This window comes from Gasterosteus aculeatus, chromosome 10 (assembly GCF_964276395.1).
Source record: "Gasterosteus aculeatus chromosome 10, fGasAcu3.hap1.1, whole genome shotgun sequence".
NCBI lineage: Eukaryota > Metazoa > Chordata > Actinopteri > Perciformes > Gasterosteidae > Gasterosteus > Gasterosteus aculeatus.
The window spans coordinates 12,485,641-12,629,819 of NC_135697.1; the positions used below are offsets into that span (position 1 = coordinate 12,485,641).

Sequence of the window (144,179 nt, forward strand, 5' to 3'; positions counted from 1 at the left end):
TAGGACTTTATATTAACGCCTTTAAGTAGATTAAATCAAAGGAGGGTCAGGCTTTGCTGTCATGGTAAAAAACATTATTTGCAGTCAGACTGCGACACAGTATTCTGCTTTTTGTACTCAAAAATCCCTGCAGGGTATTTAAACCTAAAATAACATTCATGACGCCATTTTAGTTTGTACCTTTGAGATGAATATTTAACACTCAGAAAAACAGTTGTCTTAGTTTTATACACGATAATCATTTGATGAGATGTCAGTTTTCAAATACTCAAAGTGTGACGCTAGTTTATAAATTGGATTTCAAGTTCAGGCCATTGACCCATTGGTCAATAATTTAATGAACAAAAATGATTTTCTTTTAAATGAAGTACATCATTTCTACATACGCGTAAGGCTGGAGCTTGAATATCTTTCTTCACAAATCTCTGCAACATTAATGATTGTTCAAGGACCAATAACTTGATGGGTATTATATCTATTCCCTGATTCTACCGAAGGCCTTTGTTTCCGTGGTTCGGAAATTTTCCACTGTGTCAACATAGAGTGTAACCATCTCTGCAGGCCGTGGTGTGTGTGCGTTTTTGTGTGTTTGTGTGTGTGTGCTTTTAAAGAATGAGGATGGGATTCATTGAGGTTTTGAAATGGGAAACAGACCAACGCAGGCTCTTCCAGGGGTGATTATATCTCTGGGATAGTGGGGCCATCCATGTGCGTCTTTGTCTCCAGTTGGTTTCCTCCAGTTGCCCCTCAAGGGTCCAGAGCAGCTCGAGGCTACAGGCGACTCTTGGCATTGAGTCAGTATTATGTATACAAATGTATGCATTTCTGTTTTGGGAAAATTATTGTGGCCCTGGATACACCCTGGCACCAACACTACTACTTTGCTTTCATTTCTTCAAGATGAAAGTTTGTTACCTGTATTACCTGTTTGTCAGTGTTGCATTAAGAAAGAAAGAAAAACATGGAACGTTTAGATCAGGAGGAGCTGCGCTTAAGCTGTTGTTGTCTTTAACGTTACAAACATCACGAAAATAACCTTTCCATTGCCTAATTGCCTTGATTATTTATTGATCTGATTATTTATGATTTCACGTCGAAAACAATTCACATTTCTTTTCTGTATACTGTTTGAAAATGACAGCTGGCTTTTCCAAACAGTTTATTTAAAGTCGGATGCATGCTGACCTTGTGCAATGCGGCGGTGGAAGGAAGGTTCCGTTTGAGCGTGTAAGTATTGTTTGTGTGAGATGCTTCCACGCAAGAGAAAGACGTCCCCTTCGGTGGATGCAGGCGGCGTGGTGATGCTTTGTTTATAACGAACTTGTGGAGCGTTTTCGGCCCCGGTAATACCACTGTGCCAACACCGCAGAATGCGTATGCCCCTTCAAATACCTCCAGTCAACACATTGCCAGCTTTCTTAAATCAACACAAAGCTTCTCCTATGAGGATGTTCATGGCATCGCGTCATAATCTCAACCGCATGTCAGTGTCTTGATTCCATTCACTACTATCCCCATTCCTTTCCTCTTTCATTCCAACTTCCTCTTACTCTCGCTCTTCCTGACCCCGGCAGCTGTTTTCAGGGGAATGTATCCTTCACTCGTGCATTCTCTATTTGATCAGTGCCATAATATATTACCTGCTTGAAAAGGGCATGTGATGCTTATTTCTCACCTTTTGAACCTTCACCTCGCCTAAAACGTTCCCTCCTATTGGCAAGGTGTGCACGTGAGTGTGCGCACGTGTGCATGTTGTGTACTCGGTCCATCCACTCTATTCAGCACATCTGCGCCGCAGCTGAACGGTCCTTCAGGCGACGTCTGCACTGTTTGGTTTTCAACATCTTAGTGTTCGTGTGTGTAGGGGTGTGTGTCCGTCTTGTGGATATGTGATTTAAAAAAATAATATCTGCTTTTTTCAACGCTACACAATCCTAATAATTGCGTGTTTCAATGCGTGCATGTTGCATATTTAGAACACAGGTGGACTTCCCTCCTTTATAAACCCTGTCAACCACCACCTATGTTTCTATTTAACGTTTTATTAAGTAAACTAAAACTCCAAGCCAATATGAGCGAACTGTACGCTGCAGACACTGCAGTCCCTTTTATATGTAGCTCAAGGATCAGATCGAGGTCGGGGATGGCTTTTAGGGAACACCTCATACACACTGCAGCCTTAAGACTCTCGCGTAAGCTTTTGGCAGAGGTCGAAGGTCTGTCTGAGCAGAGCCAGGTCATTGTCTTTTCGCCTGCATGGATGTTTACTCTATCGTCAGGTGCAAATGTGTATTACATGAAAAAAAAGACAGACAAGAGCCTTGTGTGTTCGGTTCATCGTGGGACATTCAAGCTTACTGTTGTGTTTTGCACATAAACTCCCTATGCGATTTTTTATGATTTGTCTCAATTCTCACACTTTGAGAACTTGTGAGCAAATGTCTCAATTTCCTGTCTTCATCCTGGGTGTGAGTTTTGCCAGATATGAATCCCTAACTAACATAGGGATTAGTGAGGTTTAAGGACTACTCTTTGCTAACGCCAGCTAGACGCCCTTTATTTTATAAATATTACACTGGAAAAATATGACTTTTTTGGCCGTGTAATGATTACCTTGAATATTTTTCAAAACCCAAACTTATACCAAGTAATGTTACCTAAACAACTGCAGTGATGGTGCAACTTGACACAGCAAAGGCTTAAGCGTAAGCGGATTAGTTTAGCATGATAGCTAGTTAGCCTACTGTGACGACCCCTGCTGTGGAGGCAGCAGCCTTCCAATGAGATTTGGTGATTGAAGGCACCTGGGCCAGGTGCCCTGAGATTAGAAAGCCCTGTGTTCATTCATTGATTCGGTCGCTCTCTTCTCTCTCCAGCAGACGTCCGGTGTGGTAGGGCAGCCGTCTGTTGAATCCGGTTTTCCTTTGGGTTAAATGCCCTGGACAACACCCACCATTTACACTTTACCCTCATGCACATCCTACACTACTGATAATACTGACATTCGCATCCCATCTGGAATGGTTATGGTTTTTCGTTGTTTTGTGTGTTAAATAAAGAATGTTACACCTCGGAAACCAGTGTAACTCCAATCTTGTCATGGCCCAAAGAGCCAGGTCGTGACAAATGGGGGCTCGTCCAATTCTGGTCAGTGATTTGTTTGATGATCAAGTGTGTAGATTTCGTGTGACGCGTGTTTTTGTGTGGATCAGCTGTGAGCGGTTGGTGCGCGTTTGGTGTGGTGGTTCGTTGGTCCGTTGTAGTTCTTTGGTCCGTTGTAGTTGTAGCTCTGGTTCGTTGTAGTTCTTTGGTCCGTTGTAGTTGTAGCTCTGGTTCGTTGGTCCGTTGTAGTTATAGCTCTGGTTCGTTGGTCCGTTGTAGTTGTAGCTCTGGTTCGTTGGTCCGTTGTAGTTGTAGCTCTGGTTCGTTGGTCCGTTGTAGTTGTAGCTCTGGTTCGTTGGTCCGTTGTAGTTGTAGCTCTGGTTCGTTGTAGTTCTTTGGTCCGTTGTAGTTCTGGTTGTGGAAGCGTTTAGATTAGAGGTTTTTTTTTCTCTTTCGCGAAGTCGATTACTCGTGGTCCAAAGAGAAAGTACGTGTTGCCGCCCTGATGCGCTGTGTTTGGAGTTTCCCTGTCAGGTTATAGTGGTGTCTCCCCTTTGGGTTACGTCAGGTTTTTTTGTAGTGTTGTGGCAACGTGGTTAGTGTCAGCTGTCTATGGACGGTTGTCTCGGGAGCACGTCCGTGGGATCCTGCGTTGTGGCCTACTTGTGGGTGACTTCTCAGACCTGCTGGTTTCCAGTGCGTAATTACCCACCGCAAGCTGCATGAAGACTAGGTGAGTTTAGTAAGAGTTTGGACTAGGCAGTTAGGGGGAATACTCCGCGGGGCAAGTTGCCTTCGTTTGTGTGCGTTTGGGGGGTAATACGGTGCGTTCTGTTTGGTCTATGTCTTCCTTGTCGGGTTTTTTTGATGCGCCCTCTGAGGTGTTCATTAATGGCTGTACTAAAGAACAGTTGCTCCAGATAGCCGAGCATTATACTATTGATGTGACTAATGTCAAACTTAAGGCTGAGGTGAAAGCTGTTGTTCTGTCCGCTTTAGTGGAAAGTGGTGTTTGGAGGACGGAGGAGTATTTGTCGGACGTGGCAGCTGTGGCAACACCTGTGTCTGCACCCATGTCGGGGCTGACTTTTGAGCAGCAGAAGGAGCTGCTGATGATCCGGTTAAACTTGGAAACTGAGCGGCAGATTCAAATCGAAAAGGTTCGGCAGCAAACAGAAAAAATGAAACTGGAATTGCAGCAGTATAAATTGAGTTTAATTTGTGACGGTAAGCTTTCACAGACTATGGCAGAGGAAGGTTTCCCGGAGTCTGTTCGTCTCGGGTTCGATGTTGGGGCTAATTTGCGTTTAATGCCCAGATTTAATGAGAAGGATCCTGATACGTTTTTCACTTTGTTTGAGCGTGTTGCAGATGCAAGAAATTGGCCGGATGCTGACAGGACCGTGATGCTTCAGTGCGTACTTACGGGTAGGGCCCAGGAAGCATATTCAGCGCTGCATGCGAGTGAGTGTATGAATTATGCCAAGGTCAAATCTGCTGTTTTGAAAGCGTATGAGTTGGTTCCTGAGGCTTACCGCCAGAAGTTCAGGAAGTGTGAGAAAAGTGGTGAACAAACTAATGTGGAATTTGCTCGTGATTTGTTGTGCCATTTCAACCGTTGGTGTTCCGCTGCATCTGTTGAGAGTTTTGATGGACTTTGTGACTTGATAGTGTTGGAACAGTTTAAAAATTCGATTCCTCCACGTATTGCAGTGTATGTAAGTGAACAGAAGGCAGCTACTGCACTTAGAGCAGCTGAGCTGGCGGACGATTTTGTGTTGACGCACAAAAGTGGTTTTGGTGAGATGTGCTCAACCAGTGATAGAGGACGTGAAGGTAACGTCCTTGGGAGCGCTCGATTCGGGGTCCAGTCCTTAGTAACCCGTCCCACGCATGCATTTAGAGCCACACGGGTGAGAGATGATAATGGCAGAGAGGGCATATGTCATTACTGTCAGGGTTCGGGCCACTGGAGAGATCAGTGCCCTGTACTACGAAATAGGGATAAACGAAAGTCCTATCCATCTGCTACTGCTCCAGCTCTGGCTTGTTCCAGTGTGGAGGGGCCAAGTCGTGTATGTGTCGGTCCAGAGAGTGATTTTGAGCCGTTCATTGCTGATGCTCTAGTTTCTCTGGTGGGAAGTGAGGAGCGTGTGCCTATAAAGATTTTGAGAGATACAGGTGCTAAGCATTCCTTCATTTTGGGATCAGCATTGCCTTTTTCACCTGCAACAGAAACTGGGGATTTTATTCTGATGCAGGGTATGGAGATGGGTTTGGTACCTGTACCGCGGCACAAGATGGTGTTTCATTGTGACCTGGTGCAAGGCATTATTGCAGTGGGTGTGCTTCCAGCATTGCCAATTGATGGGGTAGAGATGATTCTAGGCAATGACCTGGCTGGTGGGGCAGTCTGGCCTTCTGTGCCGCCATCTCCTGTGGTTGCGCCAGAGTTAATGGTAATTTCTGGGCCGGATGACTGTGGTCAGAGATATCCAGATGTGTTTCCAGCCTGCGCAGTGACCCGTGCGCAGCGTGCTAAGACCGTTTCAGACGTTAGTGCAGAGCAAAGCGGGACGAAAGTGATGATTCCTTTACCTGATCTTCCCCCTTCCGTCCCTCGGCTGGAGTGGGTTGAAAGGCAGCAGGTTGATCCGTCTCTGTCTGGTTTGTTGACCAATGTTTTGCCTGAAAATGAGGTTGGAAATGTGGCTCTTGGCTATTTTCTCCAGGATGGGTTGCTTGTGAGGAAATGGGTGCCTTGTAAAGGTGATTTTGTTGGTGAGCCTGTATTTCAAATTGTGGTGCCTGAAAAATTCCGTGTCGGGGTATTAAAGATTGCACATGACGAATCCGGCCATTTGGGGGTGAGGAAAACTTATGACCGCGTTTTGAGATACTTCTTTTGGCCGAAGTTGAAGCGTGATGTCTCCAATTACATAAAATCGTGTCATACATGTCAGCTCACAGGCAAGCCGAGTCAGTCAATCAAGCCAGCACCTCTCTGTCCCATTCCAGCAATAAGTCAACCATTTGAGCATTTGATCATAGATTGTGTGGGGCCTTTACCAACCTCAAAGTCTGGTTGTTCTTATCTGCTGTCAGTGATGTGCCAGACAACAAGATATCCTGCAGTATATCCTTTGCGTTCAATTTCTGCAAGATCAATAGTGAAGGCCTTGACCCAATTCTTTTCAATTTTTGGCGTTCCGCGTGTGATTCAGAGCGACCAAGGCTCTAACTTTACATCGCACTTGTTTGGACAGGTGTTGAAACAGCTGAAGGTGAAGCATAACCGTGCGTCTGCTTATCATGCGCAAAGTCAGGGAGCATTGGAACGTTTTCACCAGACATTGAAGTCCTTGTTGCGTGCGTATTGCACAGAGGTAGGGAAAGATTGGGAGGAAGGACTACCTTGGCTGATGTTGTCAGCCCGAGAAGTTGTTCAGGAGAGCACTGGGTTTAGTCCCAATGACCTTGTTTTTGGCCATACAGTGCGTGGTCCCTTGGCAGTTCTGCGTGATGGCTTGGGTGACACTGATCCACCCAAGAACTTAATAGACTATGTAAATGGTTTCCGTCATCGTTTATATACAGCTGCTGAAGAAGCACGTGGAAACTTGGAAGTAGCTCAGTCTAAAATGAAAACAGTCTATGACCGCAGAGCGGAGCGTCGTCATTTTAGTCCTGGAGACCAGGTTTTGGCTCTCACTCCAGTTGTAAGTTCACCATTTCAGGCAAAGTTCTCAGGCCCGTACACTGTGGAGCGACGAGTGTCAGAGCAGAATTATTTCATTTCCACTCCAAAGCGTAGGAAGTCCTCTCGTCTCTGCCATGTCAACTTGTTGAAGCCTTATTATTCACGTGATGTTACTGGTGCGCCTGAGTCCAGTGTACAGAGCTTGGGTGTCAGTCCGGTACTTACTATTGGTTCTGTATCCTTAGCTCTGCAGGCTCCGGGTATGGTGGACAGGGCGGAGGTGGATGTTCGGGCACCTGATGACCCTGTGATGTGTGGCAAACTGAAGAATTCAGAGACGTTGCATAATTTGGAAAGTTTGTTTGCGCACTTATCTGATGTTCAAAGCAGTGAGTTGACTGAGGTGATCAAGGAGTATCCAGGCCTGTTTGGTGATACACCGTCACGCACACACCTGATAGAACATGACATTGATGTTGGGGGCAGTACACCAATCAAACAGCGTTTCTATAGGTGTGCACCACACCGACAGAAAGTGATGGCAGCTGAGATCAAATACATGCTGGACAACAACATGGCAATTCCATCGTCATCCAGTTGGGCGTCACCCTGTCTGCTGGTTGATAAGTCTGACAAGTCTCCTAGATTCTGTACTGACTATCGGAAAGTAAACAAGGTCACTAAGTCAGATTCATTCCCATTACCTCGAATGGAGGACTGCATAGACCAGGTTGGTGCAGCAAAATTTGTGAGCAAGTTTGACTTATTGAAAGGGTACTGGCAAGTTCCTTTATCTTCTCGTGCTAGGGAGATTTCCGCATTTATTACCCCTACTGGGCTGTATGAGTACACGGTGATGAGTTTTGGGCTACGGAATGCACCTGCGACTTTTCAGCGCTTAATGAACATGGTTGTGGCAGGACTTGAAGGCTGTGCGGTGTATCTTGACGATGTAGTCGTCTTCAGTAACCGGTGGGATAATCATGTCCAGCGTGTCCGTGCTTTGTTCAGTCGATTAGCTGAGGCACGACTCACAGTCAATCTGGCAAAGTGTGAGTTTGCCAGGGCGACGGTGACATATCTTGGGCGAGTGGTCGGACAGGGGCACGTGCGTCCGGTTGATGCAAAAATCAGAGCTGTGGTGCAGTTTCCTGCCCCCAGTACGAAAAAAGAGTTGATGCGGTTCCTTGGCTTGGTCGGCTATTATAGGAGTTTTTGTAAAAACTTTTCGTCGGTGGTCGCGCCACTAACTGATCTGTTGAAGGGCAAGGTGAAATTTGTGTGGTCTCCTCTCTGTCAAGGTGCCTTTGAGAATGTGAAAGCCCTCCTGTGCTTGGCTCCAGTCCTGGCTGCACCATGTTTGGATGAACCGTTTAAGATCCTGACAGATGCCAGTCAAGTGGGCGCAGGGGCGGTGTTATTGCAGGAGGAGGGGGGAATTGATAAACCTGTGTGTTACTTCTCGAAGAAGTTTAATTCATATCAGAGGAACTATTCAACAATAGAGAAGGAAGCGCTGGCACTTATTTGGGCGCTGCAGCATTTTGAAGTTTATGTCGGTACGGGGGGAAAACCAGTAGTTGTGTATACCGATCATAACCCTTTGACATTTTTGAGTTCGCTGCACTGCCCAAACCAACGTCTGATGCGGTGGACTTTGTTTCTGCAAAGTCATAATTTAGACATCAGGCACATTAAAGGCAGAGACAATATAATGGCAGATGCTTTTTCTCGTGCCCCTGTGGGCTAAATGGTCTGAATTGTAGTGGTCCGGGTTAATATTGTGATCATGAAATGTAACTCCTGTCATTCTTCACTTTGTTCTCGTCTCTCTTAAAATGCTTCTTTTAGGTACCTGGTTGCAGAGCTGGGGCGTAGGTTCAATGTGAAGGGTGCTGAGGTAGTATGTTTTTGTTGTTGTTGTTTTTGGAATTTGCGGTGATCCCTGTCGGGACCCCGTCTTAAGGGGGGAGGTGTGACGACCCCTGCTGTGGAGGCAGCAGCCTTCCAATGAGATTTGGTGATTGAAGGCACCTGGGCCAGGTGCCCTGAGATTAGAAAGCCCTGTGTTCATTCATTGATTCGGTCGCTCTCTTCTCTCTCCAGCAGACGTCCGGTGTGGTAGGGCAGCCGTCTGTTGAATCCGGTTTTCCTTTGGGTTAAATGCCCTGGACAACACCCACCATTTACACTTTACCCTCATGCACATCCTACACTACTGATAATACTGACATTCGCATCCCATCTGGAATGGTTATGGTTTTTCGTTGTTTTGTGTGTTAAATAAAGAATGTTACACCTCGGAAACCAGTGTAACTCCAATCTTGTCATGGCCCAAAGAGCCAGGTCGTGACACTACTAACTGTGCTAAAATTTGAAATAAGCTGTTTTGTGTTTTGTAACCCTTAAGTTAAGACAATTACAATGGATTTCTGGGTGGAAATTGTTACCTAGCTTCAAAGTAAATATCACTAATAAGCTTCAGTAAAGATTACTATTGGGTTAGTAATCAACCATGAACAATGTACCGCACGCACGCACTGACGTTTTTCCTTTGCTGTACATTTGTGATGTAAACATACCGAAAACGTACTGTACATCCTTAACAGAGCAAAATGAATGAGAGGGTGGTTTCATTTCCTCATATCAGTAAGTCCCAGGCGTCAAACAGTCACTTATCACAATAAGTGTCACAGTATCGCATACAACGGTGCACACACACAGCTTTCAACGCAGCAATTGTGCAGGAATGTAAACCCAAATGAAAAAAAAAGGTTTTTCCTGGAACAAATGGAAAACAAGCCGAGCAATAAGCTGTAAATCAAGAGTGCCTTCGGACCCCTGGGTGATTGATGGTGGGCTAAATTGTTTTTGTTTACCTGGATATTGAATAAGTGTGCGATCGGAGCGCAGGGGGTTACTATGGTGAGCAGACACACGCATCACGGGGGCCTGGAGCACTCTGTCATCACAAAGCGGAGCTCTCTGCTCTGATTCGATTTGTCTTCATGCATCCGCGCATGTGTTGGATCGGGGCTAATTGACTTCACTGGGGCTTGCGTCCTCGATTACTCATTTAACAGTGGAATGTTATCCATAAAAGACTTCTCAACGTCCAATCGGCAGCGCAGACGGGATGTTATGATCAGGCCGCTTTCACAAACAGGAAGCATTCTAACCTCAGCGACAGGGCAGTTTATTTTGATTCATCTTTTTTTTTTCAAACTTCTAGAACATTTCCCCAAACAGTATTGTATGTAAATGCAAGATTTATTTTGATACGCTTGCTTTCTCCACCAAGTGGTGAAACATGGATGTATGGATCCATTTAATGTGGTGACAGCCCTTCTTTTCTAGTTCTTTATCAAACAATGTTTGGGGGTTTCTAAGCATTGTTTTGACCTTTTAATCAAGGGAAGCTAGAAAGGAAATGAACACTGTTGGCTGTGTTTTTATCTGTTATAGATTACATCTTCATGTCAAAAAGTCCGCTGCTGAAAAACATTTTAGTTCCTAAGTGAAATTTCCACGCAGCCCCGGCCTTTTAAAAAAAAAATGCAATACTCTGCAATTTGTGCCATTACACATTGTGCGTGTGTGTGTTTCTGCACCGCTTTGCATCGTTGCGGCAAAATGTATTTCCTCGGATTGTCTCGCCACACAGCGAGAGCAGGAAGCAGGAAGTCCTTGTTGCCGCGGGCACGGCGCGGACGTTTTGTTTTTCGCGAACGCGGCCCGGCGACACTTGGCAGAGATCGCTTGTTGCTGTCTGGACCGCCCTGCGAATGCGCAGACGCGCGCGTCCGTGGCTGTGTTGAGTTTTCCTGCCAACGCGTCACTTCCTTCGTCTATTTGTCTTCCCCCAGACGGGGCGTCTAACTCTGCGCCGGCGGCTCGTGGGAGATAAGCGCAGGGGTTGCAGAGGTTGCAGGGGTTGCAGAGGTTGCAGTGAGCTCAAAAAGCACCCACCCCGTCGACGAGTCGATCCGGCTCGCATGCTTTCAAGGCCTCTACGTCACGGGGTGAATGACTGGAATAAGTCAAATTGAACATCTCGCCAAGGTCGATCACGACGGCGTTAACGCTGCAGTATCACACATGTGACTGGAGCTGTGGGAGTTTACAGGTGCCCCGATGAAGATGAATGGACTGTGGGGTGGGGGCCCCCCTCTCCCCAGCCATGCTCTCCTCCTCTTCCTCCTCCTCTCTGGAAGTCACCCCTGACAGAGGCCCTATTTGTTCAACTCACATTTGCTCTTTGTCAAAAAGGAAAACGAACGATGGGGCGAAGGACATGCTGTGTGTGTGAGAGCGTTACGTAACAACAGCAATTTGATGTCTGCACACAAGAGTCCTAGGCATGCTCAAGAACATGTTCCGCTGTCAAAAAGTGGCTTTGATTGCATTAAGGCTGCCTAGTGTCACGTACCACACGTGGTGTTATATATGAGGTCGGCAGTCTAAACTACCCACTGGGGACCCAAAGACTTTATAACCGACCTGTAATCACCTGTCCCCTTAGGATCCTCTAACCACCTCTGAGGTCACGCAGGTATGCGTTTGTTTTTATTCTCTGAGGCAAGAGGCGGTCACATCCGAGGAATGAAATGCGAAGACTAATGGATCTTCTTAATCACAAGACGAATGCACGGAGAGACTCGGCAGCAGTCTGCGAAGTAAGTGGGAGCATTTGGAATGTATAACAAATGTTTCCTGCACTTTCCTTTGTGTGTTTTTACATTCCAGACATACAGTGATGAGGGTCATTTGTCTTATGTGGTCATTTTGTGTGTGTGAGTGTGCAAATGAGCGTGGGCGGAGCGCACAGGATGTGAAACAAAGGGATTAGGTATTAATCGGTGTGGTGCGAGAGACGAGAAAAAAAAGTGAGGCTAATTAAGGGAGAGGGGGGAGTGAGGTTAGAAAGAAGAAAAAAAACATGAAATAAATAAATGTATTAGGTTTTTAGTATAGAAGTAGAGGAGTAGGATAGAAAACAGTGGGAAAAAGGCTCGAGGGAGCGACAGCGAGGGTCGTAGTGAGAAGAGAAGGGGCTTTTGGTGGGGAGAGCACTGACATGTTGAAAAACCTCACGCTTGATGGTGTTTGATTTCCACAGTAATTACCATTCCTCTGCTCCGTGCCTTCCCGATCGGGCCCTATCTCATATCCTCGCCACATTCCCCAAACATTCAGCTGGCCCACTGCTTCTCCCGACTGCCCGCGGAACGAGTTTAGATGTTCTCTTTCGAAAACAAAGAAAAAGTTGCTAAAAGCGCCTTTGCAGTCAGTCTGTCAAATATTTAATTCCCATCAATAACGTTTTATAAATTCCTGAGAAATGCTATTGAGGTGCCAGCCATCCATAACCAAGTTGCTGCAGTGTACGTAAGTCCCTTATGCTGACAGAACAGCAGAAGAGCAAAGAGGAAGACGTAGAACACAAGGGCTTTTTCGTAATATGCTTCGCTGTGTGAAAACAACCGGCTCCAGTCTTTTAGAAAACATCCACTTTCCTTTTTTCTCCTGACAATTCTTCATCGAAGGAGCGTTTGAGTGCCAGACCAGAGGCCCTTCAAAATGTACTGGTGCTGTGTTACTGACCTCAGCTGCAGCCTGGTGGGAGCGCGTGTTTGTGTCTGCAAGCCCTTCACGGCCTACAGCATCTCCTCACGTCTGCTTGTGGTGTTTGTGTACGTGCGTTTGTGTGTGTGTGTGTGTGTGTGTGTGTTGTGATGTAATATGACAGATTTAGGAGGAAGCGGCGACTTTAGATCAACAGGCCCTCAGGCTCCAGAGCTGCCTGGAGGTCTCGCTGGTCCGGTAGCTACCCGGTCAGCCGCGTCATCGATCACTGTCCAGTTACACAGCAGGAAGCTCCTGCTGTCCGTCCCCAAAGCCCACACAGCGATGAAGGCACGCTCATATTTTCCTGCGCTGCTCCGCACGGCAACGGCCACTTACTGCGCCGGAGCTTAGTCAGGCTATTCGACAGTCCGTGTGCAGACACAAACAATAACAGGGATACATCAACCAGGTGCAAACAGGACGGCCCAGTTGGCAGAAGGGGCTCTGCTTACTTACTTTGGTTCTGGACTACGGGTGATTGCTCAGCGGATGGCGAGCATGTGAGCCAACTTTCTGTTTCAGACGTCAGACGTCATGTGACCCTCGCCTGGCGTGTCCCTCGACCCTGCAGAGTCCCCGGTGCTCGTAGTGGACATAGAAGAAGCTAGCACACCAAAAAAAAAAAAGAAAAAACCTCTGAGAAACCACTCAGATCATTTTTCTTATTAACAAAACAGGAATTTGACGGAAGAGGCTGGGGTCACTATGGCGTTTTAGCTCACTACGTGACCGTGTTATTCCGCTTTCTTTTGCCAAAACTCAAGAAATCGCTGTGGAAGGGAAACATTTAGCTTTGTTTGTCTGCAAAGAGAAATGTCATGTGGATTTCTGCATTCAATAACAATGGAAACACATTTGAATAATATAAATAATTGAACACTATTTATAGCAAAGTGTTTCCTGATGTCGCTTGGTCCTTATCGCTCCTATTCTCTGTGCCAGTCAAAGCACACCTAACTCACATTACCTTGTTTTGTTACATATTTATGTAAGACTGTCTGCGCAGCTGAATGGAAACATGATTATTATCTTTTTTAACCAGCCTTTTTAAACATTTCTGCAGTGGAAAGCTGTAGCTTTTGTGTTGATCATTTCTGACAAAAAAAAAAAGAGCAAATATATTTGTTTTACCTAGAAGCATTGCACAATAGAACTCTCTTGAATGTGTTTAAACGGGCCCTGTTAAAGCCATAGCTGTGGATTCCTGTACAAATGGGAATCGACGGATGAAAGCGATGGGGTTGCTGCTGTTGGAGAACTCTTGGGCAGATTGTCAACATTTCTTCTCCCTGAGACATTGACTATTTGGAGGAGTGACAGTTGTGTATTTGGGTAAGGATGAGAAAATTTGTTTAAGCCAAGACAGAGGAGGGAAAGTGAAAGTGAGAAAACAAAGAGTCAAATTTGGTTGCAAACTTCAGTTGCGCAATGGTTGCAAATATGAAAGGTTCCCTCTTCCTTTCGCTCAAGGACAATCTCAGGTTCTTTCCTTTTTGTAATAATCTCTCCTCCACCTCCTCAAGCTGGTGTCCCACTGTATCACATGCTTCCATGCAAGTGGTCACATGTTTGTAGCCGCTCTTTGGAAACGTTATTCCTCCACAAGGTTTGATTGATACGTCCGCGAGACGTTCGGAGTGATATGTTGTATTTTGGAATTATATGGGTTGATGTGTTGCAAAAGGTCTGGTAAAAATGCTGCTCAGCAACCGACTTTAATCAGACGTGCACGTGTTTGGACATACCTGAGAAAGGTGTGACCGCATTAAAGGAACATTTTAATAAGCTACTAGCGGAATTCTAGAAATGTAACCTAGTTGTAAAAAAAAATATCTTATGGAACAAGATACACAATTGATCGACGATAGAAATTTATTCGCAAGACAAACATTCTTACCAAATATCTCCATTGCAAAAACACACTCCTCAGTAACATGCAAAACACTTTTTTTTAATGCTTCACTTATAGTTATTATTAAAATTCAAGACATTTACCTATGATGTGAAATCAAGGTAAAAATATGTACAGAGATAAAGAATACTGTCAGGAAACGCCAGGTCAGGTCGAATATTCACATCCATATGGATCAATATCACAGTTATAAGTCTTGCAAACGGTGTTAATAAAAGTGACCTTCGGATAAAGAAGAAACGTGCGAGGTCCTCTAGAAGCAGTCTTTGTTTCGCCCATTGTGCGATTCTGTAGGGAAACACGGTGCAACATGGCGAACTCTCTCTAAGCCGACAGCAAACTGCAGGTGTGCTCACTGAGAACTTGCTGTGAGTCCGTACTCTCTAACATGGAAACAAACTCTCTTTCTTACTCCCAACAGGCACAGTAGCAGTCTCAAACTGAAATGACATTACTGCAGTAATAACTTGTGCGTTACTCTGTGGGCAGCTTTGTCATGAAACTAGACGACGTTAAAGCAGAAGCACTCCCCTGCAGTCATAAACTACTTAAGAGAGGCTGATGCATATGTTTACTTAATCAGAAAAAACACTGCATACTTCTCTCTCTCTCTTTGCACTCGTTTCTTCACGTGCCAAAACCTCTTCATCACCGTCTTTCAGGTTTCTTTCTTCCATTGTGAACTATGGCAAAAATGTGTCCGTGTGTGCCCTTTTTAGGAACTGGAAAGAATGCTCCAATCATCTTTCTCTTTCTTTCGTTCCCACCACCGTTTCATTTAGCAGAGGATAAGCAGTGACGAGATGCATGTCTAGACCGCCGCGCAGAGATAGTAGTCAAAATAAATGCGGGGGAGATGTGCATGGGCGAGATGAGGCTCAGAGGTGTGGTGCTGACTCCGAAGCGCTCCGTTGGGAAAGGTAAAGGGCAGTTAGTGAGCGCAGCCAAACAGCGGGGGATTCTGGGACGATATAATGAAACCCCCCCGCGGTCATTCATTGCTTTTTCTCTATAGCAACTCATGTCGTTATCCGAACTGCACCTGTGTTATAATGTATATATATATATATTTTTTATCAAGCCGTTGGGAAAACAGTTCCTAATTTGAGATTTTGATTTTAAAAAAGCACAATGAGCGAGCAGAAAAGAACGGTTAGGATAGGATTCTTACGTTTTTCTGTTCATTTGTTTAGTTTTGGAGATGGAGAAGGGTTCGGGGGAAAAAGGGATAACCGTCAAAGGAGTATTGTGTATATTTGTTTTAACTTTCCAGGCCAACTACAGGGTACGGGTCACATGTATTTGAGCGGCCTGGGGCGGTTCTCATTGAATTGGGGAGGAGGAGAGAGTTTTGAGCAGTGTGTAAGCGCACCCGCCGGGATCTTTTATCGCTGCGTCCTCCACAGTAATGTCTAGACCTGCAGCCATCAATCAGGGACCGCAGAGAGGAGGGAGAGATGCAACTGGGAGAGCAAAAAAACTCTGTCTTCCCACAACTGCAAAGCTGCATGTTTTACGAGGATGCAATGTTCATCTGTCTGCTGGTATACTGTACGAACTGTAGCTGCCCCCCCCCACCTACCTGTGTTACAAGTGTAATCCGCCGCTGTACTTCAAGCAAGATGCTATCAATTGCAACAAATTCCAACCCCCCGACCCCCTGCACTCTCCGATCCAATCTTAACAATTCCGCCGCATATTCCACATTCTTTGCCCACGGAACTTGGCATTCCTCGTGAAAGCTGTCCCCTCTTTGACACAGACGTGGAGGAGGGAAAAAAAAAAAAGCCAAAGAGCGGTCAGACAAAGGTGGGACGGTAAAGAGCGAGATACTCAACGGGAGCGGGGCGTCTGAATGTTAACGGCGTGTTTAAAGGCGGGTCGTACGAGACCCCTGTTGCACAGGCTCAGACGAATAGGCCACAGGCCTCACGTATAAAGCACAAAAATATGCACATTGCTTCATAATGATCTAATGCCTATAGCATGTCAGTTTCTGCCTCTGGGCAGGCAGGTATTTGCCAGAAAAACAGCTTATATTGGCTACAAGGGCCTATAAAGAGTGGCCCGAGGTGCATAATACATCCTGAGTGGATGCACCTGGCTGTGTGCATGCCGGCGTGTGCTTGTGTGTAATAGTTAACGTGCTTTTCTTGTTTGAGCTGCTGGTTGTCGTATGGCTGTATCCAGACGCGGTGTCAGTTTAGTCTCCGCTCTGACATTTGCACGTTAAGACCTCTTCCCCACACACAGGCGGTTTACAGCACACCGTGAACTCCATCGCCCCGATCCAGCGATGTTCGAAGGTCAAAGCGGGAAACAAACACATCAATAACATCTCTATAACTTCGTTCTGAGACAACGGTACACTGCAATGGACTTAAATGCGATTTGAAGATATTCTGTTGATTGTATACGAAAGACATGTATGTGAAGAGGTTGCGTGATCCTCTTTCCCTTTTCCGGGTCTTGGCATCCAGAAGATCAACAAAGCTGCTCTCAGAGTCTTTTGCATCAAATCGAGTTCTAATCAGTTGTCAGCTGATCAGGTGAAGCTGAAATGTCAGTCAAGGAAGTTGCACATGTGACCATCCTTACGACCTGCTATTTTCTTCTGGTAGAGAAAACTCACCTGACCGGCAGAATAACACCTGAACTAATGCGTCCTATACACAAATTACGCATTTTAAGAGAAGTCCTTTTTTCTCACAAGGTCAGTGTAGTGCTTTGCCGTTTGTCTTCCGTTAATGGAAGATTCTTTTTTCTGATATAAAAAGTCCACTTTAGGGATTTGGTTCCGGTTACACTTTTAACTTTGCAAATTCCAGTTGTGAGACTCTGCCCTTGGTGTGTCCTTTAATGTCTCCATACACACGTTCTCTCTTTAACACACTTGGCCTGGTTAAGAAACATCAACACACATTTAGACACGTTGGGCTCCATATTTTTGGTCAGTTTAGAATGTCTTGTGTTTTGATGCTAATCAGAAATGCAGAATAAGACACACAAAGAGGAAAGTCTCGCTACTTTGGCCTGGAAAGGTGGGCCACATCCAAATAAACGAGAACAAAAATGTTCTTGGCGCATCGCCTTCACAAAGATTTGACGTCTTTGTGATTTCACCCGGAACCTTCCTCAGAAGCTGCGCGTCAGAGACGTACCGAAGGTCGTTAGCAAATAAGGAAGCGACCGAATGCTTGTCCTCCTGGTGAAATACCACGCAGGTCCTCGTTCTCGGGTCTTTCCTTGTGTGTACAGACCGCTTGGTGGGATGGAAGCTGCTCAGGGATAGTTTGATTCACATGATATACGTAAGTGTAATATACATGTGCACTGCATGTGAATCGTTCCTCTTTCTTTTGGCTCGGTGCCATGCACTGTGGATTCTTTGCATGTGGCTTAACATTCATTTATATACACGTTTCTTTGTTCCTGTGCGGTCTACCCAAAGCACAACATGTGGCCGTGGTTAAAAGTGGATTTTTGCAATTGTTCCAAAATCACAAAATGTCTTCACCCTCCTGCCCTTTCTCTGCTTATCACCTCGGCAGAAAATGAACCCAATGTCCAACGGCATAGTTTGGATTCTTGCTGCGCACAGCCGCTGTTTCCGTATTCCGCGGACCTGAATGGTGCGGCCCAGGCAGTCTGTTGCTCCCGCCTGGGAGATCAGAGGCTTTTATTAATCAGGGTGTGACCTCTGCAAGGTGTGCGCAGGGGTGAGGTGGGGCATAGGCGTTAAGATGAGATTTTTCTGCTTACCTAGGGATCCTTCCGCACAAAGACAACGTCATTTCCACTTTAATAACTGCTCAGAGATGTAAAATCCTTCCTTTTTCAGACCATTTTCAGCACCTCCATGGTACCTGAAACAACAGAAGAGCCCCTTCCCTTTTCTACATAAGGTTGAGTCACTCTCACAATTTAGTCTCCTACTGTATGACAGATGAATTCATGATCTCAACGTCTCCCTCTGTCAGGTGGGGGACTTGGCTGGACCCAAACGCAGAACAGACAGACACAGCCGTCAGGAGGAGAGTGAATTTAACAGTTTATTAATCGACACGACTGTGGAGGTGCAGCAGGAGCGGGCGTGAGGAGTGCAGATGAAGGATGGGGTCCCGGGTGATGATCTCCTCGACAGTGCGCGGTGCCCAGTGCTCCTCCCACGTGCAGGAATCCAGACCGGTGTCACTGTAACCGAGGAGGTGAGACAAGGGGTAAGTAACAGGATTAACACTGAATGAAAAGAGAACAACAGCCAGCTCTCGGCTTGACTGGGTGATGGTCACTGAGACTCGCGAAGACTGAGGTCGACATACGTGACGTGAGTAACGATCCGACGTCGGCCGGTTGTCAGGCTCTCCCTCTTATACCCTGGTGATTGTGGCTCCGGTGCAGGTGCGTGATTGCAGAGCTGAGACAGGTGCGTGCGAGGCCAACCTCTCCCAGATCCACCAGAGGGAGACCAAAACCAGCCTTTACCTGGGTCTGGAGGGGGGAACTCTGACAGTACCCCTCCCCCCACGACCGCCACCGGGCGGTCCACCTGGAGCCCCCGGCTTCCGCCGATAAAACTCCCGGATCATGCTGGGGTCCAGGATCAGGCGCCGGGAAACCCAACACCTCTCCTCCGGCCCATAACCCTCCCAGTCTATCAAAAACTGGTAGCCCCTCCCTCTGCGTCGGGAGTTCAGAACCCTCTTTACAGTAAAGGCTGGGGCCCCGTCAATCATTCGGGGAGGCGGCAGAGGAGGTGGGGGGGGAAGGAGGTGACAAACAGACGCCGGTTTAATGCACGATACGTGGAACGCTGGGTGTACACGAAGGGACCGAGGGAGCTTGAGACGGACCACCGTGGGGTTGATGATGCGTTCGATGGGGAAGGGGCCGATGAACCTTTGCGATAGCTTCTTTGAGTCCGTGCGGAGGGGCAGGTCCTTGGTTGACAGCCAAACCCTGTCTCCCACTGAGTATGAAGGTGCCGGGGTGCGTCGGCGGTTAGCCTGTCGCTGGTACTGCTCAGAGGTTCTCAGCAAGGATGCCCGGGCGCGGTGCCAGGTCCGATGGCATCGGCGAAACTGCTGCTGTATCGACGGTACGGCCAGCTCCTTCTCCTGGGACGGGAACAAGGGAGGTTGATAGCCGTAAACACACTGGAATGGGGACATACCTGTCGCTGTAGTGGGAAGCGTGTTGTGGGCGTACTCCGCCCATGGGATCTGCTCAGACCAGGTGGAGGGTTCAGAGGAAGCCAGGCATCGTAGGGTCGACTCCATCTTCTGGTTGGCCCTCTCTGCCTGGCCGTTAGTCTGAGGATGGAACCCGGAAGAGAGGCTGGCAGTAGCTCCGACTGCCGTGCAAAAAGCCCTCCACACTGCTGATGCAAACTGAGGGCCACGGTCCGAAACAATGTCGGTAGGCAGGCCGTGAATACGAAATATCTCCCGCACCATAATGTCCGCTGTTTCCTTGGCCGATGGGAGCTTGGGCAAGGGTAGGAAATGAGCAAATTTACTGAACCTGTCCACGATTGTTAATACCACCGTGTTACCCCCGGACGGGGGAAGTCCAGTGACAAAGTCCACGGCTAGGTGGGACCAGGGACGATGAGGGATGGGCAATGGCCTCAATAACCCCACGCTTGGCCGGTTTGAGCCCTTGTTTTGTGCGCACACCGGACAAGCCGCCACATACATCCGAACGTCCTCCCCCATAGCAGGCCACCAGAACCGTCGCCGCAGAAAGGACATGGTACGTGCGACACCCGGGTGACAAGTCAGCTTGGAGGCATGGCCCCACTCCAACACCGCCGGTCGCATTCCCTCGGGGACAAACAGCCTACCCGGAGGTCCCTTACCCGGGCCTGGGTCCTTCCTAAGGGCTGCCTGAACCGCTCCTTCAATGCCCCATTGGAGGGCTCCCACTACCCGCCTCAATGGCAGGATGGTCTCTGGCGTCCTCCTCGTCTCCTCCTCCTTTGAGAAGACCCTGGACAGGGCATCGGGCTTCCCATTCTGGGATCCGGGTCTGTAAGACAGAACAAAATCAAAGCGTCCAAAGAATAGCGCCCACCTAGCCTGTCGGGAATTTAGTCGTTTGGCACTCCGGATGTATTCAAGGTTTTTGTGGTCCGTCCACACCACAAACGGTTGGTCCGCCCCCTCCAGCCAATGCCTCCACTCCTCGAGGGCCAGTTTCACCGCAAGCAACTCCCTATTGCCAATGTCATAGTTCCTCTCTGCCGGTGACAGCCGATGGGAGAGGAACGCGCAGGGATGGAGCTTGTTGTCCTCCTTAGCTCTCTGGGAGAGTACCGCCCCAGCTCCGACCTCCGATGCGTCGACCTCTACTACGAACTGTAGGGACGGGTCCGGTTGGATGAGAATGGGTGCCGACGAGAAACGCTCCCTGAGCTCCTGGAAGGCGGACTCTGCCCCAGGAGACCACCGAAACGCTCTGAGATTGGAGGTAAGGTCAGTTAGGGGGGCTGCAATCTGGCTGTAGTTGCGGATGAACCGCCTATAAAAGTTAGCGAACCCCAGAAACCTCTGTAACTCCTTACGGGAGCTGGGTCTGGGCCACTCCAGGACGGCCTGCACCTTCTGGGGGTCCATTCTTACCTCTCCCTCGGCGATGACATAACCCAGAAAGCTTGTGCACCTGGTGTTAAATTCACACTTCTCCGCTTTCACAAAGAGTCTGTTCTCCAGCAGCCGCTGAAGAACCTGGCGGACGTGTCTCTGGTGTTCCTCCAGATTCTGTGAAAACACAAGTATGTCGTCCAGGTAGACAAAAACAAAGCGACCCAGCATGTCACGTAGGACGTCATTAACTAGACATTGGAACACGGCTGGGGCATTAGTTAAACCGAATGGCATAACCATGTATTCGAAGTGGCCCAGGGGGGTGTTGAACCCTGTGAGCCACTCATCCCCCTCTCGAATGCGGATCAGGTGGTAGGCGTTGCGGAGGTCGAGCTTTGTGAACACAGTAGCGCCCTGTAATGAATCAAAAGCAGTGTTCATTAGTGGTAACGGGTATTTGTTCTTGACAGACACGTTATTCAACCCCCGATAGTCAATGCACGGCCTGAGTGTGCCGTCCTTCTTCTTAACAAAGAAAAAACCTGCGCCCAGCGGAGAGGAAGAGGGGCGGATGATTCCAGCTGCCAGTGAGTCCCTGATGTAATTCTCCATGGCCTCTCGCTCTGGTCTGGAGATATTGTAGAGTCTACCCTTGGGTAGGGAGGCCCCGGGCAGCAGTTCAATGTGACAATCGTAAGGCCGATGAGGGGGTAGAGATAGGGCCCGCTCTTTACTAAATACTTTGCCCAGGTCGTGATAAGCAGGCGGTACCAGAGTGAGGTCGGGACCAGGCGTCAAACTCCCCTGCTGGGGACCCTGGGGACGGGCGGACTGTAAACAATTAGCCAGACAGAAATCACTCCAACCCAGAATACAGCTGGTGGACCAGTCAACTGAAGGATTGTGCTTTGCTAACCAGGGGTAGCCCAGCACAACCGGTACCAGAGGGGACTTGAAAACAAGAAAGCTGATCTGCTCAAAATGGTTACCTGATATTTGAAGCTGGACCGGCTCCGTTCTGTCCGTGATTCTGGCCAGTAGTCTGCCATCTAGGGAGTTCGCCTCAATAACTTCCTCTAACGGAACTCTACGGAGTCCCAATCGGTCTACAAGGTTATGATCCATAAAATTGTCATCGGCCCCGGAGTCAATGAGTCCCTCCACTGCCATTGCTGCAGTGCCGTTGCTGACTGAAATCTTCAGCGGAGTCCGTGATATGTGTGGGGAGGGGCATAGACTCTCGCTCGCTAGAATCCTCCTTACTTCCAGTGAGCGGGGCCGTTTCCCCCCTTTAATGGGCAACGAGAGCGAAAGTGACCCGACATGCCACAATAGAGACAGCAGTTAGTTGTGCGTCTGCGCAGAAGCTCCGCCTCCGAAATTTGGGTACGGCCCAGTTGCATGGGTTCAGGGTCTGTAACCCTCTCAGGAGTGTCGACTCTGGAGCACGGCGATCCCCTTGGTGCAGAGCCCTGCTCACGCCTCCGCTCCCTATTACGGTTATTAATCCGTGTGGTGAGACAGATCAGCTCCTCCAGTCCCTGTACCTCGGGGTAGGAGAGTAGACTGTCCTTAACGCACTCATTTAGTCCGTTGTAGAACACCCCCTGTAGTGCCTCCTCATCCCAGCCACTCTCCGCAGCTAGGATACGGAACTCTATGCTATAATCGGCGACACTGCGTGTCCCTTGCCGCAGTGATAACAATCGCTTTGAAGCGTCCTTTCCCCAAACGGGGTGATCGAAAATCTTCCGCATCTCCGCGGTGAATAACTCACATGATTGGGCGATTGCGCCCTGCTTCTCCCAAACGGCAGATGCCCATTCCAAAGCCTCCCCGCGCAGTAATCCAATAATGTAGGAGATCTTGGCTCGCTCGCTCCGGTAGGAGCGGGGCTGTTGCTCGAACACCAGTCCCACCTGTATCAGAAACGAGCGGCACCGGCCGCTGTGTCCGTCATATCTCTCCGGCGTGGGGACCTGGGGCTCGTGGTCCGGCATGGACATGACCACAGAAACGGGTTCAGAAGGGCTCGGAACCGGAGGCTGGGGTGGTGCGCTGATGTGCGCCTGGATCGCGGCGATACTGTTCGACAGGGAGTCCAGGCTGGCCATTATTCCCTGCAGGGAGGACTGGTGCTGTCCCAACATGGCTCCTTGGGACGAGATCGCCTGACGTACCGTGTCGAAGTTTGCTGGGTCCATAGTTGGTCGGATCGTTCTGTCAGGTGGGGGACTTGGCTGGACCCAAACGCAGAACAGACAGACACAGCCGTCAGGAGGAGAGTGAATTTAACAGTTTATTAATCGACACGACTGTGGAGGTGCAGCAGGAGCGGGCGTGAGGAGTGCAGATGAAGGATGGGGTCCCGGGTGATGATCTCCTCGACAGTGCGCGGTGCCCAGTGCTCCTCCCACGTGCAGGAATCCAGACCGGTGTCACTGTAACCGAGGAGGTGAGACAAGGGGTAAGTAACAGGATTAACACTGAATGAAAAGAGAACAACAGCCAGCTCTCGGCTTGACTGGGTGATGGTCACTGAGACTCGCGAAGACTGAGGTCGACATACGTGACGTGAGTAACGATCCGACGTCGGCCGGTTGTCAGGCTCTCCCTCTTATACCCTGGTGATTGTGGCTCCGGTGCAGGTGCGTGATTGCAGAGCTGAGACAGGTGCGTGCGAGGCCAACCTCTCCCAGATCCACCAGAGGGAGACCAAAACCAGCCTTTACCTGGGTCTGGAGGGGGGAACTCTGACACCCTCTACCTTTCCAAGGAAGCTTTTACTTTTCCTGCCCCTTTCCCCGATGGCTTAGCTGTGTTTTTCTTCATGTGATACTATGGACTTACAGTAGGATTTTGTTCAGGCCTAAGCACTGGCCCACCCAAAAATAAAGTGCCCGAGCCATCCGCTGAGATCAGCACATCTAGTCTGCATGAGGGCGAAAATGTTACATAATGGCGATACAAAAAATGTGTGACTTAAGACCATTCACCGTCCATAATGCTCTTCAGGACGCATACTCTATATGCGGGTTAATGCTATGTGTTTTTAGGTAATTATTTCTGCCAGACGCAGTTAATTTGAGTTAAGTGATTCCAGGAGCATGCTCGCTTTGAGATGTGTATTTAAAGGCTTGATCTGGAATTAGCGAATAGTGCCACAGTGTGTCGCTCAACTAGTTATGTTGTCCATGGGGGCTTTTTTTCATGTTAACAGACTGACAAACACTGTACAATCACTAGGCTGTGAGCATGTATGTTTTGATAACATTAAAAATCGTTTTTTGGAAATTAAGCTCAGACGGAGAGAGACGGCATGGACAGAATTAAGAGGTTTTGAATTGGAAATGGGATAAGAAGTAGTTCTTTAGTTAGTTAGTGACCTATCCGCGCAAAAGAAGGACACATGAACAATTTAACAAATTGTCACCCAACCTCTTCGGCTCTAAAAATAGTTGAATAGAACTGCTTCCTGTATTGTCTCAGCAATTTAGTGAGGAGGGCATGTGAGTTTTAAGAAAGCTCTCTTCGCAGCGCATGTCAAGCCATTCGTTTAGACTTGGACCAACTCGGGCGTGTGTCCCTGCAGGTCAAATACAATCAACACAGTTATGATGCTGGGAGCAAAAATGAATCACCAAGTTTTCCACAAAGGAAACCTTTTCATTCAGACAAGTCATGAGGTAAATGTCAAAAGGTTTCTGGCTGGGTATTTTGGGAAAAAGCAGGCTCTTAACCTTTTTGAGGTTTGACGTAGAAGAAAATGACGAGGGTTGCAACTGCACACTTTGTTGGCTTGTTATTTTAAAAAACAGTAACATTAGGGGCAAGTGGCTAAAGCACAGACTCATAAGTGGTGTTGTGCAAACGTCCCTTGTGTTCGCTTTGACCTGTTTGAGGGTTTCATCGTGTGTTGGTTTTCGGCCTCCAGACTAGTGCAGGAGTAGGAGTGCTGAGTCATGGCTGGGTGTTGGCGGAAACCGTTAAGAGGCATTCACCTGTGATACCTGGGGCCCAAAGGCAGCACTTTGACTCAATCACAACCAGCTGTTCGCATGTGTGAAAGCACACACTTACCCACAAACGTTTGTTAAAATAAAAGGGTGTAGCTGGTTTAAAAGGCCCTGATCTATGGCTCCCTTCTGCTTTTGCTCAGGATCGGAGCTGGTCCAGAGACTGCTCCACTTGGCTGTAAAGAAAAATTACTGCTTCAAATTTGGTCATTTATGTAGTGAATACTTATTTTAAAACATGATAAAAACAGTCAGGTAGTGTGCTGAGATGAAAGAGTGTATACACGTACATATCTACATATTCTAGACTATATTTGAGATTGATAACACTGTATTTATGATTGAGAAACGCACACGTTTTCCCTAACTTCTCTCATGGTTGTCTTCAAACAAACTTCCATCAACCTTCACAGAAGGAAAGACCATGAACATGTGTCTCACCCAGATACACAGCGTCTCACACAATGGTTGTGTAATATTTTTTTGGAATGCAGGAAACCATTTATGTGTTCTGACGTGGGGAAGAACGGTGAAGGTATTCTGACATCATCTCCTCTATTCTTTAGTGAGACTAATGTGGCAACAAAACAACACATGGCAACAAAACAAAGATAAACTTCCAAAATTGGTGTAGAATAGGCAACAGCCCACTGCAACCCTACCCCAAAAAGTACACACCAACCAATAGTGTAATAGCCAACATAGAATTGCGAAACCGCCATTCTGTATACAAATAAAGACATTTACCAAATGGACAAAAGTGTTGGGTGACTTCTGTACATGGTGGTCACTAAACATCTCTTCATCGCTTTAAACTGTCAGTTTTTTTTGGACATTTTTCCAGATTTTTGCACGTTCCTTTGGAAAACCTTGAATAGCCCCATGAACGACATGTACGTACAGTGAACAGTAACCCTTTGTTTGAGGACAAGGTCATACGCAAGTCATATAAATGAATGCTGAGCAGATATTTGAAAAGAGCCATTGACAAGGCACACACATCAAGCCCGAGAAAAACCCAGACAGAGCGTCTCAGAGAAATAATGGTGACAGGCAGTCAGTCATTCGACGCACACATAGACATGCAGACACGGCTTTCAACAAGTTACACTCACTAGCTAACTCAATAACGTCCTTTAAAAAGTTGTCTCGTTATCCACAAAGCAAGCGGGCACAAAAAGTTAAATCAATTCCGTGTCAAATATACATGTATTTTACGGGCTGCTATTGGATCCACATGCCAGGGGAAATTTAAGAGAGAGCACAGTACTACATATGTAACCCTGTGACTTTTTCATTGTCATAATTACATGTGCATGGCTCTTGTTAAGGCTCCTGACCGATTATGGTTTCCGGCTGAGTACACAGATCCGAATACAGATCCAATTTTTTTTTTCCTCTTCATTTAAGGGCGGGGGCATTAAATGCCGCCTTTGAGGCCCCGCTGCAGATGGTCCAATGATCGCCACGCCGAGGACCCCACACTGACATGTTTCTACCCTTTGCCTTTTTTCTCCCTCTTTCTCTGTATTCTGTCATTTCTCCTGCCAACCAGTAAAGCCTCGCTCCCTGAAAACCATAAACAGTGTTATAACAAAAGACACTGGCATGCCTTTGCGCTCCTTCAAAGGGGACTTTTCTGGCACTGGAGACAATGCAGAGACGGGGCTTACGTCTCGTTCGATATTCTCAGACACATTCTCAATGGACGAACGCAGAGGGGCGGGATATTCGCATGGCATTTCAAGCCACCACCACAAACTTAAGACACATGGTGAACAAAAGCAAAAGACGAGAGTGACGGACCATTATGGGGAATAATGGAACACTGAAATCTCCATAACTTTGTACCTGCGATGGCCTTGAGAGTTAACGTTCCCAGGGTTCTTGATGAGTGCTGCGATCTGGCGCTGCTGTTCCCGGGAGGTTGCGTGCTCCAATCTCTCTAATGAGAGAACCTCCCAGACTAGACATTGTGGGCTCTGGCTCAAGCCTGCAACCCATGCTGTTCCCACCACAAAGAAACAAGCCAAGTTATTCACTGATTCCTCTCTGACATCCCTGGCCAAAGTGTCTCCAATACTATCCTCCTGCTGCCACCACTCCTTACTTTCTCTCTACCCACGTCTCTCTCTTTCTGTACTTTCTCTCATTTGATCCCCTTGAATGTGGCCCAAGCTTTTGTTACCACTCTGAGAACGCTGTTAGAAAGGCTATGTGACAAACCGATGCAGAATATCGAACTCGGACAGGGGAGCTGCTGTGCTCGGCATGTTCGGCGAGCCTCAGCGTTTTCCCGGCATGTGATGGCTCGTGTTGACGGGAGGGAGGAAATAGCATTGGAAAAAAAAAGGATAGCCAGCTGTGAAGGAGGTGGTCCATCTCTGCAGACAGCACCTATAGTTCAAGGAGTTGTTAATTACACCAGGTAACCGGCTGACCATCTGCGCTTTCGTAGGACCGCAGAAAGGAGGACATTGAATTACAAAAGGGATTGAAGAAGCAGGGCCGATGGCAAAGAGTCGACTATTCCGATGCAGTGGAATTATTTTACTTTATTGAGGTTTTTTCTACCCGTACTAAAAAGTCGGAAACTTCATTCATTGAAGCACTTGGAGCACCTTTTTCCTCTCGAGCAGCAACACACACCAAAGACAAATTCTGCATTCTTTCCTTCCTCCACTTTGTGATCCTCTTAAATTTTGGAGACATGAGTCAGTAGCTGTTTCTTTACCTCTCTTTTCTGCTTTCAAGAATGTCTGCAATGCTTCCCAGGAATTCTTCCTTGTTGACTTTGGTTTGGGATAAAAGGTACGCCCTCCTCTGTACTCCATACTGATCCGAAAGGTGATTAGACTGGCCTCAACATGAGCCCATGCATGGCCCAGAACACCGGCCCAGACAGATTACCCCCACGTTCCTGTGTGCTCCTGTTATTGAGTGGGCCGAGGTGAAGAGATAGATGAGAGGGGAAGAATGTCGGCAGATTGGTGTTGGTTGAGAGTAAGAGTTCACATGCTTGTTTTTTTTTTTCTGGAGATGATGCTATCGTGCTTTTTGACTTTTCTTTTAGTAGTCTGTTGGATTTCAAAAAATTCCATCGAGCTGATTCCTTCTCACCATGTCCTAAGATAGATGATGAATGACTTTGCTGCTTAAAACATTTCGGTTCAGTACAAAATGAGCCTGATAGATTTTTCGATTTCTCTCGATTCTCTCCAGAACGATTCGGAATGGATTCAGAAAAGTCAATAATCGGAATTTTAAAAATGAAATTAGTTTGCCACAGTTTGTTCGCCCGCTATGCACGCATGGGCGTCTAGTGCGCCCAGCGCGCCCATGCGCACTAAACGCACCGAACGCACCGAACGCACATGCACGGAGGTTTATAAACAAAGTTGAAGTGGCACCAAAATGGCTACAACGGAGAGCCCTAGACGTATACGACCTGCACCGGCTTCTTTAAAAGCTGCCGTATGGCAGCATTTGGGATTTTGTGAGATTGACGACAAAATGGACTTACACCATTAACTAGTCTGTAGAAGTAAAATAAAATACTTCGGAAATACAACAAATCTGCAGAGCCACATTAACAATAAAAGGGGCATTTTGTGTTTGAAGTCTTCTTCTTATCATTGACTAAGAGCAGCTTTTTCTTTAATAATTTAAAAGAAAAATGAATCTGTTTAATATTTTTTTTACATAGGCTACTTCCATATTGTGTTGAAATGCAAGCTGCATTGTTTCTTGCATTGTTGATAGAAAATCATATTTGTGACAAAGATTTTTTTTTTTCTCTCATAAAAAACTCAAACTCAGATTTGAGAAAATTTAGAAAATCGAGATGCATCGATAATCGTTTTAGCAGTTTAGAATCGATAATCGGTTTAAAATCGAATCGTTTTTTGTGAGATTCCCACCCCTAGTTAAAATCCAAGCAACTATATACCTGTTATTGCACCATTAATGTTGATCTGCTCTGTTCTGTTCTGCTGGTCGACTTCATCCAGTATCTGACTGAGTCTTCAAGGATCTTTGATATTTTAGGAATTATGCAGAGAGCTGTATACGAGAAGCGTGATATAACTTTACTGTGTGTGTGTGTGTGTGTGTGTGTGTGTGTGTGTGTGTAAGAGCTACAGTTATGAAGAGATTAGCTCAGCATGCAGATTTACTCTCTCTCACAAATACAAACTGCTCCGCCTACAAGATTAAATGTAACTTTCAAACAACATTTCAAAACATTCAGGCATTGTTTTTCTCCTTCGTTCCGATCTCTATGCTAAACTCGAAGCTAAGCTATGTGCCGCCTGATTCTAGCTCTACGGCTGAAGCAAACACACTATCTTCTGATTTAACTTTTGGCGAGAAAGTACAAATAACCGTTACATACTTTTATGCACAAACTGTCCCTGACATAACACTTGCCGTCTGTCACGAGCATTGATGCCAGGGTGAAGCAACATGAACCATTGCATTCGTGAGAAGCTCGGTGTTTAGTCACAATATCCACAGATGGTTTGGGCATTTGAAGAGGATGCCACCTGGCGCCTCCCTAGGGAGATGTTTTTGTTGGCATTTCAAATGTGTTTTGCGGAACCTGCAAGTAGATTTCAGGGAATGTACATACAGCCAATAAACTCCACCAGTCACCAATGAGTCGCCAGACAATTTTAAAAAGTTAACATCTAACAATGAGCCGAGGCCAGATTTTTCCTCTGTCGTAGGATTTTACTTTTAGGTTTAGGAGAGGGTTTGTGAAGGGGAAAAGCCTCCTACTTGGCGCTGGATGAGGCACTGGGACAAGGGCAGTTCTCCACCGACTCGTTTCTCATTGCCTCGTATCCAAGTTGACGAATCAGGGCCAAGTGCCGTGGTGGGGAAACAGGAGGAGGAAACTGAGGCAGGGACGTTTGTCGGACCACTATAATGACCCAGAAACACTGATGGAGACAGAGGAAAACTGTTGAGGAAAGCATGGCGACAACCATTTTACTCAAGATTTAAAAAAAAAAAAAACTAAAATAACCACATTCATTTGTGATAAACCTGTGAAGTTCAGCATCTAAATCAATCCCTGCGTGTTTCCTTGTTAATCAAACCCTCAGGACTCTTTCATAGGTTTTCCTTTATTGCTATTGTGTGTAGAATCAAAAAATATATGACTGAGTTCCAGTAATGGAAAAAAGAGCCTGGCAGGCAGCCATGCAAAATGCAAAAAATTCCCAACAAAAAGTGCACTTTTTTTGGAGAAATACATTTACACACCAGTTTAAAAGGTTTGAAAGATGATCAATTAGAAAATGGTTCATTACTATAGCAGCGCTTTAACCAGATCACTTCACCATAGGCCGCTCTGCAGGAGAAGTCTCTAATATTGACAACTTTATGCTGCTCTCATGAAAAAAAAAAAAAAAAAACATGACTTCGGAACAGATAAAACAATTAAAAGAAACCATAAATTGTACCTAGCCCTTGAGCCTTTTCAGACCCTCAAATCCTGACTTTCATTTACATATCTTTCCCTCATGTATACATTTTATGTTCGTAGTTTAGGGCTGGGCAGGTAATTCTAAAGGGGGTTTATTTATTTGTAAATTTGTTTTGATATTGTGACTAAACACCTTACCCCATGTGATAGAAATATCACACGCGCTCTTGTTTTAAGGCATTGTGTGTTCTCATTTGATTTGTGGATTTTTCTGTTCAGTGCGTTTACAGCGAGGAAATGAATCATATTCCCCTGATGTAATGCGTTGCAGACAGTCAGACAACTTTGATTCATCGAACTTGAAGCACAGCCTGTTGAAAGGAGATCACAACCCTGCTGTTGAGATTAATGTCGGGGGAATGTTTCAGAAACTGCAAATCGAATCAATACAACAGCCTTTCTATGCACTCCATATTCCACAAAGTGTGTCCTTTTTTTAATCATGAAAATAACACACTTCTTTTCAGGCATTGGTGTCATAAGATCAGATGAGCAAGAATAGAAGTGATTTACACCCTCATATTACACAGGAAGGGAAAAGGTAGGATCAGCTAAAGCTCTCTTAATAGCTCCTCGGAGGGGACAAGAGCGAGAGGAAGGAGGACGGAGGAAGAGGGAGCTCAGAGAGGGTGAGGGTGCCACGGGATGTGATTAGGCTGGACCTCCCATTTATGATTTCTGTATTACAGGCGCTTGGTGCCAGACATTCCCTCCATGGAAGGAATGTCTTCCTAACCAGTTCCATGTGAATGGTTTAGGAGGGAACCACAGCCCGCTGGTTAGGTTCAGGGCTCAAGACTTTTTAAAAACACACCGAGGGAGAAATGTGAGGATGGAGGGCAAGAGAATGGAGGGACTATGATGGAGCAAAGGTCAGAGAAGGTGCGTACCACATGGAGATACAGCCTTCTGTGTATATATATTCCACTACTGTCCTGTGCTCTGGACATAAATTAATGCTGATCGCAGCGGTACATGATTCGTAATGGCGGTGGGAAATTAATTAAGTTAGTGATGTGGCTTTAAGTGTCATACAAAAAAATTCACTAATAACTTTTCCGGGATTGCATGACTTAACTTTATGAGGCAAAAGGGAGGGAAAACACCCCCAAGCACAGAAAAGAAAGCATATTTATATAGGAAGTGCTTTATATTAATATGCTTTTTAAAGATGTAATCGTTTCCAGCATCTATATAAATCAGGCCGAAAGGTCATGCAGTGCAAACGCGGAGATTTAATTGGATTTTTTTATTGCTATGGTCCTCTATCACATACATACTATCCCAAACATGCGCAGATACTAAACAACATGCTAAAAGCCCTGCACAGTGCCTGTGTTTAAGTCTCAGGCATTTTCTCTGAGAATTTTACACAATTGGACTGTAATTGCAACACTAACAAATCATTAAAATGCTTCTCAAAACGCTTGTGCGCTCCAATTCACATTCAGGCATCGCTTCCCGAGAGAAATCGGCCTGGAGAGAACACGAGTGATTTGCATTTTACGGCCCAAGAGAAGCATTATGTTCAACGTGAAATGTGAACGTCTGTTTGTGCTGGAATTTTAACTGGAGTGGATTACTCGCTTGGGGATTTTGGCCACGTGTTGCACAAATGATAACCTTGTTTTCTTTGGGGGGGAGGGGGAAGGGGGATTGGCTGTAGTCTCTCAGCTCCTGATGCGCAAGGAAAGGCAGCTTATTCCATTTCAGCAGCCACACACAAGTGACAGAGGTCATGACCTTGTCCTATAGAGCCGCTGGCCTTAGCTCCAATAATATAGTACAGGCAGTGTGGCCTTTTGGTTGGAGCAGCCTGTAGAGAGAGCTCGCCAATGTGATAATTCAGATACACACCGAGGGAATGTACTGGTTTGCATTGAAACAGTCGTTTCAAATTCAACACCACGGCCAACGGGGAGACTTCTTCTTTTTTCGTTGTAAAATAACTAAACTCAGGCTTTTGAGGAGAAACTGGGCAAAAAGCAGAAAATCAGAAGGAGGCTGGAGAAGCGGGACGGCAGAGAACCACCAACACTCAAGGCTTCAGTTGTCACTTTCTCCCCGTAGGTGTGTGTTAGACTTACTGCTCGCCGCACTCCTTTAACTTAGAATGTGGTTTGTTGGCAGAGGCTCACTACCCATGTTGACAGCCTCATTATTTGTACTCCACTTTGACATCTTGTTATGTGTAATACACACACATATTTCCATCCTCACGGCGCCCTGTCTTCTCGGTTTCACAGGAATAAGTCAACTTAATGAATTTTGTATAGAAAAGCAGTATTTCCCAAAGGGTGTGTCGTGGATTAAACAGTCACTCGGTTAGAAATGCTTCATGACTAATTCAGTCTACTTTGAACAAGGTCATATTGTTCCCTTTTCATACTCCCAGAATGATCAAAGGCGAATATGATTGCTTTCGACAGTTAATATTTCTGAATGTATCAAAGAGAGCCAACTTTGTCTCACGTGTTGCCTGTTCAGAACATGAAATTCATGATGTGGCACCCACGGATTGTGCGCGAACCCGGCGCCGAGACGGCGAATGCGGCGCAATGTCTCTTGTTTCCTCGTCTTCGGAGGATGGAGGGTGGTGGGACACATGGAAACGGCTGTTTAGGGAGGAGGTCCCTGTGAGCATCGAGGTCAGGGCACATTCACAAAGCCAGACGGGAAGCCAGGTGGGACAGGACACACCTACACGCTGCATTTAGCAGGATGCGATCGCAGACAGCACTGCTGACAGCTTTACGGAGAAGAGCTTCACAGTGGCGACGTTTGGCTGCGATACTAAACAAACGGCGCTAGAAAGTTCTCCAAGGGCCATCGAGGGGTCGAGTGAGTAAGTGAGTTTGTTTGGTTGGGGCCTCTGAAGAGGTGGGAACCCAGATTGTCGTTGTGCCCGGAGGGAGCGAGGCCGCGGCGGTTCACACACCTTTAACTACATAATTGACACTTCTGCTGGGAGAGACCATGACTGCTAAGCAGATTTCTTCAAAATATTTCCTGAGATTTTTCATCAGTAGCAAGACTCTGCTAGAGTAAATTAGCCAAGTGCAATTAATTACATATTTTCACAGTGATAAAATAATGAGGTCACAGTGAATTACTAAATATCTTCTAACCAATTTGGTCATCTCATGAACAGAATGTTCAAAATCATTTCTCGCATGGGCTTGAAATAGACTGTTGGCGCCACAACCACAATTACTGTCGCTAAAATCAAGATTGTGGGAAAGATATACAACAATTATATGAAATGTGTTTTTCTATGTCAAGAATGAACAGGATCATTAAGATCCGACCTGGAATTGAAGGTCCCAAACACATTGAGAGCCTTTGCTGCTGTGGGCTTCCATCCATAAACTATTAAACCTTCAGTGCTGTACAATCATTCTTCAGTGTTAAGACGCCCATGACTGAACTCATGAAGCCCATCCTCGGACCACAGTGCCAGCTCTTCATATCCCATCTGGGGGGAGTTTTTGGAGGTGATATCTAAACTCCGGCAGTTTACTTTATTTATTCAAACCTGGTTGTTTGGGTTTGGGGATTCTGTTGCTCCTGCTGTGAAGGAAATTGCTCTCTTGCCCGCTGGTTATTGAAAACGGAAAATGTCTTTAGAAAACTAACACGAAGCAAACCTAAACCCTTCTCTGTACTTGGGAAAGATGGTGGTTCCCATTGCTCAGTCGGGCCCGGCTAGCCGGAGCAAGTAGTAGCTGCTAGAGTGACGAGGTCATCACTTGTAGAGCTTTCAGGGTGTGTTGTTTTTACTCTTTACCTACAGAAGATTGGCAGGATATTGGTTTGGGAGATAACTTGTGTATTTCTCTTTGAACCTTAGATATTGTAGATGAAAGACAGAGACAAACTCACTAAAATATCTCCTCATAATCTGGAAGCCATGCCATTTAACTCGGGCACTGAATCCCTTATAGGATACCTGCTCCTACTCGTATCCCATGACCTTGACCTTCACACAGTCCATCGATGCGTGCTGTTAGGGATTTAAGTTGAATTTAAACGAATTGACTCATTCGTGTCCTCGTTTCCGGCCGGGACGAGAACAGAGGATTGAGTCCTCCCTCGAGAGCTTCCGAAACCTTAACAGTGCACACGCACACTGCAATGAAAGTTCTACTGTCTGACATATAGCAGCGCGTTTGCACTCTGGAAACAATTACCAGCCAATAATCTTCACATTCTTTTCACCCCACCACAAGCTCAGCTGATTAGGATATCCACTGGTACGCAAGGCTAGCCTCGAGCATGCTAACACACACACACACACACACACACACACACACACTGTATTCACTGTACAGTACAGTAGGTGCACTCACTGCTTCTTTGGTTACTGACCAACCCTCTTATTTCTCTCTCTCACACACACACACACACACACACACACATACACACACACACACACACACACACACACACACACACACACACACACACACACACACACACACACACACACACACACACACACACACACACATCTGACATTTGATTCCAGACTGATGATTAATGACCGTAGAAGTCCTTCAGCAGAGACCACCCAGGGTCAAAAGAACCTGCCGTATAAGCAGCCTAAATGCCATTCAGTCACCACTCTGCACTTCTGCATGCCCCAGAAGGTGCACAAGGTACTAGGTACTGTATAAACACCCTTCCTGTCTTCACAATCATTTGTATCATGTGTGTGAAGAAAACATAAGGAACTGTTCGAACACCTTTTCAAAATGCACATCCTGTTTTTCGTCTTCATTTTCTCTCTTTCTTCCCTTGTCTTCCCCCGGTACAGCAGACAGAAGATGTACCCAGGTTGTCCTCAAATTTAGCCCAGAGGCATTTTCCCAGGGTAGAAACACTGCCATCCTTTTTCTCCCTGTGCTGTCCCGCCTTTCCTCTTCATCAGTGTCAAATGATTACCCACAGGGATACCGAGCTCGACAAACAATGTGTCTCGAGTTAACTGTGGGAGAGACGGGCCAAAAATATCTTCTGCTCCCTCTATCCATCAATCCGTCCAACTGCCCTCCCCTCTCATGCCCTCCTATCACACCACCCACACTCTCCGCCCCTGTGCCAGCCCTGGGTGGTGGCAGAGCCCTGGGCTCATCTCGGAGGATCAAGTTTGATCTCCGCAGCGTGTGGAAAAACTAAAACTCTCTCCTCCCTCTATCATTCCTTCCTCTTCTCACGTCTTTTAAGCCTTTTTCCTCCCTTTTCTTCACGTTTGCCGCTCTCCGTGCCACCTTTCTCTTCTTCGCTCTACTTCACCGCGCCGCGTAGGCACAGCCTGGTGAATGCCAGGCATTCCTTTGTAAGGTTAGAACAGACAAAGGTGGACCACATCACCTGAGAGAAAAACGGCCCCCCTCTTGAATTGTCGCCCGAGGGAAAGAGAGGCCGTTAGTGAAGAAAAGAGGGAGTACAAAAGCAGCGGGGAAAACCGAATGATGGGAGAGAGGAACACCTGTCCTCTGCTGTCCTTGCGTAAACCTTCAAGGCTGACCTTTGTTACATGATATAGACGCCTTGTTTGAATAAAAGGGGCTTAACTGAAGTGTTGAAATGGGACGCTTTTTAAAGGGGGTTTTGTGTCTCATAATAATTAGATTAAACACAGTCAAAACCATAGTGGCAATCAACTCAATAACCAAGCTACAATACTTGGAGAGACTCAGAGGGTAAACAAAATCCAGAAAGCTAATTGCAATCCCGCTCGAAAACACAAACAATTCCACCTTTCAACACACTCCGACCATTCACACAACCCACTCAATCAACACGCATGCTCAATGAACTCACCCCACCTAAACACACCACCTTTGAGTAGAACAGACCCCCATACGTTAACACAAAGTGGGGTTTATGTCTGGGGGCGCTGGGTGTGGTGCAGGGTGGAGTAGATCTGTGTCGCCAACCGACCCTTCACGGCTTATTTCTGGGCTTCTGACGAACACCAAGGGCAAAGCAGGTCTGTGTGATGCAACGCAACGGTTTTCCAGTCACCTAATGGCCGCTGTTTGTTTTTACTCATGCTAATGGAACGGAGCGAAGGGGAAAAGCGGAGTGAAAATAGAGCAACTTATGACGACCAGGTGTTTTTTCCCTCAACTCGGGAATGTTTCACCTTGTAAAAGCAATCGCGTGGGAGGGGACTTGTGTACCGGGCTGAAGTGACTGGTTCGGGGATTTTCTTAAGGGGTGTGTGCCGACCAAAATGTAGTGAGAATGAATGTTGTGTGTGAGCATCTGAGGGTTAACTGAGATTTTGTCAGGAGCCAGATGCTACTTGAGTGGAACTGTAGCACAGCACTGACAGGAAGTGGCTTTTCCACCCGACTATTTTTCTTTCATTGAGCAACAAAAAGCAAGAAACACAAAAGATGTGTTAGGGTGTGGGGTCTACAACGCACGCGTGGTCACGCACAAACACGCACCTGGGGGATGAATGAATGGCAGGCCATTACTACCACACAGGGATCCTATTGATGACATCATTGCTGGGCATCTGGTCACTCCACCCTTTCCATGTTTCAGAGAGCCATTCAGGCAGCTTCAACTGCACCATGGCTCTTTCACAGACGTGACGCCGATTGCTTATTTTCTAGTGATTATACAATTTAGCCGGCTCCACTCACGGACAACGTACTTTTCTGATAGCACAGTCAACAACCGGTCAGTTTATGCTCTTCCATCAGGGCACAGTCATCTGTGGATTGACAGAATACGCCATTGCACGTTTAATCACTTTGCCATCTCAATATTGATGGAATTTTCCAAAAGTTGGCTGGTCCCATTTAATATAAAATACATTATCCAAATATGTCCTTGTTGAGACGTTGCCTGTAGTTCTCATGCAAGGAAAGCCCGAGTTCCCCGTTGCTTGGGTGGTAGTGGTCAGAAAATGACATAGTCTCGGGACGCTTATTACTCTCCATGAGTAAAACATGAATGAGAAAAGTGCAGCAGGAAGGGCAGCTTTTGGTAAATAGATGTTTAAGCTGTGATTCGAGTAATGAATGAGAAGATGCTGCTAAAATAACTTTTAATAAATCAGTACCAACTGGCACGAGATGATGTTGAATAAACCCACCAAAATCTTGGACAGATGTCGGAAACGGCCTTTTTAAAAATTCTCTCCCTCCTCTCTCTCGTTTCAAGATCCACTTGGAATCACAATCTCGATTTGATCTTTAAGTCAGCCACTGGCTTAGTCCCAGTAGGTCTTTCAGGAAAAGGCTGGGCCAGCTTTCCAATCGCAAGCACGGAGCAGCTTTCTTTCCAAGGTCCACTACCAAAGCAAAGGGCCAGCTAACACTGTGCCAATTAAACACTGAATGCTAAACCTGTACTGGTCGTACGGCCCTTCTGTTGGGAGTCACCTGGAGGACGATAAGGAACCCCTACAGGTTATTAGCTAACGTCCAAACCACCATTTCCAACCATCCATGTTGATGAGAGTTTGTGCATTTTTCCCTGCAAATACTTGGCAGGATTTAAATGTAAGGTCTATTTGATGCTTGTAATACATCTTGTAGCAATGAATGGACGGGCTGTAACAGCGACATGTGAACCGATGTAATTTACTGTTTTGGTGATTAACCCCAAGAGAGTGCTATCATGTAACGATTGTACAGAAACAGCAGCAGGTTTTAGCCAACAACACAATGCCCTTTTGTGTATTACACTTATCCAGTGTTGTGTCTTGCATTGAGAGATTATTGGAGCTACAGCGCAAGTAAGGAGAAACTTAAGGGTTTAAGGATTATAATCTCCGACATGTTTAACGCCAATAGCTACATGTTTGATCTGATGAACGTATTTCAGTCTTTTTCGGAGCAAAGGAGCAGGGGACATTTTTATGAAAGGTACGTTTTGAAAGGAGAGGAAAGTTGAGGGAGAGGGGAGAAAGGGGGGGGGGGGGGGGGGGGGAGGGGGGGACCATGAGCGAGAGAAGCCTCTGGAATCCTCTGTTCTCTCGTCCCGTTTGCCTTCTCTTCCCTCCACTTCATCCTAACCCCCAGCCCTCTCTGCGCGGCCGACACCCCACCCCATCCTGCTCCCTCCCCTCCCTCCGTCAATGCAGCCCCGCCACAGACACTTGCTTTTTGTACGAAGGGGTTCAACCCAATGAACAATCCTGTCTGTAGTTCCCAAAATAAGCCAGTGGGAGAGGGATCGCAGAGTAAGCCAGGGAGATTGGAGCAGCGAGGTGCACAGCCCCTGGGTATAAGTTCTGGGAGCGCTGCTTGGACCCACAGCCTCTAGCTCAATGTACGTCGACTGCCCGACTGCCTGCCTAACTGACTGAGTCTCACTCCACTGTTACTCGCTCTCTCTCCCTCTCCTGTCCTGCTCCCTCGCTCCTTCCCTCCTACTTTCCACCCTGGACAGGGGGAGCGCACGGATTGGGAAGGTGTTCCTCAGACCTGTGTCTGGACAGCTTGAAGACGACACGGAGGATTTTTTTCCCCTTCTCTAATTGCTCATCCTCCCTCTCAATTAGACCATCTCTGGCAAGTAGCTCGTGGATGGACTGTTTTTTCTTCTTTTCATTAAGAGTTAAATAAAAGCCAAATAGACACTTTTCTCTACCTGCATTTGAAAAACTCCAATTTTTAAAACTTCTTGGAGTTGTTTTTCATTGGACCGACTCTCTGCCCAGGATTCATTGAATATCGGATGCCATTGCATCCCATGGGAGCCCTGCGTGGCTGAAGCAAGGAGGGAGGTTGAAGAGAGACCCACCTGAAGCTCACACCTACCGCTGCCCTTACCCAGTGCTCAACGCCCCCCGAGGAGAGAAAGGTAAGCCCTACCTGCCCTCCTGTTCCTCTGGTGCTCTGTCAGCATCCTCGTGTCCTGTTGCCTCTTCTTTTCACTTTTGCTACATGTGGCTGCAGTGGTTGAGGCCAAAAGAAACCAGAGGAGAGAACCGGAAAGGGGAAAAAATAAAAATAAAAAACAGACGGTGCAATATCTTTGTCATGGGACTTGCTTAATTCTCCTCAGTCTTAAGCTAGTGCTCAGAGTAACAGCTTGCAGATTACAAATAACCTACCCGAGTCCCATCCATTTAGAAAACGTGTATCAAATAAGAAGAATTACATTTCAATAATATTAAAGGCGTAGCTGTTCTCTCTTTATGTACTTTGAGTGTCCCCTGACTTTCTCTGTCGTCAAAGCGGGACTTTTTCTGTGAGTCTTTGCCCGAATGGTGTGTATGGTATTTATTATTGATGATATCCATGATATTGTTGATGCATCCATACCTGCTGTACATATATCTGATGCTTATGCTTATGATGTTGCAGTGGGCGTGGTGTGATACCGGAGTGTGACTGTGGGATAATGTACAGTACAGTGGGTTTGGCTCAAATATACTATATCTAAATATACTGTTAAGTGGGGTGTCCTCCATAGCTGCCACTAATATAACACTTTCTTTCAATATCGACTGCTGCTTTTTCTTTTTTTATAGTTCTGTATATTATCCTGAAAGATTCTATTTTGAGTGGAATGAACTGAAGTGATCGTTTTTCTCCTCCCTTTCTCGTCTCCTCTCTTCGTCCCCCTTTTCGCCTTTTGCACTGCTTGTGCATCCACTGTGACGCCTCTGGCAAGCGACGCCGCATTCCACTGTAACGACATCCCTCCGTCGCGCACAGAAAGAGGACGGACAGCCGTGACTCTCAAGTCCCCAGGTGTCCCGCATGACGGGCTAACAGAGATAGAAGTTGAGCTGAGCAAAAAGTGGTTTGCGAGCGCAGGAGGAACGCATTAGTGAACATGTGCTAAAATGCATGTTTTGCTGAGAAGATGAGATTCAAGCTGTCATGGCGAAAGAAGCAGGCAGACACAGAGAAGGAAATAGAGAGCGAGAGGTGTAGAGTGAGGGTATGAAAAAGACAGAAGAGGGAGTCTGGAAAAAACAGCTTGCTGGAGTTCTGAGCTCCAAAAGCATTTGGCAGCATCGTCTCTTTCGCTGGCTTACGGCAAGAAGACTCAACTGGATATACCTGTGTGTGTGTGTGTGTGTGTGTGCGTGTGCGCGTTGGTGCACGTGCAGCCACATGCGCGTACGCCCCTAAGCGATTGCATCAGTGTGAGGATCAAAACACGTGTGACCATCCTTCAAGGGCAGCGGAACGAGTCGATCTACAAAGCTGCTGCAGCGCGCTTAGCAGCGCCCGCGCGCCACCGTTCAAAGCAGCGTTTGCTCATAAAGTTTGGGGCCTCTCTAATTGACTCAGTTGTTTCCCGTCAGCTCTGCACCTTTTCTTTGTTTATTAAATAAAGTACCTCTGTTTCAGGGGATTTAAGCACCTCTCTTTGTGGCCTGCCTCTTGGCATTTGTTGCCATGCCTGGCATATATATGATGGCGACGTTGTGCTGTAACCAAGGCAACCCCATGCCGCTGACTGGGACTCTCTGTTCTCCAGTGGATGGCAACCGGTCACTCGCTTTGTCACTGGTGGCTACGAGCGGTGGAAGTGTGTTTGTGCGTGCAGAACACTATTTAACCACAAGCAGCAGCCACCCGGTCGGGCTTATGACACAACGAGAACGGCCGTGCACAGTGGCACACACAGCCTACTTTATGGCCTGGGCAATACAAACACCTTCATGGATTCACGCACACACACACACACACACACACATTCCAAAGAGATGAACATGCTCTCACAGCTAAACTGCCTGTTCGTGTGGAGCAGAGACTCTCCACTGCTGTTGCTTTAAAGGCCAGAAGATGTTGAACTACATTTGAGGCTCTAAACTCGACAACAGTTCTCTCTTTTTTTTTATTGAATCTTTGAGCGTGATTTTTTCTCTGATGTCAAGGTGAAATAATAAGGTATCTTTGGGGAGATTTGCCCCTCATTGTGGCAGTACAAGGGAGAGACAGAGAGATATTCAAGGCTCAGGTCAGTGTTTGCCACTCTCTTTTGTTTCTCACTCTTCTTTGGCTTGTAATAGTCTACACTTTGATGCCACAAGAGGGCAGAACACCAGGCCGTTCACTGACACACACACACACACACACATCTTGTAATGAAAAGAAAACCTGTTGCAGACTTATCAGCTGCAGTAAACAGTACATCTGAATGAAATCATCTCATAACACCAATATTATTCAGGATAGTTTCTGATTCCTCTTTCAGTCTTAATCTACAGATTTGGTAACTTTTGCGTGTGGTCTTCTTTAATAACAAACAAAAAATCCCAAAAGATTCATCCGTCACTTGCATGTGTATGATTCTTCTCTGAATTGTTCTCCATATAGGTTTCCAGTGTGTTTTTGTATATTCTTATGTGTGTGTGTGTGTGTGGATGCTTGAGTGCACATGTGCTTCTCTTACACTGATGTCTGATGCCCGTGTTCGCAGGAAATGAAGGTGAATGCCACTCATTCTCAAGGAAAAGTAAACGCCCACTTATTCCTCCACATCCTTTCGAACTCAAACACCTTCAGATCACACACACACACACACACACACACACACACACACACACACACACACACACACACACACACTAATTTCTCATGCTTTGACTTAAAGGGGAACGAGTGTGAGAGGGCACTCCTTTAATGCTTTCAACAACAAGAGTGTGTTTTCTTTTCAGCCGGAAGACTTGTAATTACGGCCGGGTACAGTGCCGGGTACAGTGCCGGGTACACTGCTGGGTACAGTGCAAGCGCTGGTCCTAATCAGAGCCCGAACCATTAGATTTGAGATTGATAGGCTGCATTCGTTTTTTCAGGGCGAACGGGGCAGAAGAAAAACACGTATTGCCGCGTGCAGATGCACGGAGATTTGGATGTCGTCTCCCTTTTTCTTCATTTTGCCTCATGTGTTTATACTCTCTGAGCTTGATAGCACATCGCCAGTAGCCAAACTGGCCCGGACACGCAGCTGATATATGTGGAAGTTAGTCTGCTGTAGGGCAGATAATGAACCTGCACAAACATACAGCACCCCCAGAGAGGATGGCGCAGCAGGTTATTAATCAGCCGCTTGCATTGAAGGAAATAGTTCTGGCCCTCAGCCTGGTACGAGCCCTGAAGAACAGCAGGGTACGGTAAAAGGAGGAGGGGGAAAACTAAAAAAAAACAGTAGAAAATGTTCTATTATTCTCACTCTATAATTCAATTTTTGCACCGGCACGTTGTTTTTACTTTCCTCTCGCTGTCACTCACTCATTCATTTGTCTGTCTCCTTTTATCGGTGTTTATCCTTCCCCCACTTGCTCTTTTGTTCTCTTCTAACGGCGTCTGGACCAGAGGGATTCTTTCCACAGTGCTGGCAGCAGCAGTGGGACAGTGAAAGAGAGACAGGGAGAGCAAGCAATGGGGAGACTTGGCGGACGCCCCTTGTTATTTTTCCTCCACCTCCCATTGACTCCGTCGGCAATGGCCCGGTCCAAGCACGGCCTCTGAGCTCAGAGGGGCCAGGCAACATGCCCTCTTCAGCTCTCACAGGGCAGCGTTTTTCATGCAAACCATTCTTTGCAAACACATAGGTTCGCAAAGAACGGAGTAAATCCAAGCGACAGATTACTTTCAGGACATTGTCTCCAGCTCACCGTGTTTTCATTCTTTTGACCACCACTCGTACTTGGACCCCAATTCAAAAACATTCTTCTTTCTTCTGGACTTTGTCCAATTGTAAAATACTTACTCTTCATCTTAAACTGAAGAATCCTGAACAGGGCGCATCAGCAGTGTCTTGAATAATACACATATTGAGCAATGACTCCCATCTATGTCACATCTATGTTTTTCCAACAGGAGCTTTTTAGGGGCGTCCCTTTGATAATTAAACCGGAACCAACAGGTAGGAGAGCCTCAGCGCTCGTCTAGCTACAGGGCTGAAATGGGATGTGACATCTCGGGTTCTGCCACTGAGGCTGAGGAGTTTTCTCCTTTTCTGTGTGTGACCTCCCCACTAATCAGTCTCAAAGTCAAATCCATAACACAGGGCGAAACCAAACGAAGGTGGTTTGATGTTTGGTTGGTTTAGGTAGTGTTGCACTGGACCATGAATATACAGAACAGTCCTTTCCCCCCCTCTCTTTCTACCCTAATTCATTGCACCTCAGCTAACCGTCTGGCAAGAATTATGTTTAGCAGGACGTTTGGTCCAACTCTTAACAGCGGTCCTCAATATACTCCTCAATATAAAACTCAAACATATCACCCTTTTCATCTTGTGGCAGATGTACTTCCCAAGCAGACTGTTTATTTTTATTATTTCGCTCCAGATGCAGGATGGATACATCTCTTACTGATGGGTGAATATTGAGTGGAAGAGGTTGGAAACAGCTCTTCTGAGACCATTTCAGTGGCTCCAGACTCTGTTGTTGTTCAGGCTGAGCTTGATCCACACGTGTGCGTTTCGTTGCTCGTTGGCCTTCCTGTTGGTTTGGTTCTCTCAAAGAAAATAAATTCCTTTTTATTTCAAAGCGCCAGATTCTGAGGAGTAGGTAATGGATGCTTAGACAAAGCTAGCAGCTCCTCGCCTCCTCTCCCTAGTTTGCTACATGCAGGATGCAGGTTGTCTGAGACTTTATCTTTAAATGTCCGTGGTTTAGAGACCTAATCCCTTCTCAACGGACTTTGAGCCCATTGGGCAACGTGTGCTTCGTAATGGAACGCTGAGAAGATTTAGACAGAGTACAACACAACCGGCCCTTCAAAGCTTCTCATTTTCGTAATCAGCAGCAAAGCCCCGAAACGATAAAAATGAAAAGGCCGCTTTGTGCTCATCACAGCTCGTTTGAGGCGAGCGCTGCGTGAGCGATGCTTTACCGAGTGCGTTGGACGTTGCGTGTGTACGTCTTAACGACAGTTCTCTTGTTTCTGTTTATCCCTACGATAAATGTAATACTTCCTAGAGTTAGACAGGGGAGGCAATGCAGATTGGCAGCATTCCTAAGTGCTTAAATAAGCTGTTGTAGAGGAATTGTTTCATCCTCTCAAGACAGGAAAGGCTGTTGCTACGCCTAATAATTTAGGAAGGATATTGTACAAGGGGTATAGAGTTTCATTGAAAACATTTGAGATCCACTACAGTGAAGGCTAGGATAAACAAAGAAAGGACTAATTGGATGACAGCTTTCCCGTATGCTTCTTCATCACGCACTGGTTTTGTCCGTCTTACACAAGCAAGCATACAAGCATGGAAAGTTTTACTCCCTGAAAAGTGCAGGTACACATGCCAAGAGACAGCTTTTCTCAATATTCAACCATCTCAACGTATGACAGCTAGATTATGGAGATCGTGAAGTTGCTGTGGTCTTTGGGAACGGAGCTGCAGTTGTATAATGCAACACAGAAGTTAACTGAGGTCATGTAAATCTGTAACCTTCCTGAGTCGAAATCCGGATGTTCTCTGGATGATAGATCGCAGAATCACGGGGAGTACAACATCCTCTACCTGACGTTAGCCATGCAGGTCTGTGATTGTTTGGACAGCGAAAGCTGCAGAAGTACAACCACTTTTGGAAGGATGTTTTTACGGTCAACTAACATAATACTTAATTAGGGAGAGCTTTGAATCAATTACCCTCGCTTTCATGTGGTTTGCAGATGGCTATACGCGCTCTCTCCCCCAACTTCTGCTCTTTCCTCTACAAGCCGCCTGTAAAAAAGGCCTGCAGCGATGCCTCGTTGCTAATTTGAACCAGAGAAGTGGTCACTTGCTCAGCGAGACGAACCGACAACCGGCCCAGTGGAGCCTGAGCTGGACCGCTCCCAAATTAGGGCAGAAACCACACAAACCCAAGTCTTCCTGACATGTGGTGAAAGTGCGATAGGGATATGGGAAACTTTGTGGGGGGAAAAAAGGGATGGCGATGGATATGTTTGGAAGAGAAAGAAAGATCCGAGGTGGGACAGGAGGGAAATGGGGATAGGAGAAAGTGGAGAGGGCGGTATTTGCGGGAAAGAGGCAAAGAGAGGTGAGAGTACAAGATTTGAAGGGCAAAAATTCAATAAGCGAGGCGCGAGCACTGAGTTTGTAGCAACCATGTGCCGTCTTTGATCAGGCCGAGGATTTGAACCAGTGTCAACAGAAACACGGGCCGCCTGTTTGCTCCCAGACACAGATCATTCCGCCATGAATTACTAAGCTTCACTTCGCCGCAACCTCTTTACCACCGATGTTTGTTTACCCTGTCGGGAACACCCGGCCCATTCCTCAAGTTGAGAAACAAGCTCAGTAATACCCCAGTACTCCAGCAATCAGCTAAACTTGCTGTGCCGTTAATCTCTTGAGGGAAACAGAAACCCGGTGTAGTTTTGAAGATTTAAAAGATACATTTGAGTCAAACGGTGCTGCCTTTATATTCGGTGTTTTATTCAGAGACGTTTGTGATTGAATTCCTTCATTGCACTTCGGTCGCTCTCTTCCATCGTTGGGACGAGGTATGCTCTGCGCCTCGTCGTCTGGAAGCAAGAGAATGACAATGACAAGAAAGCGGCGGAGGAGGAGGAGGAATAGGTTGCAGGCATGTTTGCCCAAACAGTAAAAGTGAGAGGATGTGTCCCAAATGCTGTGTCTCTGTCATGTGACAGCCTGCTGATTCAAACCTCATGTTGGGAGCAAAGAGACGGGGAAAATAGGCTTGTTAGGCCTTCCAAGCACCGAGAATACATGTTTTCTTAAAGCTCCACTTTTCAATATTTAACATGAATAATTGGTTAAATAACTATGTGTAATGTGAATGGAGGTTGCTTGTAGTAAGAAAGCCTCAGTGAATTACCACCCAGGCATGCCGTTCCTCTTAGTTATTTGCTTCTATGGGAAATGTAGGAACCAGCGTATTTTGAGCTTGAGCTACTTTGAGTTCTCCGATTTTAATCGGTCTCCTGCCAGTCACCAAACACTCTGGAAGTATAATCCTGAATCACAGGAGAGTACCTTCAATATATTGCACATTTAAAAATATGAAGTGATACTTTGTAGTAACCCCGCTGCTTCTCGCTGGCTACATGAGGCTGGGACTGTGCAGATGGAAATGAGGATAGGAAATGAGCAAGTCATTTTTTCTGAATGAAAAATCTTCTCTTTTTTTAAAGCTTACTGTGCTTACTACAAGTCTAAAGAGCAGAAGGTGTCATGGCTGTCCGTTTTATTACTTTATAATGATAAATAAATATTAAAATGTCAATAAGATTATGATCTACATGGGCAATACGGGGCGGCACGGTGGCGTGGTGGTTAGCACTGTCGCCTCACAGCAAGAAGGTCCTGGGTTCGATTCCGCCCAGTGGCCTTTCTGTGTGGAGTCTGCATGTTCTCCCCGTGTCTGCGTGGGTTCTCTCCGGGTTCTCCGGCTTCCTCCCACAGTCCAAAGACATGCTCTGGGGATCAGGTCAATTGGGGACTTTAAATTGCCCGTAGTTGTGTGAATGTGAGTGTGAATGGTTGTGTGTCTCTGTGTTGCCCTGCGATTGGCTGGCGACCAATCCAGGATGTACCCTGTCTATCGCCCGAAGTTGGCTGGGATGGACTCCAGCCCCCCCGCGACCCTGTGTGCAGGATAAGCGGTCTGACAATGGATGGATGGATGGATGGATGGGCAATAAAGGGGACTACAAATCCTTTAGCGTAATCATCCGCTTACAGTATTGTATTATTATTGTAATTCTACATGGCCAGACATAAAGATTGAAAGTTGGACCCTCCAAAGTGCCATCCTGATGCAAAAACATAACCAGACAAATAGAAGAGATATGTGAATGAACCTTTTATAAGTATTCTCTATAGCTATAATACAGATTTCAGATTTCAATTTCAAAATTCTTCATTTGCAGTATAAAAACAGACATGGAGGTTAAGTGTGGAAATGGTTAAAATATCAGAAGCAAAGATACACATGGTTCGTCCCTCTCTGGCAGCGGACCAAGCAGGACATCTCGTCTTGAGGGTCGCCGGCGAACACCAGCCAGGCGTAACACAGCAGGGAAACGCACAAGCAGCCATCCACTCTCATGTGGAGACGATGACTAATCCAGACCCCATCAACACTTGCCGGGAATGTGCAGAGACCTCCTCCAAGACGGCACATTGCTCACTAACAGTGCCCTAATGAATTAAAAGGCCATCCCCGGTGGGCTGTGCAAGTGTGTGATTCGAAAAGCAGGCTCGCTGCTGACATGCCTCTCGGTCTCGTATCTCTCTCCGTTCCCATGCATTGTTCTGTTGATCACAAGTGTCTCGCTGTGGCCTCCTGGGGGTTTGTCTGTCTGAGAATGGCGATGGTCCGATAACCTTAACGCTGAGCTTGTTCAAATGACGGCTACATGCTTCCCTTGCGCATCTGTTGGATATAGAGCCACCGTGAGAAGGAACTATGGGGCAGCTGAGCTGTGGTATTTCTCACTGCTGCTTTCCTTGCTCATCAAGTATACAAAATAACAACAAATAGGAGTTTGTTTGGGGTGCACAGCCTCGAATCTGCATCGAAATATCTGCCAATCCGCTCCATGTGACACGCATCCTGCGTCGACCCTAAGGTCTGCTACACTGCTCTCAACAGGATTGTTCAGAGAGGAGGGGAAAAAGAAAAGCATGTATTGCTGCCAGGGTCAAAATTGCCTAAATAGTTCTCAGCCCAGCCAGACACAACAGTGTATTCACAGTACTGGCTTGTCTGTTGATTCAAGTAAGTTAGTCAATTTTCACATCCTGCCGCCACGTTTTTTTTATTTGTCCAGGGACAACGTGGCTGTGCTGTTGTCATCTGCAAAATGCAAATAAGCCCTTATGTCCCTGCAAAAACTGAAACTCTATCCCGTATAGACGGATGAAGGCGTGTTGGAATGCCTCATCTGTAACCAGCTCAGCTGCACTCCATCCTCCCTGCTTCTCCTCTTTCTACGTTTCTCCATTGGTACCATCATTAACTCCATCAAGGGTGTCTGGAATGTGTCTGTAATCATGTTCACTGCATTTCTCTGCAACCAGCGCGGAGCTGAGGCAGTAAAACAAAGGGCTTGCGGAGGGTGAGAGCACATGCAGAGTTGCTGACAGGCAGACAAAGTAATGGATGGTGAAGTTTGTTGGCTGACAAAATCATTTGAGCCATAGATAGAGGAATTAAGACTGGACCGTTTCCTCAAAAGTGTCCGAGAGCAAAAACATTGTGTTCTGTTGACTTATGATGCTTTGGGAAGCCCACTTTCAAACCCAGATGGAAAGGTTTTGTCTCCGCTGTCAGTGTAGACTCCAGGCATTCTCACATCTGTGCTTGCGCGATAAGCAAATTACAATTGCAGCCATTACCTTATGAGTGTGAGAGGGCATTTCTGGATGAGGAAGGTACGTGTGTGTGTGTGTGTGTGTGTGTGTGTATATCTGTGTGAGATGCAGTGAGCTTCAAGAAGTGGGGTTGGATGTGGAGTACTGCGGGGGGAGGGGGGGTTTAGAAAAGGATTTAGTGACAGCGGGAAGATGCAAATGGTTTCCACGCCTGCCAGTCTGATCCGTCATCCGTTCTTCTTCATTCCTTAAACTTGGGATATTTCCCACAGGTGCAGTTCTCGAAGGCGTGACGGCAGTGATGTACCCAGTTCCCAAGTACTGACCTTGTGTTTGCAACCTGTTGCCAGGAAACACTTCATGGGATGGCTGACCCCAGTGATGCTCATTGACACCTTCTGCTAGAGCTATTACTGACCTGACGTGTCACCCATCACCTCTATGCTACTGTTCACTTAGCCTTCACCCTGCCATTCGACACCCGAGACTACCCTCGTAACAACCTCCTGTGAAACCATGACGGCCGAGGCCAACATGTAACAGGAAAGTCGGGGAGGGAGTTTACCCGTCTGCCTCGCAATCTTAAATCTCCATCCAAGGCCAACAACCGCATCTGCAGAGCTGCATTCCGACAACTGTTATTTTGGCATTGTGTCTATTTGCACTGCTCTGAACTGTGGGCTGTGAAAAGCCGTCAAAACACAGCGCTCTCATACCAGGCGATCCTGGACAGCGTTAGCATAGCACAGGGACTTCAAATAAGGAGAAGGTCGATCGGGATTGTCGACTCCATGGCTCATTCTCGTGTTCTGATCCTTTCCCCATTTCCCCAAATCAAGATATTTTATTACTTGCATCTATTCAGAATACATTTTTGTTATAACGGACTCCTCTATGCTCTTGATTAACATTTGTTGTGCTAAAGGTTTTGACTTCCTACTTCTGAACTTCTGATTCCCTGAATACATATTGTCCTTTATACGCATCACCTCTGACACATGTAACATTTCTATAAACTTGAGCACCAGTTCATGTGATCTGTTCGGGGTTTTTTCGCCATAGAACCAAAGAGCTTTGGGGTTTTCACTCCTACCTCTCCAAACCTTAGTAAACACACTGGATTCCAAACCATATAGCAGTTACACACACGGGATTATTGGTGGACTGCAGGCAGGCTTTTGGCTCTGGATGGACGGATATCTCCGTTTGATGGCCTTCATTCTCGCGTGTTCGTTCTGTAGTGTTCGAGCGTTACCCCACTTTTCAGAGGCGAGAATAAGAGAAGGTTGTTAGCATTTGTAAGTCGAAAGGAGGTAGCGTTGCTCGCTAACATGGTGTTGCTCAACTGGAAAACACTGGCAGAAGCCTCCATCTGGTTGCAGTTTGTATCCCGTGCCAGTTTGAGTGGGAGTGATACGGAGACCTTCAAGGGGCTTGCAACAACAATGGTTGCATATTTTCAGCTACTGTAGCAACAAACACATTCGCGCACGTGCTCATGGACAAATAAACCTAAACATAGTAAACATTTAATTTACATAATTCTTATATCTGGCAACGGAAGACGGGATCTCAGGGGAGAGGCAGATTGTACAGGTAATTGTGAGACAGGGAGAGAAATGTGCAATGTGTCCACGGCTAGTGCATGGTGGAATGTCCCAGGGTGTTTTAATGCTGTTTGTCTCTCCACACCTGTGGAACTAATAGCCAGCCACTGCAGTCAAATGTCCTATGAAAATATTTGTCGGAATGAGAGAGGGGGAGAACGGGGCGTCGATCCGTTGGAGGGTTCATACCTAAAGTCTGGCGTGTAGTTTGGCTAACGCCTAGGATTTCCATTCGGAGGAACAAGATAATTTGCCCTAGCAGACTGCAGTCTGAGCCCCATGTCCTTCTAAACGTTTCTATGTTATTCATAGACACACACTGGCCCGTGTGCTGCAGAGAAAAACACATTTGTTGTGGCTCACTGTTTACTATCATTCTTGCAGTGCATGTGTGTGGGTGGAAACCATGCCAACAGTCCTTTAGATGTTAGCATATTGTCCCTGTTGGACAAATAAGGTTGGTTTTTTCATACTTTAAAGTTTATAGCACTTGATTGAGCAACATCTGTTGTGAGGGTGTGCAAAACCTTACCAAGGATAACAAAATGTATGCCTTCCAAGCTAAAAACACATTTTCCAGCTTTGTCTTCTCCCCCGACAACTGCGATTTTATGAGGTCAGCGAGGACAAGGAGCCCGAATGCGGTATGGAAATGGTCCTGGTAGCATTAGCGGATTGGTTGAGGGTTTCCATTGATGCAAACACTCCCCCCTTGTTTGTCTCCTTCAATCTTTGAAGTCAGTGATGGCCGTAATAATCACAAATGATGAGGTTCCCCAATCTCCTTTGCAACTTAGCGGTGGGTGTTAGTGGTGAGCCTGGTACTGGATCCTTCACAGTGCAAAATACACGTGCTAATTATTCTTTTTTTTTCTAAAATCTGCCAATGGTTCGGGTATATCTTTCATTTTTGATTCTACTTGTTTTGAGGAATATTCTTTGATCACATGTTGTTCTATTCACGCTAGCGATTTCAACAACTATTGGAGATTTTAGTTTTTAACAGATATCCATGTTTCCTAGATGATGCATCCTAATGACACCTCCCCTTAAGCAACGGAAGGATGTATTGAAATTTGAATTTAAAAACCATAATCCATCTATAGCAACACCATCTTTTGTCTGTAAACTCTCGTCATCTTGGTCAAGTGCAAACTTGACCTCTCTTGAAAAAAATACCAAGACATGGAAAGAAACATTTGCTCGCGATGTGAAAAAAGTAAACGTTAACAGATTTTCTACCATAATGAACAACCAAAAGGGCACGTTCCAGGGTGTCAGCTCTAAAACCAAACTAGGACAAGGCCACGGAAAACAAACCATAAATGGAAATGGAATTTTTATGTCAGACATTCTCCAAAATTGCTAACTTTATTAAAAGAAAACAAATTTGAATGATGTTTCAGCATTATAGTCTCCCTTAAATTAATAAAAGAAACTCTAAAATATGTAACACTAACATTTCAAGTCATAAATAACTCAAACTGGAATTTGACCCTCTCACCTTTGCAACCAAATAATTGTTTGTATTTTCCAGGTCATGTGGAGTCATAGTGCAGGCTTGGCTGGAATTGAGAAGATGGTCTGTGTTCTTTTGACTGACAGTGCTTTGCTTGCGTACAGAAGCTGCTTAGTATGAATGGAGAGCAGGCCGGAGGCTCGGAGGTGCTACGGGGGTCACATTCCTCCCAGACACGGGCTTTTAAACCCTTCCAGAGCAGTGTTAGTTTTGCCAGCTATTTTTGATTTAGTCTTTAGACAAAAAATGCTTATTAGTTTTAGTCACATTTAGTCATTTTAATCCTTCTTAGTTTTAGTCTAGTTTTAGTCACATTTAATATCCATATTAAACTCCTTTTCTTCCCTTCTCAGGCCCACGGACCCCCTGTGTTGTGTCTACAACTGCATAATAGTCTAGCTTGCAGTACTTGGTTGTCCATCAGATGTCCCTCCTAGGACAGGTCTATAGCAGGTCGGCAAACTTTTTGACTCGCGGGCCACAATGGGTTGTAAAATGTGACGGAGGAGCCGGGCCAAGAACAAATGGTTGAAGTGTTTGTGTGAGCGAATATAAATTACATGTGAAAAATCATTACATGAAAAGATTTGGATTTTAACAAATAGCAAAGCATTTCTTTGCAAGGCAATTTAACAAATTGCCAAAGGTGTAACAACTTCATAAGGACCAGGGATCTAAACGCAACACTTTGTTGTGTTTGTCTGTTTACTTGCAGTGCTTTTGACACGGCCACCGGAAACTTCATGGTCCTTTATTGTTTCCACTGTGAAATTGCTCGTCCCAACAAAAGAGACCTTAACGTCCTACAATCTGTGCAATACATTATTTTATTGGCTTCAGAACCTGCAATAAGTTTATTATGTTAGACGCGTTTGTAACGGAGCGTCTCATCCAGCCGAGGAAACGCTGCCTGCCGTCGCCAGAGAACAGAGCAGAAAGGTCCACGTGGATCTCTGCTGGCCGACAGTCTGTTAAATGGGTCTTCATGTTTCTGTGAAGCAGCGCGGCTTCAGCCTGCTAACAGTCAGCTAAACCGGGCTCAGCTGAGCTAAACTAAGGAGGCGCACATTCAAACTCGCCGAAGCGTAAAATAGTCGGTGCACAAGAACCGCCGCTGCACCGCTGCGACCGAGCGTTCTGGGTTCGTGGATGACGTCATCATGACGCGTTAATATCCGCCGTACTTTGCCTGTCTGTTGTCTGTCAGTTGCGTGCGAATTTAGGGGGGAAAAAGTATTGTGACTTCGTCAACCACCAACATTTTCGTCTCGTTAACGGAAGTTAGAATAGATTTAGTCACATTTTTCCTTTTTTAAGATAGTTTTCGTCACGTCTCAGTCTCGTCTTAGTCATGGAAAAAAAGGTCGTTAAAGAAAAATTTTCGTCGAGGAAATTAACACTGTTCCAGAGATGTAGCAGGCTCGGACGCGAGGAAGCAACCCCCCCCCCCCCCTCGTTTCCCGGCCATCTCCGGTCAGTGAGCACAGAGCCAACGGTGGGCAGGCAGAGGGCGAGTGACTCCATGGATCGGGCAAAGCGCCCGGCTGCCCAGTAACCACGCAACTCTTCCCCTCACCCGGACTTTAATCTTCATCCCCCTTTGATATCAGAGGCAGAACCGCTAATGTGGGAGGAATGGAAGAAAGGAGTGGGGGTGGGGGGGGGGGGGGGGGCGTTAGAAAGTGTGTGTGGGGGGAAATGTGGAATATGGTTTCCCAAACTGTGTTTTTTCCTTTCTCTTTTTTTTTTTAAATGTAGCTGTAGAAGTATTCAAGTCTGACGATCAAACGGTGTGGTGCGGTTTTATATTCTCAGACCACAGTGAAGGAAGGAGCTGAGGTTTCCCAGCGCGGCCTGCTCATTGTCACTGGAGGAGCTCACTCCTCTCCGCCCACCTCGCTTCGCTTCCTCCCTCTCTGCTGTCGGCCTTTCTAAAGTCATTCTAAACTTTGCTCGGTTAAGTGGAAACCATTCGAGTCCCTGAATTAATCTGATATATTTAGCTGCGACAGTTAAGATGGGACACAACATAGTGGGGGGAAAAAATGGGACAAACCTGTACGCCATGTACAGAAGATCTGTAATTCTGGATAAATACAACTACAAAAAAAAAAAGATCTGGGCTTCTGCGAAGCGTTAGATAAATCCCAGACCTACTTACTTAGTCACATCACATTCTGTAGCTGTTAAAGTAGCAGGTGTTTAACAGAACATAAAGTCTGCTGTGTGTAAAATGCCACAGCTCATTAACAGGGGAGGATCGCAGAGGAAAGGACCTATTTTCTCATCGGTGATCTCACTCGCACATTTGCACGTAGCTCGGAGGCATCTGTCTGGGATCACGTGGTTAACACAATCGGAGTCACAGTTCCCGTCCTGCCGGTTTTCCGACCGCTCATTTGGCCTGATGCCCCCCCCCCACCCCCCTCCCCTCCATCCCTCACTCCACATCGCAAACTGACGACTTGTAAACAAACGCACCGAAAGAAGTAACTAAAGGAGTCCATGTTTGACCCTTTGTGTCGTGCTGCACAGATGAATGAATATATAGTAGTTGGCCTTTTTGGGACCTCTTGAACTTGCTAACGCAGATTCTTCAGCCACTTGTGGGCAGCCGAAACAATGTGTGAACACGACACTGAGATTTTACAGGAATTTTGCTCACTTTGTTGATAAAAGCCCTTTTTTTTCATACTTATTTGCTGCCTCGGCCCAACTCTGTTTGAATTGGCCCCTCCAGAAAAGCACGGTAGGGATTTATATCTCTGTTACAAGATTACCCGCTTGATGGTGTCTCGAACTGATGATGCGCTTTTATTGAGTCAATTACTTTTAAAAGCAGCAAGCTACTCACTCCGGCCAGTGGTCAAAAGAGCGGATGTAAGACGGTGTTGAACACATTTTATTTCCAACGAAAAAATAACTGTCCCCAATATGTTGTTATTTAAAAGCTTTCATTGTTAAGCAGCAAAAAGGTACAGCACTCTCAAATAAACAGAAGGAACTTTTTCTTGCCAATTCTTGCACGCAACACATGCTTGTTGGGGGAGAAAAGGGGCCGTCACCAGTTGCTGCTCCATCGTATGCTCCATCATATTCACCAGCTAGTACAGACTGTGTTCGTCTGCTGTCAGGTGTTGAACAGGTAGCGTACAGGTGGCATTTCAAGATGTTTCAAACGTCCTGACTGGTGTTTGATGGGACTGGTGCAACCCCTCTAGTGTCCAAGGATGTGTCTCATTCTCATGTCTGTGGTGTAGGTTTTACTCCTCCTCTAACTCTCCTATTCCTCACACCGATCCTCCCCGTCCCCTTCAGCTGCCAAGAGAAGACAAAGAAGCTGCTTCAGACCTCCTTTGGTCCGGTGATTATCCAAGCCAAAGGCCCATCAATCTAAAATAACTGCAGGCTCTCGAGAATGTCCTCTTCTTCCAGCTGCCATGTTGGAGATAAAGCCGTATATCAGATCCCGAGAATCAGTCCTTAATGAACCATTAGATGCCTGCAGACTGATGGGAGGGTTATCGTAACCTCCCAAACTGCTGCCCCGTCATCCAGGATGGACTGACGCGATGTGATTTAAGCACCGAGCGCAGGCCCCGACATTCTTAAGAAGAAAGGGAGTCTTCATCCTTTAGTTCCACTTAATTTCAGCCGTTTGCCACATAATGCATGAGAAGGTTATAATTGCGTCTGGCCTTCGCGAAGGTTGCATGTGCTGTTTTATTGCCTCTTGGCAGCGCTGCAGGAATTCCATGAGGCAGGTGAACAAGGAAATGGAGTTCATTCAACACTAGACAATTACCTGAATGTTTGCTGTCATTAAAAGCTCTTTTTTTCCCCCTTCCTGATGAACAGCCCTCAAACTCGACAATCTGGGGAGCAGACCAGACACTATTTCAGCTCATTAACATTATATTCGCCCTATTTTTGGGGGTGTTTACAGCCGTAACAGATGTGCAAATAAGACCCTTCACCAAAGTGAGTTATAGGTACGATTGAATCTCCCGTACAGCCCCTCAGATAACCTTAGGATCAATAATCACATCCAGAATCTGTCCGCGATATACTGTGATCTATAGTCACAGTATATTGCGGTCAGATTTCAGTCCTCCCGAACTGTCTCATACGGCCCACGTCCATTCTCGCCAAAAGAATGTCGACGTCGTCCCCCCATCTTGTCTCGACCGCGGCATTCCTTCGCGTGTCTCTGATCACCTCCCGATGACTGCGCCACGGAGATAAGAGACAGGGCGACGAAGAGATCTGGTTTTAATATGAAATGGAACTCCGGTGAAATTAATCGCACACGAGGGAAACCGAGCAGGGAGTCACCCTCGCTCTCGATTAGTGTCGAGAGAGCGGGGGGGGTGTCGACAGAATGGGAAGGGAAGGTCAGAGGGAGATGCAAGGGGTCAGGGAGGGAGGGAGGCAATTTGTTTTTTAGGGAGGACATACGGCGTCAACCCCCGTGAGCCACGCTTCCCCCGTCCCGCTGCAGGCTCGGACTGATTTATTCCCCTTTTTCCTCCTCCCCCCCAAATGCCAGCGTCCAACAGCTGCCGTGCGACCTCCGGCTCCGGGTGAGGGGAGTTGAGGCAGCACATATTCCGCGGTGAAGAAGAGCAAGTGATCTTTATTGACGTTGGGTATCGTTGAGTTGCTTTTGTTTTTTGAAACATTGAATCTGAAAACATTGGCGGCGAAATCACTGCGGCATCTCATTCGGGCTCCTTTTTTGTTTTTGTTTCCTCCAAAGCGCGATTATCGAAGCAAGACGTGTTGCTTTTTGGCAAACCAACATGTTTCTGTTCATTTTTCCTTGATATTTAACAACGCACAAGCAAATTAGCAAACAGCACGGCCACTGTGTCTTCTGTTTCAAATCAGGAATATCTTGAGTAAGCCAAAATATGGGGTATTTTAATGAATATGTTGGCTGTTGCTTGCTTTTCTTTCTTTTGGAAGTTTATTCTCACAGTACTGCCAAGTTTAAATGTCGGCTTGTTATTGCATTTTTTTGTGTACAGGAATTACTCGATGAACCAGAAACCCACTTATCGTATCAGCTGGTTATTATTTAGTCTTCTTTTGAGAATGTAATCATTCAGAAGTTGCACTGGGTGACTTCACATGCCATCCTGCTACTGTAAATACTCATATACCCAATGAAAATAATCCCATACATATGCAGAGATAATTCCTGTGTCATCTTTGTAAACTTCAGCAGGAACAATCAGCAACACTTGTGGATTGCTTGCATGACAAATGGAAACACGAATATGACCGTGTAATGTTTGTATCGACAGATGTTTCGGATCATTGTGGTCCAAATTTTTCAAACAGAGCCGTCTATTGTAAAGATATAACATAGCAAACAGAGTGATACAGTCTGACCTGTGCTGCTCTCTGGTGGCTCATAGAACCTTCATGAGGCCTGAGCCCACCGCATGAGACTCCAACGGGACGTGTTCACTCGCTTTTCTCACAGTTTGTACGAGCCCCCGTGGGTGCACGTCAGCAGCCAAATAAGCATCTTGAGTGTGTTTCATATTAAACAGCAGACTGATTGCGATTGCACGGATGTAGGCACTATAAAAATCCCGCTGATCGCAGGCTCGCTTCACTGAAACGGCTGAGTTTTTTTATACCTCAAGTTTCTTTGAATCTTACATTTTAACCTTTTCTTCATAACCGTATTGGCATGAGGTCATACCCACACACACACTCACTCACAGAGCCTTGTTTATACAGCTCAGCGGTGGATTTTGGGAGGTGCGAGGCCAAAACTGACAGTGTCCACTTACACCGTCAGTGCTCTTAGCCAGCAGCTAATAAAGACTTGCATTGATCCCGATGGGTGGGGTTGGCTTCAGCCGGGACCGCAGGCAGAGTGGGCCATTAGCTCTGTGTAACATGCACGCATGAGTGTGTGTGTGTGTGTGTGTTTGAGGTGCTTTTTGGGCGACCGGTTTAACGCGGGGTCAGTGAACAGTTCACGTCGCTCCACCCTGACTGAGAGCCATGCAATGGCTTTCTGATCAAACGTCCTGCCGGGCGGAAGCGGAGGACCACGAATTTCTGTGCACGGAGGGATTCGCAGATAAACATGGTAGCAGAGCGATGGAGGAGGCTGCACTGCCTCCGTGAGCTGATATCCTCAACTATGTTGTTCACCCTCGCCTTCACACACTGTTGGAGAGACGGCGACATATTTCCAACGGTGTCCACGTGCACACGTATTTGCCTTTTTTAAAGCACACATTCATTAAATTCATTAAATCCCTGTTATTGTGGATCGTTGAGAGAGAGAGATTCGGGCTTCTTACGGGCATTCACATTAAATAAAATGCTTTCATGTGTAACCTGCTGACTAATTACCCCAATGTTATTTATTTGCTCATCCTTGGTTGTGATTGCAAAGTGAGGCTAACTTTTATTAAAAACGAGAGTGAATACGTGTCTGTAAGAACCTCTTGATCATTTCAAAACACTTTTTGTACTTATACTTTTTATAGCTAACAATAGAAAACCCATTTGGCCAAAATGTGCCCGTGCATGAAATGATCTGGCATCTCTTAACCAGTGTTGTTCGTTACTAGCCAACTCATCAGGTGTCACCTCAGTGTCATGAGAGGAAGTGTGTTCTCGTGGACGTTTGGGCATAATTGAATCAATGCAAACCCTGAAATTCGAGTCCCACCGTACCGATACAACGGCTTTACAAACTGCCGGCTCAATATTTTGAATAGGAAAATGCCCTAAACCATGGTAGAGTGGGAGTTCTCTCTTCCCGGTCTTCTTTTGCCTTCATGTCCTGCCCCGCCTGCGCCACAGAAGCCCATTCACATGGAGCCTGGTCAGTCTGCACTCCAGTAGCCTCCAGCACGGAGGCATTTCAGCTCCTTCAGGGGGATTTGACCAAGATTTCCTGCCCCTTATTAAATTATAATCTCCCTTCTACCGCTTCCTTTCTACCCTTCTGTCCATCTCGGACAGAAAAATAGGCCTCCCTCTCTGTTTCGCTGCCAACTGATGTGCGTGAAGCTGTTTCGGGGCCGCCGGCGGGAAGAGAATACGAGATGATTGGCGGGCCACGCATCTGAACCGGGTCAACGGGGGGAGATCAAGGGCCGAAGCTTTTACTTTCAGCTCCCCTTTCATTTTCCTCGTACACTTCCCAGCCTTTCTTTTCGGCCTGTCACAATAACTTCATGTTGCTGCCATTTAATTTGCCGCCCGAGAGGCTTTTTCTCGGCCTCTTGCCTCCGTTACCCCCCCCCCCCTCCCCCCGTCCCCATCGGTGGGAGCCTTTGACGACGTGATCTGCGTTGGCTTAGTTGTTTTCATGGGGTGTCAAACCGTGGAATCCTTTGATAGAAACAGACTAAAAGAGGACCTTTCTGGGCTTTTCCCTCCTGGACGTCGTCCCAGTTTGGTTTTTTTCTTCCATCATTGTCAAAAATCTTGGCAAAAAAAAAAAAGAATTAAACAATTAATGGTGTGGGATTGTTTCTCGTTGGTCTTCTTATCAAGCGCCCGGGAACATGTCTCACCTCCAGAGGACTGAATCCTAAATAGACCCCCCCCACACACACACACACACACACACCAACTTTGCCTTTTGGATGAACTGCCACCACAAATGTTTGGATGCTGGATATGACTAAGCTATGTGGCAAAACAAAAAAGACTTGTTGTGAGGAAAAGCCTGATTTCTGCCTGCGATAGCTTCAGTTCTTTTTCTTAATCTCACTTTTGTTGAGTTTTCTGTGCGTTCTCAGGCAAATTTCAAGGGGCCTCGTTCTGGCAGACGCAAGCCCCCAAGTTAAGCGAAAAGGTTCACAGCTACTTGGAGACATTTTACCGAAACACATGACATAGCAAGCGGAACCCAGCATCTACGGCATGTCTTTAGCTAGTAAAACATTTTGTGGGGTTGCATATTACTGAAACCAACTCTCGATTGTGGACCCGAGTATTTCATCTGCTGGAGAAATGCTATTTGTTTTAAGTAACACGAGGACTTTCCTGCTGTTTTTTTTTATTATTATTGCAGACCGTAGCAGCTTCAGCCAAGCTGGAGAGCGCTCCATTACGTTATAATTCCTCTTCCACATTTTACCAGACCGAATCCGCGTTGATTTATATCTGTGTCGAAAATATGAGTTGTTTTACTTTTGTACACTGACTGTGTACGCTTACTTCACGATGCCGTCACCGTCCCTGCGCACTACTTTCTTTCTCCACCTTTCTCCACCTTTTCTCCCCCGTTTCCGGTTCTTCTACCTCAACGTTTGACTGTTATGTTGATTAAGGAATAACAGAGACCTGAGTGTACTGAGGTACCGGTGGACTTACAGGGGAAAAGAGAAACGCCCCGGCTCGGCCCGGGGCCTTTGGCAGCGCACAATAAAAGTATTCACACCAGCAACGAGCGGTGTGCAGAGCCGCAGGCTTAAGGAGACGAGAATAAGAGGAACAGGAGAGGGTGGGGGGGGGTGGAGAGGACAACTGAGGTTGCCGGTCGAGACCCACGAGCCAAGTCGTGTCACAGGCTGATCGCTCTGGTTTGCAGGGTATTATATTACTTGGTGTCCTCGAAGTTTTCTCCACAGTGCAACTCTCACACAGACTTCCCTTTTGTGGTTGTAATTTCCAATCTATAAATCTCCATCTTTTGTAGTTACTTCAAATTTTCCCCATGATGAGCGAATGATAGATAGCCGTTGGGCCCGTGTGCTCTTTCAATGAACTTTCTTGCTGAGCTTTTATTGCTCTGGAAAGGTGGAAGCATATCGGCTTTTAGGAGATTATTCTTTAAACTCTCTCATTTTCGATAATCAGCCGCTCGTATCGAGTTTAAGTACGCCGGAGAGATGCGTCTTCCCGACAGACACCATTCTGCAGCTCCCCGCAGACTTTCAGTCCATCTCTCTTTAGGCTATATCGTATGTATATCTGTAGCGCTTGACTGAAAGACGAGGTCAAAGAGCAGGTGAGCCAGACTGGCTGATTCGTTGTAATTAATGCACGCTCAACTGGCCTGGAATTATTCCTGGTTGGGGCTCGAGAGCGAGTAAGGGTCCCTTTGTAAAACTGGCATGCAACTGTAAATGTGTGAGGCTCTCTGGGTGAATCATTCTGTGAGTAATTAACACACACACGCATCACATGCACAATACATCAGCCCCATCTTATGATTAGCGCGTCTGCTTCTGCACTTAGACGAGTGCCACGGGGGTGTTCAACGTGTTCTTCTGAATGAAGTCATCAAGGAATGGAAACAACCCTCCGTCTGACCTCTTCACTCATTTCCCCTCGTCATGTTTTCTTCGAAAACCTGTCTGACACCCGTCAACCCATTTCCTCATTAGTCTCACTCGTTCCCTCTTAAACACCCCCCCCATCAGCATAAACTCACCCCTCTCTCTGACCATCTTTCTGCCCTCCTCGCAACCGCTTTAACCTTCAGGGATGTTATGAAAACACAGCCCTGCTCCACGTGTACCAGTTCGTTTTTTTTCACCCCCCCCCCCTGTAGCAAATCCACCGTCGGTACGATTTGGACCGTCTTCTCCTTGTTTGCATCCTCCCCGCTCACATTATGACGGACAGATTTATAAAAGCGCGCACATTCTGTCAGGTGTCAACAGAAGACAACAAGCAAGACAGGTGACGGGCACACGAAATACAAGCTTGTGATTGGATGTGCATCCACCTGCACTATCATTAACACTACACATAGAGAGAAAGATAGCTGAGGACTGTGTGTTTTGCTGGATGAAAACGCTTTGGCCCTCATCATCTTCTGTTTTATACATTTTCACAAAAAGGTATTTGGATACATGGCACCCATACATAATTGTTTAACATGTTAAGATTTGCATTTACTACTTGTACTACATGGACGAGTCATTTGAAGAGATGTGCTGTTCCACCGCTGCTTATTTGCACACGTTTGAGAAATAGAGGCATCAAAGCCACGAAAATCCGTGACCACTACTCAAATATGTCGCAGTGAACTGAATCCGGAAGGGTGTAATGGTCCACGTGCCACTCAGGCTCGAGGATGGATTACCTCATTGGAAAGCAGGTGATTCTCTAAATATAAACCCACACGCTCGATTTCCTCTCCCCAGTCACACACACACACACACACACACACACTCTAACTCAGTAAGAGCTGCATGTCTCCGGCCGTCAGCGTGTTGGGGCCGCAGGTCAATGGAGCCCTGTGTCGTCTGGAAGTGATACCGTAGCAACGCTTTGGCCCGCTGGTGTATGTTTTTTAAAAGCTTGCTTAATGTTTGCCTTGCTTAATGTAAGTGAAACCTTTTTCACTTAATCTGTAAAATCCATTATTACTCAAGCGTCTAGACTGCAGTTTGAAAAATAAACCATCGATGTCTTTTTCTATTTACTTTGACCGCGCTTCATCCTCTCTGCTGCTGCAAATTCGCTCTTGCTTTAAAAGTCCCCAGCAATTGCTTTGCTGAATTCACAAAAAGAGGGTTCGTTAAAGGATGATGACCACCCGTGTGGGTTTATGGTTAACATTCAGGAGTTGTTATGGTCACGGTTGTGGCTCAGCTCTGCCAGGATCCGATGAATCAGCTAAAATATGCGGTCAGGTTTTAAGTGCACTCCTCTGCGAAACCTGTGGTCGTAACCAAACTAACTAACAATCATGGACCTCGGTTGTTGTTCAGCCATCGGGGAGTTTTTCGTGAAAGCTGTTTGAGGACGTTCAGGTGATCATTCCGCCACTCGCCGAGCAGCTGAAACCTCCGCCAGGAAAACGACACGGAACCCCCGAACTCTCGTGTGTACCTATAATCTCTCTGTGGCACGCGGTTCAGGAAATGCCTGGCAGTCTGGATCCACACAGGCACCACTTAATGGAAGTGGTGGCAGAACACCTCCCCACCTCACCTCCCCAGCGCTGTTTATTTCTATTAGTGGGCAGCCGAGCAGTTTGGAGGAACGCGTTGCTTCGCTTGCAGTCCGACTGCCTGTCTGAACGGGCCACTTGAGATGCTGCTGAGTTTGGGTTTCGGGGGAGGCTTTAGAGGCTCCTCTGCAGGCTTCAAGGCCTTCCTACATCTGTTGGGATGGCATGCAGCACTTTGAGGTGCCTGGTTTATGTCCGTCGCTTAGATCACCTGGTGGATTGAAGACAGATCTGTTGGATTCAGGAAAGTGGGTTGGCTGCCTGTCCGTCAGTGTTCGCTATGCACACATGCGTCCTTGTACTGGATGTGGGCATTAATGTTTTTCTGTTCCGACCCTTAAGGCCTTTGTGCCCCTGATCTTTAGCAGAGTCTTTACATATTGAGCGATTGAACCTTATTCTGCTCGAAGGTCAGTCACTTTCTCCTTAATGCTTCTTTCCTCTTCTGATCTTCCTCTATGTGTGTATTTTTGGATCTGCTGCCGTGCTCTGTGTTTGGGTGATTCATTTTTCTTTTCTTTTCTAAAATCTGTTTCATATAAAATTTCACCATCCCTGCCAGCGAGGCCTTTTCCCCGTCACCTTGAGTGCCGCTAGCGTTTTAACGACCAAGGCAGGCTTCGATTCGCCATTAACCCCACAAACTGGGGGGGGTTCTGTCTTGGTTGGTTTTCGGTGGACGAATTTTCATGGCAAAAACAGGGGGAAGGGTTAACGAGTTTGAGCATTTTTCAAGACACCCGCGTTAACCACTCACCAGAGCTATGTTGTGTGTCCTCATGCATACCGAGGGTGTGCGGTGTCTGCGGAGAGGGGCTGCGTGAGATCCTTTAACAACGTCTGCGGAGCTTATTGAACAAAAACTTTTGATGAAACCAATTGTGGAGGTGTGTGTGTGTGTGTGTGTGTTTGTCGCTCTGGATGGTGGACGGTGGGCATCCAGAGCTGCCTGTGCAACCAAAACCACAGCCCCCCCCCCACCCCCACACTCCCCATCCCCATACCAGACGAGATTCCCTGCCAGCCAGCCGGCGAGTCGGCCAGCGACCACGAACCGGCCAACCAATACTGTTCTCTCCTCCTCCTGTTTGTTTCTTTTAACATCCTCGTCTTCGCGTTCCTCATTTCGCATAGATTAAGCTTTTGTGTGCACATTCAAGATGGGATCTTTTTGATTCTGCCCCGGCCTCCCAGTCTCCAGCAAACCGTCGGTGCCATAAAGAAATACCCTCGACGCGCGCACACTCGTTGTCTAATGACAACAAAAGGAACCCAGAGAAACACTGTGAGTGGCCGTTAAAGCGGAGTTTGACCACCGATGGCTCGGATATCGGAAAAAACGGCAAGGTTGTAAAACAGACGTGGTCTCTGCACACACGTGGTGTCAATGAACGCACCGGTTAAAAAGCACGTGTGAGTTTAAGTCTGCCGTGAACTCACGATGCCTGAGTGCAGTGAGGTGCACAGTCTGATTAGGTGTCATTTTAAAATGAGGAAGTCCGTCGGAAAACTGTCAAATGAGGGAAAAACTTTGACTGGGTAACTGCCACTTTCAGGCTGAACCTTCCTCTCATTGTTGCATTAAAAATGAATCCACATCTGCAGAGACAAGTGAACTTTCACACAAACACATAAACAGTGTTTGAAATGGGTATTACCTGAAGCAGGGGCAATAATGGGGCCTGATGAGCTCGAGACCTACTGCAACAGCTTTCTCTTTCTCTTTGCAACAGCTTTCTCTTTCTTTTTGGCGCTAAAATGTTAGACTAAATGCTGCTTTACATTAATGATCCGGTTACACCACGACACTGTGTGTCAGTCAAGTCTGAAAAAACCCCAAGCAGGTTTGAGAGAGGAGCTTTTCATAGCTACGCACCGTTTTCTCACATCTTCGCACAATCCCCGTGCCGCCTTCGGCAGTCGGACGGGAGCAGACTGAACCTGAGATTCCGTTTGGCTTCCGCATCATCAAAAAAAGCAAAAAAAACTTAAGCCATTTTCACGCATCCGTTTCAGCGGTTAAAGGACACCTACGTGTGCTCACTTATGACACAAAAACACCCAAACCATCCTCTGATTTCCTGTTTGCACTTGACCACTGTTGTGGAGAATACTTTTTGGAGCTGGAGATGTAGCTATTTTCTTACCGAAGCAAATTGAAGTCAACAGATCTGCTGTCCACTCGCCCGAGCCCAAACATCAACCCGACCAATCTACTCGGGAGTTCTACTCTAGTTATGTTACATTTGCACGTGTGTGAACCTCGTGTGTGGACATGTACCGGAGGTCCTCCCTGTCTTCAATATGTAGCTAAAAATAAAGATTTCAGCCAACATTTAGCCCATTTATATTTGGGCTTCAGTGTCTGCTACTTTGCCAACTTCTACTCAAGAAACATGTTTCCTTTTCCCTCTTTGCTTTCCCAAAGGTCTGCAGCTGGTTGGCTGGAACATGCAATGCTCGTAGACACAAAAACCAACAAAACGTAGTGTTCACATGCCAGGTGCATTATGTCACAGCAAGAAAGAAAGAAAGAAAGAGAGAAAGACTGTTTTGAGGAGAAGCATTAAAAGCAGGATGGAAAGATTTCTTGCTCACAACATTTTGATCGTTATTACTGTGCATGTGAATTCCACCTCAGCTTCATCCACTCACACTCCCCTTGCCTCCCTTCTCCTCCTTCAATCTTAGAAAAATCAAGGTGAAGCCCAGTCATTTGAACGATACCAACGACCGTGGCCTTCTTTTCTCTTCTATTTGTCCCTCCAGCTGTTTTCGTGTGTCGTCTGAGGCCTGCGATGCTGATGACCATGCTGTTTGCTCCTGCCTGTGTGCTACTGATGCTGGGAGCGCGCGCCCTTGCTGGAGGCTACCCCCCCATTACCCACATGAAGTACATGCAGCCCATGATGAAAGGGCCTATTGGACCCCCGTTCAGAGAAGGCAAGGGACACTACGTTGGTAAGTAATCGACGGGGTTACATGTGCCTCTTGTACTTCAATGCCTCACTCTGCTCTGACGGAATTGGTCGCTGTTGACTCCGTCGGCCCGACGGGGCCGCTAATACTTTCAGCAACAGTCCATCAGGGCATTTAGAACTGATTCAATACTTGATTGAACTCTATGTTGTACACTGCTCAGTAAGGCCTTCTTAAATATGAAAAACTTCAAATTGATGACCTTGAAATACTCTTTGAGAAGTCTTTCTGTCTCTGGTATCAATTCAAGTGTTCAACTCATGAAGTCATTTTCTGCAAACAGTGTATGAGTTAACTATCCGACCCAGAGTCAGCGCTGACACGGATCATATGCAAGTCCTTAAGGGGAACAGAAATATGACGTCTTCCAAGGAGCAAAAGAAGTCTGCAACATTGCGGTAAATATGTGACGGATGTCGCGATCTCCCCAGGTCAGGCTTGTGCACTAAAGCCCCTGGTTTAGTGTCTCTCTTCAGACAGTTAAGGGACTGTGTGAGAAGTGTGTGTGTGTGTGTGTGTGTGTGTGTGTGTGTGTGTGTGTGTGTGTGTGTGTGTGTGTGTGTGTGTGTGTGTGTGTGTGTGTGTGTGTGTGTGTGTGTGTGTGTGTGTGTGTGTGTGTGTGTGTGTGTGTGTGTGTGTGTGTGTGTGTGTGTGTGTGTGTGTGTGTGTGTATGCGCGTCTCGGTGCCCTGCGGGTCCTGCAGCATTTGGCAGCTTCTCCGTTGGGGCCTAATGGAGGCCTGATTGCCCACCGTTTGCTGAGCTCCACTTGGCCAGTTGTTCATCCTGTCATCTGGATGCTGTTACCCCAATGTTTATCAAATATTCTTTGGCTGTTTGATGAAGGAGAGAGTGTGAAGGATGTAAAAATAGATTGTATAAAAGGCTCGGGTAAGGGAAACTGGGACGGGGGGGGTGATCATCCTGAAAAAATGTTCATGCTGTCACTGCTATCATCATCAAATTTGACTCTCACAACTAATACAAGCTATGGATCGGATGAGACGTGCCATGTGTTAACAGAGGCCACTGCTTCAAAGGAAAGTTCAAAGCAAACGAGGGGCACATTTTCATTTCAGTGCCATAATATGATTTTGGACAAAGAGAGACTCCAGAAGTTGGATTCAGAGCAATTTTAGTGTTTATGCATTGCAGTCAAATCCATCACAGAAACATCAAAGATGTGCCGAAAGAAGTTATGCTTTCTATAAATGTGATTGCAAAATTTGGTGGAACCAAGATTAAGAATTAAAGAGAAGTGAAACTAACGCGCCATGTGGCTGAGATGAATACGATGCCTTTGCTGCCACCCAGTGGTCACGTGTCCACATTGCATCACCACTGGAACAATTTATCAGTTATTGATTAAGTATATGCTCTGTCTATCTTTATCAATAGGCTCAGAGTCCATTAAAAATACAAACAATCATTGATCACATAGGATCTCATTTGGGAGAATGGGCTCATGTGGTTAATAGGTGCTCCGGTAGAAAGAACGGTTAAAAACTATGGTTAAAAAATGATCTAAATGTCTAAAAGCAAGACATTCTTGTAAGAAGATGGCTACCAACTATGAACATAGGTTTTCTTGTGCAGTGACAAGCATATATGAGCGGTGGGTCCGCCATCAATCTCACGGGTCAGTACTGTCCTCAGGCTTGCTTGGGTACTTATCTAATTTTGCTCTTACAAGAGCAGACTTCAATCAATTCAGTGACTCCTAGTTTAAGTGTATTTGAAAAAGCTTAAGACTTTGTCATCTGGAGAGAACCGCATGTAGTAATGAAGGGGCAATTATATTCTCTCAAGTGTGAAGCATCTTATTTCCTCTCTCCGGGTGATATATGAAGGCACTACAGAAGCTAAAAAACTAAGCTCAGGCCAGACTGATCATTACAAAGCTCAGCACAATGTTTTGAGTGTTTTATGCGCTGATAAAAAACAACTTGTTGTCTGAATGTAGAAAAGGAACCATCATTTTGGAGGATGATACAAAAGTGATTACACCTGTCTTACCAGAAGTCTTACCAGTACCAAGTCTTACCAAAACTCAAACGAGACTCATACTCTTTTTCTCATCACTGTGTCAGATTTCAAGGATGTATTCTCATTGAGTGCCAGCAGGGGGATGTAGTCGACTGTGGTTACATGATGGGGAAATAAGGGATCTCCACCTTAATGAGCGGAGAAAAGATTATGTTTTCATCTCTTCTACAGGTGTCACTGTATTGACATTGGGAGGTCATGTCTTACTGTTTTTGGGGTATGGTTAGAGAATATGGATAAAATACTTCAAGTTTATCTGATAGATTTACAAACAGACATGTTGAATTTTAAAATATGCATGCATGTCATTTCATTCTTTCGAATAGAAAACAAGTTGAGGTTCCCTTTTGCCATCGGACATACAGGTGAGGTGTTGCTGAGATAACAAACCTACTGAGACTTTGTGATTGGAGTGATCTGCAGACCCGGTCTGGGCTTCTGCCCCCTGTGGCCGGACTGTGTTCTGCTTGACTCACTGCCAGGACAGAATACAGAAGACACTTTTCTGACGTGTGGCACACTTCTTTAGTCTCGTTCATACTTTGTTTCACAATAAAACAATTAGCATTTTGCACATACTCTTAAACCAGAGTGACTGCGGTTTAAAAATAAAAAATTGGTTGTATGATTACATGGATAGATATATGGACTGGAGGCCTGTCCAGAATATAACAGGTTTTCTGCGCTATCCAACCTGTGAAAAATACCTAATCAATGACTTGACTAGTCAGACACCTTACCATGCGGTGGAAAGCGTAATAAGTTTACTAAATATATTCTGTCTTTAATGCCTTTCTGGCTGCATTTTACTGTCTTGACATGGACAATGGGATTTCAAAAGTGAACTGGCTTATCAAAAACTAGTCATATTAACATTAAGCAGATATTTCATTCTTTGTTTGTTTGTGTATTGCTTTGACCCACAGTAACTTGAGAGTTCTGTTATGTTAAGTCCATTCAGTACAATAGACAACTGTCGCCCCAATGGTGAGGCTGGTGGTCCTTTAAAACAATGTCTTTAAGTGACATATAAACCTCAAGTTTCTCAAGTTGAAGATGGGTTAAATGTGGAGGTATATTATCATGACAATAATATAATCCTCTATTTTTTTCCAGATATGCCACCCATGATGGAGGTCAAGGGGGAACCAGGCCCCCAGGGTAAACCTGGACCAAGAGGCCCTGCTGGGCCAGAAGGAATGCCAGGCAAACCGGGACTGGGCAAGCCGGGTCTCAATGGCCAGCCAGGCTCTCAGGGGCCTCCTGGCTATCCAGGAATTGGTAAGCCTGGACTTCCAGGTCTTCCGGGAAAGATTGGACCAAAGGGGATGCCGGGGCTTAATGGCGAGGTTGGCCTTCGTGGTGAACCAGGTCTCAGAGGTTCTCCAGGGCAGCCTGGCCTTCCTGGCCCAGCTGGTCTTTCTCTAAATGGGAAGCCTGGACTTCCAGGCATGAGAGGGCCCTCTGGGATTCGGGGTGAACCGGGACATAAAGGACTTTCTGGGCCACCAGGTGAACCTGGGTTAAAGGGTGAGAATGGAAATGGAAAGCCAGGGCCTACAGGCATAAGGGGTCCTCCTGGGTTGAAAGGTAGTGCAGGACCACCTGGTCTTCCAGGTATAGGCAAACCAGGTCTTAAAGGGTTGTCTGGATTGCCTGGTCCTAAAGGTGATCAAGGATTCCCAGGGGGACAAGGAGAACCAGGAGAGGCTGGGTCTCCAGGTCTACAAGGTCTGCCAGGACCAGTTGGGTTGGGGAAGCCTGGGCAAGACGGATTGCCTGGTGGACCAGGTCCACAAGGTCCCAAAGGTGAGTCAGGGCTCAGGGGTCCTCCTGGATTCCCTGGCAGTGCTGGTTATGGAAAACCTGGTCCGACTGGGCCTAAAGGAGAAAAGGGCTATGGTGGGTTACCTGGTCTCCCAGGGGAGAAAGGAGAGCCAGGAATGCTGGGCCCAATTGGGGGACAAGGCCTAGATGGGCAAACAGGACCACCAGGACTTCAAGGCCCAATGGGACTCCCTGGAAAACATGGAATGCCGGGACAGAAGGGAGATTTTGGGCCCCAGGGCCCTCCAGGACTTCCTGGTCTCAGAGGTGACCAAGGCCCCACTGGGTCCTTTGGAAAACCTGGCATCCCAGGGGAAAAAGGCATCCCTGGGCCTAACGGAGCTACTGGAAAACCTGGCCCCAAAGGTGATGCAGGGCATATTGGCCTGCCTGGTAATCCAGGGTTGACGGGTGTTCCAGGACCTAAAGGAGAGTCAGGGTTTATAGGAACCCCAGGACCCAGGGGGCAGTCAGGAATTCCTGGGCTACAGGGGCCCATGGGTCCCATGGGGCCACAGGGTGCCCCTGGCGTAAAGGGTGAATCTGGACTTCCAGGGTCTCCAGGACTTGGACTGTTGGGAGATAAAGGAGCTATAGGTCCCCAGGGTCCTCCTGGGAAACCAGGTCCCTCTGGACTCAATGGTAACCATGGCCCTCCTGGTCCTCCCGGGCCCCCCGGTCCTCCTGGAAATGGCCAAGCAGTTGCAGGGCCAACCGATTCACAGTTGGAAGGGGATGAAGTACCAGGGGACAGGAAAGGTCCCGCATACAGTCAAGTCCCACTCTCTGCCTCTGTGGCACCAGCCTTCACAGCGATCCTCAGCACACCTTTCCCTCCCTCTGCAATGCCAATAAAATTTGACAGGACCCTGTACAATGGGCAAAATGCCTACAGCACTGCTACAGGCATGTTCACTGCTCCTTTATCTGGTGTCTACTACTTTGCATACCACATGCATGTAAAGGGAACAAGCCTGTGGGTGGCACTGTACAAGAACAATGTGCCTGCTACTTACACCTATGATGAATACAAGAAAGGCTACATGGACCAGGCGTCCGGTAGCGCTGTCCTAGAGCTGAAGGAGGGTGACCAAGTGTGGGTCCAAATGCCGTCGGATCAGGCAAATGGCCTCTACTCTACCGAATACATTCACTCCTCCTTCTCAGGATTTCTGCTCTGTCCCACATAACCCTTCCCTTTCCTTCATTGTCCTGTATTGGCACCTCAGAGCAGCCCTAAACCTGAAATACCTACAGCCATCACAGAAACACAAAACCAATGGGACTCTCGATATTATCGGCATCATCTGTATCCGTCTCACCTTCAGCAATATCCGCAAAAGAAAAAACTTTGTTTTCAAAAGTAGGGGAAGGACTTTCATACTGTGTTCTTTGTTTCATTGCCCTTCAAATGTGTGTTTTGGGTTGTTTTCATGATGGTGTTTTTTTTTAGTTTATATTATGTTAATTATTATATTGTTATTATTTTATTATTATTTGGTCCTTGTTGTTGTTCATCAGTTTCAGACTATTAAGTGCCTTACTTTGTAATGTGCTAGTAACAGACCTTCCCATGTGACTGCACATCCTGCCCACAAGCTCTGACATCACCCGACCCTGGGGGCTGATTGGTTCCTTTTGGCTGCAGTCACGTCCACCCTCTGTTCCTATTTAAGACGTGATACTGGCAATGCTGACATAAAGAGCAGTGATACAACAGCGAAAACATAGACAGAATATAGCAAAACAAGGCATTCTGTGCTGAATACTATTACCTTTCACGTCTCCTTTGTTTGGCCTCTATAGTACTTGCTATGTTAAAATTATTAATGGGATTCAATCGTTGTTTTAAGAGTGAGATATATATTTTGACAATTAGTTTGCATCTGTAGGGTGCTTATTTCTTTGCTTCTTTCTGAATTTAGATGGCCACCATTTAAAATGACCGTTATCATTGTTTTTATTTATTGAACTGTCCAGAAACGCAATCCAAGAAATAAAACCCACAGGTAAATATGACCTCACAGTATTAGACATTTAAATTCAAACTACCCTGTTCAAATGATGATGCAAGAAATATGTATTTTCTTTGACTTATCAGACACAATTAATTAAATAAGATATCTATGCATACAGTCAATGTTTACATGCGGTAGAAAAGATACTGAGAGCATCTGCTAAATGGACGTTAAGGACACAACTCAAACTAGATTAGCCTGTATCTTTCAATCAATCCCATTTTTCATATTTAAATCACATCACAGGGACGCAGGCATCCTCTTCAGACGCTCCCATCGTGACAGCAATGCCTTCTAATGTTAGAACAACGTTTCATTAAGTTTAGTACTACGTAAACATTGCGAGTGAGCAATCTTTGCCGCCATAATACGAAAGCAACATTTCTGACCACATTTAACCAAATCTGATAAAGACGCTGACTATTTAATACAAAATAAGGATGCAAATGGCTGGAAAAACCAAATAATGCACATCCACTCCTTCCTTCAATGGCAGTTTCTATGCAACTCTCTGTTGCCAGGCAAATTAGATAATTCGTGAATGAAATTGTTTCCATCAATTTTCAAACCGCCGGGTTTAACATCGCAGAATAATTGTTTCACTTTGTGGAACATCTGTGGCTACAAGGACGAGATGTCTCTTAGAAGCGAAATTATGACAAAAAATAAACAGCCGGAAATGAGAATCAATCTGCGTTCGCTCCGTGAATAAGTAAAGGGACCGACTGAGGCCCACAGGTTGTGAAATACAGGTTGCGTAACATTTAACAACCCCCTGCCAGATTTCTCTGAGAGGTGGTGGGGCAGAGGTGAGAGTGGTGTATTGACTCATTTCTGTTGGATGAGGCATTAAGGGTACATGCTGTGTTTGCATGCGTGTGCTTGTATGTTCTGGTAGGTGTATCCTTCTGTCTCTCATTATGTCAATATATATGTGTGTGTGTGTGTGTGGGGGGGTGGGTGGGGGGGGGGGGGGGGGTTCACATTGTCCCCCTGGCATTCAAGTCATGAACACTTCAGCAAGAATAATCACAAACTTGAATGAAGCTACGAAACCTTTGCAAGAGTTTACAGTCCTGTTAATGTTCCACGTGCATTTTTCACTCCAAAAACTTTTAGCCTGATTTCCCACACACACAATCTTTGCAAAGTAAGGTAAGACGTTATGACATAAATCTGGACGATGAGAAGATTGTGGGAGATGACATCAACATAAGTTAACAAAGTCTTATTTACTAAACAGATTCCTGGCTGACACCAAACATTTTTACAATACGAATTTACAATATCCTGTATAAATCTACTACCATGCTGAGTTTCTATACATACACATTGACTCTTCTGGAAAAGCGACGCCAGGAAAAAGGCCTAATCAGTATTTCAAGTATATATGATTTAAACGGTGCACTTGCTCTGGCCCATTTCTTCTCACAACATGAAAAAACTGTTATGTATTAATCTTGTCATGTGAGTCTACAAACCCATCCCAGGCTGGTTGTGTACTAAATGTTCTTCCCTTTTTTCGATGCCTTCCATTTTTGGACATATGAAATGTTGATGTGAGTTACATGGGGCCATAACTCTCTGTTTTTGTGTTTTGCTTGCATGCAAAGATTTTCCTGCACGCAAAACGGTCAGCGAGTGTCAGTAAGACTCATGTACCGTCTCGATCACAAGTTGCTTTGAAGTGTTTTCTATTTTTATCTTTAAAAAACAAAAAATGTGTTTTTTTCTTCTTTTTTGAGTCTTGCTTCGGTTCTTAAGGGATACTTGTTTGTTTTAGTTTCTGTAAACACAAACGGCCATTCCCATTTGCACATGAAATTAATGAAGATGTATTATACATTTATGATAATTTAATTTTAGGGATGCCAAAACCGACCACCGAAGCCTAGAACGTATAAATGGTATTTAACAGCATTGATGAGTTAAGAGCATTTACGACACGTAGTTAGCATTTTAGAGTTGTTTGTAAAGGATTATTTTTTGACTTTTATTTTTTATTTGAGTAATGTAAAATGTATCAACTTATAGGATTTTTGTTATGCAAGGCTATTGCGTTCCCTTTATGCGATTAGAATTTGGGTATAAAATGCACTCTTATTGATTCAAAATGTTTGTTTGCTTATACAAATCTACAGTACTTGATTGTATTGATACCACATCAATAAAAACCTTCTTGTATATTGGTGTTCGTTCCCCACTTTCTATCTACTGGATTTGCATTTTAACATATTAGTAACCCTTGAGATAGTAGTACATTATTTTCTTTACGTTTAGGTACAAATATCTGCATGGAACGTCTTGAGTAGAAATCTTTTGCAGGTAAATGAATGAACACCAGAGGGAGATGAACGATATAGTAAAAACAGCATTCCAGGAAATAGCTTGGATGGATCGTCTTTATTTGCTTGTGAACTCCGAGCTGCATTGTTACTGTTTTGTTGCTCAATTCAGATTATTAGACAATCTTGATCACAATTTGATCACAATTTACGCACTGGGAATATGTCATCTGAGAGAAACGGATTAAAGCAGCTAATTATTCGTAATAGTATGTACATACATATATATGTACATACATACATATATATATGAAAACATACACACATCACATTCATGAATTGTAGGCTAAAAAACAACACAACTATGTCTGTGCTCATTCAGTTTGCAAAACAACCTATGAGCACAGCCATGATCGTGTGGTTACTTTCTGGAATTGTCGTCACTATATTGCGCTCCCATCGTGCACCCGGATTCTTCTTACGTCGCACTGACGCCAGAACTTTATGCTGCATTCGAGTGAAATTAGTAAACTCGTACGTCTTGATTTCCGTACTCGACAAGACCCGCAGCCACCACTTTGCTGTCGAAGAGATAAACTCGCAAACGCTTTTTGCTTTAAGTTTGATTGGCATAATGAATGGGTGAATTGACCCTGAGCCACATTTCACTGAGTGGGGAACCAAAGAGTGTTCATGTTGGTACTTTTCTGCTTCTCCAATATAAGGTACTTATTGTGAATTAGTTGTATTTCTTAGTTTGTTATACTATAAACCCATATCTTGTGCTCACTTGCCGCCCCCCAATAAAGCACAAAGCACATGTCCCGTAGAAAGTGACAGAATTCCCGGGTGTTTCCCCGCCGTGTTTAGTTGGGCGATTATATTTCCGATGGTCCCTGAACGCAAATACGACCTGAGGAGGCTCCTCCCCACAACAGTTCCCGACCTCTGACGAGCATTCAAGCTGCCACATTGAAGTGGAACAAAAAGACAACCTGGCAGCAATTTCTACACTCCCTCCACTTTCTCCGGGGTAGTCACGGGATTTCAATGTTCAGCCTGCTCTTTGTAAGTACCCGATAACCTCACTCACTATAACCGCCCATTTAGAGTGTGTCTCCGTACGCTTCAACGCGGATCCCCACAAGCGCGATTAAAAGTTGGGTTACGCGTTGTAAACTGGTCATGACTACACAAGGGAGCTCGAGGAAGTTTGTCTGAGCAGACCAACCAGTGTGTTGCCTCGTTGGTGTTAGCTCGCGGAGCAAACGGCTAACGTGAGATTACCGGTCACGTAACGGTTAAGACTATTCCAAATGTTGTTAACACATGAAAACATAAACCCTTGTTTTTAATCGGTGTTCTCTTCCCTCAGAAGTTCGTACACTCGCGATTCTTGCCATATTTGTGAACTGGTTTCCAAACGTTGCTGGGAAAAGGCAAAGAAACGGGTAGCCGGGGTAGCCTGCTAGCTAATGTAGCCACGTTAGCTCGCTATGAGGGCTAAAGCTACCGCCGAGAGTAATAGTGAGAATCGTCTCTAAACGTCACGACTTCAAGTACCAGCGGAAGTGCCGCTGGGATTTGGTTCTGTTTGCCAATACATCACCACGTCTGTGGTTAGACGCCATGTTATTGCACAAGCTGGACGTCGTCTGCAATTTCATAAAATGAGAGCTAACCACCAAGCTATACAATGAAGTCTTGGCGTATCGGTAGAGGAAGCCACATCTAACGTTAGTATAACGTTTGTTTTTCTTGTTTGAAGTGGTGTATCGCCGTTTGCAACACTATTGATACATTTAACCAACAACCAGCGACCGTGATCACCGGTATTTTTGGCTCCTTCTAGCTGTTTGTCGGTGGACTCGACGGACGTCGGTGACGTTAGTCGGCTCGAGGTGGAGATAGCGACTAAGCTAGCTGCCTTCCGCCCTTTGTGGCAGATCTTGACCCGTAGCGTGCTTGCCCACTTTATTTTGGACCCTGCACGCCCAACAAGCTAACACCCCCAACGACACGCCGACTGGGTGGACAAACCCGACATTTCCTCTGCGTTGTTATGGAATCTTCCGTGACCGTGTGTGTTCTTTTTTTTTTAACTGGCCGGTTTGTTCTCCGGAAATGTGTCTGCCTTTCGTGTAGAAAATGTAAGCTAGCCCCGCGTTGTATAGGGTCTATGATTGAGCCATAACTGGTTTTGTTAAAAATTAAAAGAAAACAAAACGAAAACCACCCAACCATTTAACGCAAGCCATGTTGGTAGGAGGGAAACGAGAAAATGCACTTGGGGAGGAAGTTGACTCGAGCAGCTGTGAACCTAAAGGCCGCAGCACATTCCCATGCCTCTCAGTTTTCAATTTATGACCTTCCAATGGTCTCCCTCTCTCCTCTGTAATGAAGGCCAGTGGCTCGCTGGTACAAATGAAACGCTTTAAACACTCCCACCAACGTGGGTTGATGAGTCAATGAATAACTGGTGTAACAGGTAAGCTAATTACATTCCTGCTCATGACTCAGAGCAAGGTGACCCGATTGGCCTACAGCGAGTCAAGAAGATGCGCTTTGTTTAATGCGATCGGCTGGCAAAAACCGGACTTGGCATCGCGCAGTAGAATCAACAAAGTATTCCTGTTATTACACTGTACCACAGTAGGTCATAAAAACAAAGACGTGCGGCGCGGATTTCACACATCCGACCAACTGCAGAGTCTTTATGTACTGTTCACTTTTACTTATTTATTGTGGGACACTCGCACTGGTGACCCGCTTACAGTTAATAAATAGCATCGCACCTCTCAGTCCACTCGGGGCACGGGCCGTCGCTAAAAGCAGGCTGTATACGGTAGGAAGCCTTCGCCTCCGAGACGCCGCACTTATTTTAGTGGAGCGTTTGTGAATTATGAGCTTTGGGGTTAATCCTTCATTGTGCTGCATCGTCGTTGGATAAAACTCATTTTGCATTGCAGCGGTACCGTGCAAATCATTTGGTCTACGTTGAGATTAAAGTGTCACATCACAGTGGGCCTAAATCTAGCCGCACGACACAATCTTACACCAACAGATGGGTGGTTCCTCTCTATGCGTGGCATTAAAACAAAAAAGGCAATGTGACTAGCGGGTCAGTTCTCTGCCGTGGTTACCGGAACTGAGAAAGACGAGCCCAGTGTACAGTAACGTGACACCAACTCACCACGAAGGTTGCTGGGGGAGATTAACACCTATGTTGTAGCCTGCTGGCCTTCAGCCCGTATATCCGCAGGGAGGCTGCGGGTGCTGAAGGGTAACGGTTGAAGCGTTCTGTTCCGCAGTGGCCTGGTTGAACAGATCTGGCCAATTTCAAATCTAGTTATGCCCCCCGGGGTGTTTTTTTAGAGTAGGACACAAGCTTTGGTTTTACTACGCGTTGGCTCGGCCCCAGAGCGCCTTTGTGTTGCAATTGGGTGAAAGTGGAACACGAGGAGTAAATACACACACCGGTTTTATCACTTTTGTCAGGTGTGCCCCGGTAGCTGTCGGCACCGTGTGTGTTTCTTGTGCGGTGATTAACGAATCGGGCCCTCGTCGGCACAGCGTTCGTTGACCGTTGTTGCCACGGCGCCGGCACAAAGCAAAGACCGGCTCCGTGTCACTGGCAGCATCTGACAGATCGACAACTCTACTACATGCTGCTGCCTTCTGAAACTATAGCAACAGGTGGGAATAGGCTCCTGCATTTGGCGTTTGGTTATCTTGTCTTGCTGCGGTGGGCTTCAGTTACCAGGTCATAACTGTCCTTTGCCAAAACGTGCTGTAGTAGAGTGTGTTGTTATTATTATAGCTGATCTATGCACTTGCTCACCTTTACACATCCAAGATATGTTCTAGTTTTGAAGCAGCTGTAAGTCTAGAAACTGCTGTTATTGCATGTGAACAAACTGTTTTCACACAATACCCATGTGTTTCATTGAGGCCATAATCTGAAAAAGATGGATTATCTACCCTTTTGTGCTGATTCAAGATCACACCGCGGGCCTTTTATTGGAGGTCGTTGGTACAGAAGTTGTATTTTCTGTTCATCAGCCGTAACCCTCACCCTCCAATTTAGCATACAGCGTTTTCAGCTTCACTCTGCAAATGTTTTCAAAGTGCACCATTGCTCTTCTCTGATCTGTTCACAAGGGACTCCACAATTCCCTACAGGAGCACTTGTTGCTACTGCTGAGATAATCGTTGGTATGGCAACAGGCATCAACCCGATGCTGCTGTCAGAGAGCCAACTTGGTTTCCAAATGTCGGAAGAATAGATGTCACAGTGGGACGCTCCACCTCTCAGCCAAAATGTGAGCATATATTCTCTTGTCTGTTGCAGAGCGTCGGCCTGAAACACAGAATGAAAGTAATTATAAACTGTCATGTGAGAGGAACAACTTGCATCTTGGAGATCGATCAAATCGTGTTTGTGTGAGTGACTGGTTTAGAAAACGCCTAGCGTTCACTTGGGATGGGGTATCATTAGGATTGTACCGATACTAACACTTAAAAAAAAAGCATTTTATAATGCTGGGCGACATACAAGCTATTATTGGAGTGAATGCCCCCGCAGGGGTTTTATCGACCGTTTGAACAAGCTTCACTTCCCTGTTCCTATCGGTTCTCATTGTGTTCTGCACAACTCTTATGAAGTTCCCAAAAACTGTAATCCAACCAGCAAGTAATGTTTTCACTAATAAAAAAAAAATCTGATAATACAATTGTAGCCGAAGATCTTAAGTTTCAAGTACGACCTTTTATTATTAAAGATTACAAAGCTCTGTGACCAAGCTACCAATCTACTTCCTGTTTACACCGGCACCCACATGCCCAGTGTTCTTCGATAGTCGTGTTATTATGTGTGTTAGTATGGAATCATTTCCAGAGGACCTTTTGTCTACGTAGATCGTTTTGGGTCTTTAGTGTTGCCGCGCGTGCATCGACGTGTTGGCAGAGAGGTAGAGGTGTGGCTCGCTGCTGTGTCTGTCGAGGCTGCGAGACCTCATCCTGTAGCCGATTTGAGGATTATGACTTATCAAACAAGCTCAGAGATGGCTGAATATAGTCCCTCGACCCATATTCCACATGGAAACTTGGATAGAATACAAAGTTTCATTTTCTGTGTGGGAAGGATGCATCTGTATTTAGCAAAAATATTGAAACTCATGTAATCAAGCCGTTTTGATTAAATGGAGAACACTGAATTTGCCTGTCTCAAATTGCGTGGAAGGGAGTTCCACAGTTTAGGGTGACCTGGTCACCTGTAGTGACTAGTTGAACTTTGGACTTTAATAAGGTTTTTTGTTAACCTCCTGCTTTTGAGCTATTTGCTCGTTTGTCATCACAAGGGTGTTTAATTTTGCGAGAGGTGGTATTTAAACGTGTAGCTACGCTACAGCAAGAACAGAACAGAACAAGCCTTTGTTTGGATATGATTTCCTCCTTTCCCAGAGACAGATCAGTCCTTGCCCCCCCCCCCCCCCAGCCCTCCACCTAAACGCTATCAGAGGCCTTTGATCGTCACACTGCTTATCTGAGCTCGCTCAGAGGCCGCAAAGCAGTGCGATAAGTGGGCCTTACTGTGTGCGCGTGGGGTTTTGGTCTGTTCATGGAAATTGGGGGTGGTGGGGCCAGCGGGGGGGCGTTCATATTCTCTCCCCTCTCCAGCCCAGTTTACACAAACACACACACACACACACACACACACACACACTGAAAGCGACTAACTGAAGATGTCCGTTTAGGTGGTAAAATAAACGCTCTATTTACACAGAAAGACGGACCACAAAGAAACAATAAGAAAATTAAATTGTTACAGTACACAAGCATTAGAGGCCAATATCACAGTAGAAAAAGGTGTCCACCCATTTACAACAACACAACATACTGAGCTTCTTTAGACAAAGAATACATGAAGCGATGTGTGGCCCTAATCAGGAAAGAGAAGTGCACATCGTTTCACAGCCTGTATCTTGAAGGCGTGCTTTTGCTGTCTGTGTCAAACCACACAACACGTCTTTGCACAGTACGTTGATGACCTCTTTCAAGACCTCCAAGATGTGTATGTGCGTCTCTGTCTGTGTCTGATCATGGTTTTTAGTGCATGTGACTCCCAAATTGCATGTGAAAGAAGTCCTGATGTGCAGGTGGCCTCTTGCACGGCAGCCCTGCCATCAGTGTCTAAATGGGTGGATCCCAGGAAGCGCGAGAGCACTTTGAGTGTGAACAACAGTAGGTGAGACGAGGTGAATCTAGGAACCCGTCAAGAGGTCTGTTGTCGTTGGCCAAAGGGCAGGTAACCTTTTATAACCTCATCTAAAATGTATTCATTAATTTATGAGTTTCTATTTTCACAATCAAGTCCAATGTCTGAACACATGCAAATTCCTGTGGCATGTTATACATGTAACTTAACTTGAAGGGTGACTTGTGTGTGTGTGTGTGTGTGTGTGTGTGTGTCAGAGAGAGGGAGAGCAATCTGCAAAATTTGCTCAAATATCCAAAAGTGCCACATTGTGCAGTCCTCTATTTTAGATCTGAGCAAGTTTTATAGACCGTGTTCTCGGAACCCAGGCGGCCACGTGATCACTATTCCGTAAACAAAGCGTGAGGCCAAACATCATCTGCCCCACCTCCCAAGTATCCCTTTCCGCCCGGTGTGCTGCCAACGGGAGGAGCGTCACCACTTGTGTTTCTCTGCCGGAGATTTCCATACAAGCCAACAGCTCTCAATGCCTTCTTGTCCTGGCCTGCCTGGAGATTTCAGTCTGGGTACTTAAACTGCTGAGGCTCAGAGAGCGCATTAGAGGCCTAACTAGTGCAGCTTATTGTAGTTTAATGTCTTTGTTTTATTTTCTTCCTTCCTTGTATATTTGTCAAATCATCAAGTTGGTTAGCGTTCAAGCATGACTGGTGTGTGTGTGTGTGTGTGTGTGTGTGTGTGTGTGTGTGTGTGTGTGTGTGTGTGTGTGTGTGTGTGTGTGTGTGTGTGTGTTGAATGCTGCGGTGACCTGTCATTATACCCCCACAGTGACAGCCCCTGTTAGTCGTGAGCCAAGAACCCATGGCATGCTTTATTCATCAATAAGTCAATTATCTTACCTTGTGACCCGCTAGCGCCGAAATATTTACATTTAATATTTTGATTTACTGACTTTACCGGTCGTGATAGTCATTCGCGTCAAAGGGTTGACACGAGGCTGCTGCTCGCTGCTGTCATACAGCGGCTTCAGCTTGTAGGACTGTGCCGACCGGCAGTGCAGAGGCACCCTATACAACTCAACGTACCTTCGTAACTCAAAGCAAGTGGTCCGTATCTCAGGTGTATACACACTCGTATTTAGAAATGGCCACTTGCGAACGGTTCATCCGCGATGCAGGTAAATAATGGGCCAGAGTTTCCCCGGTCTCGCTCACACCCGTTTGACACCAACTTTCACTGTCTGCCAAATGTACCAACGCCTGCGGTCAGGCCCAGAAAAAGACTCTGGTGGTTGCTGAGACACTCGTATCAGACACTGGTTTGAAAGGAACGAAGAGTTTCTCAGTCTGTAGGTGCGAACGCGCAGTAGACTCAATTCTGAGTGAGATCCCCCTCCCCCCCCCCCCCCCCCTGCGACTTACGGCCTCATTTTCTTTTCCCGCTGATCGGAGGTGTTGCTTGAGTTTGATTGCAAACTCGCCGCCCCCCTCCACACACACACACACACTCACAACAGCAAAAAAAGCCCACTGGCTGCTTCGGGCCGGTGCAGTCTGGTCATGCCCGGTCTGGCTCCAGACAAAACAGCATTGAGTCTGAGGAGCAACCTCAGACCACCAGACCGAGTTACATGCAATACTAACCTCCTTCGCAAGGGCAGCAGGAAGATGGACTCAGACAAACCCCATGTTGTTGTTTATTACCACGGCCAGTCTGTACATTTTGTGTCCAGACATATGCGGTTTGTGTCAATGTTCCCGTTCTGATTTTAGAACAACGCTCTCGTGGCAAACGTATTTCCCCGTCCAGCTTGTGACTGTGTATATGTACACGGTGTCAAATAGTTTATGTACTTCGGTGGCGATGCGCGAGTGATGGGGATTGGCCGCAGACACCTGATAGCTGGCTGGCAGTCAGAGCCATCGCAATGTGGAAGGCTTGAAATAAAGATCTCCATGCACTTTAGCAGCAATGATGTTACAGCATCCACAGGCACTGTTCCGATCTATTTGCAATATCGTAAGCTTTACTAATGGAAGATATCACATTGTGTGATCTGCTACAGCAGTCTCATCTCCTACACTCGAACCGCACTTCACTCAAATAGGTTTTTTTTTCTTTTCACTCAGATTGCTACTAGAGCTGACTACTTTGCCGGAGAATAATGAGTTGGCTCCAGCAGGATACCCACGGCCTTATTCCCATTTTTTTGCGACTATCACCTGTTTCGGTTTGTATGGCCTGTTCTGGGATACAGCGCTTCTAATCAGCTGGTACTGCTGCTCCCTGCACTCGGCCTCTTGCCCCCTCTCCTTCAATGATTTTTAGAGGCATCTTTGTACCTCTCTGCCAGGATCATCAATGCTTCAACAGATGTGACCACTAATAGTTTAAACCGCCCCAATTGCGATGCCATCCCCCCCCTTTCTTTTCTTTTTTAAAGCAGCGTGATGCATACTCAAACTGCCACGCCGTATCACGTTCAATGACCGATGCAGAAAAGCCTAACAAGCTAACTCGCCGGCCAGTTACAAGCAAGTTGGCCAGCGAGTGGCGAACGGGGTCAATGAATGAATGTGTTTACTTGAAAAAGAAATACAGTCACATACTGGGAAACCTTTCAGAATCGAATCCTAAATACCATGATATGGCTTTTTGGCCATACTGTCATTCTTGAAGCACGAGTTCTAACAAAACGCTCGTATCGTTTTCAGCAATAGGGCATCACAATAGCTTTTCTAGTATCTAGTAGTAGTATGCTCTGCAACACAGGTGAAGTCGCAGCGTATCGCCGCTTCACTCGGTTTGACTTCTTCTGTAGGTCTGCTAGTCTATAGTTTAAGGCTTTTGTATATTCTGCTTTTTGTTTCCTGTGTGGTTAAAAACAAGTTTTTGCCTCTACAAACCGATTGTGTATCTGTTTGTTTTCTTCTTCCCGCATCCCTGCGCTGTGTAGAGTGCAGAAACGTTTTGCAAATGTCGGAGTGATTTGCATGTGGTTCCTGCAGCGCTGGCTTGATGTTGCCACAGTTTACTTACTTCCCTATTGATAACCCCACTTAGTTATTTGTGCCGTCTCAATCGGATCAGTGCAGTAGAAGTATGCAGCGCTGAATCATGATGAGGGGATAAGGAAACAACGTGGTAGGTGTCATTAACACTCGCTCTTAACTACTGCTTTCCGTTTAGCGCAGATGGTCTTCAGTCCACGTACCTCCGCCCTTTGGTGTGTCTTTGGCCTCTTTAACCTTACGCTTGGCCTTATTTGAAAATGCCAACTGTATTAAGTCACTTTGCATCTGGGCAGCCATCCGCGAACCAGCTGCTTATCATCTTTTCGCATGTGCTGTCATTGTGGCGTCGGTTGGCTGCTTTGTGCTTTAGTGTTTCCACCTGGTCTCAGTCCCTCTCCTTTCCACGTTTGCGTTTCACAGGTAAATGCACCGGTTTACTGCCCCCTTCAGCCGCCTGTCTGATCTGTTTTCCTTCCTGGACGATTGGAAGCAAACTAGCCCAAAGTGTCTGACTTTCAGCGGTCTGCATGCAGAAATGAGACTTTGTTTTCGAACTGCGGCGAGTGCAGGTGGCACAGATCAGCTCAAACATCAAGCAAGGCTGTTCCGAGGGGCCTTCTGGCTGCTGGCCGTGGGGGGAATGAAATGCATGGAGGAGAGTGGGTCGACACGTCCCCTCGACGGTGCCTTTGTGGTCGGCAGTAAACTGAGAGGACAAGTGACACAGTGGTAGTGGGTTGGAGCCAGACAAAACAAGGAGAGAGTTGGTGTGGTTTAGAAGGGTGGCGTTGGATCGCAAAAAATAAGAAATACCGGTAAACTAGAAATCAAGCTGGTGGGGTTATAAGTCTCCGTACAAAATGTATAAGTCTTGCCATCAAGTCCAATAACCCGGATGAATTCTGACTGGGGGAGATGGGATATAAAGAGCAGAGTTTTGTGTCGGTCTCAAGTAGGTGAAGCGGGGAGGTGGGGCAGCGTGGGACTGTAATGCCGGCGCCGTTTGAAGCGTTGCCCACCCTGCAATCCTCACCTTGTGACTACCGCCTGTGACACGGTGCTGAAGTCCAAGCCCTTTCTCTCCCGTTTCCCGCCCACCGCTTGTGCGTGCGTGTGTGTCTGTGTACATACGCTCTCGTCATCCACTTTTCCTCTACCCTGCCCTCACCTCCTCCCCTCCCTCCCTCCCATGTTGCTCTGAGACGGTTCCAGCCAGTTTGTGGCGGTTGGTGTCAGACTGTCAAGGACTTGGCAATTTGACTAACTGCACCCCGGCTGGTTCCAGACCAGACATTACCTGTTCCTGTGTTCCACGAAGAGCGTGTTATTGCTTAGCATTTTGGCCACAGGTGCTCAAGGGAAAAGGGTGACGTAGTTCAAAGGAGTGGTCTGTGCGCAGCATAAAGTTCTCTTTACACTCGTGCCCGCGTCTCCAGGGATTTGAGAGAATTCCGAGGTCTGCGACCAAGCCTACACGGGACTATGGCCGCGATAAATCATGTAGAACTGTGGCTGGAAGGTACAATCATGAGGGTGCCTATTTCTGAACTCCCACTTACATGTACCGAAGGCCGAAATTAAAGTACATGGGTGTAATTATACCTTTGAGATGCAATTGTGTTTTTCCCCCCATTGTTCGGCACGTGTGAGTATCGCAGGGTTTTGATAAGCCCGTTCAATGGTTGAGCCCGCTAGCCACCCCGTAAATGTGCGCGTGATGTCACGTCATTCGCGCCGCGTAAACCTCACTCTCGTCTCTCTCCTCTCTGCAGGGTTTCTGTGTCGACTTGAGCCGTACCTATATGGCGTGTGTGAGTGGAGAATTCTGCCAGGCACAGCACCTCACCTCCGCGGAGAAGTGAATCGGCCGCCCCCCGAGGGACTACGCTACCCAGAAACCCCCCTGACCGCCAGCACGCTAGGAACTGCTGACTCATCCAAAGCCCCCCCCCTGGGATACTGCGTAGTCCTTGGCCCCACTGCCCCGGCTTGACCCAACCAATACGCCGAACCTTTGCTCGCCGCTTTCTTCTTGAACAGCCAATCACAAACAGCTCTCCTGAATGGGGTAAACTGATTGGATGACTCCTGGATTGTCTCTCCATCTTTTCCTTTTTTTCTTTTTTTAATTCTTCTTTTCCATTTTTTTTGGCTTTGTAATAATTCTTTTTTTTTTTACATCCCGGAGTACTGTGGACTTGTTAATCCTTTTTGTTACCCTTTTCTGTGTACGTCATCCCATAGTAGAGCACCTGTTGTCCTCCCGACCCATCCTTCACCACGTGTTGTCATTTTTATTTATTCTAGCCTTTTATGAACACTGATTTCTGAGCCAAAAGTTTCTTTTTGTTTTGTAAGAGTATTTTATTGTAATTGTTTTTAAAGCCGTCTCGCCAACATGAACCGCCCCGCTGCAGTCGAGATTGCCTACGAGTGCATGAGGTTCCTCATCACCCACAACCCCACCAACGCCACGCTCAACAAGTTCACTGAGGTACGCCTGCCATCTGCCAGTGTGCGTGTGTGTGTGTGTGCGTGCTCCTCTGCGGGACCCGTGTCTGACAACAATTCTCTCTTCCTGTCTACCAGGACCTGAAAAAGTGTGACGTGAACACGCTGGTGAGAGTTTGTGATGCCACTTACGATAAGACTCCGGTGGAGAAGGAGGGGATTCAGGTCCTGGTAAGGGTACACACACACATATATATATTAGTGGAAGCTTTTATTGCACGTTTATCCCCTTTATTTTTTTATAACTCTCCTCTGGTGTCCTCTAGGACTGGCCCTTCGACGACGGCGCCCCTCCTCCAACCCAGATTGTGGACGACTGGCTCAAGCTGCTCAACACCAAGTTCCGAGAGGAGCCCGGCTGCTGCGTCGCCGTGCACTGTGTTGCAGGACTCGGACGGTGAGCGGCGAGCTTCGTCGTTTTTTGTCTGGAGATGTGACGGTGACACGAGGCCGCGCCGGTTGTTGTGGTGTTCACATTTTTACGTTAAAGGTGTGCCCGAACGTCAGTAAGTGACACCTCCGTTTGGCAAGTGTGAAAGTTTGAATCAAAAGATTTCCCATTGATCCATTTCCTGCAGGGTCTGTGGCACAATGCTAGCGGGCGAGCCGTGTGCAGCCGCGAATTGTCTCTGGCCTCGCGATTCTCATTCGATCGCTCTTCACCTGTCAACAGTTCCGAAGCTACATGCGCGATGCAGCTCAATGTGTAGCATCCTCGATCCCGACGAGCTGCGCCGTATCCGTGCCAGTGCGTCTCGCTCCCTGTCCCCTTGTCGTCCACTCTGTCATGCAAACATTTAACACCTTGCAACACAGCGCACACAGGTATGCTGTAGGCGTGGTGATCGCTCTACCAAGTTTCTGCTCAACCGGTGTTATTTGTTTACTGGCCGTAGCACCCCCAGATTCGTATATTTCAGACAGTTCATGCATATTGCCGAGCCAATGCGGATTTTATTTTTTTCCTTTTTCGTTCCGGGAGTTCACAAAAATGTTGGCAAAAATCATGGCTCAAGTTATATTGTGTGATCTAGACATAAACAATCAATCAGCTGGTTGAATCATTAAAACGGCCACACTGACTTGCTTCTGCAGACTGGAAAGAAATGGCCTTTACATTTGCATGTGAACTGTCCGCAGTGCAACGCGCTCAAGTCGTATTCGCGGAGGCGAGAACACAAGTGTGAAAACAAAGAAGGCAGAAGCCAGTGACGTGTCAGAACTGGTTTCCAAATGTAGCACAAACAAGCCAATCGGTTGTCAATGGCTTCCAGCATTTTGCATTGCTGCAGCATTCCAGAGGTCTTATGATTACCGGTATTGGTTTTACTGGTGTTTTCTGAATTTCTGGTCTTCCCTGACGTGCGTCACTGCTGTCCGATGTGCTTTACACCAGCCTTCTCTTAATGGTCTTAAGCGGGTGAGGCTGCAGCAGTGTTGTTTTGTCCTTTCTAACGATATTCTCATCCCTCGTCCTCCACCATCGCCTATTTTTTTTCCCCCTGTTCTTCCAGTCCATTCTTTCTCACAAAATTCACAAATCTCCCATGTGGATTTTGTGTGCGAGGAAAGCGGCTGACAGAAATGCTCTGTCAACACTGAGATCCGGCCCTCCCAGTGGTCTAGAAAGTAGTTTTTTTTGTGTTTTTATATTTATTTATTTATTTTTCTCCCCTCATCTGGTGAGAAAGGAGAAGGTTATCTTACTGTAACTTATCACCGTTTTGTGTGTGTGTGTGAGCACCGGGCCGCAGCAGGGCCACAGTGAACTTGTGCGCCCCTGTTGATTTCCCAGGCCTGTTTCCCAGGTTTAAACACCCCCCCCCCCCCCCCCCCCCTCCCTCCTCACCCTCACCCCCTCCCCCCATCATATTACTTTGGAGCCATGTGAACCTTGGCATTTAATCTGCTGTTCTCCTTCTCTCCTCCCTTTTTGATTCTCACTGTCTCCTTGAACTGGTCCACTGGATTTCTTCACCTCCCAGAGCTCCCGTCTTGGTGGCCTTAGCCCTCATTGAGAATGGGATGAGGTATGAGGATGCTGTGCAGTTCATAAGGCAGTAAGTACCCTCCCTACCTTCGTACCGACAGGCGTTAATAAAGATTGAGTTTGATTGAGTCAGTGTTTGTGTAAAGAACAGAATATTGTATGTGAACTCGCTTCTTCCCATTATTAGCAAAACTGTAATAAAACTTGTCTTGGATAAGTTTGAAGAGGCAAAACCCAATTAAAAAATGGGGTGTCAAAGGAATAGTTCAACACTTCCATGAAATACAACCCATAATAATGGCAAGCTTCACTTGTGTATGTGTAGGGATTAAACAAACATAAAGTTTAATTTATTAAGCATTAGCTGTGCTGGCAGGTGGGGGTTCATTTGTGCCTTTTTGCCCTCCCCCACCCCCCCCGTTTTCAGTCTCTGCTTTAAGCTAAGCTCAAAGGCATTTCTTTTGACAATTAGCACTTGGAATGATGAAGGCCCCTGCAAACGGCATGGCAGGACCAAACGTACTACCGAGCTTCCAAATGAAGCTTGTGTTCAGCAGACCACCTCTCTGGCATCTCGTCTCTGGGTGTATTTCGGGGTAGAGCGGCTCGTTGTTCAACCACCACAACAACGCCCCGCGTGTCCCTGGGACGCTTCACAGGAGCCGACTGCTCCGCACGAGTTGAATGCACAAGCCATTTAAAAAAGGAGAAGCATCTTGAAGAGCAGCCTTGGGGAAGGGATGTCTGGAATGTGCACGTCACTGCAGCAGCAGGGATGTTTGCTCCGATGTTGCGGGTAATAATCCATTAATTCTTTGCCCTCCGTTTTCTCTTCTGCCCCAATACAGGAAGAGACGCGGAGCCTTCAACTCCAAACAGCTTCTTTACCTCGAGAAATACCGACCCAAAATGCGTCTGAAGTTCAAGGATACCAACAGCCACAACTGCTGCGTGCAGTAGGCGGCCTGTGCGTGCCGCTTTGTCGTGCACACGTCGTAGGGGGATCTTCCAGCGACGGGAGATTAAAAAAAAAGAAAAAAAAAAATGAAGAGTGCATCAGTAATTATTGTGATGATTTGTCAACACTGAGTCATGGTTAATTGATCAGAGAGCTAGTGAGCGATCGAATGAATGAATCCAGATCTGGGGATCCACCAGCCGAACCAATGAATGGAAGGTCAAAGCACACACGTAGGCCTGCCTCCCGGTTATGCTGTTCAACCGCTGGCCAGAATTTTCTTCTTTTTTTTGTGTCCAACTTGAGTCCATCCGGTTTCTTTTTTTCTTCTTTTTTCCAGTTGTAATCATGGGATGCCATTTTCCATTTTGTGAATTTTATTTTTTACACAACCCAAGCTGATGAAAAGATGCGTCGGTAAATGATCTTCATTGATATTATGATTAGGCCAGAATAATGTACCATTTTTTTTAAAACAACATTTTTATCATTGAACAGATATTGTGACTGTCCATTTTGGTCTTTGGGTGTTTTTATTTTTTGCACACAAAAAAAACTCAAGGTTCACCTGAAAATGCAGTAATGATTTTCTTTTACCCTTCACTTGCTTAAAGTCACTTTCAGTTTAGGGGTTCACTCAGTTTAAACATGTCTGAAATATTTATTCACAAGATATGATATGTGTGGCAGTTATGTGTTTGGCAGGGGCAAGGACACTTTGTTATCAAATACTTTTGTTGTTGTTTTTTCTTTTGAGAGCCATTTTTTATCTTGGAGTGCAATAATCAGTCCACCTCAGATTAGCCCACCAAACCTGGCTGAGCATCTCTCTCTCTCACACACATACATACACATATATATATACACACACACACACACAGCTCATTCAGGCCGTTAAACAGGAAAAACACAACTCCTACAACAGGTACTTCTCCGGCTTTCATTCATTCTACTCAACAGGGCTACAATAGGACTTCCCTAAGTATACATATTTAAACTCACACAGAGCCTAAGATTCAACCTGAAAGAAAAGGTGGAGAAGAATGAAAATGGTCAGTTTTTTATCAGTGTACCCATTTTGAAAACATCCCCAATTCGTATTGGTAAATAAATTGAAATAAAAAGCATGTGTCTTTTTTTTTTGTCTCCTGCCGATGGTTTAAATTAAGGTGTTTGAGGTTAATGTTTTAACTGGGGAAGTGCGAGGTGAGGCTGGTTTGACCTTTTATGCAGTTGGAGTTAACCTTGGTACTGCGATCTGTGTTCTGCTCGCTCTTGTATTCAAGTCATCCCTTTAAACTTTAAATCAATACCCCACCCCCGCACGCAGCTCAAAAGCCCTCATGAGACCTGTCAGTCAAAGCCGGGCCCACGTGTCCTCTTCCCCCAGCAGACGGTGACTCATCACCTCGTGGAAGACACAGGATGCCGAGCTACCGAGAAATGACTCCCTCACCGCAGCCAATAGCCGACCCGGTGGAAAGGGCCCCCTCTGCTGCTCGCCTGCTCATATGGACCAGGGCTACGAGTACACAGCGGCCTCCGCATATAAGGGCCAACAATCCACCGCAAACCGCTCCAAGACGAGTAACTCCACGTGGCCGAGTTTGACTCCTGGCACTTTAATGAGTGACTTGCGATTGTTTTGCGTTGCTTGTTGTCGCTGCCCTGCAATAATGCACCTGAACTCCAAACCAACGAGGTTTGTGTGGACAGATTAGAGCTGCACAATCTGCTTTGCATGCGACGGATGTCAAGTAGGCCCACTGACAACCGAAGGGGCCCCCGAATTAACTATCGACTCCGTGTTGATCGTTCCAGTGGAAGAGCTGCATGCAGACGGCTCCACTCGGTGTTCAGTCAGACGATGATGAACACGAGCGCTCCATCTATTTCCCAGTTGGCTCCTCTCAGTGTGTGTGACTGTATTCTTTTGACGTGAGGGGGAGGTTACAGAATTCTGGCTCCGGACCGGAACCGGTACGCCTGGCGTGTCGCCGGCTGTGACGCGTTTAAAGGTGTAAAACAGAACCTGCTTTGAACCCGTTGCACAACAGCTGTGTGGTTGTGATCATTGTCTTACCTGGAAATCAATTATCTACTGGCGTCAGTATCAGCACCACACCGGATCCTTTTTAGCTTTTAGTGACACCTGATGGTCTCTAAGTGTAATTGGAACACAATACGGCAAGTTACAGTAAATTAAATCCGACATCCTCTGAAAGCAAAATCATTGAAAAACAATTGTTAGAAGAACAATGAATCATTTTTTTTTCTTATAACAGATATGCAAATCACTTCCGGTAATCCTCTTGAAACTTTATTTTGGTGATTGTTGTGTAGAAAATGACAATAATCAAATGAACAAAGCGCTTCTCAACGTGGCCACAGCGTGAATCAGGTATGACGGCGTGACCACGTGGATCGGACACGCTGATGATCGCTGACAATCCACAAACAGTAAGTGCAGATTGATTGTTTGTGTTGTTGTTGTGATGGCTGCCGCGCCCCACCAGTTAGTTAGTGAACTCTCTTGTGGTCTGAAGCGTCTTTCGGTGGCTGCTTTAGTGTGTCGGTGAAGTGGGTTCATGAGCGTGAAATGTTTGTCAGGCCACACGCGTTTTCTATCGGTGTATTCATCACCTGTAGTCTTTTTTTGTTTTAAATGACTCCCTTAAAATGAACACTCATTTCTTTTTCCCTTTTTGTTGAGAAAAGCGGGATCTATCGATTAAACCGATTCGATAATCTACAATCGACCGATAGTCGATTCAATTCAATTAAATAAATCCAATCGTCGATTAGGACCTTTTTTATTTTTGGTAAATGTCTGATACAACAAACCCTCAAGTGGACATGCAGTAGATGTCATGCATGAAAAGTCCACAAAACACCAGAAATCTTCAGTGAGGAGACATGGGAAACTGTCACGTATATACTTTAAAGCAGTGGTCCCCAACCACCGGGCAGCGGACCGGTGCCGGTCTGTGGGCCGTGTGTTACCGGGCCGCACCACAGAAAGCTTGTATATATATTTTTTTCTGAAAAATGTTTTATTTAGAAAATTGACCGGATTTTCTCCTAATTATGTGCGCTCGTCCCTCTGACAGATTCCCCACGCGTCACCAGGCGTTTTTCTTCACGTTTACAATTGTCCTCTTATCGTGCACGGCAGTTTCACCCACCAGCGAACACAGAGCGCGGGACTGCTAATTCTCGAAATATTGTCTGACATGAAAACGGTCCGTGAGGTAAAAAAGGGTGGGGACCACTGCTTTAAAGCATTCTAAATATTACAGGGATCATTTTGACAGCAGCATCAGTGCCATTTGTTTCCATACAGCAGATGCTTCTGCGTTTGAAGGCTGTATTTCATAATGCTGTTAAAATAGTTTTGGGTTACACTGATAAAAACGACGTGGGAGAAATGTGAGAAATACCTCAACACAGGTATTATTTCATAATACTTCATGACATCTTCAGTAATTTCCCCCAAAGCTTCTCTTAAGCTGTGTAATGCTGTGTGGATCCTTTTGTAAGCGGATGTCAGGAGCCAAAGGCCATGAGGTTCTGATTCTCAATAAGACTTTGATCCAACGCACCACGAGGCCCCCTGCAAACCTGATCTAGGCCACAACATTAAGCTGCCGTCTCTGCGACGCGCCATTGTGATTCGTGGCCCCCTTTTAAAAAAAAATGCATGTTCGCTCTCGGCTCTGTATCTTTAATGAGGTGTGTCTGAAATATTTGATCGCCTCGTGCTCATTTGAAAAAACGAGTACGTTTATTTTCATTAATATTTGATTCGGAAATGAATATATGTAAAACACATACATTAATTAGTCTGTTTTGATCAATTGTCTTGTCTGTTTGGCAGAGCGAGGATTTCCGCCCCACAGGCGACGCTGGTGCATATCATTCCCCCGGTTGCTTCGGAGCACAGCCATTTAATTTTCAAAGTGGGGTTTAGCATCTTTTAAGGCCTGCTCACACTCCCAAACAAATGATCAGTTTTCCCGCTAAGCGTCGACAGTGAAATGTGTCCCATTTACAACGTGCTGCTCGAGCGATACATGAACAGGGATGTAAACATCCCAGATGTGGCACTGCAGATGTGACGACTGAGAACTGATTTTTGCCTTCCGGGGGTAAATGCCGAGGTATCTTTAAAAAAAAAAAAAAAAAATTGTATTGCCGGTTGAGAAACGCACCACCGCTTCACTCAAGTGGGTTGTTTCATGTTGCATATCAAAGACATTCAAAAGTCCTCAACATCAGCTGGTATGAGATCATGAAGACTGTGAATTCACTTTAAGTGCTTTAAGTGATTACTCCAATGTGTTTGTAGAGACTCGTCTGAATCCTGCAGGGTAGATAATAGAGTGCAACATGTGCACTCCCCAGCAGATGGTGATGGAGCCCTTTTTAAGAACCGGGCAGTGAAACATGCAATGGCCACTGGAGTGCAGTACTAATGCGCGGGTCCCTCGGATGCTGCTGGTGTGTGATGCGTTGTCGAGAGGTGTGATGCTGTGGACGGCCCCAGCCGGGTGAGTCATGCTGCCGCTGCACCCGGGGTGCTGAGATTCAGCAGGCGTCGCCCCCCCGTGCTGATTAATCACCACATATTTCATATCTGTGCAACGAGGTTTGGAGGTTTGTTTAGCTTCGGTCCAACTCGGCCCTTCCTCAGTAAAGACTGTTGGGGTGTTTCTGTTTGAACAGCACAGAATCTGATTCCTGTATTGATATTATATTTCTTTCAAGTTGTAAAAACGTGTAGCCCATTTCCTTCAAGCGCCGTCCTTGAGTGGTCGTCATATGAGATGTTGTTTGTTTGTGACACGGCTAAATAACACGGGCGTTTTATTATACTTTTTTTTTTAAAAGCTCCTTTTTTTTTTAATGCAGCACACTTTTTGTGGCAAAGACCGGCTTTATGTTGGTTAATGTTATTGTGCGGCGGCGCTTTCGGCCCCTCCGCCGGCGTGTAATGAGTGCGAGTGCGCGGTGAACGACGGGGGCCAAACGCGCTGCCAGTCAATCAGCAGGCCTGTCTGGCCCCACATGTCCTTCACTCTCCGGGGGTAAGGGGGGGGGGTGAGATGCGTGTCATCCTCCCACAAGGCATCTCACCAAGACGCCGCCTCCGTTCCCCCTCTAGTGTGCCAACTCCCCCCCCCCACCCCCCCTCTGCCTCTCGGCGGTGGTTTGTCTAGTTTCCCCTCTGGCTTATCGCTGCGGATGGCTTCTCTCTCCTCTTTATTCACCCGCCTGCTTATCGGCCCAGCTCTCATCTTCAACTCCAGCTTAGCCTTTTCCCTTTTGGATTCGTGACCCTCGCGGCTTCACCTCCGCGCCCATCCGCTCTTCGTGCTTTCCCTTTCTCCGGCCGGCTGGTAAGGGGCAGAAACTCCAGCAGCACACAAGCGGTATGTGGTTCAACTGGCTGATCTCCATTCATTCCCTAACTGCGGAGGAAATAATAATCCAGCACGCAGGCATTTTTCCTTCTCGTAATGCTCTTGTCAGCAGCTGTATCAATAGCCCCAAAGCAGCCACGAAAGGCCAATCTATCCCGCCTCAGCATGCTCTAAGTGGCCGTTTTCTAACAAGCACCTCCACTAATTGGTTGTGTTTCAGCTCTCCATTCATTAACAGGGAGGGTCACTCAATCGCGGGAGGCAGGTGAGCGCATTCCTTTTGTTCCTAATCTTTATCTTCCCCCTCGATCTTTCCCGCGGAGCTTTTAGTCGCAGGAGTGTCGTGAGCATTTCTTCCACTTCAGCGCGTATCTGAGTAGTTTGGGGAATGTAACAAGGCCAAAAACACGCAGACACACACTACACGTGGTACTTAATCAGGCACTGTTCTATCTTCACTCCTTCCCTTAACTGTGAAGAAGTAGGACAGGGGCAGAGCAGGTTGCTCTATGCATGGGAGTATGCACACTAAATATGCATCAATTCAAATAGGAGTCGGAAATTCAATCATGGATACTGTATATCAGGATTGTTCGTGGGGGCCTTAACTTTTTTAGCTTTAGGAGGTAATTTATGAGCACACTGCATCATGTGTCGATGTGATCTACAAATGAAGCCGAAGATATGACGGCAACAAACTCTTTGAAGTACCTTCCGCCTTCAAGTCAATGCTGAGTAAATGTTCTACGGGAGGTTCCATGCTCGAGTCAGCTTGGTTAAATCTGTATGCAACGGAGGCCTTGAACCATGTTCAACCTAATATTTACCATTTCTGCTCGTGCCGCTTGCTTTTAGGGCAAGAGACCCCTTGTATCTTTGTCGGGGGGGGGGGGGGGGTGGGCACCTGTCGCACCACTCGATGACGGTGTGATCTCTTCTGGCAGACCGTTGATCCCTGCAGAGTCAAACTGGATGCCAAGGAGTCCGGTTTGGGAATGTGAACGCTCCCCTGCAGGCTCTGGCCGACGACAAGCGCGCCAAGCCCGTCTCGGGAGTCAAACCGCTAATGGCGAAGTTCGGCGAGTCCCTTTGCAGCGTCTCAACAAACTGCTAATTAACAACATTCACAGGAGTGCATCGACCGCATGGTCCTTGCTTTAGCTTCGGCATCCAACCAGCAGTTGGAGTAATGCGAATCTCCCAGTAACGGTCGAGTCGTTGACTCCGCTACGGTTTATTTTTTACGAGGTGCCCCGTTTTTCCCCGCCGCCGACACACTTGGTACAAAGCTTTACTCATTGGCCACCGCCAGAGCGGATGAGCGTGGCCCGCAGAGGTGATCTCACTATTATCCCTCCGCTATTCTTCCATTGTGGGCAGATGAAAGTGGTATTTATTCTGGGCCTCGGGATGCGTGCGCGGCGTGCTGCTGGTGCAAAAGTACGCTCCAATGTGGCGTGAAAGCCTCGCCATTAACGAACGTATGAATGAATGAAAGGTTGTTGGGCCAAATCATGCAAATGGACGTTCAAAAGGTCTAATCGGGCTCCGAGCCATCCAATGAAATGCTTTAGTGTCAGCAACACCTAAACGGCTGTTCTGTTTTTAAAGGAATAGTTTGGACATTTTGGGTGATGCTTCCTTTCTTGCTGAGAACGAGATGAGAAAATGAATACCGAAAAAATGTTTATTATTTAGGTTTATAGTCAATGAAAGCGTTATTAAATCAGTCCGGCAGGATTTCCATTGACAGATCGGTGTCAGTCTTTGCAAGAGTAAACATTGACTTATTTCCCAAATGTCCACATATCATTCCACTTTACTTACATTAATTTAATACAAAACAAACGTGCATCACCACAATTTCCTCTCCCAGCAGGTTCTATATATCAAGTCACTGGCTTTGCTCGGGTACTTTTCATCCTCTGTATTTTACTTTCTAAGTAAGAAAGAATGAATCACTTAAAGAACAAAGTGCACCAACCTACTCGACTGCAACTTTGCAGGCTTGACTATCGCTGCCTGAGTTGGAGGTACGCGCTGAGTTCATCAGTGTGTGAGATTGAGGCATCTGTAGGTGCTCCTCTCGGTAGCTGTGATCATCTGTGACATCTGCCTGTTCCGAAGATAAAAGTGCAGACGCTGATGTTTTCATTAAACGACAGACAACGCGCGCATCTGTCTGAGAAATGCCTTTCCAATCCTCGTAAACCGCCCAGAATATCTCTCGGTTATGTGGCTCTCCCAAAAAAGCGCTTTAGACAGGAACCGTGTCAAGAAACTTGAACCTGAGTTTTCACGTAATTCTCTGAGGCATTTTTTGAAAGAAGGCTGTTAAATTCCAACAATTAAACATTGTTTTCAAGCCAGCTTTAGCAAAATCATGTCTTTGTTGACTCCCACCGTCCAAAATATGGCAGTAAATATGTAAGATTCAGAAAAGTCATAAAAGTCAAGTTTAATGAGGCGACTCCCTCGATGCTGAGGTGCAGATTCAAGCCCTGAGATATAAGGAGGGAGCAGGGGAGCTTCCTGAGTCCCAGGTGTCTGTATAAACCTCCACGTCGTCGCCATTCATTGCCCTCTGTACCCCCCCCCCCCCCCTGTATGTGCACCCAGTCTGTTTGCATGGGTTCTTTCTCATCATGTCTCGAGGAGAAACCGGCAAAGAGACGGTGCCATTTTGCTGATTGCGGATCGCGAAAAACGCCGCATGCGGCGGGGGACTTGCGTACTTAATGCCGGATGCCTGGAACTCCGATTGCAATCAGGGGGAACCGGGCGAATGCAACGGTGGGAGGAAATAAACAATAATACATCCACATCCAACAAGGAGGAGTTGACAGAGGGCACCGGAGACGGGGAGAGGAAGGGGCGAATCGACAGCTGATTCTACACAGCGAACCGCTGACCTTTTGCTTCTTTTTTTGTTTTTCTCTTCCTCTCAACGTGCTCATCATCCAAATACATGTATAATTCAAGCCCTTTTAATAACACTGTATGAACCCATTTAGTATTCTAGACTATTTACTGTGCTGGCAAGCACCCAACACTGTCAGCATCTGTAACCGGATTGCCGTTGGTGGAGGAGGCAACTGGAGTGTCAGCGGAGGAGATAAGAGGGTGACGGGAGGCTGAGGAACTGATGAACTTGTCTTCATGCAAATGCACAAGTGTTCAGCGCCTGTTTCCTCAAACGTGTTCGTGGTGCACCACCTTGATGGTAATGGACTCGGAGGCAAAAAATCGTCTTGGCAAACAAAAGGCAGGGCCGTCGGAAAAATAAGCTTGAGAGGGAGGGAAAGTCAGGGAATTCATGCCCGCGGGGCTGTTTGTTTGCATCACATGTTTTTCCATGTAACGTCTTCGCTTGATAAAGCCCGTAGTCCCACAGTGTTTACTGTTAGATGACTATTCTACATGCAGGGCCAGGCACCCGAGGCGTTGTCTTTAGCTGTCTCCAGCAGTGAGAAGAGGGAGACGGGAAAAGGTCTTGGGAAAGGTCTGCCAAGGGCTTGGCCTCTTGTAGCTCATCAGGCTCTCTCTCTCTCTCTCTATCCCTCTCTCTCTCTCCAGGCTGCTTGTCCATCCAAGGCCTTTGCCTCAATCTGACTACAGACAAAGACTTGTTAGGACACAAACTCCTGGTGACAAACTGTGTCATCACCGTAGGCAAGCACACGCGGAGGGGCTGTGCATAGCGTGCATAGCAGTACACTCGAGTCAAGCAAAGAACAAACCGTATAATAAGTGTTCTCTTTCTTGCGCCACCTTTTTTTTTCTTCTTTTTTCTCAAACATCTCTGGCTGCAAAAATGTTGTTTTACCCATCTCTGTGCCTGAGGCATGTAGTCTGTGCTTCTTCCTTATCCTTTGTCCTGAAATGCCCTTTGCAGGACACACACACACACACACGTATGGTGAGCACACAGTGGACACTGACAATGAGACTCAAGCTATTTGTTTGATTAGGCCCACATGTTGTTTGTGCTACAGAGAGTATTTAGTTCAGGCAACGCATGAGGAAATCTCCCTTCCGTCCAGTGGTGGGAAAAGAATAACAAAATCTAATACAAGTTTGGAATTGCGGTAACACAAAGCCTAAAAGTTTCCATGGCTGCTCGCAGCACCACTACCGCTTCCACAAGCGTTGCAGTCAATAAATTTTGCAGACAATCTCCCCCTCTTCCATCCTTTCTATCAGGCTGGCTCTAAATCCAGTCTGGAATGCATTCACTGCTATCTGATCCCAGCTGTCACATCCCCTGCAACACACACACACACACTCACTGTCTTCACTAGCACCCGGCTTGCATGGTTGACTCTATATTTCATAATGCGTCATGTATCCAATGTGAGATATGGTCCCTGATTTCATTTATATGGAGCAATGCTGGCTCTCTTATCTGTGCTGGAGTGAAATAGCTGTGGATCGGCGTCGTTAATATGTCAGTCTCCAGCTGATGGAGGGTTTACATGCTGCAGAGAGCTGCAACAATAAAGGGAGGTTCGGTGGACTTTTCCGTGCCAATGTTCGCTCCGAGTTTGAACCTTTTTTGATCTACTTGTTGTCAGTGTGGAGAATAGGAAATCTGGGTATGACGCTCTGATGTTGACACTGAGATTATGGGAAAGGGGTTTAGTCCGCGGTTTGGATTCCTTACACAGGCCGAGGCGGTCGTTACACAGAGGAGTCCATCCACCTCCGTCACCTTGTGTCGATTATACGTTTTCCGGATGTGTGATGCTGAAGGTCAAATGCAAAATTCCTGAATTTAATTCATTTTTCACTTTGATTCACCATAGTTTACATTTTAAAAGGAGCCGGCCTTTATTCGTTTGGACTTTTTGAGTGCTTCAAATTCCACATAACTGAAATAGAAAGCAATCACTGGATATTTTTTAATCAAAAATACCTCATGAGCCAATTCCACTATCTTAGAGCCCCCTTTTCTTTTTATGAAAGCACCTTATTTATATCCATCTGTTATTGAATGCTGCGGATTTTGTGCTGCTGTGAGCTTTGTGCTCAGTAATTGAATCTGATGGTCTGCTCCGTATTGGAAACTTTTGTATTCTTAAAAAAAAAACCCCGACAACCTCCGGGTTTGTGGAGATGGCGAAAAGAAAGCACAGACTCTCAGCAAGCCTCCCCAACCCCACAAGCATAACTAATCATTGCACAGCTCCCTGCCTCTCATCAAAGCCGCGGCAACATGTAGGGATTTCTATGTTCAATGTAGGCTACTTGAAGTGTAATTCTGTAAGATGTGCGGAGCATCAGCGTGAGTGCAGACTGGTGCTCTGTAAACCTGCAGTACATCGATCGGCTAACGTTCCAGTTCCAGGGCTGAGCTGCATTGTCTTCCTCTGCATATGAAGATCTGGGCCTGTGCTGTCTGACGGAATCTGCAAAATGCTCCCAGCTGGATCCTTTTGGGTTACATTTGGAAGCCGTCAGCGTGTGGAGCAGCGCGCCAGCTCTGCATCGTGAGACTCCGCGCAAAAGACCTCTCGCAGCCGCGTCTTGTCTTTTCACGGCATTATAAAGTCCCCCTCCCTTCACGCGGCTGTCGAAGTCGTTCCACGTAAACAGTCTGCTCGTTCCCTTAAGTTCAAGCAAACCGTATAATAATGACTCTGAATACCAGATGTGGAGTTTTAACATTTGAAATTATTCCATAATTTCTGACTAATGCGTGACTAATAGCTTTCTTGCTCTTTCTGTATTCTAGCCTATTCCCCCCCCCCTATTCTCCCTCACTAACTTATGTCTCGGTTTCCTAATAGCCTGCTTGCACTGCTTCTTTACGTCTGTTAGTCAAGAAATGTGGAAAAAAAGAAGAAATATCGAGAAAGCGAGGGATAAAAAGCTGCCGCTTTGCCGAGGGAAAGTTTTTAATTGGGACCCGGGGGACAAGAACTCCGCCCCGTTTTTGCCATTTCTCTCTGTTCTTTATGGATAAAATGCCCATTTCCCTATTGGAAATTTGGTGACATTATCAAAAAGTCAAAAAAAAAAAGGATGCTACTGCTTGTGTTTGTATTTCTAAAGCAGGGTTTTCTTTCTCTCCTTCAACGATGCAGCACTTTATAAATCAGCCATGGTGTTTCACTGCCCATTACAATTTCTTCATGCAAACTGAAATGTCTGGGGGCTATCACAGCAATAATACGTTATGCATGTAAATAGAAATTAAATGAGATTGGCATGAATAAACCATGGCTGGATTTCACCAGAACAAAGACAATTTCTCAAGTCTTAGACAGTCATTAAAAACAATATCTCTCCCCCCCCTGTGTGCACTCCTGAAGCTGCTGTTTGGCTCCCTCGCCCTCTATTGCGTCCTTTCCTCCATTTCTTCTCCCCCCCGGTTCATTCGCACAGGCAGCGGCCATTATTGAGTTCCTGTCCGGGCGTTGCCACAAACTGCCAGCGAAGCTCAGCTGAAACACTAAAGAAATGCCCGTCAAAAGCCACGCGACCGGGAGGAGCGAGCGCACAACAACAATGGCGGCCTCGGTGACATCACCAACAGTAATTGCCTGTCATGTGCCGCACTGTTTCACATTTCCCATAAAAGCCCCCGTCTGTTTGTTCGTTTGAAGTTAAGCCGGGCTGACCAAGGTCGGCGCTCTCGTCCCTTCGGAGATGGGGGACAATTGAACCAGAGCACCTTCTGTCCGGAGACGCGCGATGAGATGCGATGGTATTTCTGGAGTGTTTACGCGCTTTGCGTCGGGGGGGCCGGGGGGGGGTTGACTAGTTGTCCTGTTTGTCATCTTCTCTCTCCGTGTCAGTCTCTCCTCTTCCTCCACTAACTAGGGGGGGAACCCAAACAACCATACAATTAATCACGTTCTCTAACTTCTTAGATTCATCCTTTTTATTCTTGTTTCCCCTTCACCAAGTGGTTTCCAAACCCTTCGGGGGAGCTGAAGTCAATACGTTCTCATGCGTATTCTATGAAGCCGTATCAATGCGTCGCTCGTCGTTGGACTTTTGTTGTTTTCTCCCGGCTTAGTTTTTTGCTGAAACACTGTGATGCATTGATTGTACAGCAGTGAATCAGCAGCTACATTTGTATACATTTCCCCCGAAACACGAGCGCCTGTCCCGATGCAACGCTTTGTGCGATAGCTCACCAAACATTCTCATCTGTGTGCCTACAAAAGCTGTTTGTCAAAAGGAAAAACCTCAAGTCAGGTTTACGTTATAGAACGTTAAGGAAAAACCTGTGACAAAAAGTGCTCTTGCTTTACACGAGGAACATGCAGAAGTCTCCTGGCTGAAAGATCGGCATTCCTTGGAGCTTCTTGCGCGCTCCTTTTTTCTTTTAGCATCTTCATACTTTGTATTTCATGGGGGGAAATACTGCATAGCTACAAATGCTGGGTGACACAAGCCTAAACATAAGGCATACGGTTTGTTTTCCCCTTTAAAACGGCTGCAGGAAGATGTGACTAAAGACAAAATAATGAAGAAATATGTCTACTTCATCTCCTGAAATGTCATCCCATACCTTCAGGCCATTTCTTCACAATGGCTGTTTCAAATAGACGTGTTTTATTGAAATCGATGCTCGAGCAAAAATGTAATTAAAGATCATTAATTCTTCCATTACACAACTGGTGCTCAATATTTTTTCAATAAAATTCTTCATTTGACATTTATGAGATCTGAGAATGTCCTATTCCTGGGAATTCTTATCGCTCATGAATGTTTCTGGTTGTTGCCCAAGAATTTCCACAGATTTTTCTCAGTTTGAATCCGGTGGTTGCTGAAGTCAAATTTCTTTAGTGTCTTTTACCCTCTTGTACACTTGTTGTTATATTCTCTCTGTGTTCTTGTGCTTCAGTTTTTTCCTTGCGTTTTCATCCAATAAGCCTTTCAAAATAAAGCCCACATCTTCCGCAGAGGGATTTGACCACGCGGTCGTTTCTGAGGGCGAGATGATAGACTTTCATTCGTTTTGCTCCTGCATTGAAATGCCACGCAGCTAGTCATAGATGCCCATGTTGTTACCACAGCAACCGATGCAGATAGGTCGGTTATGTCTCGACCATCCAATCTGATCCCTCGCGACAAACAGCGAGGACACTCGGCCTTAACGAAGGATGGCTGAAAGAAAAGCCCATCAGATTTGCCTGCAGTTTGGATGTAATCTAAAGAAGCTCTCTGAAGGGGGTCTGGAGATGGAGCAGGCGGGACTTCCACCGCCAGCATTCTCAATTTGCACTTGCATTCTTCTGATGTAGGATTCTAAGAGACAATGATTCTGCAGAGGCTACCTGCATTGTGCTTTTAGGCTGCAGTGGCACACGCTGTTCATTTTAAACGTTGAATTTGAAGATAAGTAATAAAGTAGATTTATAGCAGCGCTCTGAAAGCAATACTCGGTTGCAGCCTCATTTTCTTATTCAAATTTGGCATAAATCAAAATCACTAACTTACGCAGGGGTCAAATGGCTGGCAGGGGATGCTAATCGCCATGGCAACGGTGTCTGTTGTTGATGGGATACTAAAATTACTTCTCATTAATATGTTTGTGATTTATCAAAGCTTAAATGCTCTCTAGTATTGCACCATTTTATGTTTTCCTTTTTTTTTTTAAAAGGAAGCCGAGCGGGGGGAGAAGGGAGGGGGAGCGGAGTGGGGAGCAACGGTTGCAGAGGTGAGGTGTTAAAAGATTTATATGAAAGCAGAGCCCGGGTCAGCTGGGGCCTCTGCAGCCTCCATATAGCACCACCAGAGGCAGCTTACACAGCTCCCCAATCAAAGGAGTGTGTGTGTGTGTGTGTGTGTGTGTGTGTGTGTGTGTGTGTGTGTGTGTGTGTGTGTGTGTGTGTGTGTGTGTGTGTGTGTGTGTGTGTGTGTGTGTGTGTGTGTGTGTGTGTGTGTGTGTGTCTTCAGAAAAATAGACCAACAGAGAATCTGTTTATTCCTTCAGCGAGTTAGATTGATCAGCATCAACACTTTAAACTTTAAACAGCCTTAATGTGTTTGCGAGTCTGCGTTTTCTAAAAGAAGCCATGTTTGAATACAGAAATGAAGTATAACCACTCTGTGACCCCCCCCCCCACACCCTAAAAAGAAAAGCTTCTGTGTGAACATCCCATCCAGCGCACTCTGTGAGCCGAACGGAAATGAAGAAAGTTGCACGTGGGTCTGTAGAGATAAGCGCGCGTGGCAGCACTGCCTTCCTTTAGCCCCCTAACGCAGCGCGTCTCACGCTGCCAATGAATGTGCTACCAAGACCGAGAGATTAAGAGGGACGGACGCAGCGGTCCATATCAAATCAGGTGGAAACCATTTCCACCCCTGCCATATATTTATCATCCCATGTCGCACCGTTTTTTGTTTTTTTTCCTCTGTTCTCCCCAGCTCCCTTGCAACGACAAACAACATCTTTTGGCATCTATTGGATTTCATATGTATCACTACCTTCATTTTTTTTATTGCACCCTAGTGAGTAGCAGAGATTTTGAGTAGAGAGAAATGAGTGATAAGTTCGCCGTGATTTATAACGAGATGTCCCAGTGCAAAAAATGTTTCATTATTCTGTTTTTTTTTTTTCCTCCTTCTTCCCCCCCCAATGGATTCTGTAATGAAGACGTATCGCTGGCATTACCTCCCCTCTCTGATTTGACGTTGGCATCGGCAGCCATACTGAGTTTTGTTTTCAGTAGTTGTTGTTGTTTTTTCCCATGAGGGAAAACGTGTTTTACCCGCGCTGAAATCTCCGAAGCGATTTTTATAAGGGCGACAGACCGACGCTTGATGGCAAGCAGGTTAACATGTGACACGAGTCTTTGTTGCTGTTTTTCCAGGCGGAGGAATACAACTAGACACTTGTGCAGCTCGCAGGAAAGTTAAGTTTGACAGATCTCCATTTCTTTCCTTCTTTTTTTAAGTGCGTGGTGTTGATACAAAACACCAGAAACATAAATTATGGTAAAACACTTTATTTTTTGTTTAAGTGTATTTAAAAAAAACTTGTGTGTACTTGAATAAATCTGTGCGTTTTCCCCACGAGCGTGTGCATATGACGTCTCCCCTGGCCGTGATCAAATATCCATAATGCAGGTGTTGTGCTGTCACTTTTGATCACGCCGAGCGTTTTCTTTCCTTGCCTGAAGCCTCGTGTGTGTGTTTGTCCTCTTCCTCCTCGCCTGCTCCCACTCATTCCTCCTCTTCATTACAGTATTTCACAAAGTATTTTCTCGGTGGGTCTGACAGCGCTCGCGTTATTCCCGTCCCGCTCGCGGCAGTGGGAATGGAAGGAATAGAGATGGAGAGGATAACCGGGTGTCGTCTTGTGGAGGAGTGGAACGATTATATTGTTCGTGCTGTGCTGTGCAGTGCGAGGGGGGGGGGGGCACGTTACCAAACGAGGCTTTTAAATGGATTGCTTCTGTTGACATCGGCCAGCTCAACCCAACCGAGTGAGAGAGTGTATCAATTGTTGATTTACAAGACAAAGTTATTGGAATGCAGCTGGAAAGAAATACTGAAATGCACTGAAACTAACACAGAGGCGCCGCTGAAGATGGACCTGCATGTAACAAGTCGAGAAACACTGTGTGTGTGTGTGTGTGTGTGTGTGTGTGTGTGTGTGTGTGTGTGTGTGTGTGTGTTTCTAGTGATATTTCAGAGAAGGGTTGTTGAGCTGTGGCCTTGAAAATAAATGAAAAGAATGAAAATTGAAGTGGGACAAAAGGAAAGGGTTCACATCCCGGTGGGGAGCGGTTCGTGATATCACATTCATTCGATTGGTTTTCGTTTTGTTCTTATTTCACATTTTCTTGTGCCTGGTTGTGAACTACAAAGTGCTACGACTAATGATGTCAACCCCAATATTGTTGATTTATTATTGTTTTTGATTACTTGATCTCAAATGTCAATAAATGGGGAGATTTTTTTTTAGTTTTTTACTATTTCTCACAGCGTGTGTGTGTTAAATACCAAAGTTGGAACAAAATACTTCTAACAAACGAATAAAATAAAAGGGCTTTGTGAATTTAAATGTTTGAATTTGCTTTTTCATTGAAAGGTAGTGAATTTGAATTTGAAGTTTCTCCTGCTTTTAATGAGGGAAGAAGGCAGAAGTCCTGCATTCATGTGCGATTGAATGCTTTGCTATGAGTCTAAGCAGCTTCCTCTGTAAGCACAGCCGGGTGGAGAAACTAGAAACAAAGGTGTTAACACCAAGAATTAAAGACCACGCACACTTCCAGGCACCCTTTTTAATTTTCTGCACTACTGAGACAGAAGAAACGGGTTTATGGGCAAGTTTGACAGTGACTAGAAGAATTAACAGCTGTAGCTTGTTTAAGCTGGAATCGTACGGCCCTCTAGATGAGGTAATTACTCTTCACGAGCCTGAAAAGAACGCTTTCATATTGATTACTCTCGTATTGCATTTTCATCCTATACAAAATCTCCAGAGGGGGGGGGAGTAAAATATGCTGGCAGATGAGCAGTGCGTCTTTTTTTTTTTTCCCAGCAGGCTTTGAGGTAATAGATCCCTGCTGCAATGATTAGTAGAAAGGACTTGGCCTTATGGCAATTTTTCACAGTTATGCACAAACACACGCACATGCGCGCACACACTCACTCCCACACCAACTTAGACGTGCACCACCAACAAGCAAAATAAATCTGAGGACGCCTCAGAGAAGAGCGGCAAGCTTTTCCATCTGTGCATCTTGCCTCTTTCAGGACACTGAGTTTGTGGCACGAATATTTTATGCATCTTCTGTGCTGCCGGGTCGAAAATGTGTGTTGGAAGCCTCTTTGCAGCAAACTCTACATTTGAACATTGACGTTTACGACTTTGTGTTCTATGTGACTCGGATTTAATGGCCAGGCATGCAAACGCATCCAAGGAATACGAGTATTTGATTTCTTTCAATAAACTCGCACGAAGCAGAACAACAACAACACTCCACAACATCTTCTCAATTAGTTCATCCATCTTTTCTACTAATCAAAAAAATGCGGCCGACGAGCAATCGATTCCCTCAGTCGTTCCTTCCGAAACTGCCCCACCTCGCTGTAGAGGTGGTTGTCACTGGTCCTGTTCTCCCTCACTGCCTCCACACGGTCCAGTTCTTACCCGATCACCAGCACCCGGCCTCCCACAACAGCTTGTTGAGACCGCTCCCCCTCCGCAGAGAGCTGATCTTTTTCAGAGGCGGACGCACACGCTGGAGGATGCAAGTCGCCTCCTGAAAGACCCTCTGCTCCGTCCTTCTACTGGAGAGGACTTCAGCGTTTGTGAGTCCAGTCCAGATTTGTATTGATTTTTTGACCCAAAGGTGCTTGTAAGAGAACAGCCTCTTTACTTCCTCTCCCTGGATGACAAGCAGGACAAAGAGGCTTCTTTTGCTTCTGGTTGTCAACAAGCTGATATACTGAGCTTCAGGTCGTTGTTGGTGCACCATGTGAGAAAAGTTTAGATTCATACGTGTGAATGAATACGAAAGTGTGCCAAACACTTTTGATCTCTTGTATTTAATTCCTTCATAGACTTTACTACTAATTGACAAGCGTGAGGTGATCCAGTTATGGCTAAACGCTAATATTGGTATTTGATGTCCTTATTATGAAACTAACTAATATCAAACATTTGGGGGAAAAAGTATTGTTTTCCACAAATCGAGTTGAGACTTAAGGGGACTTGGTGCAAAGTCCGTGGGCGGATTAGCGGCGTGTCTGATCCTCAAACCCAAATCTCTGCAGTGTTACCAACACAAATGACCTTTACAACAAGCCCTTTTCTATTAGTTGTGTTATAACTGCCGCTTAAAACATTTACCACCAATGACATTCTGGAAATGTCACGTCCTTCAAGATTTCCAAAGGTTTACTTTAACCACAGTAATACCTTTTTAAAAAAAAATCTTATTTGCACAACATATTGCGGCCTTACAGGTTTTGGAGTTTGAAACGATACAGACTGTAATGCATCACAGCAGCGTTTTAATCTAAGTAGTGAAAATGATGACAAATGTACACTTTTTTTTTTTACACTCATCTTCTGGAACTGCAGGAACCAGTTGTCCCTCGTTCCGCTGCCACTCTCCACTCAAGTAATCTGTGTTGTTAGCGATTCTAGCCTAATTATTAAAGCTTTGCTTGACACAACCTATTTTTACTAGGCGTCAATTATCATGATTTTCAGCCGTTTAAAATCCAAGATTATTCTCCGCCAATACATTTATGTTCGCATTTACATCTCAATTTGGTTGCAAAGCTGCAAACAGATGTTGAGATTATTTTAGACATTTACAAATCGGATTAAGCACGCACAGAGCCAGTTCCAATAGCCTCCCCACACATCTACAAATGGTTGTGCTGCAAAGACGGCCCCGCGGTTTCTTCCTCGCTGCATACATAAGTCATAGAGTGCGTGATGTAAATTAAGTTTTTCAATATAAAATGCCTCAAATTTGCTAAAGGAGACGACATACCTCAACATGACATCTTCACACCACTCTGTAAGTGCCACGGTAATGGAAGGGGGGTGAGAACAACACCACGTTGCATGAAAAACGAGAACCGTTTATTGAGATTGGGTTAGTTGTGGTTATCTGGAAAAAAACGATCTCTGATCCCGCAGGGCGGCGCGGCGGCGTCTCTCTGGTCGCCCCGCTGTGCCTTGATTCCTCACTCCTTTTGGATGGAGAGCGGGTATCAGCCACAAAACTTCACAAGAAACTGTCATCTCCTCACGGGGGGCTCCAGATATAAGGTTAGGGGATCTGTAGTTCAGGATTCTCTGGGAACCGTGAAGGTGACGTCGCACACTGACTCTTGCTGCCATCGTGAGTGAAAACCATTTCCTGGAAATGACTCACGGAAACAATCACCTGAAAGTGTCCAACGGCACAATGTTCGACGAGAGGAAATATCCGGACGTGAAGTGAAGTAAGCGCTCATTACAACCCCCCCCCCCCCCCCCCCCCCCACACCCCTCCTCTCGGTTGAAAAATGCAGTTGTGATTGAAGGATTTGGTTGCACACTTACGGTGGAGGAAAAAAAAAACCCTCATGTTTTTCAATGAGACACTTGTAATCAAATGAGTTCCGTTATTATTCTGCCACAAAACAACAGGGAAGATAAGACCATGTGTGGCTGCTCCTTCTCTTCTCCCTCCATCCCTTCTCGCTTCCTCTCCAAAGCCCTTTCCTCCTCCCTGCCTCTCAGAGTGGAGCGTCTCCTAATGTCTCCTGCTAATCTCTGATTCATGTTCCTCTTTCTGGTCCATCTCTCTGCAGCCCTCTGCCCTCTCCCTCTTCCTATCTCGTCTTGCATTCATCATTAATTCATGTGATGCAGTGCAGCAGGGCCTCAGTGAGTGATGCACTTCAACCATAACAAACAAGCCCAAATCTCTCCACTCAGCAGGAATGATCTGCATCGAAAAGGACCGAGGAAGAGTGAGATGGGGATAAAAATGTGTTTACCAATTATTTTTTTTGGCACTTTTTTTCTGTTTCATCAGAACTTGTTTTGATATTTCGGATGAAGTGGAATTCTAATTGCATCTGATTTTTGCAGAGCTGGGAAGAATATTCAAATGTAGCCAAGTTCCGTGAGCCTCATCAACAGCTGTTAGTGAATGAACTTTACGTTAATAAAAAAAACAGTTATGCACTTTGTTATTTTGCATGAATCTTCTTATTTTTAAAGAGCTTCTTATTTCCAAAACCTTAATGTAATTAATGCTAATTTAATATGATTAAACACATGGTGTGTTTGGTAGGATTTCCGTTCCCCTTTTGCATTTACTCATAACACTGATGGTCTTCAGTCAGAGCAGCTTTCCCAGATGTGCGATTTAGCAGCTCGTGTAAAATTACATCACCATGAAATGCCCTAATTCTACTCCATTTTCTGATAACTGCCTCATCAGCTTATCACCCCCCCCCCAGCCCCCCTCTCCTAACGCCCAACTCTAATTTTGGATTGCAGATTTGCTCAAAAACAAAGTTTTAATAGTCCGGCCCGACTAGAACAGCGTGCGCGTGTGTTTTCTCTGGCGGAGGTTTCGTCCTTGAAGTTGTCCAACCTTCCAGGACAGTGAGCAGATTCCATCCTCTGGAGGGGTGGGGGGGTGAGTACGGTCTCTGAGCACTATCTACTGGCTCTGCCCCCCCATCCTCGTCTCCCTCTCCACACACACACACTTCTGTGGACGGACCACTTCTGGCAGGATGTTTGTCAAAATGCCACCGTACTGAGCCCGCCTGTAGGAATTTATTCATCCAAGTCGAGTGCCTCGTCATGCTCCCGGATCAGTCTGTTGGCTTCGTGAGTGCGTGTGCACATGTCTGCTTTGTCTGTTTCTAATATATATATATATATATATATATATATATTGTATCCTTCTTGAGCAAAAGAGCTGTTTCTGTCTGCGTCATGCTCACACACAGCCTTTTTTCAATGAATCTGCTTTCTACACGGATTCGTGCTGCCCTGATTCCTCCTGCTCCCCACAGCTGTTAACGTTGCATGTCATCTTTATGACATTACCCCACATTCCCTCCGGCTCGTGCTCCGGATAATACAGAAGCCGGACTTAAGAACAGCCCTCTCTCTCTCTCTCTCTCTCTCACACTCACACTCACACTCACACTCACACTCACACACACACACACACACAGGCAACAGTGGTCCTGTTGAGTAAGTTTGGCTGTGATCGTGTTCTGAAGATCTGGATGGTGGAGTTGCATCTGCGGACCGCTCACACACGCACAAAGTCTTTCACACTGAGCTGCACATCAGCTCAGTACACAGAACCAGATGTATTGCAGTTTTATTGATTTAGAGTACTGCCGTTTTTTTTCAAGCATTGAAACACGTTTAAAGCAATGAGCTTGTCGATGAAGATGCCCCGATCGATCAGCGGCCGATCCAGACGGACCAGTTGTCCGCATGCAGCGAGGGAAGATCGCTCTCCTTTCACATCTGCAAACGCATGACCGTTTTGTGGTGGCACGCACGCACACACACACACACATGTGCACAGCCACGTGGAAAAGAGGGAACAAGCCACGTTCACAATTCTAAACGTTACCAGAGGTTCCATTGACTGGCATCGTGATGCGTTTGCGCTCTACTTGGTAACATTTTTCTAAATCGTACCGCTGTCATGATGTGCTCGCATGTAATCTTGCGTGTGCAGTTTTTTGATAGAGATGATGCCACAGCCATATGAACTCATTTTATAGAGGGACTTATGAACTGTTTGACTCCCTATCTCTCGCTCTAAGCAGCTGAGAGGGTTCCAAGATTGTATTTTTTACAAGGGTAAGTATTCAAATAAAAAAGGAAATGAAATGTAATTTACCGTAATCGTTAAATTGTGTGGTTTTATACAAATAAGCACCAAAGATAACGGTGAAAAGGTAAAAGTTTACAATAACTCTGGTATACTTCAAAACATTTTAGTGTTAGTCGTATGTCCACTATAGTATATCTAAAGAAAAAATGTCGTTATGATTGAAATCTCTAAATGCAGATCTCTTTTAGTGGGGCTGAATGTGTTGATCTTCTGAGAGGTGAGCTGAAAATGAACTCGGACTTTGAAGTGAGCTGCTGTCCCCCACCGGAGCGGCCTCGAGGCCAAATTGGAGAACTTTGATTAAAATAAGGCTAACCTCATCGTTGGCTAAATACTGGCAGGAAAGAAGAGAAAGTCATCGTTGCTTGCTGACCCACTATCTTTAAAGCGTTTCTCTTCGAGTCCATCTAATACTCTCAATCGTTAATGGGGACTGGCCAATTTTGAATGAACTCCATCAGTCTCCTTTTACTTTTTGTTTATTGCTGAACACACACATTTTTTAACAGCAATTTTCTTAATCGGCCGTAAACTATCTTTGTCAGGTCCCTTGGGGGGCTCGGACTCTGCGCAGTTCTTGTAGAAAGAAATGCTCAATAGTCCAATCCGCACTTTACCCTTTTCAGCCCTTTCCAACAGCTTGCAATCTTCCCCTTCTCCACATGGTATGGCGTACTGCGTTACACCTGCAAATATGCAATTGGTGCACAAACAATGCGTTATTATTTCCATGAAGATGTGTCATCTCCTTTGTTTCTTTTGAGAAACAGCCTTTAATTTGCGGCAGTGACAGTGACAGAATAATTGAAGGAGATATAAATGAATTAATATAAATGCATTAAAAGTACACTGTCCATACATTTTCTAGCAAATTCATCAGGGCTATTTTGATTAAAGGAAAACTTGTGGCAATTAGTATGAACTTAGAATAATTTTCTTAATTTTAATTTTTTTGCTGCTGTATGCAAAGCCAATTTAATCACCCATCACACGGCCACAATGCTAATGAGCAACACGCCACCAAAATCCCATTTCTACTGCAGTCGAGAGATTGGCCAATGGGAAAGGAAACGTTTAAGGGCCGGCTAAAAGTCATATACAAGTTATGGCAACTAATTAGCCACTAATTACTATGCAAAAGTAGATGACATGCATATACAGTCAAGGAGAAATACACAAGTACTTGTAGTGAATTTTAACACAACGAAATGTTATTTTTAATACAAAAATGACATAAATAGCAGTATCAGTATGGAGGGTATTGATTCTGCTGCATTTACTCGGACTCATCCTCTACATCCGCTGCATGGTTGTTTTGGTCACTGTGGCTTCATGCTTTTAATGTATACAATGTTTTTCTGTGTTATGTATTTTTAATGCTGATGCTGTACACTTCTAACCATAACAACTACATTATTGTTCAAATTTAACACGGTACTTGTTTTTAAATGCACATGTTGCTCGAAGGAGAGTCAGATTTCAAACAGCAACTGCTGACATAAAGGATAATGACTAATAATGTGTTTTGGCTCCTGAAAATGATACATGGTCCACTGTGTGCTATGAGGAAAGGTCAAACGGATTTAACTCACTAAACAAAATATCTAACTGAAAAGCTAAAAGCTAAAACACCTCCATGCTTGGCCATTACATTTAATGGACAAAAGCAAGACTTTCTTTTTACATATGTAATAAAATCTGACTGGAAAAGTCAGAGGGGCTCAGATGTTACAAAGTGAGTCTCAAGCACAAATTACAGTATCCAGGAGACTGAACTTTAAAAATAATGTTTTCATTTTCTCAAGGAATCGGGGAACACGACAGATTTCCAAAGTCACAAAGGTCTTTTATAGTTTGGTCTCTTTATTAAAACATGAAAAGTCATGTGTTCAGTGGAACAGCAGCACATTCATCAGTGAACTTTTACACCCCTCTTTTCTTTGGCTTTTTTCTAACTGGGATTGTTCAAATTATCCGCTTTATAACCCTCTGGCCTCTAAAGAAAGTGTGAAGACACTAAACTCTAAGAGGAAGTAAAGCTGAGTTGACCTGGCAATCAATCAATCCTGAGCTTATCCTGCGTCCTGGGTCAACCCCCTTTAACACGCTGACCGTTGATCCCATATGTATGTGTGTGTGTGTGTGTGTGTGTGTGTGTGTGTGTGTGTGTGTGTGTGTGTGTGTGTGTGTGGGGGGGGGGGGGGGGGGACTTGATCACTCTGTGCAAAGTCTAGTTACAGAAGTGGGTGAATGAACCATGCATCTGTATCACATGGCCATTGTTGCATGTCCTCCCGTCTTGTCACCCGTTAGTTTCTACTGTCGGCCAATCTAATAAAAGTATTTAAAAAATGACAAACATTACACTATAATAAGCATATAAACAAAACATTGAGAACTAAAGAAAACATCCCCAGAAAATAATCCAAAATACAAAGAGGTGGGCGGCTAACTCTTCATCAACAGCATCACACAAAGCGCAGGATAGGGAATCAAATCCCGAAGACGGGAATCAAAACCCCGAAGACGCCCCAGAGGCAGCGGGGGGGCTCAGGCTTGAAAAGAGGGGAGAGAGATGTTTTCTTTGCAAGCGCCCCAATTAACACGTCTCTCTCAGAAGGATTCTGTGTCCGATGGCATTGCCTTTTAAAATCGCTTAGTGTGTATTTATGTCATTTTGAATTGTTGCTTCTTTCCTAAAAACATCAGAGGATGAGTTATGATTTTGAATCTGTGTGTGTGTGTGTGTGTGTGTGTGTGTGTGTGTGTGTGTGTGAGAGAGAGAGAGAGACAGGGGGGAGGCGTCGGGTCGGGGGCACAGAGGGGGGGCAGCGAGTGAGTCTTCCTGTCTGACGTGCACTACAGGAAATGAAAAACGAAAATGGAAAAAAAGGAATGCAAGGAGCACTTGTCATAGGAGGCGACTGCAATTTCTGACGGGAAATTAATCACATATTCTTGCGAATTTTTGTCTTGTTATTCTGGTTTCGGAGGTGTGGGAGGGGTCGCCTGTGGACGGACAGCAAGAAAGAATGTCGATCGACTGAGAGGAAGAAGACCGAGATTCATTCTAATGAAAATGTAGTATACACAGTCACACATCGTGTACTGTATGTGTGTGTGTGTGTGTGTGTATATAATATATATATTATTAAATTATTATATTGTATACAAACACAAGCTTTGATTGCTATTGATATATTTATGTCTCGTGAAATACATACTTAACCTCAAATGACGGTACTGGCTTATATGTTTTGGTGAGTGATTACGATCAACAGAAACTATTGATTTTCATAATGCAGCAGGTCTCCAAGGGCAAGTAAACCTATTTAGATTGATTGCTGGCCGGAAACAAAGAGAAATTGATTTGAGAGACGTGTAAATGATTTCTCTAATTGTAAGGCGGCCAGAGATTGATTTATCTCTTTTATTTGCATAAAAATTGACTTCTTATCTTCTGCAGCACACATGTTGTCGGAAAAGAAAAAAAAATCTCATTAATAAATTTAGTGTCTGGAAAGCTGCACACACCTGTGGAAAATCATTGGGTGTATTGCGCATTCGTTATCTGATAAATGTGTGTGGCACCCATCGTTTGCACGCACGCAGCAGTAAAGTACGACCAAATCAGTCTCATAATAGACACTTGAACAAATGGGAATGCTCATGTTAGCTAAACAGCACCCGGATGCAGCTGCCTGCCCATTACTGAGGCTGTGGATTTACATTCTGCTCTGTGTCAGTTGGATATTGCTTTCCTGAGCGTGAAAGGTCAGCTCTCATTGCTTTACTAATATCCTCCGGTCCTCTTTTCATCTCTTACAGCTTTCTCTTGTCCCTTCGACTGTGTGCGTAAGTGCATTGCCGGTGCAGTTGCAGAGTGTGTGTGTGTGTGTGTGTGTGTGTGTTAGTGCTCTTTAAGGCCTCCTATATTCAGATCAATTTCATGGCCGGCTTCATTGCAGCAGCACGTCCCTTTCTCACATCCGCCATGTTGCACTGCAGGGGAGTGAACACGGCAGTCTCTGCAGACGCCGGTCCACCTCCATTGATTTTGTGAAGGTTCTTGTTGGCAGTTTATTCCCGTGACCTGCAAGATGATTGTTCATGTTTCCTGTTTTTTTTTTTGAGTAATTTCTTTAGTAGGTCGCGGTTGCCCAAAATTCCCAAGAGGTTTGCTTCCCTTGTTTCCCGTATTTATTTATTTTTCTCTTCCACTTCATTCTGATGTGAACCATCCCTCAGATGTGTGCCGAGGTGTTAAATATTGAGTGCTGATATCAGAGGCGGGTTGCTTTCCGCGTTGGGAGTCAAACCTCCCCTTCACTTCCAGCTAACACTTCTAACGAAATCAAACCTCTGTGATTTAAAGGGGGAAAAAAGCAGAATGAAGAAAGAAAGAGCAAACAGGACGGATGACAGGACGTCACAGCATCTTCTAGCTCTTGGACACACTAAATGGACACATCCATTAATTATTGACAGTACGCCTTGTCCCAGCATTTTATAGCCTCGTACGTGTCACAAGTGATGACTCGATCCGCTAGTCGGAGAGAGATCAAGGACGGGGCAAAGTGTGGCACTCGCTTTGATATCTCCATCAACACTCACGGAAAAGTATGGAGCTCAACTCTGTGATTCCGATAAGTCCTTTCAGATCTTCTGCTATGCAGAAACCCTGCGGCAATATGTTGTTTTTAATGTTTGGGCTGGTAGATGTGGCATCCCTTCATTTTTAGGCTAAAATTGGACACCCCACACATAATGATTCCCTGCGAGGTTTGTGGCAGAACCCGATGCTCTGGAAAGATGTGACTGTCTGGAGGATTTGTTTGGAGTTCAGTCAGGTCAGAGACTCCAGTATGATTCCCCATCATCAGCACAGTGTGGTGATCCTGATTTGATCTAATTGCTGGAGTAGTGTTCCACTGTTGTCTTATCACTTGTGGCTGAAGTGTGATATAAAACTGAACATTGCTGAGAACATAGGGACCGTATAATTTAATCATCGACATCTTCTCAAGATCAACATTGAATCCCACCATTTATAAATTACTTCAAGAAAACCACACGCGCCTTCTAAATTAAATTCTCTATAAGAGCCTAGTTTTTAAAGAAGTGGCCAAGTTGGAACAGCACCGCTGGAGATAAAAGGTGTCAAGCGAAAGGTCAGCCGTATTAACGCCGCTTCTCCAGAATATTGTCACTGTGCTCCATTAGCCTGCAACCCGTGGATTTAATTTCACCTCTCACGCATGGAATGCATCCCAAGGTCACATGTGGCATTCGCCCTTGAAATATGCAACGGATTTTAAAGATGCAGAGAAGGTTTGGCGCTTTGCTCGCACGTGTTGCATATAGAGGAGGAAGAGGAAGAGGAGGAGGAGGAAGTAGTCATGGGTGATTGGTTTGGTAATTTACAGCAAGGATTGCTATATGGAACAAATTGAGTTCGAAATGTCAGGTGTCATTTTCTGTGATTGCATGGCTGGAGACGCTTTTCCTCTTCCGCACATATTCTTAACCTGTCTGTCTGTCTGTCTGTCTGAGTCTCTCTCTTACCCACCAAAGCAGACCCACATACTCCCATTTCAATAATTCAGTTTGACGGTCGTGGGAAGGTTTTGTGTAAGTGCGTTACAATTTGTTTTAAAGGCTGATAACCACGCAGAATCCTCGCCGGCGTCCGTAAAAACCCGAGCTGCGATCCGGAAATCATGTGCACACAACTTGCCTCCTTTAAATGTATAGTTTCATTTTCTGACCACGACCGCCAGCACGAACAGAACAATCTGATTCTTTGTTTTGTTCGTTTCCCCCGTGGATCGGTGGACAGGTATTCAGGCAAATGTGCTTTCCAGCTGCCTTTTTGATAAAGACGTCACCGTTCCTTTTCTTGCTGCCGGTTACATCTTCGTCTGCTTTGGGCGAACTGCGCGGCAACGTTAATTGAACACGTACTTCGGTCCTCGGGTTTCATCAAATGCACCTACGGCGACTACAAGCGAATTAAAGGACATGTTCCGTCTGTAGCTACTTGAAAGATTTGTATTAGAGTATCCAATGTTTGTGCAGCGTTTACAATGAACCTACTCAAAGGAGCGACGCGTTTATTCTTCTTCAATACGCATCTAAATGCAGTGTGGGTGATTGAGTGAATGTATTTTCTTACATTTTGAATTGGTATGAAGCCAGTGGATGGAGGCGGACCGGAGCACACTCTGGATATCTGACAGGATTGAATTGCTCTGAGTTTGGGAATTCTGTGTGTGTGTGCGTGTGCGTGCGCGCGCGCTCTCTGCAAACATGATGACATCCTCAATGGAAGAAAATGGAAAGCGCTAAAGCCGATGGGCACGACATTGTCTTAGAGTGACAGATGTACAGTAACATCTTCCCTCCTGAAGCACAGAATGTTTACTCTATGGCACCGACTGCATTCCAGTATTACTGTCCGCATCCTTATTTAAATACAGCTATGTCTGGTAATATGTTGTCACAACAGTTTCAGCAGGTAGAAAATAATTCCAGACTTCTGCTGACATTTAAATGTTATATTATGAGCGAGACAATTGGATGTAGAGTCTTGAATCTAATCTCGGCCATGACAGCAGAAATCCTCTAACTCTGTGAAACTACGCTTCAAACCTTTCCTAAACTCTTGCGTGACCTCCAATTAATGGCACCCATCATTTAAAACAATTTATTTAACCAACTTATTTTCCAAATACTTTTCAAAATGCTTTATATGACTAGCTTGTGGCGTATAGGCTAAATGATGAGGTGATGCTGGCATGTCCAACCTGATTTACCTGAATTTTTTGGCAAAGGTTAAATCATTTTAGCCAAAAAGAATCAACCAACCGCATTGATATCATTTGCTTTTTCAGATGTTGAAGGGAATATTTAAATAACACCTTTTTAGTGCCAATGAGAACAAACTGTGCTATGAATGCCTTTCAAAAATATTACAGTGTATGTCCGTCGTTTCTCTGCGCTGTCCAAAAGCAAAAGTTACTGCTAAAGAAAAGCGTGAAAAAAAAGAAAAATATTGTATGAAAATATCCATAATAATAATAAAAAGTAATCATTGCGTGAAGTACTTTTCAAGATATTGAAATGCGATTGATACGGTTCAAATGGTCATAAAACCCGCAAACAATATACAACACTAATTAAAACCAGTTCTGGAAAGATGAGTTTTAATATGGGACTTGAATGTGGACAGATTAGGTTTAGGCACAACAATGGCTCCATCAGAATGTGAGAAAGATTCTTGTTTAGGTCCAAAAGGAAAACGTCCCGGTTCGGGCACAAAATGCAGACTCACCCTTTGAGGTTGACTTGTATACTAAACAATTGCTTGAGGTTTTTGACAGTTGTTACAGGTCTGATGCTTTAGCACTTGCACGTGGAAACTCGTGATGTTGTCCATCCCAACTGCTCATCTCCAAGAGACTCACCTTTTTGTAAGATTGGCTCAGTGTAATTGGAAACATATTGTTGCCAAATGCTTATTTTTGTCTGCCAACACAGTGGTTCTAATGCGCAAAAAAACCTGCCAACTGGGTGTATACGCCAAAGCTCCACTGTTACTAATTGAACAGGAGCCTTTGTGGTAAAGAGTGTCACTGATTTCGCTTGTTCACCTGAAAATACATAATGAGTCTCCTAATGTTCTCTTCCATCATCCCAGTGAAGTCACCATTCACCTCGATTTACTATGAACAGTTTCACCAGTTTCTCAAGTTTGCGTCCGCATTCATCACTGTGGGTGTCTTACAATGATAAATGCGAAGAAAATTCAATTTAAAGCAACGTTCCTCAACATCCGTTGTGACGGTCGCAGAGTTGTTAATGAGTATTTGGTTCATCAATCACCTGTCGTCCTGATATGCATATACAAATCAATACAGACTAAAGAGGAATAGAGATCTCTCACTCCCCTACCGGCCCAAAGGTGAAAACCTTTTTTTTATTTTTTTTTTTAAAGCTGATTTAGGTGGAAGCCTGGTTGGAATTAGTCTTTCACCAATCAGATTGCTTGCTTGAAACTGCACACTCTACAAATACCAGGAGAACGTCAAGGATGCTGCCTAATGCTGAGTTACTGGAAGTGCAGCATTTGAGAACAAGTACGAGCGCGTCACGGTGTATTCAGACCGTTTCCTATTCCCCCCGTGCGCCTCTTCTACGGCTGCAACGTAAGAAGTATTTCTTGTCATAAGCACATTTTGTGACAAATGGCGTAAAATCATATCCACCATTATGAGATTCAGAGTGGTACGTTTCACAGTCGCAGATGGTAAAAGGCATCCATCGCTCGAGGGAGGGGCTCGTGCGATTGGTTAAACAGGGGCTCACCTCCCTGTGCCACAGTGAATGATGCCGTGTTAAAGGCTAAGGGGGTGGCGGGGGGGTCCCAGATACCTGCAGTCTGATGAAGATTAACCTTTGCTTCGCCGTATTGATCCACCCCACCGAAGAATCCCTATTGATCTGGCCGGTGGACCCCTTCCCTCCCCGGGATCAGTGACTTCTCTTTAAAGAGAGATGCACCACGCACACACCCAGGCGCCCCACGAGCAGAAACCATCTTCACAGCGTGACCCGATCGCTCCACTCTGCGATTATTAGCTTCCGCGGAACGGTAGAGGCCTGCGAATGAGACGGTGCCGGCTCCCGGGGGGGCGGGGGGGGGGCGGTACCAGTGGTTGCCTGAGCTGACGGATGTCGGTCTTGCTTGTCTTGGCGCTGATGCAACCTGTGTCACACTGCGCAACGGCAACACAATTTTGGAGAAAAAAAAATGAATCGGAAAAACGAATCCGAGGCCAAAAAAGCTCGGTATCTCGTCTCTGCAGCTTCCGTGTCGATATGTGCCGTACAAAACCGCCTTTATTTGAGGTGCTGTGGGTGTTTTGGGCTTCCGCCTACAGATAACGTACGATGTGGAACGCTCAGGTGACACCAGATTCCCATTGGCGCCAAACTCTACAGGGGGGGTTCTTATATGCTTCTTCCAGTTGACAGGTTTGAACTGCTTTTTGCCCTTTAATGTTTCGCTACCTTAATTTGTTTGGAGCTTTTTGTTTTTGTATCGATTTTATTTCAAATTAAACACAAAGAAAAAAGAAGGGTAGACAGCTCTTAATTGCCTTTGTATTGAATACCTTTAGGGGGTTTCTGTTGATTTTTAAAGATGCTTTACAAAGTGAAATGGAAAAAATAAAGCAGATGGATCCATAAAGAAAATAATTCAAAATTCCCACCAGATGTTTGTTCTGGTACCGTATATGAGCAACACCTTTCATAATACATAATTATAATTTAGAATAATGCTAAAGTTAAACGTATCTGCAAGGGCAACTTTAAATAGGGTATGGCAACAACAATTCAGAGAAGAACCAACAACCCCCTCAATTTCAGCAAAGCCAAAAAAACAAAAAGGCGTCACGACGAACATCCGTCCTGCACTGCCTTCAAAGCACCACTAAAGTATTTGGCAATTTATTAGATTAATGTTATTAGTTCTACTTAATATAAAGTGTTAGGAGGACATTTGAGAGTAATCTGTTATCCAATTTCACAGGCCGTCTGAAAACGGCTTTTGGCATCTCCCAGCGTCTAAATCTGCTCCTCCCTCTCGCTCTAATCTCCTCTCCTCCAGCTGGAAGCCAGGGGAGCCGGGGAGCTCCGCCGCCACTCCCGAGGAGGAGGCTAATCTGGGCACGGGCCGCCCAGGATCGCTGTTCTGGTCCCGGGCCAGGGCTCCTGGCGAGCTCCCCTGCTCCAATCATGAGGCCCACTCATGGTGGAAGCTCGGCTCGCCGGGCAGCGTGGAGACGCAGCGGTTGATGGAGGGGGTCAAGAGGAGAGACGAGGAGGTGGAGAGCGGCCCGGCGAGTTGGTCTCGCAATAAACAGACCGAGGACGAGGAGAGACGGGGTCATGGTGCAGAAGTGAATATAGCAATCTCAGGGAAAATGTAAATGGGGACGTAAATTGGGGGGTGCTGGAAACGGAGCCGCGGGGAGTCTGAGAGAGGAAAGACAAATGGAGACAGAGGAAAGAGGTTTCTGGGCAAAAAAGGCTGAGATGACAAGCATCGCTTAAATTTATTAGGTAATTCGTCCAGTCAGTTGATCACTGACCATCACAAAGCGAAGCTCTTAGCTGCCGTTCGGTAAATGTGCTCTGCATGCTGATGTCAGTGGTGTTTACTTTTCTTTTTTTTTTTTTTTTTTAGCAGTGAGGCGTTTGTCGGTGTGCAGCTGCCCGCGGAATACATCAGAGGCTGCAAATGTTGATGCAGTGGTATCAAAGTATATATCAGTCAATAACTCCGGAGGAGTCGTTGTACAGAAAAGCCAAAGATGTGTTTGAGGTTGTCTGTTGCCTGCACATAGTTTGTTCCCCAGAGAGTGCTGCTAATGCATTTTTCACCTGGTATAAGAAATATCTTCATTTGGGAGTCAGATCAACCTCCTTCAGCACCTGCTGTAGCCATGTGATCATTGATATATATTTGTTCATAAGCGAACACTCCCACTGGTTTATTTTAAAATGCAGTACTGCATAGAACAACAACATAAAACAATATTTTGTATATCACAAAGATCACCCTGTAGCTTTGGTTATAGTACAATCCCACATAGCAAAGGTGTGCTTAGTTGTCATGTGACCATAACAATTTCCATTTTACCTGGGCTTCTTTATCGCTTTTTATAAACAATTGATAATAATATTACACCTTGTTTCTATCAATTTTCAACCTTTCAGCAATATAGTTATTTTTTCCCTCTGCTATCCAAAGCTCAAACGGGATCACCGTTTATTTCTCTTTTTTTTTTTAATAAAATGACGTTTTTCACGTCATCCATGAAGCAATGACTGTTGTAAACTTCAACTTGCACTCAACCAATTCATCCCACTTCACAAACTTTTGGAGAATTCTAATTTGTATTGTGTGATAGAAAAAGCCTCTCAGCTAGTGCTGACTTTTGGGAGTCGAATTATTTGCCTTTCCAATGGAAGAGAGGAGTCGGAAAGTGATAGAAAGGAAACCGAACGCAGGGGGAGGCGACGCCGGGGATCTAAATTCGAAGTGAAGCGTTTCCCGAGCCCGAGCTGCAAACACGGCGGCAGGACAAAGAAGGCGCAAACGGAGAGGTGACAGAGAAACGGAGAGGAAGACTCAAACAGATGAAAAAAGTTTTTGGACTGACATAAGTGGAGGACTGAACAAGGAAGAGTAAGGAGGCGCAGATGGTGGAGGCTGGGTGGGTGGGTGGGTGGGAAGTGGTGGCAGTAAAAGATGGAGAATATGAACAAACTGTCAGCGTGCCTCCTTTGTGATCGCAGCACTCGGGTGAAAGAAAAATAATACAGTCCTTGAATGGAGTTATGGGATTTTTTTTTTCTCTCTCCATTAAAGCCTTCTAGATTCAGCTCTTATACGAGGAGTACAATTGAATCTCTTAACTTATTTTTTTTTTTCCTGCATAATGGTTTTTTCAAAGCACAATTATGTTTCTCTTCTTCTGCAGCAGGCCACATCTACACTCTTCTCTTTGTTGCGGCATTGTACAACATATAAGGCACTGTAAGCTTCTGCTGGCTGGGCAGCAGGCGGAGCTTAAAAACCTCTACAGGTACTTGAGCAGTTTTGTGTGTGTGTGTGTGTGTGTGTGTGCGTGTGCGCGTGCTTCATTAAGGTGTGAGGCAGCATGCGTTTCCTGTATTATGCGGAGATTGCAGGAGGCGATCTGTAGCAAAGAAACCTCACACATTGTGCTTCACACACACTTTTTTTATCATGATATAGACTAATATGGTATTAAAAAGGAACGTTGGCCAAGCAGAAAGCAGTGCACTTAGAGGCTGCGTTTTTGGTGAATACATTTTAACAATGATAAAAAAAAGAAGTAAATCATTGTTGCTTTTTATTCTGATTCTTTTCTTTGGGGGGAGGATCACGGGGATTCACCACTTAGGCAGCGCCATGTGTTTCCTCATGCAATCGATGGCAAGCTGTGTGTGTGTGTGTGTGTGTGTGTGTGTGTCAGCCAAACATGCATATCAAAAAGCTCCTTCACCATTTCCTTTGAGATACACATCCCTGCATCAGAGAGTTCATATACAAAATAGTACAGTATACGTGTGTGTGGGACCAAAATATTAGTTTTGGTTAGAAAACCCCTCCCTCTGTGTCAGCTTCATTATCTGACTTATCTGAATTGTTTGGTTGGCAGTAGTTGGTTAGAAATGTCTGTATGCAACTATACAAAAAAATAAAATAAATATATAGATATAGATTAGAAGCCATTATACATTTTCAAACGGTAATGTTATTAATGGGCAGTGCTTGGTCTCACATTGTCGAGCGTGTAGTCTTTCTCTTTTTGAGGATGACTGGTACGAAATGGATGTGTCGAGGTATGAAGGTGGCAATGTGAATGTGAACCTAAAGGGCGTCATGAAACGCCGTTTACTGCTCAACTACCATTCAGAAGAAACTTTAATTGGTTTACAGCTTTTCTTTTCCACCATGTGATTAATGAAACCACACGTGGAAAGGACAATATTCTTTTAAGGCCACGATGTCAATCCAAGCCCACATTTGAAAGACGTTAATGGAGCTGTCACTCTCTCTGATGCCTCGGACATTACTTCCATCCGATGACATGCAACTCCGTGTGTGTGTGTGTGTGTTTTTTTTTTTTTTTTGCGTTGGCATTTGTAGCTGTTAAGTTGCGTCAGTAAAATCAGTTCGACACACGGATTGCTCAGCAGATGGTAGTGAATATTTCAAGTTCTCTACTTCACTGTGTGTGTGTGTGTGTGTGTGTGTGTGTGTGTGTGTGTGTGTGTGTGTTAACACACGAGTGGCCATGTGTGGCTATATATAGATACAGTGTATACACTTTTTGTCCTAAAAAATGAATGCACGTCTGTCCTAGATATTTAATTCGTAACACCGTTGTGGAAGATATGTGTGCTAATCTCTTTGCATACAACGAGTAGCACACGCCACTCACAGCAACATCGCGCAACATGAAAAGCACTAGTTTAGGAGATTGCGTTACAGGGATCGCTTCATGATTAGAATACTGTGTGGCCTCTTTTACTGCTGTTAAAGTCTAGTGAGCTCATGTTTAAATGTAGATTTAACAACCTCCACAGCATCGTGACGCTGTAACATCATTCCGGTCTACATTTCTTTTGATTAATTAACGGTTTGGTCAATCAAATGTCAGGAAATGATTAAAAAAAAAAAAAGCACAACGCTATTCACGTCACACAAAGCAAAGAAATTCAGCTTAGTAATTTAGAACTCATTGGGAAGAGTTTAAACCGACCTTTTCTAACCATTTCAAAGAGAAATTACTTAATAATGTGAACAATGTTTTGTCATGAAATGGAGAAGTACTCCCAGAAAAGCTAAAATATTAAAACGCTAAAATACCCCTTCTTGTCATACTCGTCCCATACGTGTCTTTAGCCGCCGTTTGAATTCGCAGGAGCCGATCACACGCACAGAGATATTTTACGTTGTAGGCTGCAGTGCAGTTGAGGCTGCAGTTCACTCCTCTCTCGCATTGTGGTGCAACTATTTCACAACCTGACAGGAGGCGGAGAGGGTGTGATCTGTTGTTGTAGCCCCTCAAAGGGCTGCTCTTCGGATCGATATTCATTTACACCTCCCTGACTGATGAACTTGCAAAATGAGACGTGTGGTTTTGCAGCGAGTTGCTACACCAACCAGAAACCCACAGCGGCCCGCTTAGGTCTTCTACATCCGATCGATATGCACGCACTCGGAGCAGAGATTATTTTATGTACCCATCAATGTGGTGCGCTGAATGATTCATTATTTCAACTTTCTCATACTGCAGCGATACAACGTATAGCACGCCTGCACCGCCTGCAATCACTACATCACATTTAGCTGACTCTTTGTAAGTGCATTTCAACCATAGGGTGCGATTTCATTAGATACACCGATTTACAACTTATTATAGATAAGAGCTTTTATAAGTACAATTTAAGTGCTACAATTTTGGTGTTTTTAGTGGAGGTGGAGTCTGAAGAGGTGTGTCTTTAGTTTGCGGCATAAGATGTGAAGGCTCTTCACGGAGCTCGTTCCGCCATTTCGGAGGCAGAACAGAGAAGAGTCGTGATGTAGTTGAGTGTTTTCTCTCTCAGTGAGGGAGGAACAAGCAATCAATATATGCTATGATCTTACCTAGTGTACAAGTGTTAGCAGGCAGGCTTCAGATAGTTTTACCTATTTGCGTGATGTCTATTGTGTATTTAATATATAAAGCTCTATGCTGAAGGATTGTATTGATTTCCTCTTACTCATAGGCACACACACACACACACACACACACATATCTAGAGCTTCTATTCATTGTGAAATAATACCTAAAGTGACTGATTCAACATTTCTCAGTTCACAAAGCCCAACTCGCTTTGTCGATAATCCTCTTTTCTCTCTCGACCGGTCGCTGGTGCTATCTTTCCGTCGCACTAAATGAGGAATAAACTGTTGGATCAGGTCAGCGAAAAGCTTCCAGTAGAGGTCATGTATGTTTTCTTCAATCACTTTCTTTCTCTGATCTTCCCCGCACAGGGAACACGAAGCGAAAGGGACAGCGTCCCATTTGTTCCTGATGTCGAGATGAAATGCTCATTTAGTCCCCTGTCAAGAACAGTCCGACTTTTGTAAATAAAAGGAAATGCAGGCCCCTCCCACCGAGATGGGAGTATTATTGGTACAGCAACTTCTGACAAGATGATGGATTCCGCATTGGATCCAAAAATATCAAATTGCTTCTGCTGTGTGGCTTTAGACGTGCGGTTACATCAGTATTCAAGTACGGTGGGCCCAAGGCTAAATGAGACAACTTGACAGTTGGGAAGTGGAAAAAAAGAGACTTCGTTCCACAGAGAGCAGAGAGAAAATGGAATTATTTCTTCTGAAAAGCAACATCACAGGCACTCGAAGGCCAGTTTCTTTTGAGCTGAGCACCTTCTGACAAGTGTATTTGATATGTTCTTATGGAAATGTCTCAACAACATTTGAATGGACTGCTGTTACATTGGGTAAGCGCGTTCATGTCCCCTCAGCATGAACTTAATTAACCTTTATCACTCCATCGTTTGTCACGTCGCCCCATCTCAATATTATTTGGTTTATGACCAAATACCTGGAAATATAATGACATCCCAGCCTCAACTATACTTCAATTGCTAATTTGAAAATATAACAGGTGATTTTTGTGATTTTCTGACAATTGATAGTTAAATGATTAATGGATTCCAAAAATCAAACAATAATGAAGGTAATTGTTGTTTGAAGCCTTAAAGCAAGCAAGAAAAAACAATGAAAAAAAACTCCCCTAATTCATGATTACGTGGGTTTTGTTTGTGATGTTTTTCGATGTGGTATTGTTGGTTAGGCATGAAAATAACTGTTGGGAAAGGGAGCAATTGAAGATGTCACACACCTCAGTAATTACTCTAAATGCTGCAATTTACCTTTAGTTGCTCCAATGCGTGTTTCACAATGGGCCCGAGAAGTGTCCCGGCAGGATAGACGACGATGATGAATGACTGTGATGAAGAGTATGGACACACGTGAAAAAAACGTATAGTGCCCGATTTAAACTCTCGTCCAAAACCTTTTAATTCACATTTTTAAACCTGACGTTGTGCTTGATTATCTGACATCATGAGCAAAGGACACATTGTGGATTATTTTGCAGACTCTGTTTGATGTTGACTAATAGTTTTTTTAAAGAAAGGCATTGTTTCGAATGATGCACACACACACTTGGACCCCTCGCACACAATAAACTCGCTTCGAGACCTCAAACCGATGTAGAAATGCCCCCCTGTGGAAAAAAAGTTCAAGCTCTTTGCAAGCCCACTTCAGAGGCCTTTTTAAGTGACCAACTCACTCCCTCTCATTCAAAATATTGTCCACGTGTGATAATCATTATGTTCCCGGCAGAGAATGTCATTTCCTTTCTAAGCCCTAACAAAAGTGCCTGCTGCGTGTTCTGGACGGACCCAATTCTTTCCTGAAGTGTAACGAGCGCCTTGTGGAAGCCGGGATCACGCCGAGTGTGGCGCGTGGGAATAATGGATCTGTCCGCAGGCTAATGCGCAGTCTTTCATAAGGTGTGAATAAAAGAGGAAAGTCACCCAAACACGGTCGAGGTTTCCGTCACGGGGATTTAAAAAAGCGCGTATTAGGAATGTCAGCGGGTTGGAATGTCACTCATTATTTTAAGGTGTAACCAATTAGAGTACTTGACGTATCGCTTTTCTCCATTATGAAACATAATTATTGGAACAACCAAATTACACAAAGGAGTAATGGTGAATAATGTTTAAATTCATACACAGTACGAGTCAAAGGTTTGGACACACTTTCTATATTCACTTGAATTCAAAAGAGTGCATGCAATAAAACGTCTGTCGAGCTTCACATTCTTTCACGGCACGAAGGTTATAATGTTATTTTGAGGATATTTGCTACGATACATTACATACGTTTTGGACAATTTTGTTGATTTCCAACAGATGAATGCAAAGCCTGGCTTCACTTTTCTACCAACTGTCGGTTCTATCAGCTCTAATAACAGCTGTTACATGGTTCATCAGCTGGAGGCGATTTGTTATAAAAGGACAGTATTTTACCGTTGGATGTTGTTTATATAAGACATGGAGATAGAAGAGGTCTTTGGATTTATGGAAAAGGAGAACTACATATTCCAGGTTAGATAATTATATATTTGTAAAACCCTGTCTCAACGTCTTGGTTTGCTCACATGACTAAAGCAAATTAGTTTTCTTTACAATCTGCTTTTACATTTTGGTTTGCCTTTTAGATATCGACTCTAAAACCCGAGTTAGTGTCCCTTGAAGAGCAAAGGTGATGTAAGAACCTCTCTGGCATTTCGCCCATGCAATACGTCTCGCCTTGACCTTTACTTATTGCATATTTATATATATATATTATATATATATATATACTCCCACGTTTTCTGTCCTTTACCCCCCAGATAGCAGATGACCACAGAAATACCGTGACGGGATTATGTCCCTTCCACACGGTAATTATAGAGACAGAGGGATGAGGAGTTGACCTACAGCGAGTCCTGATTAAAGCACACTGATCAGATGCTTTAAGTAGAGCTTTTGCCTGAATTAGAGGTACATGCTTTTTTTTGCTCATCTCATGAATATGTCTTGTTTATATCTGTGTATTCTTTCAGTAGTTATTTCCATCGGGGCAGAAGGGAAGAACAGCACCGAATTACAGGTGGACTGATAGTCTTTTATTTTAGTTGCCTATAAAGGTTAAAGTCTGACTTTAAATAGAAGTAATCATCACTACCAGCGTAGCCTTTTTCTATTCGGATATTCCCATTGGAATTTGAAATCAGGAAATACCAAATTTGATTGGCAGGTTTTGCTGTTGCAGTCAAGGAAGGGGCGGAGTAAAATGGACATGAGGAAAATAAAGGGAAAAATGGATGCCGATTATGCTGCAATAAAAAACGGTCGACTAAGCCGTCGATCCTCGTGTAACAACAGGTTCAAAGACTTGCCCGGCTGGGAAACTCCTCAAGCCTTGCCTGCTTCAAATGCACTTACACAGCAGAAAGATCGAGACGCTTGTCCCACTCAAAGATAAAATGAAAAGAAGAAAGAAACCTTTTAAGAGATTGTTCCTTTTTATTATTCAGAATCCCCCAAAGGGCAAAAGAGAAAGAGCCGGGAAGTGTCACAACTTCTGATCAGAGGTGATCAAAGTGCATTATACACCACAGCAGCTAAATGCAAGTCTCATTGCTTGGCACTTCTGGGTCAGGGAGCATTTTACTGTATTTGGGTGTGGGGGGGAGGAGAGGGAGGAAAAACGTGACATAACAAGAGGGCTGGCAAGACTTCTGGGAGTTAACAAGTGCACTCGCTGGTCTCCCGTCCCTGCATTCTCGTCCATTTGTGTATCTCATATTGCCGGCGTGCCGGTTTTCTTTTCTTTATTACGAAAGCCTCTCAGACACCTGAGCTCCCTCGGTTTTGAATCAGCTTCTTGATTGGCCCCACATGTCCATATGGAGATGAGGTCAAACCACGCGAGCGAGCCAGGAGCCCATTTTCTTGCAATTGCTCCGCTCGCTGTAGAACTCAGCTGCTTGCGCGCCTGGAAACGGGCACCAGGACAGACGAGGCAGCAGGAGGGAAATAACCAGACGAAATCAAGGCAATGACAAAGAAAGCTCACTTTTGTGACCAAATGATTTTCATAAAAAATACGATTTTCTGAGTAAGTACTTGTAACCATGATGGCAAAGCTCAACGCGATGGCCAAAGATTGGCGCTGACATCGTGAGGATGCACTGGGATTCCTGCAGCGTTTGTGACGGACAGGTTAATACCGGGACAAATCGGCTCATTATGGACGGATGATAATAGACAAATATTGACCCTACAAATCACATCTCCAGTCATTCACTTATGCAATGGATCCCACAGGCACAACAAAGCACATTCACAGAGATTATACCAGTCACACAACACAATTTGCACAGTATGATATTGTTTTTTGCCTTTTGTTTGCACTCTTCTCAAGAATTCATACGTTCATAATCCCTGACATGATCTCCTGACCTACAAGTAAAGTTGCATTTCTTAACAGCAGTAGTATCAAGTCCTTTACATGTTGTCCAAACTCTTGAAAGACATTCAAAATGTCACGCTTGTCTCATTGCTGAAACTTAGTGCATATTATCAACAAGTTTACGCTGCAGTAAGGAGCTCGAGACCTGGTATGTATATGACAATTTCACAAGTGTGTGATTTGATAAATAATGTTATGGATGTAATCTGCTTGTCTGTTCAACAGAGTCACACAGCCGTGATGCTGTAATTCTAGTTTTAAATTACATGTTCAGTCATAGCTGCCACTTTTCCATCATGTGATTATACGCATACATGCATATCAAAGAACTCCCATTCCGGGTTTGTCGTGTCTGCGTGACTGCCACTTTGCTAAAGTGTGTGTTTGAGTGTAATTTCTAAATGTAAAACGAATCAAAACAAAACGCGAACCATGCCCCAAGTGTCAAACATTTTTCCCTGGTATTTATGTGTGATCTCATTGGACCAACGACCTGCCGGGACGATGCGAATCAGAAGCGCAGCAGAGGTGAACTGCGACAACACCGGTTCCCAGCTGCTATGGGCCCGTTCTAAATGATGAAAAGCGAAGTAACCGCCCCGGGCCGGCCTCTGAACACTGCCTGCAGGCGCCCGGAGTGCTGCACTGTCAGCAAGTCAACTAGAGTAGAGAACATTGCGGCCTCTTGCCTCAAAATAAGAACTGAAAAGTTTCGCCCCAAAGTGAGTTACGCTGCAGTGAAGTTCAGTGACATTGATTTTCCTCAACGAGTGAAATGAACAAAGTTACGAGAAGCCAGCGGAGTGAAGTTTGAAGTAGTTTGAGAATACAGGTAAAGTGTCAAAATCAAACATTAATCAAAATGTTATCCAAATTGCAACTTAAATGGCAGAATGCCTGAAACACTTTTAATTGAAATGATGTCACGCTACAGGAGTGTCCTTGCTTATGTTCTACGGTCTTGAGAAAACCTTGGTGACAAATCTCCAAAACAATCACACCATTTCCTTTTCAACTTTTTAAAATATGCATCACAATTTTTGACCAAATGACTTGTGGGTCTTCAGCTCGTGACGAGGTTTCACAATTGGACTTTACTTTACATTAATAGATCTATACTGGGTCTGCTTGTTGCTGGTTGCTGCTGGAGATGTTTCTCATCAACCTGCATGTTTTTGTCTGAATCTATGCAGATTCTGAGCAGGTGACGCCAATGGAAGTGTGAAGGAAGCCTACATGCCATCTGATGGTCTTACTAACGGAGGTCATACTGAGGCATCAGTGTTGTTTTGAGACAAAGTGAAAAGTTACCCACAACGTTTAATGATCCAGAATGTCAGATACATTTCTGCCATTCGAACTGGAGGCCTGTGTTTTTCTCATGTTATGAAATCTCTCTTCTCTCCACTGTAATACCTACGTGACCGTATCTAGAAGTGGCGTTTGATTATTAATAGCTGATGTGCATGCTAATATATTCAACTACATAAGACTTATTGATGTGGATGAAGAATTATTAAAACATAAAAGATTATAGAATCTGTCATGGCTACACTTTCAATGCTATATTAAAGCTATCAAACACCTTAAGCTGTCAGGAATGCAAATGAGTCACAATCTCAAGCGCTGAAAAACACCCGAAACCTCCTAAACGGCAGTAAACGCTTCCTGTCCTCGCCTTAAATCATTCCCTCCCTTTCTCAACGACTGAGCTAGGATTGCGATGTTTTAGGCTGTGATTAAGTCTATGGTTGCCGCGACAACAAGGCAATTGGATGGATTGTTTGCAGCCCAGGAGAAAGGATTAAAATGTAGGCACGATTGACCCTTTGATAACTGCTGCTCCTTGAACACACCCGTTGCGTATTCAGCCTTTGCATAGTGTCACTTGTGGTTGGTTAAGACACAGGAACACAAAAACGGATATTTTAATATTTCAAACCAATGTTTGTTTTTTTTGATGAGATAATTGATATTCTTATGTAATTTTCAGGCAATTCTACACACTCATCTTAAATACAAGCACTAAATGCACACATCTTTTCAGAAGAGACATCACTCTTACTCTACTGGGAAGCCATTTGGAATTGCAGTGCTAAATGATCCAAGTCAATCCAACCTAAATACTCTATTTAATGTAAAGCGTAAATGATCACCACGTATCAGAATGACAGTGTGACAAGAAAACTTAAAAGAGCAGGCTTTGAAAAAATGCAGAAACGGCAAATATATTCTATGTTCTATAATACCACTGTGACACAAATAATACATAATAGACACATTTTTTTATTCTCTAAAAGGAAACACAGGCTATTTTGGGGTAATACAATTTATCTGTGGGTGGATTACTTTATTGATGTTACTTAAGTGCTGTTGAAGCTTATACTGTTCAAGCTTCACTAACTTTCAGACGTAATGCTATTGCACGCCTCAAAAAAGCCACCCTTGGTGGGATGCCACAAGTCTCATTCTTCAAATTGCTAACTGGCCCATGTGAAAGTAGCAAGACATCATTTTTACTGCACTTCTCTCAGCAGACACTAGAGCAAGGAATTAATTATGACGAATTGCGTGTTCACTGCCGTCAATAAGTCATCTCAGGTCCACGTCCCATGGTAATAAAATGGGACCTTCTCTGGTAGTGATGGACACTAGAAACGTGTTGGAAGCACCTTTACAGGACAAATGAGTTGACGGTATTTTGTCCCCATAAGTGGTGGGAACTTACCCAGTGCAGAGACGCTACGGTGTATAACTGATAACTGTCTGGAATCTTATGATTCGAAGTCTTACGGCTACAATTCTGTGCTTCCACGATGTTGGCTTTCAGACTGAGACAACGTAATTACAGTGTTCCTGCCTGTATGTGCAGGAAAATAGGTTCAAGAATGAGTAAATAGGCAAAATGGAACCTTAGTGATGTTAGTGAAAATCCTTGGACCTGAAAATTAAAGACGATCAGGAACCATTCAAAGAGGTGAAATAAAACCAGATTATGCATTGTACATTTTCCATGTACATCTCGTCCGAAGTTGGCTGGAATAGACTCCAGCCCCCCGCGACCCTGTGTGCAGGATAAACGGTTTGACGATGGACATTTTCCATGTACAATTTAACAAAGAAAAGATTTTCTTGTGCACTGAGATAGTTCTACATAGTATCTGTTATTAAAGCAAAGAAAAAATGTGACAAAAAATTGCGAATGTAGCATAAATATGCTTTAACATTTGGACATAATTGGAACAAATTGTGGTTTAGAACTAAATGAATACAGCTCCCTCTTAATGTTCTATCCATTTTTTATCAATTCAGTCATGACTTACAGTAAATGTTAGATGAAAATCCTCAAAGGTACATATACAGAAACATGATGCAGTACTTAAATTGTAAATTAAATTAAAAAAATTAAAAGTACATACATCTTGTCTTTTTAAAATAAAACGATACTACTGAGGTCTCTAAATGCACCGTGTACACCATGAAGAGTCCTAACTGTAGACCATCATTTACTGATTGAACACGTCTACAATGTCTGCTAAGGTAATAAATATCCTTTTTTAAAACGAAGAGTCACTCACTGCCGGTCATTAGAGATTACGCAATTTTGACCCTTTCATTTGCCTTTTTTTCTTTCCGGTCTTTCTTTCAGTAAATGAAATCAAATAAAAACGTGAAGAAAACAAAAGCAGCGTGTCACCTTTTTTCTTTTTGTGGGGACTAAAATCCGGGACTCTGTAAATATAGAGCTGTTGTCTTCAACTCGAACGTGTCAACTCCATCCAAAGAAAGCTGTCAGGACCTTAACCTCACATCACCCGTGTGACAGTCAATAAAATACAAATTGAAAATTGAAGAGTCACTGTCTAAATAGCCGTACAAATCGGTGAGTGCTGCCACGCATTAGCCAACGCGTGCGAATGAAGCAAAAACCTTGTCTTCTGAAGGTGGAAAACAAAGTGACAGTGAGCACGCAGCATTAGACATCCAGCTTGTCAGTAAATACCGGGAGTAAATATTATCAAAGACATTGCACTTCCTTTTATATATCAAGATGCCTCAAATCTAAAAAAGAAAAAAAAAAAAAAGCCTGTTGAGACGTCATTTTTCTGAACACTGAAATAACAACAACCCAAGACATTTGTGATGTAGACGTGTCACATTTCTGCAAACAGAAAGACGGCGCCGAGAGATCGGATGTAAACACCTGCTGTGTCACCGACATGCTTCAACACTTGTTGTTCTTTTTCCAGCGAAATGAGATGGTAACACATTTCCAGTTCAATCTGCCATTAACTTCACAAAAAAACTTCTGAAGCCACTAAAATAGGAATAGGAACTAAGCATGTTTCACCCAAGCTCCATTTGATCTCACGCTAATGGGATCCTTTAATGAATGACTTCGATTTTCTTCTCCACCTGCCATCCGTTGTGTGGTTGTGAAGTCTTGGGGAACCCCGTCCCGTATCAGAACCCCCCTCCCCCCCAAAGAAGATAATCACGTGGTTTTTCTGGACATTGCTCTGGATTAAAGCTCTATTTAGAGCAGTGGTTGCGTTTTTCTGTTTTTCTGCCAAGCCCCCTTTTGATGATATGGGAACATTGAAGGAGATTTAGTAGGCTAGCCAGTTTGGGAACCACTGATTTAAAGGATTTGTGAAAACTGGGGAGTAAAAAAAGTCTGATCTGAATCCCAAAATGGGGACATAAACTGTCTCCCAGCTAAACTCCTAGCAAAACACTGTTTGTTTTAAAGCTGTATGATAAACTAGTAGTAGACACAAACCATAAGGATTGCATTGGGGTTACATAAAAACAAACTCAATGGAACAATGGCCAACTATGAGTTTCAAAACCATAATTATCTTTATGCTCTATAAATCACTTTCCAGGCTATACCATGAAAAAATAACTCCCTAAAGTAGACGGCATCGACATCAGTGTTGAACAAAATATTTTTATTTAAAAATGAGTCTGACAGAACGGAATAAACTTCCAAATAATCACTATTTTTTTGTTTATTTATTATTTCATTGCAAGAATACCCTTCTGGGGTTATGTACTGGGATTCTTGAGATCAAGCTTGAAACTGGCAGTCCTTGACAGACCTAAAGTGCCCGGGTCAGACTTGGCACTGCTCCTAATTGCAGCACTAAGCCAACTGCTTTATTTTCCCTCAGAGCACATATTCAATCGTTTGAACACTCACTTGTTGCCAGTTATCTTTGGTATTGACTAGAAAGAAAAAAAAAGAAGCTATTTTCATGCCGAATCACAATGTTGATGAGCTGCCAACAGTGGATTTTTGATGGTGTTTCCAACTCAGCGGCAACCTGTGAGTGGCGTCCTGCGAAGCGGCTCTGAAAAGCATTGTGGGAAAAGGCCGGTATCTCAGGGAGTGTGCAAATGCCTTGGAAATGGCAAAAATACCACTGTTGAGGTATTCCATCACACGGTGGCAATATGTACAAGTCTTGCAAACACACACACACAAACACACAATGACGAGTTAAATACAGAGTGCAGAAACAAAGAAGAAGAGACCTTTGCCATTTCTCTTCAAATCATCCCCCAAAGCATCGGTCACTGCGCTCCGTGTAGAAACAAAGAGTTTTTTTTTCCCATCCAAACAAAGACGGAGTCTCGCAGGCACGGCCGGTATTACGATGACAACGTCGTCTAGCTTGCATGATCATAGCCCCCTTCCCCCTCTCCCTTTCAAACATCGATCCACCCTGCGGTATTGTGCTGGTAGCTTTATGTCTGCGGGTGGCTGTGGAATTTGATTTTGTCTTTCTCGCCCCGCGCCGTCCGCGCCGTTGATTGTTATTCTGAGGAGAAAAACCGCAGAGCTCGCAGTGTCCTCATGTGTGAATGCATGAGCCCGTTCAATGATGCGCCTCATTTTTTTCGAGGGTTATGTATTTGATTTCTAGTCCCAAACCGTTAAAGTGGCTCCCTTTTCTTTCACTCACTCACTCACCCGCCCACCACCATATCTTCCTCCCTGTTATTGTGCCCGTGTTTACTCTTCTCTCTGCTTTTTCCTCCTACTTCATGCACTGGTGGACGTGTATTTGGTTTTACGGTCTTGAAAGAAGAAAAGGTTAATGCGGGTCTGAATGCTTGAGGCCGGACTTCTTTGCACACAATATGTTAATTTAGATCAATAATTTCTACTCCATGTGATTCACTGTTTAAGCAGCAACCTTAAACATTGATGGTGCGCTGAGATTGCGGCTGTTCTTTTTCGGTGAGTTTTAGTAGATGGATGTTGCTCATGTGTGTATCGATACTGAGACTCTGGTTAGGTACGTATATAATGAGTATAATAAAACTGTTTTCTATGTACTACTGTGCAATGTCCCTGCAGTTTTAAATTGAAATTAAAACAAAGCCGACTATAGAGGCATTGATAACGCTATTAAGAGCGTTTCATTTTGCCCCCGCTGTTCAAGATGACAGTGATGTTGTGACTAGTTGCAGTGGGCTCCTGTAAAATTGGATATCCATAATTTCATTAGGTTTTTAATGTTTGTTTTTTCAAAGTATAAAGCACATTTTTAATCGTTCAACCAAATAAAAACTAGTCCACAGGACCACGTTGTTGGCAAATATGTCAGCGTCGCACCCAGCATAAGCTGTACATTACATTACTGTACTTGGGAACAGTTGCACTTTGAACTGAAAAGATAATGTCAGCATGCTTGCATGGTCTTACAAGTAACGCTAACATAAAATAACCTTTGACCTTAAACAAATGTACCGCTTGGAATATTAACAATTTTCGTTTGGAGTGCAAACATCTGCCCAGTGTCGTCTGCCCAGGAGCTTTTCACTAATCTGACCAATCAGGTTCTGGTATCCGGTATTTCAAGTGATGCATCAGTGCCCATTATTTTCCAACTTTAAATCAAGCTTTTCAGCAGAAGGTCGGATTTAGTGACTGGATGCTTGACATTATTAGCCCGTGCACAATGATCATCACAACTATGCCAGAATAACTGATTGATTTTAACCAACATTCCGTCCTCCTATATTTAGGTTTAAAGAACTGAAGGCTCAACCTTCGTTTGGATCACGTTTGTAAACTCTTTAGTGTTGCAACTCATTTTCTCACGGCATTAGATTTGCCTTAGGGGATCGCTAACATTGATCCCATTGTGGTCCAAATTGTCACACACAGCAAGTGGTATTGAATAAGGCATTATGCCTCAAGGTGCAGTGGCTTTTTCTCTTGCAGGTTTAGTTATTTCTCGATTCGGTTTATTCTTAATTCCTTTAAATCCGTAAAAATGTTACAGATGAGGCAGATTTCCATTTAATCAAGGTGTTTTTTGCACAATGAATCCCATCTGGTAAAGAAGAAATATATCAGCCATAACCATTTCATTAACTTCTATCTCTTCTAATCGTTCCTTTTCTTTTCGTCATACCTGCTTCTCCAAATTCCCGCCGCCTCTCTTGTATTTCATTGTGTCTGTTGGACAGAGAATATTCCGGAGGTAAACAACCACGTTGTGCCACGACCGATAGTTATCCACTCTTATCAATGGTCAGCAGGTCGCTTTGCCCTTTTCCTCCCGCTGCCGTCGCATTCAACCCGCTGACCTCCCTCAATCCACCTCCAAACATCCCACCGTACCGCCGTCGAGCGCCATGCTGATTTCATCTCAACCCTATTGCGGAGAGACCGGCTCACACGTGTGCTCCTATCGCTGCATCTCTCTTTGCCCCATCCACCCCAGTGATAGCCGCCGCTCATGCAACGCCTTCTAAAGCTGTTTGCCAACCTTAAATGGGAGTTTGTTGAGGGAATCAAGGTTAATCCTCCCCCCCCCCCGTCTGTGCTGCTGGGGCTCTCGTTGCTCTCGTTTATCTGCAGCACATTTCCCCATTTCCTCCTCCACTGCCAATGCAAACTCCAGCATTAGGGAGGTCCACCTGAGTGGAGAACGTGTTCTGCTTGCCTCGTTGGAGACGCGAGGTCGCCAGATTTAAGCGTGCGTCCTTTCGTGTGGGTGCGTAACCTCGCGGTGAGTTTCCTGGTCAGGTTAACAAGTTCAGCTCCGTCAGCTCATTTGCCACAGTTTGCACTTTTAGCGCTGTTGGCCTTGAGCCGCCGGGTTTCCTTCGCTGCGTTCAGAGCACTTGAGAGCCAATTGGATTGCTCCCAATCTCAAACTTGCCCCCTTTAAAATAATGTAAAGAAATTCACGAAAACTATTTGCACAAAAACTAAGCTGCGATGGTTTGCAAAAAACGGTCAGCCCACTCCAATTTGAAAGGCTTTTGAAGAGGATTTGTGAGAAGTTCAAGTAAAGATGCAGTGAGGAAGAAAAGAAGCATACCGGCTATGTTAACTGATTCCGTATGTATGACTGTTTTACAGTTATTTTCAAAGATTCCTGGTGTTGCTATAGAATCAATATCTTCATAGGATAAATGTAAAATCGTTCTGCCTCCTGTTTTTATTTAGCAGTGATGGATGCATTCTGGCAGAACAGAACAACCAATAAAATGTCAATTGAATTCTCGTGTCCAAATGTATATGGTTTAGCATATTTGACCAAATGGTCACTAAAGAAGCAGATTTGAGCATAAATGTCTTTGTAAATAATAAGCTAATGGAGGAATACAAATTACCATATTTAACATCTTCAGACTCAAGAATGTGTCATGTTCACAGGAAGGTAGAGGAGACTCTAGCTCAGCCATGGTGAAAAATTAAGAAAGCACTGAATTATCTTGCTAATTTGAGGTGGCAATGCATGCAAACATTTTAATCTTAGTTTCTGCAAGCTCACTGTGGCTTTAACTGGCTTTCTTTGAGTGCCAAGTCATTGGCAGGAATGCCTGGAGAAGATCTTTTTCTACTTTTGGGTACATGCATGCAGGGAAATTTTACGGCTAGATATTAGAAGTGCATTTCTATATCCAAGCACATGAAAGGCTTCCTAAAAAAAGAACTGTAACTGGGACGTGAAGCAATCTCTAGAGTGCTTGTATGAAATTCACAGGTAAGAAGAAAAGCCTAACATTTGAAAACACAAGGTTGAGTTTTTATCAATTTCTATTCAGCAGTAGGATCCTCCCGCCCGTACCACCACAACTCAGCTGTGTTTATTAACTCAAGGTTCTTTAATGTGTTGGAAAGCAATCTTCCCGGCAGCATCGAGCTATCCATGATTTCCTTTTTTGGATCCTCTGCGTGGTGATCCTGCCCTCACCTTTTCACCTCGGCTCTTAATAACCCATCACCTCCACGGGCTCATCGCAGTGTGATCCTCAGCTGAAGCTCCCTTCACCGAGGGGATATGATAGTTTTGGAATCACTTTACCTTTTACTTCTTGCAAAAAGTGAAAATAATACAATAAAAATCGAAATACACACACTCTTCGACCAGACAAAATGAACCTGAAACCTCAATATCCCCCTATGCAGCCTTCCTCTCTCCACTTGCTCACACCGACGGTGGAGGAAGCTGTGGAGAGCGATTTTAAGATTCAGCAGCAGACCGGATAAAGGTGTGCAGCCCGAGAGGTCATACTGCGCATTAATGAAATATACATCTTCCCCTCTGCTAGGCTGCTTCCACCTCAAAGTGCAGCCACAAGATTCCATTTGTGAAGGTGCACACGTGCACACGTAGCACGTTAGTACCCGAACGAAGAGCGACAATCTTTTTTTAATCTCAGCATCCACAAAAACATGCAAAGATGCAGATATCAACCATGTTGTGTTTGCCTCACTCGGCCCAAACACTCCCTCCTGCTCCAAGCTCGAATAGATCCCAGGTTTGTTTATCTAGTGACGCCGTCAGGAGTGCAGTTCCTCCATCTTCATTACCATGAAAAGACCCCAAATGCTGTTTTTAAAGGTACCTTTTATCGGTTGTCTCCTAGTCGGATGTGCCACTCGGAGGTGCAAAGGCAAATTTAACCACAGACTTATGCCTTCGATGTCCGACTGAAGGGTATTTAGCCGATAAAACCTCCAGGGGTGGATGTGGATATGTATTATAGATGGGGTGAAGGTGATTTGTTGTTTGCAGGGTGGGAGAGTATGTGACATCACTCTCAATAGGACTCCACGGTCCCCATACTCGCAGTGTGGTTACGAGTGAATGCATGAGGGAACACAAACACAGACACTTGCCCTTCTCATCGGCCCCCCGATTGTCTACAGCCGTTACCGCACGATGGGCATTAAAAGGGAGTTAAAGTGGAAACGGCACAAACTAAGAATGAGTGTCCGTCATGAGGAAAGCGGGGCAGTTTCGCACACTTCTGCTTTTTAATCTCAAAGTGCACTTAAGCAGAGAGCAAGTGGGGAGTTGATATTAATGTCTTTATGCTTGAGAAAGTTTCAGAGGTAAAATATGCCATGCAATTAGTTCCACATATTAGTTTGCCTGGGTTGTCTGGTCTTTATTTTTCAATTTCACTTGGTAACAGGCATTAACAGTTTAGTTTAAGCTCTGGGGTAAGATTTGAGATTTAAATGTAGCTAATTTAGTCTGTCATAGCACGATGTAACTGTTCATTAGTGCCACCTTCGTTTTCAGTCATGGAGAATAGGGAAGTGCATTTCGTAACTAGTGCCCTCGAGGATTTGACTAAAGTTTGCATAAACTTTGCAATGTAAAGAATGGCCAAAAGATGTGATTAACATCAAGCACTCCTCCTGGACAAATACAAATATTTTAGTGTGTATATGTGATACATAATTCATTATTATAAGACAAAAAAAAGCTTTCATGCTAACGAGACAAACAAATCTTGACATTACACTCCAGTAATGAAAACAAAGAATAACCATCTCTGTAAGCGCTGCTAATGAAGACACAGCAGCTTCATAAAGACCCACAAATACATTGTATTGATCAAATATAGAAAATTATATCTGGCTTAAAAAAAGAGGAAATGAAAAACCCTCTCTGACCAACGAGCTGATGTTCATACTGGAGAGCTTACAGAATATCTGCCTTACAATCATAGACTTGTATCAGTGGGTTATGAATGATAATGTGTTTTTTTCGTTTGATTTTTAAAATGATAGGTACTTTATTACAATAGTGTAGATTCGACTTCTGCGATACACGTTCAAAAACATAGAAAGAGACTAAACAACCTTTACCCATTTGACGTATCAAAGGGCTGCTTGAATATTAATGAAGGCCGTGGTCAATTTTCATGTGTAGAATGTACGTGGTGATTAAAAAAAAAAAAGAAATGTGGTTCTCGGCCCTGTGAATGCTCCAGATACATTCTGTAAAATATTTAACAAATATTTTGCAACTGGAAACTCCCGTCTGTATGATGCTTACAATTTGTGATGCAATCATCGTGTGACATGACACTGACTGTGCTGGTAGCTTTGAATTATTTAGTCCGTATCTCAAACCACTGCACATTAATAGTAAGTCAGAAATCCTCTCCTTCTCTTCTCCTCAGAAAGAGATCTAACATGTGATCAACAGTTTGTTGTATTCCATCTTTAAGTAAAACCCTTTTTTGTCGTGGGTTGACACGAGGGCCCGGCTGGCTGACATCACTTGTCACTTGTCAATTCTGATTGCCTGTCAAAGGACCGTGATGAGTTTATTTTGCAAGGATTGTTTCTCTCTGGTTAAAAAAAGAAGCATATGGCAGCTCTGTTTTGTTACAAAAAAAATAGAGATCCCATCTCCCTGTCATCGTAAATCTTAAAAAAAAATTATAAAATTAAAAAAAGTGATGAGATACAATAATCACACATTGAAATGCAGTAACATACACGTGTCATCACAGGAGGTCTGAGAAACACACTTTTACACACTAACAGCTGCGCGCACACTACAACACCCAACGCCGGGGGTCAGGCAGTTACAGGAGCACAACAGGAGGACGGAGGCGGCATAAGAGGGTTGAGGGACCCCGATTGGCCATCAGCTGATGATGTCCAACTCAGAGTCCGATCATTGCCTCTCGGCGGGCCCAGATTTCCTTCCCTTCTTCCCCTTCCTTCCTCTCCCTGTTTTTAATGGGCCGGCCGCCTCCTCTACTCGCGCAGCTGTGCACAGCGGAGCGAGAGCGCTTTGATGGACCTCCTCCCATGATGCTCTCTGCGTTCCGCCGTTGTTCCCTCTTATTCCTCTCTCGGCACGACTGGAGTTTAAAAGAACCCACATGATGCCGTTGGTTTCTTTCTCACAGCTTTCTGTCCTTGTTCGGCTTTTGTGTTTTTTGTTGTTGTTTTTCTTCCCCCTCACTTGTACTGTTGGATGGCACTCGTCTCCACCCCTCTGCAATCCCTCTCGCTGTTTGATATCCGGGAGAAACACCCCCCACCCCCCCTGCAAAGTGGGACTGACATGTCGTGTACAAAAGGTTTTTTTCTTTCTGTCTTTGAAAGAAAGAGGATGAGTTTGATCACTGCATGTGAGCACTAACGCTTCCTTCATTTTAGGCAGCAGCTTTCAGCTTCTCATCTTCTCGTAATATGGATCTTTTTTTTGAACCTTTTTTTTATGAACTCCCTAACTTTACTTTCAGAATGTGGGTGGCAATTAGTTAGGAACTCAATCTATCACTGCAATTATCAGTGAGTGAATGTGTACACGTACGTAGACTTGGTATTAGTGCTGATGTATCAGGGAAACGTGGAAGGGGAGGATCTCCTGCACCTTGGCTGTCAATCTCAGCACCGTGTCATCTTGATCCCCCCCCTCCACCCTCTGAAGCTCACAGGAGTGGTGAGTAGCGATTAACTGCGGGGTCACACCCTGTGACCCTAAGACCCTAAATATCCCACCAGGCAGGACGCTGAAGGAGTGAGGAGAGGAAGGAGGGGCGAGGAGAAGGGTTCCTTCCTCCCTCGGCATGATTTTATCCGAGTGTGTGTTTTGGGAGGAGTTGGACGTAAAGAGGAGCAAGGCGCTCCGGCTGGGATGAAAAATGCTGTTGCTTGTGACTGGGACTGTGCATCCATTAGAGACCTCTAGGGTTCAATTGATGCAGCATTTTCAAACTGCGGCCAATTTAATTAATGCCAACATACCGTGGGATTTTTTTTTTTTTCATTTTAAAAGGTAAATGTCATGCAAGGAAGAAAACCTGTGTTATTTGAAGCAGACATTAAGCTGTCTGGAGTCCGTATTCATTGCTAATCGAGCAACTTACATTCCATTGAGAGGGTGCTCTTAAAAGGACTCAGCAGGAAGAAAAGATTCCAAGTGTGTGTGTGTGATGCCATGCAGAAGTGTCTCCAAAACAGACCTCACAGATTAGCACACAGCGCTGACGCAAAGGCCGAGATGATGGCTGGTGGGAAAAAAAAAAAAGTTTGGACGCTTGTTCTGACAGGGACACAGAGAAACCGACAACTGAGCAGACAGCAAAAAAAAAGCGGCAGGTGCAGCGCAAAGGAAGAGTTATAAGAAGTGCTAAGTGACAGCTTGGGGGAGAAATGAGTGACTTTAGTGCATCGTGGAATTCGTGTTCTCGAATGGCGGTAAGAGGTTCCTCTGGAGACCCGGCAGGCAGATGAAGTCAAGGAAATGTTCAAGCCTGTGACAAATTCATTATGTGCGCTACGCCACACTGATGTTTAATATCATTCCATAGGATCTGCATGTTACCTTAAATACCTGGCCCTTTATTAATGATTATGATTTTTTAGATGTCAGAGATAAAGCTACATGTTTATACTCTAGGTTTTCCTAGAATCTCGCTACATAGGCAGTCATATTAGCATTAGAAAATGTCAAAGCAGTATATAGAGAGAGATCTCTCTATTAAAGGAGCATACGTTGAATGGAGGAATGCGTGAGTTCTGCAGAATAAATCTCCATTTCCCCGCTTAAGGAATAGAGCCACGGGCTCTGACCTTAAGTGTTTTTCCCAGCGGTGTGGCGTCAAGTAGAAAAACATCAAACTGTGACGTTAATGACAGTCACACTTTTAAGTGGATGACGTCAAAACATGATGGAATAAAGCGTCCATGCAGGATGCCGTCCATCTCAATAATGGATCGTTGACTTCTAAGACTGATGTCCGTCAGTGCGAGCGCGCGCCTCTCTCTTGGTGTTCTCATTCAAACATAGCGGCGTCATTGATTTCTAGCCCCGTTCTGTTAACCTTGCAAACAGAGCCCGTTTGGCTCTTTGTTGCAGGTATTGATTTTGATGAGTGTATTTCGCTTCGGTCGGCCTCTTACAAAGTCTCATTCGGCTTCATGATTCTCCGTGACCACCTCCCGGCGTGCACGCTATTCGCTCATTAAATTAGCATGAGCGGAATCCGACAGCTCAGACACGGTCAACAGTTGTACGCGGTAAAACTCTGGGGGGGCGGGAAGGGGGGGGGGTCCATCAACCGCACATCAATACGAGCACACACCCGGGCTCAATTCTACACACACACACACACACACGCGCAGTTTCACGTTCATGCACACTACCCACTGTTTGACAAATAGGGATATTAATGAAAAGAGAAATGCTGTCCAATGTTCATCAAGCCAAACTGTGGCAGCTGGTGCTGTGAGCAGAAGAATGAACCTTTTCTTTAATGCTTCGTGCTTTATTTAAACCTGTGGCTCCCAAAATGCTGTCAACCATGTCAACCTCTCATTGTTACGGTGCTGCACCGCTTTCCCCCCTCGTATATGTGTGTGTGTGTATATATATATATATATATATATATATATATATATATATGTGTGTGTGTATATATATTTATATTGGTTCAATGTGTCGAGAGGGCGGAATACCATTGTGAGGTTATTCCAAGTAAAATTACAACGTAAAAGACTGATAATACCAATTAACGTAATGGTGATATGCTATATGTATTGGTAATTGAGAATAAAAAGTATAAAAACAATGGCAGAGAGATGCAGATGCCAATTATCACATCCAGCAAGGACGGAGAAAAACGGTGCTCTCATTTGGACGCATGCTTCTCGCCACCAGATCTAACAATATAATAAACCTCTCTTACTCCAAGTGAGGTTTTCATTGCCCGATTTTGTAAACCTTTTCATTTAACTTGATGATGACATTAAAGCG

The 144,179-nt window shown here is 45.2% G+C and overlaps 2 protein-coding genes and 1 long non-coding RNA gene across 6 annotated transcripts; all 3 read left to right on the forward strand.

The window, feature by feature from the left end:
• The first annotated feature begins 2,745 nt into the window (after positions 1-2,745).
• LOC144383418 (uncharacterized) lies at positions 2,746-9,109 on the forward strand. The gene is made up of 2 exons (XR_013450779.1): positions 2,746-3,835; positions 8,654-9,109. It is a non-coding gene; the product is annotated as an uncharacterized LOC144383418 (long non-coding RNA).
• Positions 9,110-38,843: 29,734 nt separating this feature from the next.
• On the forward strand, positions 38,844-73,860 carry col8a2 (collagen, type VIII, alpha 2). Of its 2 annotated transcripts, none has more exons than XM_040188146.2 (3): positions 38,844-39,268; positions 65,577-65,768; positions 68,948-73,860. In XM_040188146.2, exons 2-3 carry the CDS (start codon positions 65,606-65,608, stop codon positions 70,846-70,848), a joined length of 2,064 nt encoding a protein of 687 aa, XP_040044080.1. In that variant the 5' UTR covers positions 38,844-39,268; positions 65,577-65,605; the 3' UTR covers positions 70,849-73,860. The 2 variants fall into 2 exon arrangements, with proteins under 2 accessions (XP_040044080.1, XP_077937979.1); XM_078081853.1 differs by lacking the exon at positions 38,844-39,268 and adding an exon at positions 41,367-41,386.
• Positions 73,861-74,799: 939 nt separating this feature from the next.
• ptp4a2b (protein tyrosine phosphatase 4A2b) lies at positions 74,800-89,772 on the forward strand. 3 transcript variants are annotated; one of them, XM_040188157.2, is made up of 7 exons: positions 74,800-75,029; positions 84,962-85,257; positions 85,575-85,683; positions 85,779-85,871; positions 85,967-86,097; positions 87,686-87,760; positions 88,539-89,772. In XM_040188157.2, the coding sequence occupies exons 2-7, from the start codon at positions 85,253-85,255 to the stop codon at positions 88,648-88,650; spliced, it is 525 nt and encodes a 174-aa protein (XP_040044091.1). In that variant the 5' UTR covers positions 74,800-75,029; positions 84,962-85,252; the 3' UTR covers positions 88,651-89,772. The 3 variants fall into 3 exon arrangements, with proteins under 3 accessions (XP_040044091.1, XP_040044092.1, XP_077937980.1); XM_040188158.2 differs by lacking the exon at positions 74,800-75,029 and adding an exon at positions 75,541-75,697; XM_078081854.1 differs by lacking the exon at positions 74,800-75,029 and adding an exon at positions 83,214-83,319.
• Positions 89,773-144,179: the final 54,407 nt, after the last annotated feature.

Coding starts and splice junctions, on each gene's coding strand:
- ptp4a2b (XM_040188157.2), top strand. Junction 85,872..85,966: donor AGGAGGGGATTCAGGTCCTG/GTAAGGGTACAC, acceptor GGTGTCCTCTAG/GACTGGCCCTTCGACGACGG. Junction 86,098..87,685: donor TGTGTTGCAGGACTCGGACG/GTGAGCGGCGAG, acceptor TTCACCTCCCAG/AGCTCCCGTCTTGGTGGCCT.
- col8a2 (XM_040188146.2), top strand. CDS start 65,606: ATGCTGATGACCATGCTGTTTGCTCCTGCCTGTGTGCTACTGATGCTG. Junction 65,769..68,947: donor AGGCAAGGGACACTACGTTG/GTAAGTAATCGA, acceptor ATTTTTTTCCAG/ATATGCCACCCATGATGGAG.